At 45.8% G+C, this 144179-nt stretch overlaps 1 protein-coding gene, 3 long non-coding RNA genes and 2 other non-coding genes across 7 annotated transcripts; 2 read left to right on the plus strand and 4 right to left on the minus strand.

The window, feature by feature from the left end:
- Positions 1–3723: 3723 nt before the first annotated feature.
- LOC120367209 (uncharacterized) lies at positions 3724–8233 on the minus strand. Its single transcript, XR_012518752.1, has 4 exons — positions 6366–8233; positions 6018–6126; positions 5382–5647; positions 3724–4215 (listed from the first exon to the last, which is right to left on the minus strand). It is a non-coding gene; the product is annotated as an uncharacterized LOC120367209 (long non-coding RNA).
- Positions 8234–10590: 2357 nt separating this feature from the next.
- Positions 10591–13137, minus strand: LOC141585342 (uncharacterized). Its single transcript, XR_012518753.1, has 2 exons — positions 12177–13137; positions 10591–11837 (listed from the first exon to the last, which is right to left on the minus strand). It is a non-coding gene; the product is annotated as an uncharacterized LOC141585342 (long non-coding RNA).
- A 22220-nt stretch (positions 13138–35357) lies between these two features.
- Positions 35358–114738, minus strand: RAB7A (RAB7A, member RAS oncogene family). Of its 2 annotated transcripts, XM_003926141.4 has the most exons (6): positions 114522–114738; positions 55391–55451; positions 52766–52892; positions 42728–42946; positions 41644–41772; positions 35358–36831 (listed from the first exon to the last, which is right to left on the minus strand). In XM_003926141.4, exons 2-6 carry the CDS (start codon positions 55441–55443, stop codon positions 36736–36738), a joined length of 624 nt encoding a protein of 207 aa, XP_003926190.1. In that variant the 5' UTR covers positions 55444–55451; positions 114522–114738; the 3' UTR covers positions 35358–36735. The 2 variants fall into 2 exon arrangements, with proteins under 2 accessions (XP_003926190.1, XP_039333433.1); XM_039477499.2 differs by lacking the exons at positions 52766–52892; positions 55391–55451; positions 114522–114738 and having other exon boundaries at positions 42728–42907.
- LOC120367285 (U1 spliceosomal RNA) lies at positions 89375–89538 on the minus strand. The gene has a single exon (XR_005581697.1). It is a non-coding gene; the product is annotated as a U1 spliceosomal RNA (small nuclear RNA).
- A 14920-nt stretch (positions 114739–129658) lies between the features above and the next one.
- Positions 129659–129789, plus strand: LOC120367259 (small nucleolar RNA SNORA24). The gene has a single exon (XR_005581677.1). It is a non-coding gene; the product is annotated as a small nucleolar RNA SNORA24 (small nucleolar RNA).
- Positions 129790–131790: 2001 nt separating this feature from the next.
- LOC141585343 (uncharacterized) lies at positions 131791–139173 on the plus strand. The gene is made up of 3 exons (XR_012518754.1): positions 131791–132109; positions 137826–137989; positions 138701–139173. It is a non-coding gene; the product is annotated as an uncharacterized LOC141585343 (long non-coding RNA).
- Positions 139174–144179: the final 5006 nt, after the last annotated feature.

Consider the following 144179-nt stretch of genomic DNA (forward strand, 5'->3'; position numbering starts at 1 on the left):
CGCTCTCGATATGCCAGGCTGTCACTAGATGTGATCCAGGGATGAGCAGGGCTGATGGATTCCTGTCCTCCACGAGCTGACACTCTAGTGGGAGTGCACAAATTGAAGACCAGTTCAGATCAGATGAGTCCAGACGAGGAAAGAGACAGGATGGGATGGAGGGTGTCATGGAGGTGTGAAAGGTAGACAGAGAAGGGCCCTGTGAAGAGGCGACATTTACACAGCACAGCTCCTGAGGTGGGAGCCAGCCTGGAGTTCCCAGAGGAGTTGGCAATTGCTGGTTGGTAAACAGTTCAGGCTTTGTAGGCCATGTGGTCTTTGCCACAACCAGTCAGCTCTGTCATTGTTCAAAAACAGTGCTTTACCACATGGAAATGAATGGGCCTGGATGTGCTCCAATAACAATGGACACTGGAATTACACAGAACTTTCACTTGTGATGAAATAGTGTTCTGTTGATGTTTTCAGCCATCTAAAAGTGTAAAAACTCTTCTTAGCTCAAGGGCCCTGCAAAAGTGGGCAGCAAACCAATATAGCTGGGCCAGGCGTGGTGGCTCACGCCTGTAATCCTAGCACTTTGGGAGGCCAAGGTGGGTGGATCACCTGAGGTCAGGAGTTCAAGATCAGCCTGGCCATCATGGTGAAACCCCATCTTTAAAAAAGAAATATGTAATCCCAGCACTTTGGGAGGCCGAGGCGGGTGGATCATAAGGTGAAGAGATCGAGACCATCCCGGTCAACATGGTGAAACCCCGTCTCTACTAAAAATACAAAAAATTAGCTGGGTATGGTGGCGCGTGCCTGTAGTCCCAGCTACTCAGGAGGCTGAGGCAGGAGAATTGCTTGAACCCAGGAGACGGAGGTTGCGGTGAGCCGGAGATCGCGCCATTGCACTCCAGCCTGGGTAACAAGAGCAAAACCCCGTCTCAAAAAAAAAAAAAAGAAATAAATAGGCCGGGCGTGGTGGCTCAAGCCTGTAATCCCAGCACTTTGGGAGGCTGAGGTGGGTGGATCACGAGGTCAAGAGATCGAGACCATCCTGGTCAACATGGTGAAACCCCGTCTCTACTAAAAATTAGCTGGGCATGGTGGCGCATGCCTGTAATCCCCACTACTCAGGAGGCTGAGGCAGGAGAATTGCCTGAACCCAGGAGGTGGAGGTTGTGGTGAGCCGAGATCGCGCCATTGCACTCCAGCCTGGGTGACAAGAGCGAAACTCCGTCTCAAAAAAAAAAAAAAAGAAAGAAAGAAACATTGAAACCAATATAGCTGATATGATTTGGCTCTGTGTCCCCACCCAAATCTCACCTTGAATTGTAATAATCCTTATGTGTCAAGGGCAGGACCAGGTGGAGATAATAGAATCATGGGGGCAGTTTCCCCTATGCTATTCTTGTGGTAGATAAGTCTCACAGGATCTGATAGTTCTCTAAATGGGAGTTCCCCTGCATAAGCTCTCTGGCCTGCCACCATGTAAGACATGCCTTTGCTTTTCTTTTGCCTTCTGCCATGATTGTGAGGCCTCCCCATCCATGTAGAACTGTGAGTACATTAAACCTGTTTCCTTTATAAATTACTGTCCTGGGTATGTCTTTATTAGCAGCATGAGAACAGACTAATACAGAATGGACTAAATGTGCTGGTAGAGTGAGGTGCTGCTGTAAAGATACCCAAAAATGTGGAAGCAACTTTGGAACTGGGTAACAGGCAGAGGTTGGAACAGTTTGGAGGGCTCAGAAGAAGACAGCAAAATGTGGGAAAGTTTGTAACTTCCTAGAGACTCGTTGAATGGCTTTGACCAAAATGTGGATAGTGATATGGACAATGATGTCCAGGTTTAGGTGGTCTCAAATGGAGATGAGGAACTTGTTGGAAACTGGAATAAGGGTGTCTCTTGTTATGTTTTAGCAAAAGGACTGACAGAATTTTGCCCCTGCCCTAGAGATCTGTGGGACTCTGAACTTGAGAGAGATGATTTAGAGCAGATGTCCCCAAACTTTTTACACAGGGGGCTAGTTCACTGTCCCTCAGACAGCTGGAGGGCCGCCACATACTGTGCTCCTCTCACTGACCACCAGTGAAAGAGGTGCCCCTTCCTGAAGTGCATCGGGGGGCCGGATAAATGGCCTCAGGGGGCCGCATGCGGTCCGTGGGCCGTAGTTTGGGGACACCTGTATAACCTCTTTCATTCTTAACTCCATACTACTATTAATATGGCCAAAGAGTAACTAACTCTCCTGGCTTCTTCCTAGTGCTGCTGACTCATGCTGAACTGAGGCTGCCCTTAGGCCCTTTGGCATGTGCTCATGCTGAGCCCACCTTCTGTGCCTTGTGACTTGGGCTAATGCCTGGCACATAGTAGGTGCTTAATAAGCACTCATACCCTCCTTTCACTCATCCTTCTGCTCAGTCTCCTGCTAGTCCTGGCCCACCCCACGGCCTTAGGATGCTGATTGTGTGATGAAGACACCTTTCAGATGCAGCTGGTGGTACAGCCCCTCCACCTGCCAAGACCATCAGGGCCTTTTCCCAGCACCTTCCTCAACCCACCAGATGAGGGACCAAGTGAGGAAGGGTGCCTAGCAAGGTCAGACCACAAAGACGAGGAATACGCAGGGCCCTGTGCCCCTGTGGCTGAATTTCTAGCCAGCTGCCCTTTCAGCTGACCAGACATTATGTGATTCCTGCGTAAGATGTTCAAAACAGCCAAATCTACAGAGACACAAAATAGATCAGTGGTTGTTCAAACCTGGATCAAGGGGTGTGTGTGTGTGTGTGTGTGTGTGTGTGTGCGTGTGCACACACACACACACACACAAAATAATAAAGAGGTGGCTGGGCACAGTGGCTCCCACCTGTAATCCCAGCACTTTGGGAGGCTGAAGTGGGTGGATCATCTGAGGTCAAGAGTTTAAGATCAGCCTGACCAATATGGAGAAACCCCATCTCTACTAAAAATACAAAAATTAGCCAGGTGTGGTGGCATGTGCCTGTAGTCCTAGCTACTTGGGAGGCTGAGACAGGAGAATTGCTTGAACCTGGGAGGCAGAGGTTGCAGTGAGCTGAGATCATGCCATTGCACTGTAGCCTGGGCAAAAAGAATGAAATTCCATCTCAAGATAAATAAATAAATAAAAACAATAGGGAGGTAACAGCTGGAGTGAATAGGTTTCTTTGTGAGGTAACGGAAACACTGTACAAGTGACTTGGTGATGGTGGCCAACTGTGAATGCACTAAAAAGCCCTGAACTGTATGCTTCAGGTGTGTGAATTGTATGGTGTGTGAATTACCTTAATACAGCTGTGATTAAAACAATAACAGAGCCGGGCGCGGTGACTCAAGCCTGTAATCCCAGCACTTTGGGAGGCCGAGGCGGGTGGATCACGAGGTCAAGAGATCGAGACCATCCTGGTCAACATGGTAAAACCCCATCTCTACTAAAAATACAAAAAAATCAGCTGGGCATGGTGGCGCGTGCCTGTAATCCCAGCTACTCAGGAGGCTGAGGCAGGAGAATTGCCTGAACCCAGGAGGCGGAGGTTGCGGTGAGCCGAGATCGCGCCGTTGCACTCCAGCCTGGGTAACAAGAGCAAAACTCCGTCTCAACAACAACAACAACAACAACAAGAGAAATCAGCTAGAGGTGCACAGTGACTGCCCTTGGACCTGGCCCGTGCACTCCAGTTTGCCACAGTCCCCACCACCCCCTGTTACTCCCGACACTGCACCTCGGAGCCAGGTCCATTTAGCACAGCACTTCCAGCTGTATTTCTCACACCCTGCTGCCTCCCCTTAGACTTTACACCTGTGCGGGCCCACAGGAAGTTAATTTGGTGACGGTCTATGTGAAGACAGTCAGTAGGTGCAAAAAAGCCAGAGAAAGGTCCCTGGCTGTGTTTCTGAAAGGAGACTCTGGGACATGGTCACTGCAAAGGCGAACTCCGACTCTGGTCTTTCCTGCAGCCAGGAAGTTGTTTCCCGCTGCTGCGAGCCTGCGAGGGCTACCTCCATGAACCAGGCAAAGCTGAGAGCAAACCTGGGCATCAGGATGGCAGGAGACTCACCGTCAGCGCTCCTCTAGCCTGTCCACAGGGCCACACCGTCTGAGTCCCCACCACACGCCAAGCGCCGAATCAACCCAGGCCTCGCTGGGTCCGGGAAAAGTCTCTGAAGCTGGCCTGACTGCAGCACTCCTCAATCACGCGGAACCTCCCCTTTTAATGGAGGAAAGCGGGTCTTGGGCTCAGAGCCGCTCAAAGGCCACAGCACAGCTGTGATTTAATGACGTGCTGGGGTGGGTGTCACTGCCATTGTTGTATCAAACCAATGAGCTTTGGGCTGCCTTGGGCTGATGACCTAGGGAGGGTTTATTATAATCTCAGTAGTTCCCTCTTAAAGTAAGTTCTGTATTCATGGTTGTATCATAACCCATCGTGCAGACATGCAGACATGTTTCATAGTGTTTGTTTTTACTTTTTATTCTACACTATCCTATATTTTTGAAAGAACAGAAAGCTTAAGACCATCCAAATACTCTGTTTAGAGAGAATGTCTAAAGCACAAATGATGGCATAAAAATAATCAGCCGCCCTCCATAACAACATGGAGAAACAGAAAAAGTTGAGAATAAGATAATGGAAAACAGCAGAACACTAAATTCTTCCACGCCACGAGCACAGTTAGGTCAACACTTGCAAGAATAGGGAGAGGGCCAAGAAATCAACCTGGGGAAACAGAGAAAGGTGCAACCTCTTTTAAAAGCCATTTTCTTTAAGGTTGTTAGAGTGCTGCTTATGTAACAACAGTTTAATCTTAATGGAAAGATCGACTGAAAGGAAACCATTAGGTAACAGTGTGGGTAGTTTGTAGACATAGAATGAAAATCACAACGGTAGCCTGGGTGCAGAGGGTCACGCCTGTAATGCCAGCAGTTTGGGAGACCAAGGCTGGTGGATCTCTTGAGCCCAGGAGTTTGAGACCAGCCTGGGCAACATGGTGAGACCTTGTTTCTACAAAATATTGGCTGAGTGTGGGAGCATGCACCTATAGTCCCATCTACTTGAGAGGCTGAGGTGGGAGAATCTCGTGAGCCCAGGAGGTCGAGGTTGCAGTGAGCTATGATCCTGCCACTGCACTCTAGGCCATGCAATAGAGTGAGGCCCTGTCTCAAAAAAAGCAAAAAAAAAAAAAAAAAAAAAAATCACAAAGGTAGCATAGAAATGACTAAAGTAGCAGAAAGAATCAGAGACTCTAAAGGCTTTGCCAGTTATAGCTGATGAGATTCAGTGACAGCTTTTTAAAACAACCAATCTACTAATCACAGAATGGCCCAGATGAGGAATGAAAAACCACCCTGGGGGGACTGATGGCCCACGCTCACCATGGTGACGGCCCTGGCCTCCTGGTAGGCCACCTGATGCCATCTGTGGCACTGCTGTTGAGAAAGAAGTAACCAGAGTGTTTCCTGATGTGGAGCTCCAGCTGCAGGAGGAAGATTTAGGGAGGGTCAGGCTGCGTGTTGGAAGGCGGGGCATCCGCTGGTGGGTCTCGCCCAGGCAAGAGGTGGCAGGACAAGGGCTGTATCTGGTTGCCAAGATGTCTGTAGGTCACTTCTTCTGGGTGTGAGGTCCTCCACCAGGATGAGCTCTGTAGAGGCACCAGAGGGTTGCGCTGAAGGGCAAGGGCAAGGCCCTCAGATGTAGGAGGCCCTGGAACACCCACGGACCAACCCCAGGCCATCCTCAGGCCGCCCCTAAGACAAGCAGGCCTAGAAGCCCCAGGGCCTGGTCTTGCTCCCAGACACAAGCCCCAAGAAGCCCCTGGTGCTCCTGAGCCCAGTGGAATCACCACGGCCTCTTTGAGGCCTCCCATCAGCCCCACAAGGTGGAGTGAGTTGCCAGCTCCTCCACTCCGGACCCAGGAGGGGGTTGGCAGCAGTCCTGCTTAGATGTCTCTTCACCCTACCAGGCCCCAGCGGTGGTGACTCACAGATACGCCTTGCCCTTCAGGAACTCACAGCAAAAGGCCAGCTTTGGAGTGTGTGGTAGATACCACCCTGGGCAGGTCAGGAAGGCTGCCAGCCAGGCCAGGCATGGGGAGAGGGTCCTCTGGAAGAGTGGCCACAGCTGGCTCACAAGAGAACAAGAACAGCCCTCATCACCTAAGGCAGCATGTGACCCAGTGAGATCTGTTTCCTGCCTCATGTCACACAAGGGAGCCACCCAGATCCGAGGCCCCCAGGGAATCATGTGTTTGAGCACCTCTTTGGGGCCACAGGTATGCCAGGCGCTCAGGGTGCAGCAACTGCCTGCAGGGAGAGGCACAGATGGAAGAGGAAGAGTAGGCTGGGCACAGTGGCTCCTACCTGGAATCCCAGCAATTTGGGAGGGCAAGACGGAAGGATTGCTTGATCCCGGTGGTTCAAGACCAGCCTGGCCAACATGGTGAAACTCTGTCTCTACTAAAAATACAAACATTAGCTGGGCATAGTGGCGGGTGTCTGTAATCCTAGCTACTCAGGAGGCTGAGGCAGGAGAATTGCTTCAGCCCAGGAAGCTGAGGTTGCAGTGAGCTGAGATTGTGCTGTGGCCCTGCAGCCTGGGTAACACAGCGAAACTCCATCTTGAAAAAAAGAAAAAGAAAAATATTCCTGTTAGGTTTTGAAGGGAAGATGGGGGTTAAAGAAAGATGCACACACAGAAAGAGGGCGCTCAACAGCAAATGCAGGTTTTATGTCCAGCGTGAAGCCTAATGCCAGAGCCCACCACTGTGCATAGGCTGGGAGTATAAGGGTATGGGCAGGAGGGGTCTGGGCAGTATGGCTTGCTACCCACAGGATGTTGGTCAGATGTTCCCGTGATAAGGCGGTTCTGGCCCTTGCTCTGGCGGGATGTCATTGTGGTGTTCCCTGGACCTTTGTCCGGCAAGATACGATGGGGTTGTTTCTTTAGTTGGGCCTTTGTCTGCCTTGTGGTCACGTGGTTAGGCAGGTTGCTTCTGATGGCCTGAACCCCTGTGAAACATTTCACTTTGACCAAGGTCTTCAAAATAGCAGGGAGCTTACAACATGGTGGAGTGTTGACTAACAATTCCCTCCCTTCTCAATGATCGAGACCAATCATTCAGAGTTGAAAGAAAACGAAATTGAATATTTTGAGTGTAGACATTGGGAAGTCTTTGATATCCAAAAGTTACTTCAGATTTTGAAACTACAAATGAAAATGCCATTGAAGTATTGTGCCAGTTTAAATAGCTAGGAAACTAAATATCAATCTCTACAACCCAGCTAGACAAAAAGCACTTTCTTTTCAAAAAAAAAAAAAAAAAAAAAAAAAGATGTTTTAGGGCCCAAAAGCAAGAAAATCACTGTGAATGATCCCCAGCCATGACCGGCCCACGCTTTGCTCTGACTTCATGAAGAGCCATTGTGATGGAATCACACCCAGGGCCTATATAAGGCCCTGGCTGGGCCAAAGTTTTCAGTCTGATATCCCTGGAAGCTTATTTGGTGATCTGTGGACTCAGACCAGTTTAGCGATTGCAAGCTGTGTATGCATGTGCATGCATGCGTGTGTGTGTGCGTGTGTGTGTGTGTGTGTGTGTGTGTGTATGGTGGGTTTGTTGTGGAGGGGTTTGTGTGTGGGGTTTGTGCGTGAGAGGGTGTTTGGGGTGTGGGGGGGTTGGTATGTAGGGAGGGTTTGTGTGCGGGGTTGGTGTGCTTTTTCTAGTTAGCATTGTTAGTGAAGTTAGTATATTCCACATCATTGCTTAGTATTTGAGCACAGTCAGAATTGTCAGTATTGTTAGCAGAGTCAGTACAGTTAATGTAGTTTTGTAGTTAGTGTAGTGAGAAAGGCACCACAGAGCAGGGATCGCCTGCAACTCACCTAACCAGTGTTCGGTTTTGAAGGGAAGGTGAGGGTTAAAGACACAAAGAAGGGCCAGCTCCAACAGCAACACAGCTGTATTGCAGACATCTGTGCAAGAGGGGGACCAGCTGGATGCCAGAGCCCATCGCATCTGGGAGTGGGGGCAGGGAAGTGCTTCATAGAGAAAGGTTGCTCCTGGCTAGGGCTCCACCCCTGGGCCTGTGCCCACAGAGGTGAGGACAGGTTGTTTCTGTTTTCATGCCCAAATGCTGCATTTTCCAAGACCACCCTGGCCCACCACGCTCCCAATCTGTGCCTATAAAAACCCCAGGATTGCCGGGCGCGGTGGCTCACGCCTGTAATCCCAGCACTTTGGGAGGCCAAGGTGGGCGGATCACAAGGTCAAGAGATCAAGACCATCCTGGTCAACATGGTGAAACCCCGTCTCTACTAAAAATACAAAAAATTAGCTGGGCATGGTGGTGTGTGCCTGTAACCCCAGCTACTCGGGAGGCTGAGGCAGGAGAATTGCTTGAACCCAGGAGGTAGAAGATGCAGTGAGCCAAGATAACGCCACTGGATGTCAGCCTGGGCAACGACAGCAACACTCCACCTCAAAAAAAAGAGCGCATAATTCAGGGTTTTTTAGTATATTCATAAAGTTATGGAGCCATTACTACTATCTAATTTCAGAACATTTACATCACCCCAAAAGGAAACCCAGTTCCGGCCAGGCATGGTGGCTCACGCCTGTAATCCTAGCACTTTGAGAGGCCAAGGTTAGTGGATCATCTGAGGTTGGGAGTTCAAGACCAGCCTGACTAACATGGTGAAAACCTAACTCTACTAAAAATATAAAATTAGCTGGGTATGGTAGCGTATGGCCGTAATCCCTGCTACTCAGGAGGCTGAAGCAGGAGAATTGCTTGAACCCGGGAGGTGGAGGTTGTGGTGAGCCAAGATTGCACCATTGCACTCCGGCCTGGGCAAGAAAAGTGAGAGAGAGAGAGAGAGAGAGAGAGAGAGAGAGAGAGAGAGAGAGAGAAAGTGAGTTTCCACCAGCAGTCACCCCCTATTCCTCCAATTCCCCATCCCAAGGCAACAGTCATTTTCTGTTTCCATGGATTTGCCTATTCCAGACATTCCGTAGACATGAAATAATACAATATGGTGTCTTTTTAGACTGGCTTCCTTCACTTAGCATGTTTTCAGAGTCATCTGTGTTGCAGCATGATTTATCATTTTTTGTTTTTTTTTAAGAGACAAGGTCTCCAGCTGGGCGCGGTGGCTCAAGCTTGTAATCCCAGCACTTTGGGAGGCCGAGGTGGGTGGATCACGAGGTCAAGAGATCGAGACCATCCTGGTCAACACGGTGAAACCCCGTCTCTACTAAAAATACAAAAAATTAGCTGGGCATGGTGGCACGTGCCTGTAATCCCAGCTACTCAGGAGGCTGAGGCAGGAGAATTGCCTGAACCTAGGAGGCGGAGGTTGCGGTGAGCTGAGATCGCGCCATTGCACTCCAGCCTGGGTAACAAGAGCGAAACTCCGTCTCAAAAAAAAAAAAAAAAAAAAAAAAAAAAAAAAAAAGAGACAAGGTCTCACTCTGTCACCCAGGCTGGAGTGCAGTGACACACTCATAGCTCATTGTGGCCTCAAACGCTTAGGCACAAGTGATCCTCCTGTCCCAGACTCCTGACTACCTGGGACTACAGGTGCATGTCATTACACCTGCCTCATTTTTATGTTTTTGTAGAGACAATGTCTGGCTATGTTGCCCAGGCTGGTCTCAAAATCCTGATCTCAAAGGATCCTCCCACTTCGGCGGGGATTACAGGCACGTGCTACTGTGCCCAGCATGATTCATTCATCTTTTGACTAAATAATATTCTACTACATAGATACAGCACATTTTGAAATCCATGTATCAACTGATAAACATTTAGATTGTTTCTTATTGACTACTATAAATAATGCTGCTATGAGTTTTGATGTACCAGTTTTAGTATGAGCACGTTTTCCATTCTCTTGAGCATATATTTAGGAGAACGGCTGACTCATATACATTAACTCTATATTTGACTTATTTTATTTTTTGCTTTCTTTTTGAGATGGGGTCTTGACTGTTGCCCAAGATGGAATGCAGTGGCACAATCACTGCTCACTGTAGCCTTGACCTCTGGAGTTCCAATGATGCCCCCACCTCTCTGTGTAGCTGCGTGCTTCAGGCAAGTTACTTCACCCCTCTTTCCAACTCTGAGACTTCAGAGAAGAGTTTTGCTTTTTTTGAGGACAGCCTCAGGCCAAAGATGCAGTAGCCCTCACACTCATAGCAGGCCTGTGTTTTGGCAGAGTTGAGCTATAGCCTCTGGCTACATGTAGAGTGGATTAGTGGCTTAAGGTCATCAGAAGGTGGGAGATTTGTTAGAGATGCTGCTTCCGTGGATTTCTAGAGGGTGAGTAGGGCACTGCGTTCCAGCATGTGTCCTAGAGAATGCCGGGTCCACAGGACACTGATAGATGCCATAGAAAAATGGGCCCTTTGGTCAATTAGATGTGGGAAATGCAGGTTACATAAAGTTAAACAGATTTCTTTTTTTTTTTTTTTTTTTTGAGGCGGAGTTTCGCTCTTGTTACCCAGGCTGGAGTGCAATGGCGCGATCTCGGCTCACCGCAACCTCCGCCTCCTGGGCTCAGGCAATTCTCCTGCCTCAGCCTCCCGAGTAGCTGGGATTACAGGCACACGCCACCATGCCCAGCTAATTTTTTGTATTTTTAGTAGAGACGGGGTTTCACCATGTTGACCAGGATGGTCTCGATCTCTCGACCTCGTGATCCACTCCGCCTCGGCCTCCCAAAGTGCTGGGATTACGGGCTTGAGCCACCGCGCCCGGCAAAAATTTTTTTAAACCAGGAACATCAGTAAATGGTAGTTGTCATCATCACTGTCATCATCACAGTTTTCTACCACCCATCTTGTCAGTGTTCACAGCAGCCTTTTCCTGTGTTAGTTCATGACTCAGATCTCTGCTAGGTGGTGTCTCCTAACGCTGCAGTTTGGGTAATGTCATTAACAAATCCCCAGTCCAAACAGACACTAAAGTGAGCTCGGCCTGTCTCAGGGCTGTCATTACTTCTGCAGCCTCTGACGAACCTCACTTCTGGCCTCCTAAGGATAAGCCAACGCCCCCACTCCCCTCTTTCTTTTGATGAGTCCTTGTCTCTGCACAGAGCTTCTGGTGAAGGTAGCGGGAGCTATTCTTGCAGAGCACATGGGATTCCAAGGGCCTGGCACTGGGCCAGGATCTTGTTGCCATGGTGACTGACACTGTTTTCTCTGAAATTCTGCCAGATCCTGAAGATCTTCGTGGACAATCTCTTTGCGATCGTCCTGCTGAAGCAGGCCACAGCTGTGCGCTGCTTGGACATGAGTGCCTCACGTAAGAAGCTGGCTGTGGTAGATGAAAATGACACTTGCTTGGTGTATGATATCGACACCAAGGAGCTGCTTTTTCAGGTGAAGTCCCTGAGGAGGCCCAGGGACATCGTCCTTTGATTAGAGATCCTCCTCTTGCTTCTCAGTCCCTGCAGGATGCTCTCCTGCTCTGGCCCAGGCAGGTCTCTGGGAGGAGCAGTGAGGGGCAGGGGCCAAGCACAGGCGCAGAGTCCCAGAGGCTGGGCCACAACCTGCTTCTCCCGTGCAGGCACAAGCAGCAGGGCCTGGGCCGGCCTCTTGAACTTTGGTGTCCTTGCCAATGAGATGAGCCAGCAGAGCCTTTCTTGAGTGTTTACCTGAACAAGAAATGGGGCAGTGACTCCGAGGGGGGCATGTCATTGGCGCTCAGTGAAGGGGGCGATGACTCCGAGGAGGCCGTGTTGTCGGCGCTCAGGGAATGGGGCGATGGATGCGCTTCCTTTGCAGAAGTCTGCGTCTCCCCTGCTGCAGTCCTGCCTGTGTCTCTGCTCACCTATGGCACGGGAAGGAAACAGGATCAGTTTTGTCATCCAAAAGAGGAAAAGAGATGGGCAAGCCTGGCCTGCTACTAATTCACAAGAATGCTTGAAGAGCCAGCAGCATGCGAAGTGCTTGGATCTTTGGGGGTGTAGGCATTGTTTGGTGTCATCCAGCCCCATGGCCAAGGAAATGTGTCATGAGAGAAAGCAGCCTGGCGGCTCCATGCCCAGGACCTGGCTGGCTTTCTGCTGGGCTCGCGCCATTCTTTGGCTCTTTAGGTCTTTGTAGGTGCTCAGGACTGTTTTCTGGGATGAAGTTCCCCCCAAAGCTGGAGCCCCTCTTGACTGGTTACCTTGGCCACCGCAGGGTTTCCTGATGTTACAGGCAGATTCGGTCCCCTTACCAGGCTCCTCCTCGTACTCGGCGGCAGAATCAATAGCAGGAGGGGCCTGGAGTTCGGAGCAGCCTCGGTCAATTAGAAGTGGTTACCTGGCCACCTCTAGCTCGGAGGTGATTCCCGACCAGTCTCAACTCACTCCTGTCTGTGAGAGAGTAGAATGGTCCCGGGAAAGAAAGCACAGGCTTCAGGCTGACCTGGGCTTGCGTCCAGCCTGCATCCCTTACTGTGTGAGCTTAAGCAAGTTAGTGAGCCTCTCTGAGCCTTGATTACTTTTCTCTAAAATGTGATTAGTTGCCTCTCACAGAATTGCTGCAGGAATAAACAAGATACCACAGTGCCTAGCTCAGTGCTGGGCACAAAATAGGGCCTGACATGTTACTTCCCTTCTCCCCAGCTTCACCTCCCACCTATGGAGGGGGGTAGCTGCCCAAAATGTGAATCTGTGTCTGAGCCTAGAATCATACAAGTGTGGAAGGGCGTGTGTGCTCCCCTGTCCCCACCGCTGGCTCTGTAGCAGGCTCGGGGAGGTGATTCTCAGCCCTGCCAGGAGACATCAACATTCCCACCTATGACATTGCCTTCTGGCTTTCATCTTCTCCACTGTCCCCAACCCCTGCACATAAAACAGCTGTATAGGGCCGGGCGCGGTGGCTCAAGCCTGTAATCCCAGCACTTTGGCAGGCCGAGGCGGGTGGATCACGAGGTCGAGAGATCGAGACCATCCTGGTCAACATGGTGAAACCCCGTCTCTACTAAAAATACAAAAAACTATCTGGGCGTGGTGGCGCGTGCCTGTAATCCCAGCTACTTAGGAGGCTGAGGCAGGAGAATTGCCTGAGCCCAGGAGGCGGAGGTTGCGGTGAGCCGAGACCGCGCCATTGCACTCCAGCCTGGGTAACAAGAGCGAAACTCCGTCTCAAAAAAAAAAAAAAAAAACAAAAAAACAAAAAAAAACAGCTGTATATATTTTTCTCGTTATAAAAGCAATCCACACTCATTATAAAAGATTCAGACATTGTAAAACATTCTAGGCAGAAAGCTGTGAGCATCTGCTGATCTCAGAGGCTCCAGGACTCAGATGAAAACTGAGGTGCAGGAGGTGCCTCCCAGGGAGTCTCTGTTTTCACAGTGTGTGAACTGTAAACACAAAGACAAGATATGCTTTTCAAATCTTACAAATAACTCATTGTTCTTTTTCTTATTATCAAACAGAATAGATGCTCATGACAAATTTAGGCAAACAAAAAAGAAAGATTTTCTAATTATGCACTTCCACCCACCCAGAAACGCTGTGGCCCCACCGCCTACCTGCCTGCTGGGGCACCAAAGCCTCACCAGATTTCCTTTCACTTTGGGGGCAAGTGTCTCCCAGGTATGAATACTGAATCTCCCCCACTAAATGCCAATTTGCACCCTGAGGAAAGTCCTGTGGGCCCTCAGGCTTGAGAGTCTGTGCCCCCACCCTGGTACCACTCCCCACTCTGGAAGTGTGGGCCCTATGAGAAGCGCCTTCTTCAGGTCTGGCTTCTATCATCGAGGAGGCCCTTAAAAATGCCACAGTCCTCAAGAGCATCGGCCAGGGAAGCTCGGGTGAGGTGAAGTTGACCCAGCACAAACTCACCGGGACCTAGGTGGCCGTGAAAATAAAATACATAACTAGGGGCTCCCCCAGGCTTCTGAGTCTCCATGAAAAGGTAGAAGTCATGAAGGCCCTGAGTGCCCCCATCATCATAAAGCCATATCACGTCACCGGAACCTCAGACATCCCATACTATGGTGATACCCGCAGTGAAGACCTTTTCCACCAAACATTCCAGCCCGGCCACATGGAGGAGGAGGAGGCTCAAGTCATGTTTCTGTAAATACTATCTGCCCTCCAGTACTGCCACTGAAAAGTCAGCTGCCGGGACCTGAAGTGGCAGAACTCCTGAAGAGGACCACGACACGAAAATAGCAGACTGTGGCTTCAGCACCACATGTTCCCAGGACCAGAGGCTGAGCACCTTTGCCGGGCCTCCCCTTAAGCGGCCCCAGAACTCTCCCTGGGCCCGGAGTATCGCAGCCCCACAGTGGTCGTGTGGGTCTTGGCTCTCCTCCTCCATTATATGGGGCCAGGGCCCTGCCATTTGGGAGGCAGAACTTCTCAGGCTCAAAAAAACATACTTCAGGGAAAGTATTATGTACAGTCTATTCCTTCTGAAATGAAATATTTATCAAGATATTTCTGACCCTTGACCCCAGAGAGTGACCGACACAGGACCAGCTGATGCAGGACCTCTGGGTCAATACTGGCCAGGAAATGCTCAGGCCACATACACAGCCACTCCTCAGTCACCTGGGCCCCCTAACAACCTGGCTCAAGGTGGCCATGACATTCTGGCACATCGAGGAATGTGATGAGGAAAAAAATAGGATTATTCCACGGCCACCTACCTAATGCTGGGGGTCCCACTGACCTTCCCCATCCCCCAAAGTTAAGTCCATCCTTTCTGTCCAACCAAAGGAGAGTCAAAGGCTGGAATGTTTGATGAAAAAGGTCTTCACTGTAGCCTTTCCCACCTTTACTTCAGAAATCCAGCGGCCCAAGGAGGACCAGGCCCAGAGCAGAGATGCCCAGAGAGCCGCCTTGCCTGCCTGTTCCCTACTAGGCCTGGAGGTGAGTTGAACCAATCCCAGCAAATCTCCGAGTGTGGCCCTGTGGGCTCCCCCTCCACCCAGAGCACCAGCAGCAGTAGGGGCAACCCAGGAGGAGTCACCTGTCCCCATGAACAGCCCAGGAAGCCAGTTTCATCCATACAGAAGGCCCAGGAGGAGTCACTTGTCCCCAGGAACAGCCCGGGAAGCCAGAGCCCTCTCCACTGGGCATCAGATGGTGTGACCTCAGTTTCTCCCTGTGGAGAGAGCCAGTGCTGCCAGGGAACCACTAGATTTGTGCTCAGAAACCCCAAACATGGAGACCTAAAGCCATAAAACATCCTACTGGATGAGGAAGGCCATGTCAAATCCCTGGACTTTGGCTTCAGCATCACATTTACAAAGCAGCAGACACTGCCAGCCTTTGGTGGCACATACCCCTACGTGGCCCCAGAACTCTTCCTGGGCCAGGGGTGCCAGTGCCCACCATGGACATATGCTTAGGGTAATTCTATGTTTTGTTCTTGAGGTACATAGTGTAGGTCAGAAGAGGCTGAAGTGGACTCATAGTGAGGCACCTTTTGAGACTTTTAGAATTCAACTGCCTAAGAAGGGCCAGAAGGCAGGGCAGAAGACCACCATTTCTGCCAGTGCACCTGCCAGCCTGCAGAGAAAGCCAGCCATTTCCCATGAGGCCCCTCAGCATGACCCCATGGCCTCCCCCTCCAGCCAGAGCACCAGTAGAGAGTACATCATTGGCACTCAGAGGCCAAGAGCGGGTTTGGGGTGGGGAAGAGGAAGGAAATGGAGAGTTGTTGGCCAAAGGTCAAAAGCCTGAGATGGACAGAAGGAAGAGGTTTTGACATCCAGTGCACAGCAAGGTGACCAGAGTCAACGAGAACGCACTGCATAGTGAAAAACACCTGAGAGTCCATTGCAAATGTCTTTCAGGTTGTCCTGCATTCAGCATTCAGCCAAAGTCCATCGTTCCTGCCAATGCACCTGCCGGCCTGCAGAAGACGCCAGACAGTTTCAGTGAAGTCCCCCAGCATGACCCTGTGGTCTCCTCCTCCACCTAGATCACCATTAGCAGTGATGAAGACTCAGAAACATTGCTGGCTCAGCAACAACCATCACAGGAAGCTTACGTGCTACAGGTGGGCAAGAAGCCAGGGCTGTGGCAGGGCTGCCAGATGCTGCCTTTGTTTTGTTTTGTTTTGTTTTGTTTTGTTTTTTTGAGAGAGAGTCTCACTCTGTCACCCAGGCTGAAGTACATCTCTGGCTCACTGTAACCTCTGCCTCCTGGGCTCCTGTCCATACCACCCTGAACGTGACTGATCTCGTCAGATCTCAGAAGCTAAGCAGGGTCGGGCCTGGTTAGTACTTGGGTGGCAGAAGATGTGTTTCAACTATTTTAAGAGTTTTCTGCATCTATCCACTAGAGAAAAGAAGCAATAAGATCGCCCCAACATAGTTGCACGGCTGATGACAAAAATCAAGTAGGTGGGCGGTCAAGCCGCACTTCCTGCATTTTATTGTATTTATTATGACTTTATTACTATTTTAATTGGCAAATCATGCTTGTATTCATTTATGGGGAACAATGTGAGGATTCCAGAGAGGTGTGCACTGTGGAATAAAAAAAAAAATCACGCTACTTAGCATCTCTACAACCTCAGAAAGACAAATTCCCCATGTCACAGAAGTGTTGATCTAAAAAAGTCGACCTCATCAAAACAGCCAGTAGATCAATGGTGACCAGAGTAGGGGAGCAGCAGAGTGAAGAAACTGGGGGTTTTCTGTCAAAGGACCAAATTCTTAGATGGACAGGAGGAGGAGGTTTTGCCATCTAGTGCACAGTAGGGTGACCAGAGTCAATGAGAATGTATTGCATATGGCAAACACCTGAGAGGGTCCATGTCGAATCCCCACATTTAGAATGGAAAGGACGAAGACCCTGAGGTTCAAGAACATTAAAAACCTGTGACAGGTTGACCATGTACAGACTCCAACAGCTGCAAGTGGGAGCTGGGCAAGATGCTGATGCTGCCATGTGCCCAGCACACCCGGCCCAGAGGCATTCAGCAGAGGACAGAGGTGTCCAAGCTGCTGCCGGGGTCAATGAACAATATTCAAGTCAACAGGGGATCTGGCAACTCTGTGGCCTTCACAGGCCTATTCAGAGATATGGGTGAGCTGAAGGATAGCCTGAAGCCTCCTGGAGATCAGAGGGCCCCTCCACCCCACCTGGCCCAGGGCCCCATTTCTTCCTCTTGTCTGTCCCGTTTCCTCTGCCCTGCCCCCTCCCCCTTCCTCCCCGCCGGCTCTCTGCAGTCCTCTCTCCACCTTTCCAAGGCAGATGCAGCTTCCTGCTCTCCCGAGCCCCCACTAAGTCTGTGAATCTGGTCCCTGCTGACCTCTGGGACTTTATTTCCCTGGCCCCTCCCCTTCCTCCTTTCTGTTTGTCCCAGCCCCGCCTCCAACTCCTTCTCCCCCCACCTCCTTCTCTGCCATTCCTAATCCCCTCACTCTCTTTTTCTGCTACATTTTCTCTAGCTAAATTGTCTTTTATTTACTTGTTAATAATCTGCCTCTTTGTCCCCTACATGTGTGCCTTGTGAAACACAGATTGCCAGGTTTTCCGAAAGGGAGGGGGAAAAAAAAAGCAACCCCCACCCAAACTAACAGCTAGTCTAGAGCCTGATACACGTGCCACTCAAAACATGTTTGCTCCCTTTACTCTTCTATAAACAGAAACTATTCCTGAAAGAGATGACTCCTGAGCCCATTGAGAAGCATCGAGGGGTGGAGTGGGAAGGGCCCTGACAGCTGGTCTTGCCATCCCTTGTCCCCTAACCCCCAGTTGACCTGAAGCTGAGCTCTAGAGAAGAGCTGGACCCATGGGGCATTTGGATTTCGCTCTAATTCCCAGTCCAGTGCTCCTGCCTCCAGCTGTTCCACTTCCTCTGTCTGCTTGGCTGAGGAAGGGGAAGGGGTGCATAGCAGAGTTCAGGGCGTGGGGAGAGAAAGTGAGGCCCAGGGGAAGCCCCAGGAGGGTGGTGCGGTGCATTCGGCTCTGGCCCCCTGCCTGGGTGCAGCCTCCAAGTGGGTCCTCCTGTTTCCCCATCTTCTGAGGCCCAGAGCTTCCTGGGAGCCTATGTGTGTCCCACCCCTGCACCCATCACACGGTGTCTGGCCCCTGCCTGCCTGGCTCACATCCCCACCCCTACCCATTGCCCTGTTTCCATCCTGGGCCACCCTGCTGGGCACTGCCATTCCCTCTCTTAGAAGACTTTCACAGGCCCTACCCATCCCTTTTGTCAATCTAGTGAATGTCACCTCTTCAGAGAAGCCCTCCCTGAGCACCCCATCTGCAGTAGGGTCACCCTAGCTTCCACCCTCACTTTTCCTGGTGTTTCCTTCCTAGCCCCTGTCCCTACTTGGAGTTTCCTGTATTTATAGACCAGTCTCTCTGGCCAACCCAGGTGCCAGCATGTCTGTCTTCTCTGTCCCAGCACAAGGAATGATTGTTGGTATAAATGAAACAGGAAGGCCCCTGAGGTGCTGGGACTGCGAGCCGTTCACCCCAGTTGAGGAAGGAGCCTTGAGGAAGGGGAGAGGACTTGCATTAGTGCTGTCTCCCAACCCCAAGGGTCAGCCCCATTTAGGATGGGCCACTGTGCCCTGGGGCTCCTGTCGCCTGTGCCCTTGATGGGTGGCCTGCAGGGGACACAGCCGCACTCCATCAGCTGTGGTTCTGGGGCAGCCGTGTCTCTAGAGAGATAAGTATCACCAACACTCAGTCACCTGAACATCATTCAGTTCCTGCAGGTGATCACAAGGCGGACACTGTCTACTTGGTGACGGAGTATGCCAGAGGAGGAGAGCTGCACCACCAGATATGCCACCATGGCCGCACAGAGGAGGGGGAGGGCGGGACCGTGTTCAGGCTGATTCTGTGGGCACTGCAGTACTGCCACAGAAATAACATGGCACATCGAGACCCAAATCCACAAAATATTCTACTCCATGAAGAACGCAATAGAAAAATCATGGAATTTGCTTTGCACAACATTCAGGGAGGAGTGGATGCTGGAATCCCTCTGTGGCATGTACCCCTGCATGGTCTGAGAACTCCTCCTGGGCCAGGAGTGCCAGGGCCCCTCATGGACGCAGGCTGCCTCAGCGTCACATGGTATTCCATGGTGGCCGGGACTCTGCCCTTATACTCTATGGACCTCCAGACCAAAAGATGACAGGAAAGCACTACTCGACACCATTTTCCATATTAAATTCAAATAATAATTTAAAATTTTCTAACATTAGACCCCAGGGAGTGGTCCCCTGTGGACAAACCAACTTGGGATCCATGTGTAAACAGTGCCAAGAAGATGCCACTCACACCATAGCAAGAGCCACTCCTGGACCACCCGAACCCCAAACAACTGAGCTCATAGTGGCCACAGGATTCCAGGCCAAGAGCATCTCAGTGTCATCACTGGAGAAGAAATCAACTATCCCAAGCAAGCTACCTCATTTTGAAACATACAAAAGAACAGAAGAGGAAGCGCTCCAGCATCAGAGCATCGTCCCTTCCTCCTGGGGCTCCACCTGTCCTTCCTCATCCCCCAAAGTGTCTGCCTTCTGGGAAAAACTGAAGAGGGCTCACAGTGAGCCAGCTTTTGAGACTTAAAATTCAGCTGTCCCAGGAGAGCCAGAAGTCAGGGTAGAAGACCACCATTCCTGCCAGTGCACCTGCCAGCCTGCAGAGGAAGCCGGCCATTTCCCATGAAGCCCCTCAGCATGAGCGTGGCCTCCCCCTCCAGCCAGAGCACCCGTAGCAGTGGAAATTACCCAGAAGGAGCCTTGTGCCAGTGACATTCCAGGAGGCAGCTTTCTCCAAGCACTGAAGCCTCACTGACAAAAGCCAAGGCTGCCATGGGGCTGCCAGATGTGTTTCTTAAACATCTGAACTTTATTGACCAGAGTGGGGAGTGGCAGAGGGAGGGAATGGGGTGTTGTTGGTTAAAGGACCAAAGTCTCAGATGCACAGGGGAAACAGGTTTTGATATCTAGTGCACAGCAGGGTGACCAGAGTCAATGAGAATGTATTGCATATGGCAAACACCTGAGAGAGTCCATGTCGAATCCTTGCATTTAGAATGGAGAGGACAAAGACCCTGAGGTTCAAGAACATTAAAAACCTGTGACAGGTTGACCATGTACAGACTCCAACAACGGCAGGTGGGAGCTGGGCAAGATGCTGATGCTGCCATGTGCCCAGCACACCCGGCCCCAGAGGCATTCAGCAGAGGACAGAGGTGTCCAAGCTGCTGCCGGGGTCAATGAGCAATATTCAAGTCAACAGGGGATCTGGCAACCCTGTGGCCTTCACAGGCCTCCTATCCAGAGCTATGGGTGAGCTGACGGACAGCCTGGAGCCTCATGAAGACCAGAGGGCCCCTCCGCCCCCCACCCAGGGCCCCATTTCTTCCTCCTGTCTGTCCCGTTTCCTCTGCCCTGCCCCCTCCCCCTTCCTCCCCGCCGGCTCTCTGCAGTCCTCTCTCCACCTTTCCAAGGCAGACGCAGCTTCCTGCTCTCCTGAGGCCCCCACTGTGGCGCTGATCCCTGCTGACCTCTGGGACTTTATTTCCCTGGCCCCTCCCCTTTGTCTTTTCTGTTTGCCCCAGCCCTGCCCCCAACTCCCTCTCCCCCACCTCCTCCTCTGCCATTCCTAATCCCCTCACCCTGATTCCTTTTCTGCTACATTTTCTTTGGCTATCTCATCTTTCCTTTACAGGCTAATAATCTGCTCCTCTTGTCTCCTAGATGTGTACCTTTTGCAACATGGAAGATGAAAATCTAGAAACTGGAATCTAACTTCTGGTCCTAGTCAGGACTCAGGTTTTGTGAAAGGGAGAAAAAAAAATCAACCCCTACCCAAACCAACAGCTAGTCTAGAGCCTGATATACATGCCACTCAAAACATGTCTCCTTCCTTTATTCTTCTATAGCTAGATAATTCTTCCTAAAAGAGATGGGCCCTGAAACCACTGAGAAGCACTGCAGGGTGGAGTTGGAAGGGTCTGAGAGTCAGTCTTGCTGTCCCTTGTCCCCTAACCCGATGACATGAAGCTGAGCTCCAGAAAAGAGCTGGTCCCATGGGACATTTGGATTTTACTTCAAATCTATATGGTCTATGCCTCCAGTGGCTTCACTTCCTCTGTCAACTTGGCCGAGGAAGGGGTATGTGGCAGAGTGCAGGGCATGAAGAGAAAAAGCCCCAGAAGGGTGGTGCGGTGCATTCGGCTCTGGCTTCCTGCCTGGGTGCAGGCCTCTATGTGGGTCTTCCTGTTTCCCTGTCTTCTGAGGCCCAGGGCTTCCTCAGAGCCTCCATGGGTCCCACCCCTGCCCCCATCACAGGGTGTCTGGACCCTGCCTGCCTGGCTTACACCTCAGCCCCAACCTTGCTGTTCTATTTTCATCCCAAGGACAGCCTGCTGGGCACTGCCATTCCTTAGAAGACTTTCACAGGCCCTGCCCATCCCTTTTGTCAATCAAGTGAATGTTACCGCCTCAGAGAAGCCCTCGCTGAGCACCCCATCTGCAGTAAGGTCACCCCCATCTTCTGCCATCATTTTCCTGGTGTTTCTTCCTGCCCCCTATTCCTACTGGGAGAGTTTTCTGCACTGATAAAGTAGTCTCCCAGAGGCCAGCATGTCTGTCTTCTCTGTCCCTGCATACAGGAGATGCTCTATGTTCATCTGTCAGCAAAAATGAAAGGAAGGCCACTGAGCGGGCTGCGATTGGGAGCCTGACCCGTCTAGCCATAAAGTGAGGAAGGAGCCTGGAGGAAGGGGAGAGGACCAGAGTTAGTGCCCCCTGACCATCCCAAGGGTTAGCTCTAGGCAAGGCAGGCCACTGCACCTTGGGGCGTCTGTCACCTGTGCCCTTAACAGGGGGCCCACAGAGGATGTGGCCATACCCAGTCAGCTGTGTTGGGGTGGCCCTGACTTGAGACACCGGGATGCCTGTATACCCATCCACTCCTGGGCAGCAGTGCTGGGAGGGAGGTGACCTCCTGGGGCTCTGCCATGGGGAGTCTTGGCTTTGGGCTGTTGGCAGTTGAGTGTGGGGCACTGCATTCTTCTTCACTCCTGTCCAAAAGGACCACAAGAAGTAATTCGCCTCCAGCTGGTAAAGCTAGCAATATAAATTCATAGTCCTGCCTGTGCGCTCTATCACCTCTCTGGTTTGGGGTGGTAATTTTCTTCACAGATATCTTAATTACTTTTCCCTTGCACAAGATGTCACACTGATCCATTACACTGATGACATTATGCTGAGTGGAGGGAGAAGTAACAGCCACACTAACTTACTGGGAAGACATTTGTGTGCCAGGTGACAGATAATAAATCTGACTAAAATTCAGGTGAGGCAGAAGAATAGCAAAGGGAATTAAAAGTCAAATAAAGGGCAGAATGATTAAAAGCAGAAAGCAGAAGCAAGGTAAAGGGGCAGTGGGCAAGAAGCAAGATAAGAGCCAGAAGTTGAGCGGCCAAAACAAAAAGAGAAGGAGCAAGTACCCCAACCAGCAGGATCCAGACCAAACCAGTAAGAGGCCGCTGTTGTATCCTTACGATGACCCCGTATGATAATCAGCTCATTAAAATTCATGCATAGCGACTGCATATCATGCATGAACTTAAAATTATGGGATGGAGGCAGTGCACAAGCACACAGGGGCCAAAGTAACTAAGCAACACACCTATCAATCAAAAAGGCAGACACTGGCTAGAGAATAGGCAGCCTTGGGAAGAGAAGGAAAAAACACATAGAAAGATCCAAACTACACCACTCTGGGGCTGATCTCACCTCGCAGAGGCTGGTCCGCACTTCCTCTCTGAGAGTGGAACGCTGTGCCTAATCCACTTCTGCTGCCTTGCTTTGCTATGTGTCTCATCCAATACTTTGTTCAGGACACCAACAGCCTGGACCTGCATGGCACCATCTGGTAACACAGGGACCTTCTACTGCAGTAAAATTTCTAGGAGTCCAGTGGTTTGGGGCCTGTTGGGATATTCCTTTTAAGGTGAAGGATACGTTGCTGCATTTGCCCCTCCTACAACCAAGAAAGAGGCACAATGTCTAGTGGGCCTATTTGGATTTTGGAGGCAACATATCCCTCATTCAGGTTTGTTACTCCAGCCCATTTGTCAAGTGACCCAAAAGGCTGCCAGTTTGGAGTGGGGTCCAGAACAAGAGAAGGCTCTGCAACAGGTCCAGGCTGCTATGCAAGCTGCTCTGCCACTTGGGCCATATGACCCAGGACATCCAATGGTGCTTAAGGTGTCAGTGGCAGATAGGGATACTGTTTGGCGCCTTTGGCAGGTCCCCACAGGTGCATCACAGCAGAGGCCTCTAGGATTTTGGAGCAAGGCCCTGTCATCTTCTGTAGATAACTAGTCTCTTTTTCGAAACTGAACATTTGACTATGGGTCACCAAGTCACCATGTGACTTGAACGGCATATCATGAACTGGGTGTCTCCTGAACCATCTAGCCATAAAGTGGGAGGGGCATGCACAGCAGCATTCCATCATCAGATAGAAGTGGTGTTTATGCAACTGGGCTCGAGCAGGTCCCTGAAGGCACAGTAAGTTACATGAGGAAGTGACTTAAACAGTCCCCACTCCTGCCACCCTGCCTTCTCTCTCCCAGCCTGCACCAATGGCCTCATGGGGAGTTCCCTATGATCAGTGGATAGAAGAAGAGAAGACAAGGGCCTGGTTTACTGATGGCTCTGCACAATATGTAGGTACCACCTGGAAGTAGACAGCTGCAGCACTACAGCCCCTTTCTAGGGTATCCCGGAAGGACAATGGTAAAGGGAAATCTTCACAGTGGGCACAACTTTGAGCAGTGCACCTGGTTATGCACTTTGCATGGAAGGAGAAATGGCCAGATGCATGATTATGTACTGATTCATGGGCTGTAGCTGATGGTTTGGCTGAATCGACAGGGACTTGAAGCATGATTGGAAAATTGGTGAATTGGGGGAAGAGATATGTGGATGTATTTCTCTGACCACAGTAGGTGGTCAAAAACTGTGAAGATATTTGTGTCCCATTTGAGCACTCACCAGAGTGACCTCGGCAAAGGAGGATTTTTATCATGTGGATATTTATCAATCATGACTCATTCTGTAGAATGAGTCACTCAACCTCTTTCCTCAGCCACCCCTGTCATCACCCAAAGGGCTCATAAAGTGGACATGGTGGCAGTGACAGAGGTTACACATGGGCTCAGCAACTTGGACTTCCACTCGCCAAGGCTGACCTGGCTACAGCCACTGCTGAGTGCCCAATTTGCCAGCAGCAGAGACCAACACTGAGCCTTCAATACAACACCATTCCTTGGAGTGATCAGCCAGTTACTTGCTGGCAGGTTGATTATATTGGATCTCTTCCATCACGGAAAAGGCAAAAGGTTTGTCTTCACCAGAAGAGACACTTACTCCAGATATGGGTTTGCCTATCCTGCATGCAATGCTTCTACCAAGACTACCATCCTTGGATTCAACGGAATGCCTTATCCACCATTATGGTATTCCACTCACTTTACCACTAAAGAAGTGCAGCAGTGGGCTCATGTTCATGGAGTTCACTGGTCTTACCATGTTCCCCAACATCCTTAAGCAGCTGGATTGATGGAATGGTGGAATGGCCTTTTGAATGCCATTTCAATACTAGGTGACAAAACTTTGCAGGACTGGGGCAAAACTCCAGAAACTCCAGAAGGCTGTGTATGCTCTGAATCAGCATTCAACATATGGTAGTTTCTCCCATAGCCAGGATTCACGGGTCCAGGAATCAAGGGGTGGAAGTGGTTGTGGTACCACTCACCATCACCCCTAGTGACACACCAGCAAAGTTCTGCTTCCTGTTTTTACATTATGTTCTGCTGGCCCAGAGGTCTCAGTTCCAGAGGAAGGAATATTGCCACCAGGAGACAAAACAATAATTCAATTAAAGTAGAAAATTGTCAACTGACCACTTTGGGCTTCTCTTGCCTCTTAAGTCCACAGGCTAAGAAGGGAGTTACAGTGTTGGCTGGGGTGATTGACCTGAACCATCAAGATGAAATCAGACTACTCGTCCACAATGAAGGTAATAAGGAAGAGTATGCATGGAATGCAGGATCCCTTAGGGCGTATCTTAGTATTATCATGCCCTGAGATTAAGGTCAATGGGAAACTATAACAGCCCAATCCAGGTAGGACTGCAAATGGTCCAGTCCCTTCAGGAATGAAGGTTTGGGTCATTCTACCAGGTAAAAAAAACCCCACAACCATCAGAGGTGCTTGCTGAATGCAAAGGGAATACAGACTGGGTAGCAGAATATAGTCATTAATATTAGCTATGGCCATGGGACCAGTTGCAGAAATGAGGATTGTAATCTTCATGAGTATTTCCTCCTTATTTTATGAATGTTTGTGCATGTATACACTTTTACTAAGAAAAAAAAATTTTTTTTTTTTGTCACCCAGGCTGGAGTGCAATGGCGGGATCCTGGCTCACTGCAACCTCTGCCTCCCAGGTTCAAGCAATTCTCCTGCCTCAGCCTCCTGAGTAGCTGGAGTTATAAGTGCCCACCACTATGCCCAGCTAATTTTTTTGTATTTTATTTTTTAGTAGAGATGAGGTTTCAGCATTTCAATGAGACTGGTCTCGAACTCCTGATCTCATGATTTGTCTGCCCTGGCCTCCCAAAGTGCTAGACAACATCTTCATTTTAGTTACTTCCTTTTTCCTTTATCATGTCACATAAGATTTATTGATTTTGTATCAGCATTTAAATGTTGCTCACTTTATGTAACAGCATTTAGGTTAGGGATTAGTGTGCTTCTGGTTGTATGAAGGATAGCTGTATTATGTTAGGTGTAATTATGCCCTTATTATTTCCTTTATTTGGAGATTAAGTATATTTCAAGAGACGTATATGGGCTCAAGTTGACAAGGACTTGTGACGTTAATATATCAACTTGATTAGATTGAAGGATGCCTAGATAGCTGGTAAATTTGTCCCTGGGTGTCTGTGAGGGTGTTGCCAGAAGAGATTAACATTTGAGTCCGTGGACTGTGAGTGGCAGACCCACCCTCAATGTGGGTGGACACCATCTAACAGCTGCCAGCGTGGCTAGAACAAAGCAGGCAGAAGGTGGGATAAGCTGGCTTGCTGAGTCTTCTGGCTTTCATCTTTTTTCTGTCCTGGATGCTTCCTGCCCTTGGACATCAGACACCAGATTCTTCGGCCTTTGGACTCTTGGACTCACACCCCTGGGCTCTCAGGCCTTTGGCCACAGACTAAAGACTGTACTGTCAGCTTCCCTGCTTTTGAGGCTTTTGGACTTGGACTGATACTACTGGCTTCTTTCTTCCTCAGTTTGCAGATGGCCTATTTTGGGACTTTGACTTGTGATCATGTGAGTCAATTATCTTTAATAAACTTCTTTCATATATACATATATCCTCTTAGTTCTCTCTAAAGAACCCTAATACATTGTCTTTCTCCCAGGGGCCAGAAGCTTGCAGGTTCTAAATCTGCCGAGAGGCATAACAGATTTAGATGTTCTAAATCTGCCTGAGAGGCATAACATGAGGGGCTGGTGCTGGAGGGTGCGGTGGCCCTGCCAGGGAGCACCAGCGGCTCCAGCTGCTGCAGCAAGCAGAATGGAGGCCTGGGGCTGAAAGACGTTTTGATGGGATGTGAGCATCAGCATTTTTGTATGTCATCTCGTGTGTGTGTGTGTGTGTGTGTGTGTGTGTGTGTTTAAACACTGGAATCAAAACTTCAGATTAAAGAAAAACTGCAGGATGTAAAACAACACCCACCTGCAGCTCAGGGTTGGCCTGCAGGCTGCCTGTGACCAGTACAGTTTCCAGCCTGTGCTGCCTGTGACTGCAGCAAGGCTCCACTGCACACCCCATGGACACGGTCTCTGTGACTGCAAACCCGAGTGCCACAGAGGTCCCTCCCCATCGCCAGAGCTGTCTGGCCCTGAATCTGTGAGCTCCTGTGAGGCAGGTGTCAGCTTCTTGACCTGGTTTTCCTTCATAACTGGTTTCTGAGGGCAGCGGCTGGCCAGAGATCCTTTGGGAAGACACACAGCTGGGGTTGAGGTGAAGCCTCATTTTCAAGTTCATGGGCTTTAGACAGTTATCTTTGACTTTTTTTTACTCAGTAGTTTCCTTTTTTAAAAAATTAAAAAAGGTATAAAACATGCATAAGGCCAGGCGTGGTGGCTCACCTGAGGTTGGGAGTTCACGCCCCGCCTGACCAACATGGTGAAATCTTGTCTTTAAAAAAAAAAAAAAAAAAGCATAAAATTTACCATCTGAATTATCAATTCCAGCATCATTAAATATATTAACAATGTGCAAACATCACCACTGTTTACTTCCAAAACATCTCCATCATCCCCAACAGAATTGTGTACCCTTTATAGAGTAATTCTCCATTTCCCTGACTCCACTCTGTTCTTTTTGTCTCTATGAATTTTCCTATTCTAGGTACTTCTTAAGAGTGGAATGAGCCGGGCGCGGTGGCTCAAGCCTGTAATCCCAGCACTTTGGGAGGCTGAGGCGGGCGGATCACGAGGTCAAGAGATCGAGACCATCCTGGTCAACATGGTGAAACCCTGTCTCTACTAAAAATGCAAAAAATTAGCTGGGCATGGTGGCTCGTGCCTATAATCCCAGCCACTCAGGAGGCTGAGGCAGGAGAATTGCCTGAACCCAGGAGGCGGAGGTTGCGGTGAGCCGAGAGAGCGCCATTGCACTCCAGCCTGGGTAACAAGAGCGAAACTCCGTCTCAAAAAAAAAAAAAAAGAGTGGAATGATACAGTATTTGTCCTCCTGTGTCAGGCTTTTCTCACTTAGAACAATGTTTTCATTTTCTTTTGAGATAGAATCTCACTCTGTCACCCAGGCTGGAGTGTAGTGGCACAATCATAACTCACTGCAGCCTCTGTAGGCTCAAGCAATCCTCCTGCCTCAGCCTCCTGCGTAGCTGGGACAACACGTTCATGACACCACACCTGGCTAATTTTACTTTTTGTAGAGATAGTGTCACACCAAGCTGCCCAGGGCAGTTTTGAACTCTTGGGCTCAAATAATCCTCCCGCCTTGGCCTCACAAAATGCTGGGATTACAGGCATAAGCCACCGCACTCGGCCTTGGAATAATGTTTTGAAGTCTCATCCATACTGCAGCATGATTCAGAATCTTACTCCTTATGAATAATATTGCATTTTATATACATATCACATTGTGCTTATCCATTCCTCTGTTGGACATTTGAGTTGTTTCCACTTATTGGCTAATGTGAATAATGTTACCACAAACATGGGTGTGCAAGTATCTGAATCCCGTCTTTGAATTCTCTTGGGTACACATCTCAGAGGAGAGTTGCTCATCCTATGGTAATTCCATGTTATAACTTTTTGAGGAATCACCAGACTACCGTCCAAAGTGGCTACCCTGTTTTATTTTCCCACCAATAAAGCACGAGGGCTCTGATTTCTCCACATCTTCACAAACACTTGCTGTTTTGTGTGTTTTTTACAAATCGTAGCTCAATGTGGTTTTGATTTGCATTTTCTGGTGAACTGACCATGATCACTGTATTTTCTTTGGAAAAATACAGATTTAAGCCCTTTGCTCATTTTTGAATCACTTTTTAAAAATGAGCTGTAGGACTTCTTTATATATTCTGGTTATTAATCCCTTGTGAGATATATGATTCTCCCATATGATGAGTTTTTACTCTCTGAATAGTGTCCTTTGAGGCTCCCAAATTTTAAATTTTCATGATGTCCAATTTATGTTTTCTTTCGTTGTGTTTTTGGAGTCATATCAAATAAATCATTGCCAAATCCAGTCATGAAGCTCTTCCCCTATTCAAAGGGTTTTATAGCTTTTGCTCTGATACTTAGATCTTTGATCCAGTTCGAGTTAGTTTTTACATATGGTGCAAGGTAAGACTCCAACTTCATTCTTTGCAGATAGGTACGGGTATCCATAACCCAGCACAATTTGATGAAAAGCTGTCTTTTTTTCCATTGAATGGTCTTGGCATCCTTGTCAAAAATCAACTGACCATGGATGTGAGGGTTATTTCCTTTTACCAGGTAGTGCAGCTAGAGAAATCAAGTAACTTAACAGGATCTTGGTAATCTCTCCAAGATAACCTAAGTTAACATCTGGAGTTGGAGAATCCTGTTCTATGGCAAGGAATGAAATTTGTCAAGTAGTTTCCCTGTCCTTCCACAACTTAGTACCCCAACAGGCATTCCTGGGAGTGCAGACATGACTACGGACCCAGGGTACTTTTCCAAACTGCCAGCCAAGCTTGCTTCTGAAAGCAGAAGCAACACAAACCAATGCAAATTCAACTACTGAACTCATCACCTCTGTTCAACGGGCCATCCAGAGGGGCCTTTCCCTCCCCTAAGCTAGGGATTTTTTTTTTTTTAATATAACCTTTACATTCCTTCCTGGCATGAAGTTAAGGAGTAATAATGTACCCATGGGCTAGGATTAGATGCCAAAAAGCCAACAAAATTCCAGTGCTGGCTCCCTTCCATCAAACTACAACAAAAATACACATTACCTCAGGAAAAAGGGGCATCTTTAGCCCTGCAGTGTGAATGGAGGCAGGACTTCGGGCAAAAGAGCATTGTGAGGGCACACAGTTCCTCTCCTTAAAGGAAAGAGGCGGGGACAGTGTGTGCCATGCTGGTAGTTTTGGGTTCCTCTCCAGACTTCCAGTACCTTCTACCTAGCCAGGAAACTCAGGACATGGAAACCTGGTAGTCACTGTGGACCAGGCCAAGCTCACTTGGTGGAACAGCAGCACTCACAGTGCACCACACCCTAAAACCCAATCTCCTGGAGCATGCACATTCCACTCGGAGCCTGCCGGGCTCCCCTCACAGACCCGAGTTGGTTTCTTAGCACGGGAGCCAGGCAAGCAAGTTTTAAATAAGGTGGGTCTTCAATTAGTGGTCACTATGAGAAATTCGGAGTGTGATTGAAGTGTTACACCATCTTTCAATTTTTTAAACACAAAGTAGAGCTGGGTTTTGTGTGCTATCTTCCTATTTACTAATATTGGTTGGATGTATGTAGGGAAAGTGGGTCATACAAAATCTATGCAGTGTTGCAACTCAGTGGCGGTGGTGGTGGGGAAGGTTAGAGCATACATTTGAGATCTTTTAAGTTTTTTAAGGCCAAACTTTTTCTTGTCTCTTAGGAACCAGCTGTGGACTTCACACATTTGTAGTGAATAAAATATTTAGGGAAATATTTTTATACCAGTTCAACTCCAGTTACACATTGGAATCACCTGGAGAGGTTTTAAAAGGATACCTGAGCCACACCCTGGCACTGTCAAGTTCAGTAAATCAGATGGGGCCCAGGACCTCAGGTGATTCCAATGTATAACCACTCTTAGGAAAAACTAACCACCTCCCAGCAAGTGCTCAGCTTTCTAGATCTGTTGTTTTCTCCTCTTTACAGAGGGTGGGTTGTAAACTGTTAAAGAATAAAACAAGTCAGAAGTGGGGAAACTTGGGATAAAGCCAGTTTCAAGGAAAGAAAATTAGACAGTGATGGCTATGAGTGTTAAGATGTACATAGGGGAGGTGACGGGAGGTGATGTGCTGAGCTGTGTTCCCCTCCAATTCCTGTGCTGAGGCCTAAACCCCAGTACCTCGGCAAGTCACTGAAGTTGGAGATGGGGCCATTAAAGAGGTAACTAAGGTAAAATGAAGTCATATAGTTGGGCCCTAATTGAATCTGATTGGTGTCCATAGAAAGGAGATTCAAACCCAGAAACGCATAGAAGGAAAGACCAGGTGGAGATACCACAAGAGAAGCATCCACAAGCTGAGGAGAGGGGCTGAGAAGAAACAACCCTGTGGACACCTGATCTCAGACTTCTATTATCCAAAACTGGAACAAAAGACATTTCCTCTGCTGAAGCCCTGCAGCCTGGTATTTGTTATGACACTCCTACCAAATGATTACAGGACACGTTCATGAGAAGAGCCAATGGAAAAGAAGAAAGTAGGCATTGGGATGTGCTGGTAGTTTGGGACACAAGGCAAGGCTCTCAAAGGGTTAGTCATGTTCGGGATCAGGGTCAAGTTCAAGGTCGGATCAATGATCATCAAATAATCAAGGATAGTTAAGGGTGAAGATAAGATTTAGAGTTAATGCCAAGGCCAAATTCTAGGGTAAGATCATTTCAATGTTGGGGTGGGTCCAAGTATGGATGACAGTCCGTGTTTAAAGGATAGTTAAGATTAGGATCCAGGAAAAGTTCAAGGTCATTGTCAGTACAATGGCAGCATCAAGATGACAGTAAGGCAGTTTCAGAGTCAGGTAGAACTAGGTCAGGATGATTGTGTCGAACTGAGGATTTATGGCAGGGTCAAGTTCAAAGTCAAGCAAGCAAACAAACAAACCAAAAAAACACTAAGACATGGCCAGAACGATGTTTAAGGTGATGAAGTCAGTTTCAAGGAAAAGCTCAAGCTCAAAGTCACATCAAGGTTCGAATGGCTCAACCTCAAGGTAAAGTTGAAACTTAAGAGAGCGATGTGGTCAGAATGCTGATCAGCACAAGGACAAGGGTTGAGTCTAAGGTCATACCAAGACTAAGGATTAGAGCCAAGAGGATCAAAGTCATTTTAAGGTCAGAGCAGTTCAAAGGCAGACTCTCATCAACGACAGGATAACTTTAAGAATGACTTAAGAATGATCAAGGTTAGCTAAATTCAGGTATAAACTTAGGGCAAGTATAAACTTATGGCTAGGAGAATGTTCAGGGCTGGCTTCAGATTCAGATTCAGGGCCATGAAAAGCATCAGTGTACTGGGTTCCAAATCAATCAAGATCAGTTTCAAGGACAAATTTAAAATGAGGGCAAAACATGGTCAGGGTGATGGTTAGGGTGAGAACAATGGTCAGAATTAGGGCTAGATTCAAATTCAAGGTCAAGTTCATGCTTATTTCAGCTTAAAATCAGGATGACTGTGTTTCAGATTCAAGATCATGATGAACATGCCTGTAATCCCAGCACTTTCGGAGGCCAAAGCAGTGAATCATTTGAGGTCAGGAGTTCGAGACCAGCCTAGCCAACATGGTGAAACCCCTCTCTACTAAAGAATACAGAAATTAGCTGGGTGTGGTGGTGCACACATGTAATCTCAGCTACCCAGGAGGCTGAGGGAGGAGAATTGCTTGAACCCAGGCCAGGAGGCAAAGGTTGCAGTGAGCTGAGCGAGACTCCGTCTCAGGGAAAAAAAAAAAAAAAAAAAAAGGAATCAGAGTCATGTTTAAGATAAAAAGGGTAAGATGTGGTCAGGAAGATGGTCAAGGTCAGTACACGTGGGTCAGTTTCAAAGTTAATCCTAGGTCACCTCAAGGGGATCACAGTCAGGATGATCACTGGCATATAACAATTAGGATGAGTCTAATGTGGTAATGAAAAGAATCCATGTTAGTAGTTTATTTTATTTGATTCATGTAACTCCTGATTGCACACGAATGAAAACTGAGAGGAAGGTAACCAAGACGACATATATTCCTCTCTAGAGCATGTTCTTACTGCGAGGTAGAGTGAATCAGGATGCACCTACTTCATACATACTACTGGAAGGCATCATTTTCAGTGCAAAAAAGCTTTGTCTCAGACATTTATTTCTAAGGTGAAATCTTACTGCTGATCAGTGTTAACTGACATGAATATAAGCAATGCAACACACATTAATCTCAAAGGCAGGTTCTTACTGAAAGGTGAGGGGAATTTGAATGAACTCAAGTAGGAATTTGGATGAGAATTCCTGTTAGCACAGAAACACACTGACTCACATGGACATAGAGCTGGGATCTGAGAAAGGAGTACTAATGAAACAAGTACATATTAGTACAAAAAACTCATTCCCAGACATCCTTTCCAAAACTTTTTTTTTTTTTAAGACGAGCGAGTCTTACTCTGTTGCCCAGGCTGGTGTGCACAATCTTGGCTCAATGCAACCTCTGCCTCCCAGGTTCAACAATTCTCCTGCCTCAGCCTCCCAAATAGCTGGGACTACAGGTGCCCACCATCACACCCAGCTAATTTTTGTTTTTTTTTTGTTTTGTTTTGTTTTGTTTTTTTGAGACGGAGTTTCGCTCTTGTTACCCAGACTGGAGTGCAATGGTGCGATCTCGGCTCACTGCAACCTCCGCTTCCTGGGTTCAGGCAATTCTCCTGCCTCAGCCTCCTAAGTAGCTCAGATTACAGGCATGTGCCACCATGCCCAGCTACCTTTTTTTTGTATTTTTAGTAGAGACGGGGTTTCACCATATTGACCAGGACGGTCTCGATCTCTTGACCTCGTGATCCACCCGCCTCGGCCTCCCAAAGTGCTGGAATTACAGGCTTGAGCCACCGCACCCGGCTTAATTTTTGTATTTTTAGTAGAGACAGGGTTTCACCATGTTGCCCAGGCTGCTCTCAAACTCCTGGCCTCAGAGATCCACTCACCTTGGCCTCCCAAAGTGCTGGTATTACAGGCGTGGGCCACCACACCTGGCCAAAAGTAACTTCTAGTTACTTGTTAGAACAAACTGAGATGGATGTAAATCTAATAACGAATTAATCTCAATTCTCATTTTCACCTTGAGACAAATACAAATGAACCCAAACAATCCGTTGTACTGCAAACAAACTCAGCCCCAGACATTATTCTCAAAAGTAAATTCTTACTGCTTACTGCAGCAAAATGACATGTTCCTCTCTTTTGAGAGAAAACACATACTTATGCTAAATCTAAGCAGGAATACAATAAAAGGTACTGAGCTCTGTTACTGCAGAGCTCAGTCTCAGGTATGACTTCCTATTGTGGTTAAGCTGAATCCCTTAGATCAGGTGTCCCCAAACTTTTTACACAGGGGGCCAGTTCACTCCCTCAGACCGTTGGAGGGCTGCCACATACTGTGCTCCTCTCACTGACCACCAATGAAAGAGGTGCCCCTTCCTGAAGTGCGGGGGGGGGGGGGGGGTGGGGGCGGATAAATGGCCTCAGGGGGCCAAATGCGGCCCGCAGGCCGTAGTTTGGGGACACCTGCCTTAGATGAACATTATACAATTTAGGGTTATAATATAACACCAAGCTCAGCCATCAGGCTGATGGGACATGAGACTAATTAGTCCAGGTCAGAGAGTAAGACCTATTGTCATGGTAGGGTTCCATGTTAACTTCAAAGTCAGGTGATGATTAGGTCAGGAAGTGGGTCAGATTCATGGTCACTCAATGGTGATCATGTTTAGGGTAAAGTCAAAGTCAGTTCAAAGCCAAGGCCATTAAAATTTGGGCAAGATATGATAAGAACAATGGTTGAAATCAGAGTCAATTAAAGATTACATTCATCTCAAGCTAAGGCAGGTTAATGTTAGGATGATCATCAGTTTCAGGATGAAGGTCAAGCAGGGCAGAGGTCAAGGTCCATCTGAATGTCACATACAAGGTCAAGACCAGTGGAACACAATCAGAGGAACAGAGGCCTGATTTGCAGAGGTGAGCATCACACAAGGGTACACAAACTGTGGCCCAGTCACTGGGCCCCAAGCTGGAGAGAACTCTGCTCCTCTAGAGGACAAACACCTGATGAGGCACAAACAAAATACAGGGCCAGAGAAGATTCAAGCCATGCACCACCAGCCAGGGCAGAAATGCGCTGTGGATAATCTCACATTGTGTAGCATCTGAGCTTCTAAATTATGCTATTTTTTAACACATAAAGTACATGCCAAGAGGAGCCATAAGGAAAGAAATCAACTGAGAAGCCTGAGAAGTGAAAATGTAGACAAGTGTGGCAAAGTAGAATTCAAGATCTAAGTCAATGAGGTACTTCTGCAAAACCTCAAGTGACCAACAACCTGAACTACTACTATTTTATAAGACTGCTTCTAAGTGACAACTATTCCATTCCAGGTGGGGGCTTACCTATGTTGAAATACCGGGCCTCTGCTGCCAAATCTTCCTCTCCTGTGACAAATGCAGAATTATACATCTAAGTGTTAGTAACTAGGTCAACTAAAAATAAAACACGTAACACATGACTAGGTTACAGTTGCACCTACAGGCTATACATGGCTCAGAGGTCACCAGCAGTTTGTGGCTGCTCTTCTAAAGGGACAATGCTTTCTTCATTCGTGGTTCCCAACTTCCACTACTGTGATTAAAATAACCGCCCTCCCAACCAAAACTAGGGACAGGCACTATAGGACCAGATAGGAGAGAGCCTTTCTGCCCCAAAGCGCCACACATGCCCATTTACGGAGGGCTCTCCTGCTTGATAAAGGCATTGGCTATGATTAGCTTATGTGGTCTTTACTAAGCCAAGACTCTTGCAGAAGGAAAAAAAGACAGGGCAAAGGCAGATGATCATTGTTCTTGTTCAATTTTATTGGCATTGTGTTCATCTCTTTACAGAAGAACTCAGCCCACACCCTAGAATGTAGGCCTTTGGAAAAAGGAGAAGTGCTCCGTTAAGCAAGCTACAATGCGGGGGCAGATCCTAGGAAGGGAGTAGAACTGCCAGGGTTCCAACCAAAGAAACAGGTTAATTAATAATGGGCAATATTGGGGAGACAGGTGGGGAAAAGGAGAAAAAGCTCCGCTAACCTAAGGATACCACAACCCTGAAAGGAGCGCCTTCTAGAACAAAGATAAAATCACTAGGACAGATCTGTTAGGGTTTTCCTTTCACTCTCATAGTAGGATGCTGATCTAATAGGGGAGTTTTGAAGTGTGGAGTAGGGGGATTAAAAAGAAAGAAAATGAGAACTTTAATTTTTGAAATAACGGCAATTTATCCATTGCACATACCACTGTATTATGCAAATCAACCTTTTGGAAAATTTAGACACAGAAGGGAACTAGACAGTTTTCCCCCTGGAGAGATGAAAAGCTTTTTGGCTCTTAAGTCTTTGATAAAAGGCGTACATAATTCTTGTGTCTACTGTACAGAATACTGCCGCTAGCTGGATTTCCCAATTCTCAGCCACTAACACTCTGCAATCCAGACAGGGTTCAACCCTCCATCTTACATGCCTGCATTACAGGACTTAAACACATAATCCAAGAATTTCTTACACTAATTTATACATTTTAATTGGTTGCATATATTAACATGTACTATAAGATTCTTTTCTAAGAAGCATTACATAATAAATGGATACTGTAAAAAGATCTGATTAGTTAAAAGTAACAAGCATTAACAGATAGATACATACAAAACTCAGCCTGATCAGACTGGGTGTGAGCCTGTAATGGGGCATGGGGCACCAGCCTTCCCAAGGGGTAGCCTTCAAGGAGGGGGGGAAAGTGAGGGGTAAAAAGACCACAAGACCGTTAAAAAAAAATCAGATAATCAGACACAGATTAACTGTAAACAGTTCTCTCTCTCTCCAGTGGACAAAAAGAATAAGTTTCCAATGCCAACTCTGTATCAGAATGACTTCCACCACTGGCCTGTCCTGCTGCCATATACGCGGGCTCATGTGGGTGGGCAGGCAGACCCCAAGGAGCCATCACGGGCAGGGGCTGGAGTTTGCTTACTTCAGATCTCTGTGTGTGTGTGTATGTGTGTATGTGTGTGTGAGATATGTGGGGTGTAACTGTGTTGGATGGGGTTTCTTTTGGCAGCTGAATGTGAGAGATCAATGTATGTTTCGTTTGGAAGAGGAGAGGGGAATTGTGTTGAAGGCCTACGTGTGTTCTTGGTTTGTGAAGGACTCTGTGCTCAACTCTCACTGCCCCCTCAGCAACTGCAGCTTTCTGCGGAGGCCTTGGCCCGGTCATTCTTGTCCAGTTTGATAGGTTCGGGGAATTCGTTGTACAGCTCCACCTCTGTTTCCTGGACAGGGAGACAGAGAAAGGTTGGTTACTCAGAGAACAGAAACATTTCAGCCCTCATTGTGAGCCCTTTCTGCCCAGGAGGGGTTGGCTCACTTCTGCTTGGGCAGAGTGGGCAGGGAGCTGTGGAGAAAGCCTGCCCACTCAGTGAAGGAAGCGCTCTGGCAGAAGGTGCCATGTTCATGGAGTAGCAAAAGAAAAACAGATTTTGTGAGAATTCCACGTCAATGTGAAGAGAGAAATCCTACTAGAAGCAGCAGCAGTCTGCACTCAGCAATCAGGACAGAAGTTCACGGACGTTCTCAATCAGATCACAGTTCCTGGACATCCTCCATCAGATCATAATCTCAGAGCTCTGGGACCACATCCAGTTCAGGTGCCTTCTGTATGTTCCATATAGTTGTAAATGGTTAACAATGATCTGGATTTCTAGTTTTTCTCAAACATCTGGCAACCCTCAGCCAAAGTATGCATGAGGTGAAGTGGCTGGAGCTGAGTGCCAGCTGCCTTCTCAGCCCGAAACACTCCTTCTACCTCCCCATCTCCCATTCATTTTTCTGGGCCAATGGACTCTCGTCTCCCTAGCTTTTTCTTCCAAAGGTTCAGCAGAGTTTTGTCTCCCAAATGCTGCAGGCCTAGAAAGGCAGCTGTGGATCCATTTTATCACTATCTGTGACAAGTGATCAGAGCAGATGGACTATGGTCATTTTAGTGGGACTTGCTAAAGTAACATATTTCCAATGAGGAACAGTATTCTACTTTTGGGTACAGGAAAACACTGTCACTTAAATACTGAGCACTTGTGTGCCAGGGATTGTTCTAGGATTTGGAGATAAAACAGGTACTGTTTCTAGTCATTAAAAGTTATCTTGAAAAAAAATCATTCAATTCACAATAGCTATAAAAGTATGACATATCTAGGAATACATACTTTAAAAAATAACAGCTTTGGCTGGGCATGGTGGCTCACACTTTAGGAGGCTGAGGCAGGTGGGACTTCAAGACCAGCCTGGCCAACATAGTGAAACCTTGTCTCTACTAAAAATACAGAAATTAGCCAGGTATGGTGGCAGGTTCTTATAATCCTAGCTACTCAGGAGGCTGAGGCAGGAGAATTGCTTGAACCCAGGAGGTTGAGGTTGCAGTGAGCCAAGACGGAGCCATTGCACTCCTAACAGCTTTATTGGGTTTTAACTTACGTGCCATAAAGTGTACGCTTCAATAATTTTTAGCATATTCAGAAAGTTGGGCAACGATCACTAAGTCCAAAATACCCTCACTACCCCCCCCCCACCAAAAAAAAACCTCTATGGCCATTAGGAGTTCCTTCCCATTCCCATTCTATGCCACTTTAGACCCAGCAACCGCTTATCTACTTTCTGTCTCAATAGGCTTTCCTATTATTCTAGATATTTTTTTCTTTTACTTTTCTGAGATGGGAGTTTTGTTCTTGCTGCCCAGGCTGGAGTACAATGGCCACAATCTCAACTCACTGCAACCTGCGCCTCCTGGGTTCAAGAGAGTCTCCTGCCTCAGCCTCCCGAGTAGCTGGGATTACAGGCATGCCCTGCCACACCTGGCTAATTTTTTGTATTTTTAGTAGAGACGGGGTTTCTCCACGTTGGTTAGGCTGGTCTCACACTCCCAACCTCATGTGATCTGCCCACCTCAGCCTCCCAAAATGCTGGGATTACAGGCATGAGCTACCACACCCAGCTCATTTAATTTTTAAACATTTATTTATTTTAATTTTTCCCATTTCTTCTAGTGGACTGTGATTTATTTTTTATTTGTTTGGTTTTTTTTTTGAGATGGAGTCTCACTCTGCCTCCCAGGCTGGAGTGCAGTAGCACGATCTCGGCTAACTGCAACCTCTGCCTCCCCAGTTCAAGCAATTCTCCTACCGTAGCCTCTCAAGTAGCTGGGATTACAGTAACGTGCTACCATGCCCGGCTAATTTTTTGTATTTTTTTTTTTTTAGTAGAGATGGGGTTTCACTGCGCTGGCCAGGCTGGTCTCAAACTCCTGATCCACCACCTCGGCCTCCCAAAGTACTGCGATTACAGGCATGAGCCACAGTGCCCGGCCGGGTGGAATGTTTGTGTTCCTCCAAAATTCCTGTGTGGAAGCCCTAACCCTTCAGGTTGCTGTATTTGGAGTAAGAAGGAATGAAGGTTAAATGAGGTCTCAGGATGGGGCCCTAATCTGAGAGAATTCATGTCCTTCTAAGAAGAGGTGACACCAGAAACACTTTGCTCGTGTGTCTGCTGTGCACACAGCAGAAAGGGCACGGGAGGACACAGTGAGAAGACAGCAGCCTGCGAGCCTGAAAGAGCGCCCTCACCAGAAACCAAATGTGCCACCATCTTGCTCACAGACTTCCAGTCTCCAGAACTGTGAGGAAACAAAATGTCTGTTGTTGGAGCCACCCTGGCTGTGGGGTTTTGTTAATGCAGCCAGAGCAGACGAATTCAACAGTCACAACATAACTGCAGTTGATGAGAAAAAAACAATGGACTTGAAGAAAATCAAGAATTCAAGTCAAAATCTCAACAGTTTTATTTGGGGGATGGGAGATGAGTGAGGAAAATGGTGGAACTCAAACAAAATTATTAGTTAAAAAAGAATGTGGCAGACTGGGCGTGGTGGCTCATGCCTGTAATCTCAGCACTTTGGGAGGCCGAGGCGGGTGGATCATGAGGTCAAGAGATCGAGACCATCCTGGTCAACATGGTGAAACCCCGTCTCTACTAAAAACACAAAAAATTAGCTGGGCATGGTGGCGCGTGCCTATAATCCCAGCTACTCAGGAGGCTGAGGCAGAAGAATTGCCTGAACCCAGGAGGTGGAGGTTGCGGTGAGCCGAGATCGTGCCATTGCACTCCAGCCTGGGTAACAAGAGCGAAACTCCGTCTCAAAAAAAAAAAAAGACAGTCCTGAAGAGGGAACACAGACATCACCAGAACAGACTGCAGAGACTAGAAACAGATCCCAGCACATATGAGCATTTAGCATGGCCAGTCTATTCAGAGTGGGAAATCCCTTATATAACAACAGTCAACTTATTTAAAACAACTGGCTGAGCTGTCTGAGAGAAAAGGTAAGTCCCTCTTACCTGCCATAAGCCAAAATAAATTCCAGCTGAATTAGAAACAAATCTGATGTAGACACAGGAAACACAGCAATTTAAAATGATATACTCAAATAAAAAGTTACTTTTTTCCTAAGGTCAAAGGACTTAAAAAGACCACAGAGTTGGAAAAGTCACTTGAAATGCAAGCAGAGTTAACTTCAATTCACCAACAGCTCATCAGAACTGAGATGCCCAACAGTGTGCTGTGTGCTGTGTGCTGGCTGTGTGTAGCAGAGAAAATCCAAATGGCTAAGCCCCAGGGACAGGGACTCTGAGGGACTCGGCCACGACCATGGCAATTTACTCACCCAAAGGTTGGCAATGTCAGCAGAATGACAGGTGACACCTATTGCTTGCTGGCAAGGAGGTAGGAGAAAGCAAGCCCACCCTGCTGAAATGTTACTCCACCTGGGGAAAGCAACCTGGCACCCTAACTTATAATAAAACACATCTTCCAATCTAAAAATTGAACTCCTTAGGGGCTAGCTCTAAAAATAAAAGCATTATTACAAGACAACAGGGACAGTAGTGATGGAGGAGAAAAACTCTGATGCCAGGCAACAAGGAAACAGGTGGGAAGCACTTTTTGACATGTATTTGGATTTCCATTCCTTTATATGAACATTAAGAAAAACATAACAGTTTATTATATGGGGGTGAGGGTAGCGAAGTCTGCATCTTGGTCTGTTCCTTACAACTTGAGGGTTCTCCTGGCACTCTGGGTGGGACAATTTCCTTACTGGGTAGAGGTCTGTCCCTTTTATTCTGGAACACTTAGTGCAGACCCCAAGGCCAGAATTTCCCCGGTCCTTGCAGCAACTGTTCCAAACAACTCTCTGCCCTGCTGAAAGCCATTACCTCCATTCAGCCAGCTTCCTGGAGTCAGCAGAATCTGCCTTGCCCTTCACAGCCACTACGTGCTTCAAGTGTTCTCTGTAACCCCTCAAATCCACCATACCTCTGACCACCCCTAGATACTGTCTGATGATGCCTCATGACCTGCCTTAACTCACCACTGCCCCAACACAGCTGTACATCAAAACAGACTTTGAACCTCCACTGCCTGGGTTCAAGCGATTCTCCTGCCTCAGCCTCCCAACTAGCTGGGATTACTGGTGCCCGCCACCAGGCCTGGCTATTTTTTTTATTTTTTAGTGGAAATGAGGTTTCTCCATGTTGACCAGGCTGCTCTTGAACTCCTGACCTCAAGTTACCTGCCCACCTCAGCCTCCAAAGGGCTGGGATTACAGGTGTGAGCCATTGTGCCTAGCCATAATATATATTTTTTTAAGCCCAAACTAGATAGAATGATTGGTAGGGAGCAGAGCTGGGATTCGTATTCAAGTTTACTTCCTCCTTAAATAGAAGCAGCAATCTGACTGGGGTCTCCCAGTGACCCGATCTCCCAATTGCATGCAAAGAAAACAAGAACAAGCCTAGTAAAAAAGGGGCAGCCTCAGTCTTCATGGCCTCTGCATCTTTTAGATTATTCCCCACAAAGTGGGATTTCTGGAAGCTTAAGCAGAACATGTCATAAACTTCCCAGATGAACACATAGGGTTTTCTGGCTATATAGAAAAGAGTAGGCTGGGGAAGAAGATTAAGGACAGGAGGCCAGGCATGAGCTGGGTCAGTGGTCAGGCACCACCAGGAAGGGCTGGTCAGCTGTGGGAGACCCACCTGCTTAAGCGCATTCCGTGCAATCGTCTGGAACGCCTGCTCCACGTTGATGGCCTCCTTGGCACTGGTCTCAAAGTAGGGAATGTTGTTTTTGCTGTAGCACCAGGCCTGTGCCCGCTTTGTGGCCACCTGAAAGAAGCAGGGTACACACAGGCTCATGACAAGCAGCCAGCAGTGACTCCATCCTCCCCAGGAAGTGTCATGGCCCCTTGCCTACAGGTGGTACAGGTGAGGACACAGACTTAGGGAAAGAGGGGGTTGGAGGAGACCTGCAGACCCATCCAAACTCACCCTGCTGGCTATGTTCAGGATAGCTAGGATTCAGCAAGACAGCTCAAAGCCTGTCTCGGTCTATAGCCCATACCTTCTGACCCTCTGTTCACAAACCTTAAAAGCCGTTTGTAAACAGAGTAAGAAGCCAGTCCAGGAAGAAATGAAGAGTATTTACTGGGACCTCAGAGATCCCAGGACAGGAAGTGCTCAGCAGCTTGGTCTTAAGGTTTACAGTCCCTTCCCCATTACTGCTAATGTGATGTCACCCATGCCACTCACACGTTCTTATTCCTTCCCCAACCCCTAGCCCAATTTCAGCCAAGAGATAAAGACTAAGTCACTTAGGAAGGGGAGAAAAAGAGATCCATGGTCAGAAATAAACCTTGTAATTAATCAGAGTCTATGTTTCCAACAGAAATCATATTTGAAACAACAGTACAGCAATTTCACTCAAAGCCCAAAGCAATATTCTGCACACATGGAGATCCAGGCATGGCCTGGAGGTGCTGGGAGGCCACTACTAAGAATGACAAAATCGAATTCCCTCTTTCAAAGTTCAGAAAGGGAACTGAAGCTCAGAGAGCCAAGACAACGGTCCAAAGTCACAGCCACTTGGGGGCAGCATGGGGACTTAACCCAGGTCAGTGGTTCCTGGTCCTTAAAGGCAGCTGGCCTGAAGGGCTGGCATAGGGTAAAAAGACTTCCACCAGCACCTCCTACAGCCATGTGAACTTAGCAGGGAACTCTCCAAATTCCCAAGGCCCCTGGGGAGCAGGCAAGTGTGACAATACCTATCATCATTGGTACTTACTTGTCTGTTTTCGAGGTCAATCTTGTTTCCCAACACAACGAAGGGGAAGTTTTCAGGATCTCGGGGACTGGCCTGGATGAGAAACTCATCTCTCCAGCTATCTAGGGTTTTGAATGTGTTGGGGGCAGTCACGTCAAATACCAGAACGCAGCAGTCTGCGCCTCTGTAGAAGGCCACACCAAGAGACTGGAACCGTTCCTGTCCTGCTGTGTCCCATATCTGTAAGAGACAAAACATTTATTCCTTGGGGGAATACTGGCAGAGCACCATGAGTGTGTATGCCAAGGTGCCAGAGGAAATGGGCTAGATAGTGGGGCCACCCACAAAGACAGTGACACCAAACATCAGGAAGCAAATTTCAGCACCAGAGTATCCAAAACAATCCTCACAAATAGTATATGTGAGTATGTGTTTATGAGCGGGTGACGCTGAGTCCAACCTCCAGGGTGCTAGAAATTTCTTATATCTTGATCCAAGTAGTGGTCACATGCAGGTGGTGTGCAAAAGTTGAGCTATAAACGTTAAGACTTAAGCACTCTGGGAACTTTCTGAGTGCAATGGAAATACAGGGAGGTGAGGCGATTACTCATGAATGATACAGTTCAATTTATGTATGTTACTGTATGAAAAGTCTGCCTAAACAATAAAAAAGATTAGTATGTTTTATTTCATTTATATTATACTTCGATTAAAAAACAAAACAAATGAAAAACTGACAAAGAGACCAAGAGAAAGACAATGAGAACACACACCAGAGTAATGATTAAACCAGGTACTACTGAGCAGCTCCAAGCTGGCCACATCATTCACGGCTATGCTAGGTTTAAGACCAAAGCTGGGTATCCTCACTGCCCTAGATCCGTAACAGGTACTCAAACAGAGCTGGACGAATATGATGACAACTCAGATATAAGGATGAAGAGCAAAAAAGACAAATTTATCTCTAATGATTCCACTGCCGCTCAGCAGGTTAGGGCACTAAATGCTCTTCTCCCTTCCCCAGATACAATAAACAAAGTCCACAGACGTAAACTAAACAGGATCGGGGCTGCTGGTGATATTCATCTCTGTGCTCTCCTGGTTCTCCAATGTTCTACACTGAATATATATGCATCACTGAAAGTGGAAAAATGACACCATTCTTGAACAAACAAACAAAAGAACAAACAAACAAAATAATACTTGGCATCCTCCCACACAGGAAGGAGTTCTCGTCATCTGCACGGAGGGGTTTTCTGGAGCTGAAATCCTAGACTGCATATGTGACATTCTCTACATTCTCCCACGCCCCTCCCTCTACCCCATCACACACCAGGGCACTCTGGCAACAGCAGATGGCATGACACGGGAGAGCAGGTTCACTGGACTTTACTGCTGCCTAACAAATTTAGTGAACCACCCATTCCTATTTTTAAGAAAATATTGCTGCCAATTTCCTATAATTATAAACAACTCAGCAATTAACATTAGCATAGAGAGTTTTTTCTGTATTTCAAATGGCTTCCTTCAGATAGACTCCTACAAGCAGAATTACATAAGAACTCTGCTACTTTTAGGTGGAACCAATTCATCATCTGGGACTCAGATAACACAAAGAAGGCAAAGTAAAAGAACAAAAAGAAAAGGCAACAAGTTGAGGGGTTCCTAGAAAGTTAACAAAATTAATTTAACTCTGAATTTACAAAAATAACGACCATATTTATCAAAACATCAACAACAAGTACAGTCAGTCCTATGGCTGACTGTGATCTTTAAATTTTTTTTTTTTTTTTTTTTTTTTTTTTTTGAGACGGAGTTTCGCTCTTGTTACCCAGGCTGGAGTGCAATGGCGCGATCTCGGCTCACCGCAACCTCCGCCTCCTGGGTTCAGGCAATTCTTCTGCCTCAGCCTCCTGAGTAGCTGGGATTACAGGCACGTGCCACCATGCCCAGCTATTTTTTTTGTTGTTGTATTTTTAGTAGAGACGGGGTTTCACCATGTTGACCAGGATGGTCTTGATCTCTCGACCTCGTGATCCACCCGCCTCGGCCTCCCAAAGGGCTGGGATTACAGGCTTGAGCCACCGCGCCCGGCCAACGTGATCTTTAAATTTTTTAATATTTTAATTGATATTGTTAACAGTGCCCTGGGTTCTTGTCATCTTCCATGACAGAAATCAAGAGAAATCACCAGACACAACAGCAAAGAGAAAGTGAAAGTTTATTTAGCTAGCGCAGTGAGCTAGCACTGCAAAAGGAAAGGGGCAGCTGTTCCCCGAAAGCAGTGTGGGAGTTAACTTTAAAGGACTTTCCTATGGGGAGGGGTGATGTCAGGTTATGTATAGGAGGGGTTTTTCTAGTGCATGCACAGTGGCTGGAAATGCTTCTTCAGAAACTGTGGCATTTGCAGGTTAAATCTCCACCCTGGGTATGATTTTTGGCATTAAAATGAGGAAAAAGTAACTATAAGTTGAAGTCTAAGTGTAACTACACAAGCTGGGGGGCCCCAGGGAGGTCCCTAGTCCATGAAGCCCCATAACAGCTTCTTAACGTTTTCTGTTGCTGATTGTCTGGAAGTTAGGTAAGCTACAGCCTGAGTAGGGGGTTCTTTTGTTTTTTTTTTCTCTAGACCACATCAAAACAGGAAACCAGCCAGGCTGCTCGTCTCAAAACGTTTTGTTTTCTCCATTTAAGATTATATCCTGGGCCCGGCGCGGTGGCTCAAGCCTGTAATCCCAGCACTTTGGGAGGCCGAGGCGGGTGGATCACGAGGTCGAGAGATCGAGACCATCCTGGTCAACATGGTGAAACCCCGTCTCTACTAAAAATACAAAAAACTAGCTGGGCGTGGTGGCACATGCCTGTAATCCCAGCTACTTAGGAGGCTGAGGCAGGAGAATTGCCTGAGCCCAGGAGGCGGAGGTTGCGGTGAGCCGAGATCATGCCATTGCACTCCAGCCTGGGTAACAAGAGCGAAACTCCGTCTCAAAAAAAAAAAAAAAAAAGATTATATCCCACAGGGCAAGGTGACTCAAGCCTGTAATCCCAGCACTCTTGGGAGGCCAAGGCTGGTGGATCACCTGAGGTCAGGAGCTCGAGACCAGGCTGGCCAACATGGTGAAACCCAGTCTCTCCAAAAAAAAAAAAAAAAAAAAAAAAAAAAAAACCCAAAAATTAGCCAGGTGCAGTGGTGGGACCCTGTAATCCCAGCTACTCAGGAGGCTGAGACGGGATCACTTGAGCCCGGGAGGTGGAGTGCCTCTGGCCATACCCTCAGGCTCAGAACTCTGGATTGCTGCCTAAGTGTATGTTTGACACTGGGGAGCAGAGTGGCAGTTTCTATTGAAAAGGCTGTACTCATTACTACACTCCTACCATCAACCTGAGGCTATTCCACTCCCTATATTGTAGCATCCACCAGGTTGCCTACTGCTTGGATACTATTAGGCATTATCATCTTTTTCACCTGTTTCTGTGGTTTGTTTCTGTTATTCTGGGAATCTTGTTATTTGGATGTTTAATGTGATCTATTATCAATCTTCAACATTTTATGATTTGTACTTTCTGTATTTTAAAATGCCAGAAGTCCAACGTATTCACTATTTTCATTTTTAAAGTTTTTACTTTGTATTTTGTCCACCGTCAGATCTTGAATCCTGTGGTCCCCCGCAATGGAATGCAAAGCCCTGTCCTGGTCCCACTTATTTACCCTACTAGCTAGGCGTAGTGGCTCACGCCTGTAATCCCAGCACTTTGGGAGGCAAAAGCAGGTGGGATCAGTTAGGGGTTCGAGACCAGCCTGGCCAACAGAATGAAACCCCATCTCTACTAAAACAAAACAAAACAAAACATTAGCCAAGTGTGGTGGTGGATACCTGTAATCCCAGTTACTCAGGTGGCTGAGACAGGAGAACTGCTTGAACCCAGGAGGTGGAGGCTGCAGTGAGTTGAGATCATGCCACTGCACTCTATCCTGGGCAACAAAGTGAGACTTCATCTCAAAATAAAATAAAAAATAAATAAAATACTATCCTCCACTTCCCCTCTCCTCATGCATTCCCAGAGAGATGCACCCTGTGCCCTCTGTTCCTGTGGTGTGAGTATCACAGTGCTAATATCACTGTTTAAATTACTACAAACTCACAATATGTTCCCTGGAAATTTTTCATGCCTATTTGATTCCATCTAAGATACTAATCAATTTCCAACTTCTTTCTGAACAGTATCAAGAACTTTAAGGCCGGGCGCGGTGGCTCAAGCCTATAATCCCAGTACTTTGGGAGGCCCAGGCGGGTGGATCACGAGGTCAAGAGATCGAGACCATCCTGGTCAACATGGTGAAACCCCGTCTCTACTAAAAATACAAAAAATTATCTGGGCATGGTGGCGCGTGCCTGTAATCCCAGCTGCTCAGGAGGCTGAGGTAGGAGAATTGCTTGAACCCAGGAGGCGGAGGTTGCGGTGAGCCAAGATCATGCCATTGCACTCCAGCCTGCGTAACAAGAGTGAAACTCCGTCTCAAAAAAAAAAAAAAAAAAAAAAAACTTTAAAAACAAAAAACAAGAAACACAGCAGTCACTAATCTTCCCCTATATATTATACTTCTGATCTTTGTTTTCTTACATTACTTTGGCAGTTACATACTCATGATTCCAAAAATAGATATAAGCATACTCCAGAAGTGTTCTTCCGGCCGGGCGCGGTGGTTCAAGCCTGTAATCCCAGCACTTTGGGAGGCCGAGGCGGGTGGATCACGAGGTCGAGGGATCGAGACCATCCTGGTCAACATGGTGAAACCCCGTTTCTACTAAAAATACAAAAAACTAGCTGGGCATGGTGGCGCGTGCCTGTAATCCCAGCTACTCAAGAGGCTGAGGCAGGAGAATTGCCTGAGCCCAGGAGGCGGAGGTTGCGGTGAGCCGAGATCGCGCCATTGCACTCCAGCCTGGGTAACAAGAGCGAAACTCCGTCTCAAAAAAAAAAAAAAAAAAGAAGTGTTCTTCCTTCATAGCATTCTACATGAAATCACTTTCTACCTGGAGTTATCCTTTAGAACTTCTGCCACTAGCCCTTAAAGATGTCTCTTTTATTCAGGAGGGTTATTTCAGCAGAGACAGAACACTGTGCTGCCCCTCTTTCCGAACATACGCCACTGCCTGCTGGGCTCTGCTGCTACTGCCAAGAGTCAGCCTCAGTGTAGTGCTTGTCAAGTTTTCCTCTGGCTAGTTTTAAGTTTTTTTGTTTTGTTTTGTTTTTTTTTTTTGAGATGCAGTCTCGCTCTGTCACCCAGGCTGGAGTGCAACAGTACGATCTCGGCTCACTGCAACCTCCGCCTCCCAGGTTCAAATAATTCTCTGCCTCAGTCTTCCAAGTAACTGGGATTACAGGTGTCCGCCAACACGCCCAGTTAATTTCTGTATTTTTAGTAGAGACAGGGTTTCACTACCTTGGCCAGGCTGAGTCTTGAACTCCTGACCTTGTGATCCACCAGCCTTGGCTCCCAAAATGCTGGGATTACAGGCGTGAGCCACCGCAGCGGGCCAAGTCTTTTTTTTTTTTTTTTCAATTTCATTATGACTTACGTAGAATTATTTTTATTTATCCTTCCTGGAATTTGGGCTTCCTGAGTCAGTGCACTGGTGTCACATTAATTCTGGAAAATTCTCAGTAAATATCATCTTTGATCTATTATTCTCTTTACACCTTCTGAGACTGATTAAAAGTAGGTCCAATCTTCACACTTTCATTTCTCTCTTTCATATTTCCTGCATTTTTCTTTCATTCTTCCAGCCCTTTTCTGGTGTGGCCAATCTGCTGTATGTCAGCAGCATTCTTCAAATTTCCAAATTCCAATGATTGTGCTTCATTTTTCACAAGTTCAATGACTTGTGTTTTCTACCCAAATCAATGTTAACTGTTTAGTTTCTTCTCTGCAGATAAAAGATTATCTTATCTTTAACCAAAGCCCCTTTAGTGAGATACGGGTGACATACAAAGGTGGAACACATCTAATGCATACAACTCGGTGAGTTTGGAGAGAAAGCTATTGCCACAATGTAGGCCACAAACCTACCCATCAAAAGGTTTCTCCCATCCTCTTATTATTTTTTGTGATAAGAACACTTAAAATAAGAACCTCTTAGCAAATTCTTTTTGCTAATTTTTTTTGTAGAGATGAAGTGTCACTATTTTGCCCAGGCTAGTCTTTAACTCCTCTCTTGGCCTCCCAAAGCACTAGGAATACAGGCATGAGCCACTGCATCCAGTATGCAAATTTTTAAGTGTATAATACAGTATTGACTATAGGAACGATGCTGTACAGATCTCTAAGATTTATTCATTTCATATAACTGAAACTCTGTATCCTCCTTATTTCTTTACAAAAACACTATGGAATTACCAGGGAAGTTTCCACTGGTTTCTTGTGGTGCCCTGTTTTCTTATTTTGATTATTGTTTATTGCAAGCTGCTAAAAGCCCTCGAAAAACACATGGGGATCCCTCAAGATCTAGGATAATGATGCCTTTGTCCAGAGACAATGATTTTCATTTACTTCTAGTATCTGAAGCTGGCTGCAAAAGCACAAGGGCCATCCTTTTGCTTCAACCTCTTGGGAACTTGTTATCTTTTTCCACTCTTTCCTCACTTCATTCAGTGCCCTGTGGATCTCCTGATAGGGTTTACTTCAGGAGTGCAGCGCCCCAAGATCCTAGAGCTTAGTGGTACAGATGGGATTGTTAGGACGACTCCCAACCCTGTAAGGGCTGGGCTCTGATTTCTGAATCCCCTGGCCCACACGGCTATCAAAACCATAGCTCAGTTGTAGAAGTTCTATTTTTCCCTGAGTAAGAGGTATTCTGAGTCTTGCTGGTACACATGGACAATCTTCAGATGGGCCTTTAGCCCAGTTCCCTGAAGTTACTCTACTCCCTTCTGCCTTCTGTTAAGAATTCGTCAGTCTGTTGTTCCTTTATTAAGTCACATCTTTTTTTTCTATATCTGCTCTTAAGATTTTCTTTTAGGTGTCCTACAATTTTAAGTCTTCTTTTAGAAAATCTGCTCCGCTCTTATGGCTTATTGCTTTTTTCAGCTGCATTTAATCTACAGTTTAACTGTTCATTTAGTTTATTTCAATACTATTTTTTCACTTCTAAGTTCCAAGTTTTCCATATCCTTATTTTTTATAGTATCCCCTTTCCATTATGGTTTCTATTTCTTTTTAGAACATCTCTAGTCATTGTGAACATCTCTGTGGTACATTATTTCCTCATGTGGCTATGAACTCATCTTCTCTCCTGTGGTAGTAAATATCCCTACAGAGTGGTCTTACCCTTGTTTTTGCCAGCAATGACAGATTTTTATTTTTATTTGTTTATGTTAAATCCTTTGAGACAAAGATGTCTATACACGTGGATAGTGGGACTGAGATTCTGCAACAACTTCAGACACAAGCTTTGCCAATTCCTTGGGCTGAAGTTTCCCAGTCTTACTATCAAGCTTGACTTGCTTAAACTACAGTTACATTTTAAAGATCTCTAGATGTATGTGTATAGGTGAGGTGAGGATGGGAGGTTCATACTAGCTCTGTTCTAGAAGTGTGAGTCAATTGTTAAAGGAATCCTGATCCTCTAGGGGCGTGCCATAGCTTGAGGTCAACACATGTTCCAACTTCTACCTCTAACTTACATCATTCACACGTTTCAGTGAGCCTCCCCTATTTGCCAGGTACCTGCTAGGACTACAATGGGATTAGAATTGTATCTGCCTCTAGAAGTATACAGGAAAGAACAACTGCCACAGAGACAGAAGTCTCAAAAGATCTGAGCTGGCCAGGCGCAGTGGCTCAAACCTGTAATCCCAGCACTTTGGGAGGCCGAGGCGGGTGGATCACGAGGTCAAGAGATCTAGACCATCCTGGTCAACATGGTGAAACCCCGTCTCTACTAAAAATACAAAGAATTAGCTGGGCATGGTGGCGCATACCTGTAATCCCAGCTACTCAGGAGGCTGAGGCAGGAGAACTGCCTGAACCCAGGAGGCGGAGGTTGCGGTGAGCTGAGATCGTGCCATTGCACTCTAGCCTGGGTAACAAGAGCAAAACTCCGTCTCAAAAAAAAAAAAAAAGATCTGAGCTAAAAGTTGGAGATTTCAGGTGGGTGTAAGGCCCTGCTGGAAACAGAGCCACATCCACTAACACAGGTCTGTAAGACCAGCACATGATTTGGAAGCACTGGAAGGAGACCAAAAAAAAAGTGAGTAATAGCTATTTCTGCCATCTTTCCATGCCTCCATAATGGTATACGTGAATGTCTTGGTTGATGCTCTCAAGGGCAAACATCAGGTTATTATTATTAGACTATGCTCCAAAGTCATGGTCTGGTTCTAACTGTGAAGATGAAACACGATCATATGGACAAATTTGAAATCACTGGTGACCACAGAGCCAAGAAAATTACTGCGACTCTCATAGGCAAGTTAAACCTGTCCCTGGAATGATTGGCCCCAGATTTGATGTGTAACTCAAAGATCTAGAAAAGTGACAGAATAATCTACTCTTACCCCAAGTTTGGTTTCAAAGTGAGGTTTTACTGACAACCTGAGCTGGCATCATGTACCATGAATAAAGAGATGAAAACACAGGAGGGAAAATCCTGGGATTTGTTTGTTTGTGTTTGTTTTTTAAATTTAGAGACAGGGTCTCACTCTGTCACCTAGCCTGGAGTATAATGAAGCAGCCATAGCTCACTGCAGCCTCCAAATCCTGGGCTCAAGGTATCCTTCAGGAGTTTCTTTTCTAGGGATGTAATACACATATACAAACAAAATGACTTAATGGGGGAGAAAAAAGTGAGTAATAGTTTACAGCCAGAATGTGAAGTATTTTCAAAAAGTCACATGAAAGAATCTGTATCTTATCCTAACTGTTGAAAGGGAAACCCTTGAAAAATTAATAAGCTGATACATGAAAAAAAAACAGATTGGCTCAATAGAAACACAATTCTCAAAATTATGTATGAAATAAAAAGTAAAGGCCGGGCGCGGTGGCTCAAGCCTGTAATCCTAGCACTTTGGGAGGCCGGGGCGGGTGGATCATGAGGTCGAGAGATCGAGACCATCCTGGTCAACATGGTGAAACCCCGTCTCTAGTAAAAATACAAAAAAACTAGCTGGGCGTGGTGGCGCGTGCCTGTAATCCCAGCTACTCAGGAGGCTGAGGCAGGAGAATTGCCTGAGCCCAGGAGGCGGAGGTTGCGGTGAGCCGAGATCGCGCCATTGCACTCCAGCCTGGGTAACAAGAGCGAAACTCCGTTTCAAAAAAAAAAAAAAAACAAAAAAAAAAAACAACTTTATGTCTCACTACTGAGGGGAGGCATAAAGATGTTCACCTAAAGCACTGGGCAAGGATGTCAAAAGAGACTCAAGACAGAGACCTGTAGGTTACCAAATTTAGCAAAAAATAAAACCTAAGACAACAACAAAAACAAGAAAGGATAAATCTAAGCTTTTTTTTTTTTTTTTAAAGCAGAAATTTTAGTGTGTCTTAGCAAGTAATATCTGGGACATACGAGAGGTATACTAAAAAGTATTCACTATTGCCGGGCGCGGTGGCTCAAGCCTGTAATCCCAGCACTTTGGGAGGCCGAGGCGGGTGGATCACGAGGTCAAGAGATCGAGACCATCCTGGTCAACATGGTGAAACCCCGTCTCTACTAAAAATACAAAAAATTAGCTGGGCATGGTGGTGCGTGCCTGTAATCCCAGTTACTCAGGAAGCTGAGGCAGGAGAATTGCCTGAGCCCGGGAGGCGGAGGTTGCAGTGAGCCGAGATCGCGCCATTGCACTCCAGCCTGGGTAACAAGAGCGAAACTCCGTCTCAAAAAAAAAAAAAAAGTATTCACTATTTATCTGAGATTCAAATTTCACCGAGTGCCAGCCAATTATCTACAAATAGAATAGTAAGACTTGAGTAACAGGGAAGGAAAATGTCTACGCATGAGGAAAGATTAAGACTAAATGAACTGTCAAGGCCTGATTAGCACAGCCAAGACATATGCTTACCTGCATTGTGACTAGTCTGTCATCCACCATCACCTCCTTGGTCAGAAAGTCAGCTCCTATTGTGGCTTTGTACTGATTGCTGAATTTCTTATTCACATACTGGTTCATGAGTGATGTCTTCCCGACTCTGAAATTGGAGAAAAACCACAAGTGTAATGACAAATAGGAGGGTCCTGAAACTGACATGGATACTTGAAGCATTTAAAAGAATCTGCCTGGCAGGGCGCAATGGCTCACACCTATAATCCCAGCACTTTGGGAGGCCGAGGTGGGCAGATCACAAGGTTAGGAGCTCGAGACCAGCCTGGCCAATAAGGTGAAACCCTATCTCTACTAAAAATACAAAAATTAGCCAGGCATGGTGACAAGTGCCTATCGTCCCAGCTACTTGGGAGCTGAGGCAGGAGAATTGCTTGAAGCTGGGAGGCAGAGGTTGTAGTGAGCTGAGATCGCACCGCTGCACTCCAGCCTAGATGACACAGTGAGACTCTGTCTCAAAAAAATAAATAAATAAATAAAAATAATCTGCCTGACCTGAGGGACAAGGAATTGCCCTCACAGCAAAGGGCAATGCCAGAAGCCTTCTCAGCATTATACTTTTGAAGTTTTGTGTGTTCTCTCTGGGTAAAAATACAGGGTACAGATGTGGGGCAGATATGGAAAAGCTGCTTACATGTTGTGACAGAGCCAGGTCAAATGGTAGAGTCTAGTATTTTTTCCATTCTAGAAGGATACCAGCAAATATACTCCTTCTAAAAGAAGCTGCACTAATAAGATTGCTCTGCTATTCCAACAGTATCTCTGCTATCTTAGATGTTTCTACATTTAGTGGCTATTTAGCTTTATGAAGTAACACCAGGAGGAAGACCTTGGCTTCGAGCAAACATACACTACTCAGACAATTTTGCTGCTTAAAGTTTAAAATCTGAAGCAGAAAAAGCACCAATATATCACCAAACCAAAGCTACCTCAAAGAATGCTCCTCCAAATATGTTTTCCAGTAAAAAACTCAGCAAGAGACAATGTGTGATTTTTGTGTAATGAGGTTAGGGCAACCTAAAGATAATGCAAAAACCTTCCCCATAGTCAGTGATGGCACCTTCCTTTGCCAGAAAGGAACACATTCATATTCGTATTAAAGAACCTGGAGGTACCCAGACAGCCTATGGCAGTGATCTCCAACCCAGACCATCTGAGCCAGAATCTCCAAGAGAAGAAGCGGTAAAATCTGGAATCGAACAAGGGCTTGGTGAAACTTTTCTGTACAAGTTAGAGAAAGGCAGGCCTAAAAGCACTATCTTTCCATCCAGATGGGAATGGAATTGCGGGGTAGGATAGAGAGCACAAATCTGAGCCCTAGCCCACTGGTCTGAGGCTGGACAAATGCTGGTGAATAAAAGGTTCTTTGAAGGCTGGGCATGGTGGCTCAAGCCTCTAATCCCAGCACTTTGGAAAGTCAAGGCAAGTGGATCGATCACTTCAGTGCAGGAGTTTGAGACCAGCCTGGGCAATATGGTGAAACCCTGTTTCTACAAAAAATATAAAAATTTAACCAGGAGTGGTGGCACATACTTGTGGTCCCAGCTACTCTGGAGGCTGAGATGGGAGGGTCGCTTGAGCCCAGGAGATCGAGGCTGCAGTGAGCTGTGATTACACCACTGCACTCTAGTGTGGGCAACAAACAGAGGAAGACCCTATCTCTCATATACACACAAAAAAAGGTTCCTCATGTGAGACAAATAAGCCAGTCAAGATAGAAAAACCTCTAGCTTTTCAAAGGAAGGGCAGGGGACTTTGGAATAAAGAAGCATGCCTGCATTTGTTAGTGTTATTATTTTAAAAATACATAAGCCTCCAATGAGTCAAAGCTTTCATGGCCTTTCAGATGCCAAGGCTGAAAAGCCTACCACAGAATCTTTTTAAGAGGTAGGGTCTTGCTCTGTCACTCACGCGGAAGTGCCATGGCAGGATCACAGCTTGCTGCAGCCTCAAACTCCTAGGTTCAAGCCAACCTCTTGCCTCAGCCTTCCCAGCAGCTCAGAATACAGGTACAGCACCTGGCTACATTTGTTTTTATAGGCTCAAGCAATCCTCCCCTCAGCCTCCAAAGCACTGGGATTATGGGCATGAGCCACCTTACCCCACCTACCTCAGAATCTTAAGAGCCATTAGAGTTAGCTATATGGTTAGTGGCACACCTAGAATCAGAACCCAGTTCTGCCATCCCAGGCTCCTTTGCAGATAGACCTGAAGCAGGCACAGCAGCAGGAGGATACTGTATGGTACACTCAGAACACACATTTGCTAGGCCAGATGCCAATGGCAATAAATCTACTTAAGCAAGACTCCCCAGCCGGGCCAGCTTGGAGAAAAGGGATTCCATGAAAATGTGTATCCTTAGGTGAGTTCAAATAGTCATCTGTTCTCCATAAAAATCATGCTAAAAACCAGAGAACAAAAATTTACATAACAAGGGATCATCTAAATTTCTGCCATGCAGGGAAACCTGTATGGTCCTAAGCCTCCACTATGAAAGCAGGAAGTGGCAGCATAGAGGGTGTGGGGTCCGCAGCACTGAGGCTTAGCTCTGAGCCAATCTGTTAGCTCGAATCATAAGAAACTTACCCAGAATCTCCCAGGATGATAACCTTCAGCAACACTTTCTTCCTAGAGGTCATCCTTCAAACTAAAGGGGGAAAAGGAGAAATCACTGTGAGTGTGATGAAAACACCAAGGCAAAACACTTCCCTTGGCACAAGCGTCTGGGTAGCCCCTGGAGTGCAGGGCCCTGAGCATTCCTGCTAGTTATCTTCTTTCCACTCAGGGGGCCCTGACAAAGAACAGCACCACTCACCAGAACTCTGGACCCAAGAGCTAGGCAGAACAGCATGACAAGCCCATCCCGCCCCAGCGAGCTGTTGCAGAGAACGTATTCTCTCGCTTGGGCAATGGATCAATTGAATGGATTGGCAATCTCAATTAATGCTCCAACTTGCTCAACAGCTGGGTCCTTGCTTTATTCAGGTCACTGCTTCAGTATCATTTTCTCAAAGAGGTAATCGCTTTATCTAAAGCAGCATAACCCCTCATCTGCTCTCTAACCTGTTACTCTGCTTGCTTTTTCTTCAGAGCACTTACTGCTAATTGACGTTTTTATGTACTGTATTCATTTGTTCTCTTTCCTTTCTAATAATCTCCACTAAGACAGTTTTACTCCCCACTGTATGCTCAATGCCAAGTACAAATTTATTAAATGTTGGTTACTACTGAGTAGTACTTGATTCTGCGGCTCTAGGGACTATCCTTTTCCAAAAAATCTTTCAGGCAGCCCTGTCTACTCCTGACCAGAAGATGTGAGAAATGGCTGATCTTTGCTCAACTGTCTTGCAGCACTTGTCACAGCATGGTCTATCTACTCACCAAGACAGGACTCTTGCTGTTAACTGCCTCTCATTTGCCAGGGTCTGACTCAGTGACTTCCAGAAAATGAATGGGTCTCAGAAGGACCACTTGTTAGTTTCCTCTTTAACCACCTAGTTTTTGAAGGCAAGACTGAGAGCAGTGCCTACAGTGGGAGTGACTTAAGCAGCAGATAAGAACCCAGGCCACAGGGATTTCTATTCTGGTGTTGCCGCTTATTAATTTACCTATATGACCTTGAGCCAGTTATTTAATTTTTCTGCTGGAATAGGGAATATGGAAATAATAGTCCTTATGTCCTAAGAATGCTGTGAAGACTGAATGAATAAAATGCTGAGGACAGTGACTAGAATACAGTAGATGATTAGTAAATACTGGCTGCCACCATCTTAAGGTATGCCAAATACAGAGATGAGTAACACAACACAGAGTCCAGAAGACAGAGAGAGAAGCAGCAGATCACAGTACCTAGGCAGGGTAATCAGGCTATCCACCTCTTTCCAGATGCTTAGCTGTGAACTGCTCTCTCTTAACAGGTGGTATTATACCCAAGACCACTAACTAAAAGAAAGTATCAGACCTGACTACTGTCCTACAGGGCAGGATTTGGTAATAAGGCCTATCCTCTTGAAAGTGACCATCCTTGATGGCTTCAGAGTCTGTTTCTGGCTATAGGAACGGTATGGGAATAGGAGCCAGACTAGAGGATGGTTTGCTAGACACATACCCCAGGTCCCATGACCTACACAAACGGTCAAGCTATTTTTCTGCCAAAAGCCTCATGCCCATGGCTGGACTGTGAAGACACTGTTATTTCAGCCTACCAGCATTCATCTAGAAAGTTCCTACAAGTGCTAGTTAGTAGTATAAGATGACTTGGAGTTCTGTCTTCCAACATAATCAGCACTGAGAGATATACCTCAAACTATCCATTATATGTGGAGCCCCACTATTCCTTACCTGCCTCCCTAGGGACCGCTTTGACCGGTCAAAGTTTAAATGTCTCACTCTAAGGTCTGGTATTACATTTCAACATAGAGATCAGACGACGACAGTGGGGACAAGTTTCAAATCCAAAGAAATGCATATTAAGAAACGGGATAAAAAGGCCAGGCACAGTGGCTCACACCTGTAATCCCAGCACTTTGGGAGGCTGAGGCAGGTGGATCACCTGAGGTCGGTAGTTCAAGACCAGCCTGGACAACACAGTGCAACTCCATCTCTACTAAAAATACAAAAAATTAGTTGGGCATGGTGATGTGCACCTGTAGTCCCAGCTACTCGGGAGGCTGAGGCAGGAGAATTGCTTAAATCCAGGAGACAAAGGTTGCAATGAGCCGAGATCACACCACTGTACTCCAGCCTGGGCAACAAAGCAAGACTGTCTCCAAAAAATAAAATAAAAAAAGAAATAAAAAGAAAATGAAAAGATTTGCAAAGATACTGAGAATATTTATGAAAGTTACTAATTTTGAGAATGGGATAAGGGATTTGCATAACTTGGTTTGTATATATGCTACCAAAGCAAACACTTCGTAACTTGGTTTGTTAATAAATTTCACTGGTGTATCAATGTAGTTTAATAATATTGAAAAGAAAAGAAACAGGAAATACACTTAAACCTCCACACTCCCACAGGACAGATTACATGTTTGTTTCCTTCCTTTTGCCATCTCTGCTCACACATGTCACAAGGCAGTCACCATGAGGCTAACTTAGGTGGCCGACCCTCTTGGGCATCAGAACACAACACCACAGTTGCCCTCCTCATATGCAAACCCCAGTCACAGTAATCCCAGAAATTGCCCAAGAACACTGCCCTGAAACCACTGAAATCCCAACTCTTCAGCTGGTGCAACACATCCCAGCAGACAATTTGTATTTTGTTCTTCCCACATTGTTACTCATCCTTGTTTCCAATACTGATTATATTATTGTTATTGCAGTCTTTTTTTCCTTTTTTTTTTTTTGGTAGTAGACTTCACCTGGATGTTATTGTAATCTTTTTTTTTTTTTTTTTTTTTCTTTGAGATGGAGTTTCACTCTTGTTACCCAGGCTGGAGTGCAATGGCGCGATCTCGGCTCACCGCAACCTCCACTTCCTGGGTTCAGGCAATTCTCCTGCCTCAGCCTCCTGAGTAGCTGGGATTACAGGCACGTGCCACCACGCCCAGCTAATGTTTTGTATTTTTAGTAGAGACGGGGTTTCACCATGTTGACCAGGATGGTCTCGATCTCTTGACCTCGTGATCCACCCGCCTCGGCCTCCCAAAGTGCTGGGATTACAGGCTTGAGCCACCGCACCTGGCCCCTGTTACTGTAATCTTAATGTCTAATGTTCCTCTGAGTGAATTAAGCATTTAAATAGCCATTCCTGCTTTATTTAATGTATCAAAATTTTGGGAAAATGCTATCAAGAACATCTTTGAAATTCTGTCTATGGGATTACTTCCTTGAGATATAGCAACACCTATGAGGGGTTTAGGGGTGGGCAGATCTTCCTAGATTCAGACTCGCAAGACTATCACAGGCCACATTTGGCACAAGTCCACTGAGAAAGATTGGGACAGAGACACAGCTGGTAGGCAGGGCAGTGGCAGGTGATCAGCAGCAGCAGTTCTTGCAAGAGTCCACACAGTGGCTCAGGCACAGGGAGATTGTGCTGACTCAATATCCTGACTTAGAATTCTCAATCTTGAGGGTGCCAATATCTCTTCTGACAGCTCCTTAGGATCCCCATAAGGACATGCCCAGCAGAGTCACTATGTTCCATGAAACACAAGCCTAGTGGCCCATCAGGTACCTATCCAAATGTAATTTACCAACCAGGGGACATTTTACCATAGGGAACAAGCCCAGCAACAAATGTGATGTTCTGCCTTATCTAGCTCCCAGGGAAACAGAGCTAGAAAGTTAACCGACAGTCAAATTCTCATGCAAGGAAAAGGTTTTGACAACTGTAACTCACAGATACTGTTTAGGGATAGGGTTACTGAATCAAAAGCAAAGTTGGTCACGCCAATAATCCCAGCAATTTGGGAGGCCAAGGAGGATAGATCACCTGAGGCCAGAAGTTCAAGACCAGCCTGGCCAACATGGTGAAACCCCATCTCTACCAAAAAAACAAAAAATTAGTCAGTCGTGGTGGTGGGTGCCTAATCCCAGCTACTCAGGAGGCTGAGGCAGGAGAATCGCTTGAACCCAGGAGGCGGAGGTTTTAGTGAGCTGAGACTGGGCCACTGCAGTCCACAACAAGAGCAAAACTCCATCTTAAAAAAAAAAAAAAAAAAGAAGCAGCAGCGATGTTTTCATGATTTTTGCCAATTTACTTTCCTGAAAGATTTTTCCAATTTATACAACCATGACTATTATAGTGGTTAGCAGGAGTACAGGACCTAAATGAGAAAAATGATAATTTTACAGAGAAAAACAAACCTGAATAAACAGTGTATGGAAGACTTAATGAAAAAACATTGCATTACTGCCTTTTTAAACAAGTCCAGGTTGGTTTTTTGGGGGAGGGTGGGAGCGCGGGGGGGCGAGCTGGGGAGAATTTAGTTTAAAAAATTTTATTCATAAAAATAAATACACAAGAAATGTTCCTTCCCCAAAAACACTAATGATGAGACTTCCCCTTACAATCTTGCAAAGTATGTTATAAAAATACAGTATTAACAGTAGGGTGCTGGAATAGGACTAAACTGATCAAGGAAAGAGACATCAGAAATGAACAATTCTGACAAATATGAAATTATAAAATTCAGTGGCAAAAAGATGAACAATTCACTAAATGGTAAGAGCCAGAAAAATTTTGGTGAGAATTAAGATTCCCTACATCTCCTCCCAAGAGATTCCCAGAGGAGTAAATATTTAAACGTAAAAATGGTTACACATGAAGCAGAAAGGAATACACACAAATATTAGTGAGCTGTTTCATATGGTGGGATTATAAATGTTTTTGTTTCTTTATATTTAACTGTGACTCTGAGAGGAGCATATTACCTTTACACTCAAACAGCCACCTCCACTTTGGAGAAAAAATGTTAATCTGTTGACTTTTTTCAAATAAATTTCCGATGACAAAAATCTCCATTCATCATGTAAGACAGATTACACTTAAATACAGATTTTCACCTTCACTCAGGGCTTGCTAAGCATTTCAGAGTTGTTGCAAATGATACTAAACAGCCAATCATAACAATTCCACATCTTTCACCAGGACATTGATGGCTTCAAATTGGCAAAAGTTAAAAGGTATATTTTTGTACTTAATGTTCTCCCAGATCAAGAATGAGACATCTATTTCTAGAAAAGAGCCAGGAACAAAACAAACTAAACGCAACTTTTGCCACAAGAAGCTGCCCAAGCAGAGTTAGCTTCAAAACGTCCACCAGCAATTTCTGCTTTTGTTATCAATTTCTATTACCATCTTCATGGATTTCTGAAGACAAATTATTTTTTAAAAGCCTACGGGCCGGGCGCGGTGGCTCAAGCTTGTAATCCCAGCACTTTGGGAGGCCGAGGCGGGTGGATCACGAGGTCGAGAGATCGAGACCATCCCGGTCAACATGGTGAAACCCCGTCTCTTCTAAAAATACAAAACATTAGCTGGGCATGGTGGCACGTGCCTGTAATCCCAGCTACTCAGGAGGCTGAGGCAGGAGAATTGCCTGAACTCAGGAGGCGGAGGTTGCGGTGAGCCGAGATGGCGCCATTGCACTCCAGCCTGGGTAACAAGAGTGAAACTCCGTCTCAAAAAAAAAGCCTACGGCCAGGCATGGTAACTCATGCCTTTAACCCCAGCCCTCTCAGAGGCCAAGGCAGGCAGATCACTTGAGGTCAGGATATCAAGACCAGCCTGACCCACATGGTAAAACCCCATCTCTATTGAAAATACAAAAATTAGCTGGGTGTGTTGGTGCACACCTATAATCCCAGCTACTCGGGGAGCTAAGGCAGGAGAATTGCTTGAATCCAGGAGGTGGGGGCTGCAGTAAGCTGAGATTGCATCACTGCACTCCAGAGTGGACGACAGAGCGAAATGATGTCTTGAAAAATAAAAGAAGCATACAAAGTTTAAAATTTCTAACTGGAAAACAGTTCTCTAAAGGACAGACCACTTCCTCTCACAGGAGAATCTGCAGCCAGCAGAGTAGAAAGGAAGAAAAAGTTAGTTACAAAAGGTCTCTGAGACCTGGTCCTTCAAAGAAAGCATTTTAGGTAATATCCATTAATCCATGCATATATTAATATCCTCTAAACCTTGTCTAGAGTTAGGTATATTCAGAACACATTTCTTTCCTTCTGCTACCAAACCAAACCTCACCAGTGTGCATTGGAAGAAGCTCCTCGGAGCGAAACCACCAGCATTCGGATGATGAAACAATTCTTTTCTTCAAGTACAATGTTTCTCATGTCGTAACAAATCAAAACCTGGTATCTTCCTTTATTAGCCCACAGTCATCACCTTCTTCATTTATGCCACAGAGAAGCCAAATGGCTACATAAGCAGACAAAATAAGGAAACATCAGCAGGTAAAATGTCAAGAAAAATATTGTTGAAGGGTCTGGGCCAGCAGAGTCAGTGTCAGAAAGAGGCTGACCAGGAATGCACAGTGGCACCTAGGAGAAGGGCAAAAGACTGCTGTGGTGAAAATGAGGACAGCAGAGAAGGGCTAGGAAGTTGGGGGTCAGGTGACAATTCAAAAGTCTGAATTCTTCCAGGTACAATTTTGTATGGATACACAGGATAATAGCTCACGTGAGGTGAAGGCTTTACGGCGTTGCAGTACCCAAGAATTGAAAGCTAAGTACAGTAGTCCCCACTTATCCATGGGGGACAGGCCCCAATACCCTCAGTGAATCCCTGAAATGCAGCAAGTACCAAAGTTGTCATCCGTCAGAACATACTGATGATGTTCATGTCCTCCACCTACAAATGTAATGCCTTTTCCATTGTAACTAAGCACTTATCATAGACTGTGGCTTTACCATTTGCAGTATGAGGTGCCACAGCAAAACTAGCATGACTTTCTTTTTTCTTCTTCACAATTTCAAGGATAGAAAAGTTGTTCTCACCATACGATTTTTTCACTTTCCTAATTAAGTCAACAATTTTTACCTTTACACTTCAAGAGCTTATCTTTGGCATAACAAAATTGCCAGCATCTTGTGCTTTGGGGCCATTATTAAGTCAAATATGAGTTACTTGAACACAAGCATTGCAACGTTGATGTGATAACCAAGACAGTTACTAAGTGACTAACGGGCAGGTAGCATCTACGGTGTGGAAACCCTGAACAAAGTGATGATTTACTTCCTGGGTGGGATGGCACATGCTTTCATCAAGCTAATCCAAACAAAAACTTATGGCCGGGTGCAGTGGCTCATGTCTGTAATCCCAGCATTCTGGAAGTGCTGAAGCAGGAAGACTGCTTAAGGCCAGGTGTTTTGAGACCAGCCTGGGCAACATACTGAGACCCAGTCTGTATAAATATATAATAAATTACCTTGGTGTGATGGTACACTCCTGTAAGTCCCATTTACTCAGAAGGCCAAGGTGGGAAGACGGCTTGAGCCCAGGAGTTTAAGGCTCCAATGAGCTCTGATTGCTCCACTGCCCTCCAGCCTGGGTGACAGAGCAACCCTCTGTCTCAAAAAGCAGACAAACAAAAAGAAACTTATGAATAGTATTTCTAGAATTTTCCATTTAACATTTTCAGACCATGGTTGACAGCAAATAAAGAGAAAGACTATATCTGCAAAGCCATCAAAATAACCATGTAAAATGCAGAAGATGAAATTGAACTAGGTGTTTATCACATCCAGGGTCACACAGCAATTAAGTGGCAGAGCTGAAATTACCAGAAGTATCAGCCCAGTCCCTACCATGCCATTCTGCACTACCAGCTCTCACCCAAAAGAGTTCTGGCTCTGAGGGCTGGGACTTTTAACAAGTCTTTTATGGCAATTCAGGCATACATACCAGGTTTGGAAACCACTGATGTGAAGAGTCTACAACTGCTGTTCTGATCTACACTGTTATGTCCAATCCAACACTGTAATTACAGCAGAACAAATATTTAAACAAATGTTAAAGGCTCAACAAAGCCATGACAGTTAAACCAATTAATGTTCTATAGCTCATTAATATTTTTAGTTGCTTGGTGTTTCCAGGTTGCCTGCCTGCAGCAGCTAGGTCCTAACCACAGTTGGCTTTTCTGCTCCCTGCACTGTACCCACCCTAATTATAGTATGGAATTGTAAAAAACTCAGGAAGGTACAAAAGAATGACGCAAAGACAAAAAGCTACTGAAAATTCCATCTCTCAGAAGCAATCACTATTAGTATTAGAGTACATGTCTTTCCAGTTTTCCTTCAAATGGTTGAGGTTATGTACCACGTATAACTTTGCATCTTATCTCCCCATGTTATTAACATTAAGGTTGCATGATGGCCGGGCGCGGTGGCTCAAGCCTGTAATCCCAGCACTTTGGGAGGCCGAGGCTGGTGGATCACGAGGTCGAGAGATCGAGACCATCCTGGTCAACATGGTGAAACCCCGTCTCTACTAAAAATACAAAAAATTAGCTGGGCATGGTGGTGCGTGCCTGTGATCCCAGCTACTCAGGAGGCTGAGGCAGGAGAATTGCCTGAACCCGGGAGGCGGAGGTTGCGGTGAGCCGAGATCGTGCCATTGCACTCCAGCCTGGGTAACAAGAGCGAAACTCCATCTCAAAAAAAAAAAAAAAAGGTTGCATGATAATCAGCAAATGGATAATCTCAAACTTTTCCTTGCTGCTAAGCACACAATGTTTTCAATTATGAGATGGAGCTACATATATACACTCTGTCGGCATAATCTGATCAGACTCACACGTTTTAATCACTCAGTATTTCTTGGATTAGCAGAATACATTTCATCCATGTGCCTCTCAGTTTGCTGAGGGTCTCTGCCTACTAGAATGTGACTTATTGAACATATGATCTAAATATAGCACTGGAAAGGAAGCATCATAGGGACACGGAGTTCAGAAGTAGTAGGCTTCTGAGCAGATTTCAAAGTAACATTCTACACTTTCACCAGCATGAAACATGGGTAAATGTCTCTCTCTCCATCTCATTTTCTTCTAAGACTTCATGTTCTGTATATGACCATGACAGAAGACCCAGCGGTCATCCTGCCCTCAAAGCTCATGGACTTCAAGGCTCAGAGTGAGGTAGGCAAGCAATATTTGGACCTTTTTCCTAACCTTTGCCTTGTTTGTATTACTCTGTTCTCCTTCAAGTCACCTCCCTGTCCTACAGCACCTTCCATGCCCTGCAATTGGCCAATCTTAACTCAACACAACCACATTTCAGAATAACCCTCAAACCTGAAGTCTGGATTCTACACTCCTGGCGCACCAGGATTTGTTCGTCACTATTTTTCCTCCCTTCCTGTCAGGACAAATTCTGCCTTTATTGAGAGGCCTCCTCTGACCTCCCCAGAGCCCAAAACAAATGCAAACTTTCCTTTCTCCAGTTTCCATTACACTCTGCAGCAGCTGATGGTCTACAAATGCCCTGTCCCACTCTACTAACTTGGCGGAGGACATGGCGCAGGAGTGAGAAGGGCCACACCTCCTTAGGGACTGTCCTTTTGACCACAGAGCCCACAGGCAGCATAGAATGAAAGACAGCCACCTGTAAGACAATGTCCCCTTCTGTTGCCACCCCCAAAGGGAACTCATTATTGAGTCATGGTCCTCTAACAGAGCTCCATTTCTACCTAAGCAACTCTATGGTTTTACCCTCCCCACTTTGAGATGCCAGAATTTATATGACTTGAAATTCCATTGATAATGCATAACTTGTATGCTCCAAGAAAAATTTTACTGTAAGGATCTTAGGAATTAGGCTGTTCGTCTGTTGTTCCATTTAGAATTACCACCTCTAGGAGGAAACTCAGAAGGAAAAGATAGAGGCCTTCAAAAAGAAACATTAAGAGGGGGAAGCAGGATAAACACTTTCATTAAAATAAAAATATCTAGTGAGAGAAGCATATCAAAGAGCTAACCAAATATCTTACAAAAAATTTTTGTTTTCAGACAGTCTCCCTCTGTTGCCCAGGCTGGAGTGCAGTGGCGTGATCTCAACTCACTGCAACCTTCCCCTCTAGGGTTCAAGCAATTCTGCCGCAGCCTCCCAAGTAGCTGGGACTGCAGGTGCAGGCCACTACACCTGGCTAATTTCTGTATTTTTAGTAGAGATGAGGTTTCACCATATTGGCCAGGTTGGTCTTGAACTACTGACCTTGTGATCTGCCCAGCTCAGCCTCCCAAAGTGCTGGGATTACACGTGTAAGCCACTACACCCGGCCTAAAAAATTCTTTTAATTTTTTTATGGTCAAGAGACAGGTTTCACTATGTTGTCCAGGCTAGAGTGCAGTGGCTTTTTACAGGTGCAATCTCACTACTGATCCGCATAGGACCACCATAGGGCAACCTGGTGGTCCCCTGCTTTTGAAAGGTCTCTCTACTGATGCCAAGTTAAGGCAGATACCCAACTGGTATAATGCGCTAAAACCCAGAACTCCTGTGGCTCAAGTGATCCTCCTGTCTCAGTCTCCTGAGTGGCTGAGACTACATACCACTGTGCCCAGAAGAAAAAATTTAATTTTGTTCTCTCTTCTACAGATTCAAGAAGCTCTACTCTAATATTTGGTTTCTGATCATGCTATGAATAGAACTCTTAAACCCTAGGAATACCAATCATCATGTTATTAATCTTACTATACTCATCAAACATGTATCAAGAGCAAAAATGGACATAAAACCACAAGGAGAAATCATACCAAATGCAAAAATTTAAAATACTACTGTGATCAGGACATGTTAAGTTTATTTTAAGGATCATTGCCTTAGTTGGGAGAATTAGGGAAGGATTCCTCTAGGAAGAACTGAACCTAGATCTGAAGGAGGAAAAGAGAGCAAAGAGTTTTGCTTAACAAACAGCACATGCAAGGCCCGGGGGAAATGAAAATAATATGCCTGGGCCAGATCACAGAGGACACAGTGGGCTGTACTAAGGTCCCAAAACCACAGAGTAATGAGAAGCCTGACTTATGGAGATTTCTAAGCAGCAATGTTCATCCTGCAGAGCCAGCACCCTGCCCGCCTGCAGTGGTGAGAGGAGGAGACCCTGCAGTGGACAATGTGGACTCTGCTGCCACCATCAGGCAAGAGAAGACTGCACTAGACCAGTGTGAAAGCAGAAGGGAAGGGGATGAAATAAAAGTGGATGGTATCTAGTGATGGACTGGATTGGGAGGGGTATGGGAAATGAGGAAAAATGCCAAGGAAGTTGCCTGGATTTATGCCTCATGGGACCAAGAGGATTTCTTAGATCAGAGAACTCTGTAAAACAGTGAGGTGTTTCCTGGGGAGGAACTGTGTTTGATTTTAAACATGCTAAGTTTAAGGTGGCCTCAACCAAATCTATTCTTAAAGATACAGTGGTATTTAGTTATATTTTGGCCCATTGTTAATTGAAGGAATACTAGTTTGTGCTAGGATTTTATGGCTGAAGTCTATCTAGATACCCACGCTAAATTAGGAATGTTCCATGCATTCACCAGACACAGAAAGCAAAAGAGAAGAGATGGCTGGACCTGCCATTTAGAGATCTGCTGTCTGGTGGGCCAGATGACATAATCATGGCACAGTACAGTAAAGTAGAGAGCACTACCAACAGAAATACTAAACATTTCCAAAAGTAAGACTAAACAGCTGAATGTACAATGGCTAAAAAGAAGTGTTTGGCACTGGCCGGGCGCGGTGGCTCAAGCCTGTAATCCCAGCACTTTGGGAGGCCGAGGCGGGTGGATCATGAGGTCGAGAGATCGAGACCATCCTGGTCAACATGGTGAAACCCCGTCTCTACTAAAAGTGCAAAAAATTAGCTGGGCATGGTGGCACGTGCCTGTAATCCCAGCTACTCAGGAGGCTGGGGCAAGAGAATTGCCTGAGCCCAGGAGGCGGAGGTTGCGGTGAGCCGAGATCGCGCCATTGCACTCCAGCCTGGGTAACAAGAGCGAAACTCTGTCTCAAAAAAAAAAAAAAAAAAAAAAAAAAAAAAAAGAAGTGTTTGGCATGTTAAAAATCACCGGTCAAGACATTTTACTGGTTATCAATCCCTTAACAAGCTTCAAAGAAGTTCCCAGAAAGCAAATGTTAAATAACTGGAATGAGAAAGAACAACATTGAGGCATCAAGTCTAGAGAGCAGCTGAGCATGCGTGTTGCTGGGGCGGGGAGTAACTTAGCTTGGCAGGCAATGAGACAGCTGGAATGCAGAAACAGGGTCCAAAGGCATGGCTCCATCAAGGTTAGAGGCCTGAGTGGGCACATAAAAGCAGCCAGGTGAGGGAGATATCTAGTCTAACCTTACAGTCCTTATCCAGAATACACCTGGTTCCCAGCCACCACATGGCTTGTCTCAAGTGGGCTTGCCATTCCTCCCACAGGGTCCCACCTCACTCCTTAATATAATGCTCTTTCTGCCCAGGAGCCTGCTCATCTAGAGGAGGCAGGTGAGGTCTAGAAAATGTTAAGAGCCTGTCTTCCTGGACACCACTCCCTCAAACCCAAGAGCATCTGAGGCCTGGACACCTTTTTAAAAATCATACTTGAGGCCAGGTGTGGTGGCTCAAGCCTGTAATCCCAGCACTTTGGGAGGCCGAGGCAGGTGGATCACAAGGTCAAGAGATCGAGACCATCCTGGTCAACATGGGGAAACCTCGTCTCTACTAAAATACAAAAAAAATTAGCTGGTGGCCGGGCGTGGTGGCTCAAGCCTATAATCCCAGCACTTTGGGAGGCCGAGGCGGGTAGATCACGAGGTCAAGAGAGCGAAACCATCCTGGTCAACATGGTGAAACCCCGTCTCTACTAAAAATACAAAAAATTAGCTGGGCATGGTGGCGCATGCCTGTCATCCCAGCTACTCAGGAGGCTGAGGCAGGAGAATTGCCTGAACCCAGGAGGCGGAGGTTGCGGTGAGCCGAGATCGCGCCATTGCACTCCAGCCTGGGTAACAAGAGTGAAACTCCACCTCAAAAAAAAAAAAAAAAATCATACTTGAATCATGACTACCTGTGTCTCAGCCAACTGGGCTAGGGCAGGAGGTGGGTGCAGGAAGGGGGAAGGGAACAAATTTTCCTTGAAGGTATTCTCTCTTTCATCCCCAAGTTTCTAATCCCAGTAGTGCCCGAAGCATGAGGATTTGGTAAATAATAGTGCAGGGACAGTAGACATGCCCAGAGGCCAAGGAAGAGATGACGGAAAATGCCAGTCTGTCTTTGTTTAGATACGTATTTCGGGTAACTGCCTTTGTTAAAGTGCCTTTTTTTTGGGCTCGATTGAGGGCTGCAGATTCTTAGCACAAGACACTCTTACTCAAATGAAGACTTTGAGCCTCTTGTCCATTATTGACATCTCATATGTACCACTAAGCAGGAAAAGGCAAGCTAACAACTCTAGCCAAGGAGAATTCTCTGACTCAGCAACAACAATAAATGTTGCCTGGACTCTTTTTTTTTTTGACGGGTTTTCGCTCTTGTTACCCAGGCTGGAGTGCAACGGCGCGATCTTGGCTCACCGCAACCTCTGCCTCCTGGGTTCAGGCAATTCTCCTGCCTCAGCCTCCTGAGTAGCTGGGATTACAGGCACGCGCCACCATGTCCAGCTAATTTTTTTGTATTTTTAGTAGAGACGGGGTTTCACCATGTTGACCAGGATGGTCTCGATCTCTCCACCTTGTGATCCACCCGCCTCGGCCTCCCAAAGTGCTGGGATTACAGGCTTGAGTCACCACGCCCGGCCGCCTGGACTCTGACTTAAAAAGTATAGACAGCGCTTCTTCATGCTGGGTGACCTGTTATCCTTTGGTAATAAACAGTTGGAGAGAGTAAACAAAATCTTGAGAGATTACACAAAACATACAGAATGCCTGGGTACTTCCCCCTACGTTTCCTCAATAAATTCTGCTGACAGCCCCACATCTTACTAGAGCCTACCATGGACAACAGAGGCATGCTAGTGTGTGCCACCAGAAGGGGGGTGCTATGTATCAGAAGGTACAGTCACTTTTGCTGTTACTACTGGTCACAGAGGCCTTACTGCAATGAACACAGTGCTGTCCTTTAGAGCCAGTCCATAGAGCTTATGTGGCACTATCAAAGGTGACCTCACATGCTGCTTGTGAGGCTGCAGAAAAGAGCACAGGGAGGAAGACAGTAATCATCTCCAGCTATGTGGGCATCAGCCTGGATGGACCACGAGAGAGAATGGTGCTGGCATGTGCAGTGTTTATCCATTCAGATGGGGCTCCAATGGCAGTTTCTTCCTGAAAACTCAACATTTACACAACTTGCCTAAGGCTCCACAGCTAGTTGTGTGCAAGGTAGCAGGTCGGGTTCTATTTTGTCCCATTCAAAGATGCTTAAGGAACTTGAGATCATAGCCCCATTGTAGGTAACAAGAAGGAAATGCTCCAAAATGCTCAGGAAGACTGCTAATTATACTGAACACTGGGGAAGGAAAGATAGCTAGAAATTGTCAAAACAACACAATGGAAAGCCTACCCTCAGGCTTTAGATCACAACCATAGTGGGTTTTTGTTTTTTGTTTTTTTAAGATGGAGTCTCACTCTGTCGCCCAGGCTGGAGTGCAGTGGCACGATCTTGGGTCATGGCAACCTCTGTCTCCCAAGTTCAAGGGATTCTCCTGTCTCAGCCTCCGGAAGAGCTGAGATTACAGGCACATGCTATCGCTTCCAGCTACTTTTTGTATTTATGGTAGAAACAGGTTTCACCATGTTGCTCAGGCTGGTCTTGAATTCCTAACCTCAAATGATCCACTACCTCGGCCTCCCAAAGTGCTGGGATTACAATGAGCCACCACACCCAGCCACAGTCATGGGTTTTAATGCCATCTCAGATAAATTCAGCTGTGTGAACTGTTTTTTTGTGACAAGGGTCTCTCTCTGCTTCCCAGACGGGAGTGCAGTGGGGTATGATCACTGCAACCTTGACCTCCTGGGCTCAAGAGATCCTCCCACCTCCTGAGTAGCTGGGACTATAGGCACATGTCACCATGCCCAGCTTTTCTTTTAGGAAGAGATGAGATGAGGTCTCTCTATGTTGCCCAGGATAGTCTCAAACTCTTTCCCACCTTGGCCTCCCAAACTGCTGGGATTACAGGAATGGCCTACCCCATGTGGCAGCTGTGTGAACTTAAATGTGCCTCTGCTTCCATGTGAAAAATGAGAATCCTCCGCAAATGAGCTAAAGCACAGAAAGCTCCTAGCATTCCATTTGACACATGAAATATGAGTGGCTTTGTTATGAGGGCTTTTCTAACTTAGATGAAAAATATGTACTTAATCAACAAGTATTATTCCACCTTCCAAATCTCACAACTGTAGTCTCTCATATTAATTTTAAGATTTTTGCTTTTGTCAGTAGAGCTGCTGAAGAAAAAAAAAAGATTTTTGCTATATCCATTTCAAGGCAGACGTGTCTAATGTCCTTGTTATATTTCTAATACATATTATGCATTCACCCATATACTAACTAAAACCACAATGTGATCTGCATTGATGTACTGCATTATATGTTAACAATGCAGTGGAGAGTCATATTTAGCATAAGACCCTTGTCATTTGAAAAAGATACATATGGAGACCTTTGTGTAGTCCTGCTTAGCCAATACCAATTTTTACAAACGGCCAAAATGCCCTTTGTTAGATGAAAAACAAAGCAGCACTGAATCATGAGCACTGGGTCACTAAGTGACTCATTCTCTTATACCAATCTGAATTCTTGCCTCCACTTCTATTGTTTTGCAGTGACTGTACATGCACAGGGGCCCAAAGGACATGGGTTATTACACATGATCCTACCCACTTCACACTAAAATATCATACACCCTACCAGCCCTCTTTCTGAGCCCCACTTATATCTGATCACGTGTTACCATTTTAAATTCAGAAGCAGTAGTCACTCACCATGAGCTAAGGGGTAAACACACCAAGTTCAGTTCAAACACTTGCTGAGTGTCATGAAGTGTCCATTACTGAGCTAGGTGCTGGGGATGACACACAGACAAAACTGCAAACACTTTCTTACTTCAAAAGGAGGCCATCTCAGTTCTCTATAAACTGTTAAGTACAACATTGTATCCTGCAGCTTTGTAAGTGTTAAATTGGAAACCTCAGTGGCTATATTCAACTAGCTACTTCACAACTACTTCCTGGACAAGAGCATCTATGCAATTCTGAAACCACCTCCAAAGAGCTGACAAAAATTGCCTGCTGAGTTCTGGACAGAAATATAGCTATAATAAAGCATTAACCAGGCTGCACTCTTCATCCCTCTCCTTGTTGCTACAAGTCTGCCCATTTGCATCCCCACTGTTCCTAGAGATAGGTTTTCTAACATCACAGTGGTAAGACTGTGTAAAAACTGATTTGCATTCTCACTCTTCCTATAGACAGTATCTCTGACATTAGAATCATAAGGCTTTTATTTAAGGATCACTTAAGATGTATATCAGACCCCAATTCAAGCAACCTTTGAAGACCCCAATGGAGGAACATGATCAGCATGAGAATACAGCTTCTCTCCCCGTCCCATGACTTCACTCTGCACTCTAACCAATCAATAATCTCCACACTTCGGCCCACTTAAAACCCTTCAAAACCCCAGCCCCAAACTCCCTAGGGAAATGGATGTGCATTTTCTCTCCTATCTCCTCATGTGGTGGCACTATGATTAAACCTTTTTCTCAGCTGGGCACAGTGGCATACCTGTAATTCCAACACTTTGGGAGGCCAGGAGTTTTGAGACCAGCCTGGGCAACACAGCGAGACCCCGTCGTAACAAAGAATAAAAAATTAGTCAAGCGTGGTATCGTGCCTGCAGTCCCAGCTACGCAGGAGGCTGAGACAGGAGAATCTCCAGAGCCTAGGAAATCAAGGCTGCAGTGAACTATGATCTTGCCACTGTACTCTAGTCTGGGTGACAGAACAAAATCCTGTCTCCAACACTGGCCCCCGACACACAAACAACTTGTTTCTCTGCTACAACCCAGTGTCTCAGCATTGCTGCATGCATCAGGTAATGGACCTCTTACGGTTACAATTCTGTGTATTTAGAAATGGTGAGGCCAGTTGTAGAAGAAAACCAAAGCACCTGAAACTCAACCACAATGAATCTTTTTTTTGGAGACAGAGTCTCACTCTGTCACCCAGGCTGGAGTGCAGTGGCAGAGTCTCAGCTCACTGCAACCTCTGCCTCTCAGGCTCAAGCGATTTGTCTGTCTCAGCTTCCGGAGTAACTGCGATTACAGGTGCCTGCCAACAAGCCCCGCCACCACACCCGGCTAATTTTTGTATTTTTAGTAGAGACGGGGTTTCACCAGCCCAAAGTCATTTTATCTCAACTCTATATTAGTCAATATACTTAGTCCACAACACTGAAATATCACCTGGTTTCTGCCCCAACGCTTCCCGTGATGATTAACTTCCTCCTATGCAGTGTTCCATCTTCAAACTATTCTAGCTGCAAAATGATGTAGTGAACTAGATTCTGTCTTTGTGTAGTTCTTCTCTCTGCCTTGTTCTGTGAGGCAGCGAAGTACCAATCTAATCCTTCTCCCATGTGATATCCTTCATTATTTGGAGACATCCAGTCTCTCAATCACCAAACTGCACATCTCTGGTTCTCTCAACTCTTCTGCATGCAACACGGCTTCTAGATGCTTTAACTTCCTGGTTGCCTCTCTGGTTGGATTAGATTCCTTATATTTCTTTAAATGTCTATATCTTTGTACAAGTACTATCCACTACTAAAACAGGTTGATGCTTTAAGAATGTCACATATGAAAAAAAAATGAGCATTTTATAAACTTCCAAAACTCTAAAAAATTCCTCAGTTTTGAAGTTCTGAATAATACTCATCATAAATATGATTAGCCTTTAGCGATTTTAACTGCCCAAGAAATATAACAGCAGTCAGGCTTCACTATTATGCCAACCCCCGATTACTCTAAAGGACACATTCCTAAGAGAGGTGGATCTAACATGGATCTGCAGCCCTCTAGTAGCCACAATGGATGCACAGTATATCCATGGTATTAATGAAATTTTAATACCAGTATATCCATGGTATTAAAATTTCATTAAAGCAGGGGAGACATTAGGGGGAAAAAGGTATAAAAAGGCTTAGGGGTAGAAGAGAGGTACGATAATGAAAAAAGACTGAGAAACACTAGTTGAAACCCGAGCTGTCCAATACAATTACTAGTCACTGGTGGCATATTTAAAGGAAATCCCATGAAATCAAATACAGTCTCTCAGCCATAGTTACTACATTAGACAGGTCTACTATACAGTGTTGGTCTGAACAATTCTGATGCATTTTACTAGAATTAATATATAGTCTTTAAACATCTCAAGACTCAATTTATAGCCCTTACTCGTTTCATTACTTGATATCTATACCATCTTCTTTCCTTCCTGACACAAAATAAAAATGCTGGCTCTTTCGCCAGTGACTCATGCCTATAATCCCAGCAGTTTGGGAGGCCAAGGCGGATGGATCACTTGAGGTCAGGAGTTCAAGATCAGCCTGGCCAACATAGTGAAACCCTGTCTCTACTAAAAATATAAAAATTAGTCACATGCACACCTGTAATCTCAGTCACTTGGGAGGCTGAAGTGGGAGAATCACTTGAACCTGGGCAGCAGAGGCTGCAATGAGCCAAGATCGCACCACTGCACTCCAGCCTACGCGACACAGTAAGACACAGTGAGACTTCCTCTCAAAAACAAAACAAAACAAAACAGAAATTGATCACACTGATTAACTGGAGCAGATTTTATAGAATCCTTGGCTTAGCAGGGTAAAGTTTTAAAACTTCAATGTGAATCTTTACAATTCTGTTTCACACCAAGTTTTCTCTGATTAGGTGTGAAAATCTGCTAGTGATGGTTTATTTTCATCAGACTGGAGACAGTCCTCTTGAGAAGTTCTAAGGAGTTTTTTAAGGCAATCATATGTGTTTTATTCTCAAGTATTATAAGAACCACAGAGACAGGGCAGAGTGGCTCCCGCCTGTAATCCCAAAACATTCAGAGGACTGCATTAGCCTGTAGTCCCAGCTCAAGTGGGAGGCTCAAGTGGGAAGATCGCTTGAGCCCAGGAGGTAGAGTCTGCAGTGAGCAGTGAGCCCAGGAGGTAGAGTCAGCAGTGAGCAGTGATCATACCACTGCATTCCAGAGGCTGGGCAACAGAGTGAAACCGTGTTTCAAAAAAAAAAGAACCATACTGAGAAACAACAGAATGCAGAGACAATCTAAGAAATGGGAGAATATATTTGCAAAACATATATCTGATAAAGGCTTAATACCCTAAACATATAAGGAACTCGAACATTCAACAGTAAGAAAACAACCCAATTTTTAAAATGGGCAAAGGACCTAAAAAGACATTTCTCAAAAGAAAATAGACATATGGCTAATGTGTGTGTGTGTGTGTGTGTGTGTGTGTGTGTGTGTTTGTGTATGCATGCGCACACACACACATCTTAACTAATCATTAGGGAAATGCAAATTAAAACCACATTGAGATACCACCTCACACCTGTCAGAATGGCTTACTATCAAAAAGACAAAGATAAGTGTTGGGATGTGGAGCAATGGAACCCTTGCTCACTGTTGGTGGGAATGTAAATCAGTACAGCCATTACGGAAAACAGTATGGAGGCTGCTGAAAATATTAAAAATAGAACTTCCATATGATCCAATGATACACAAAGAATATGGAATCAGTAAGTGGAAGAGATCTGCACCTGTATGTTCAATGCAGTAGGAAGTGAGATATAGAATCAACCTAAGTGACCATCCACAGAGGAATGGATCAAGAAAATGTAGTCGGTCAGGCACAGTGGCAAAACACCTGTAATCCCACTACTTTGGGTGGTCAAGGCAGAAGGATTGCTTGAGCCCAAGAGTTTGAGACCAGCCTAAGTAACATGATGAAACTTATCTCTAAAAAAATTAATACAAAAGCCAAAAAAAAAAAAATTTTTTTAAATAAATAAATAAATAAAATTTTAAAAATAAAAATAAATTGAGGCCGGGCGCGGTGGCTCACGCCTGTAATCCCAGCACTTTGGGAGGCCGAGGTGGGTGGATCACCTGAGGTCAGGAGTTCAAGACCAGCCTGGCCATCAAGGTGAAACCCCATCTTAAAAAAATAATAATAAAAAAATAAAAATAGCCGGGCGCAGTGGCTCAAGCCTGTAATCCCAGCACTTTGGGAGGCCGAGGCGGGTGGATCACAAGGTCGACAGATCGAGACCATCCTGGTCAACATGGTGAAACCCCGTCTCTACTAAAAATACAAAAATTAGCTGGGCATGGTGGCGCGTGCCTGTAATCCCAGCTACTCAGGAGGCTGAGGCAGGAGAATTGCCTGAACCCAGGAGGCGGAGGTTGCGGTGAGCCGAGATCGCGCCATTGCACTCCAGCCTGGGTAACAAGAGCGAAACTCCGTCTCAAAAAAAAAAATAAATAAAAATAAAAATAAAAATAAATTAATACAGTAGCTGGCTATGGTGGTGTGCATCTGTGGTCTCAACTACTAGCGAGGATGAGGCAGCTGGGCCCTAAGGGATCAGGATCACTTGAGCCCGAGAGGTCTAAGCTGCAATGAGCTGTGTTTGCGCCACTGAACTCCAGCCTGGGCAACAGAGTGAGACCCTGCCTATAAAAAAAGGAAAAAAAATGTGGCATATATGCAGAATGGAATACTAGTCAGCCTTTTAAAAGAAGGAAATTCTGTTATTTGCCACAACGTGGACGAACCTAGAACATTACGTTAAGTGAAATTAGCCTGGCACAGAAAGACAAATACAGTATAATCTCACTTATGTGTGGAATCTAAAGAAAACAAACTCAGCCGGGCGCGGTGGCTCAAGCCTGTAATCCCAGCACTTTGGGAGGCTGAGGCGGGTGGATCACGAGGTCGAGAGATTGAGACCATCCTGGTCAACATGGTGAAACCCCGTCTCTACTAAAGATACAAAAAATTAGCTGGGCATGGTGGCACGTGCCTGTAATCCCAGCTACTCAGGAGGCTGAGGCAGGAGAATTGCCTGAGCCCAGGAGGCGGAGGTTGTGGTGAGCCGAGATAGCGCCATTGCACTCCAGCCTGGGTAACAAGAGTGAAACTCCGTCTCAAAAAAAAAAAAAAAAAAAAAAAAAGAAAACAAACTCATAGAAGCAGAGAGTAAAATGGTAGTTACCAGAACCTGAGGGCAGGGTCACTGGGCAGACAATGATCAAAGGACACAAAATTTCAGTTAGGAGAAAAGAGATCTGTTGTACATCATGGTGACTATGGTTAATAATAGTGTATTGTATACTTGAAAATTGCTAAGAGACTAGATTTTGAGCATTCACACCACAAAAAATAAGTATGTGAGGTAATGAAAATGTTAAATAGCTTGATATAGCCATCCCACAATGTGTGTGTATATATTTCAAAACATCATACTGTACACCACTAATATATAAAATTTTTATTTATCAACTAAAAATTTTTACTTGTCAAGTTAAAACAACAACAAAAATATCCTGGTTAGGCCGGGTGCAGTGGCTCAAGCCTGTAATCCCAGCACTTTGGGAGGCCGAGGCGGGTGGATCACGAGGTCAAGAGATCGAGACTATCCTGGTTAACATGGTGAAACCCCGTCTCTACTAAAAATACAAAAAACTAACTGGGCGTGGTGGCACGTGCCTGTAATCCCAGCTACTTGGGAGGCTGAGGCAGGAGAATTGCCTGAGCCCAGGAGGCGGAGGTTGCGGTGAGCCGAGATCGTGCCATTGCACTCCAGCCTGGGTAACAAGAGTGAAACTCCGTCTCAAAAAAAAAAAAAAAAAAAAAAAGCCGGGCGCGGTGGCTCAAGCCCGTCTCAAAAAAAAAAAATCCTGGTTAACAGGCATTTCACAGGACTAGATTGACATTTCTTTTTTTTTTTTTTTTGAGACGGAGTTTTGTTCTTGTTACCCAGGCTGGAGGTTGCAGTGAGCCAAGATCGCACCATTGCACTCCAGCCTGGGTAACAAGAGTGAAACTCCGCCTCAAAAAAAAAAAAAAATAGAAAGGCAGAAGGACGAGTCACCCCTTGGGGAATCAGAGAGCCAACTCTTACCTACCAGCTTATGTTTCTGCAGGCTTCTAAACCCTTAATTGAGTCTTCCAAATCAGGTATTAGGGACACAGGATAATCACCACAAGTCCGACAATTTGCAAAAGGGCTCAAGCTCATTTTGTGGCTATCATCCTCAGAACAGATATCCAAAGTAGAATGCTTCTAAGTGCATCGGGCTTAAAATAAGTGTCATATCGCCCCAGGACACTAACAGATAAGCCATAACATGTAACTATTAGGACATGTTAGGAATTTAATTCACAACCCCCATCCCCATCAAAAACATTTTTAAGTAAGAGTTTTAAACATGTGTTACGAAAGAAAAAAAAAGAGACAATAATACTATCAACACTCACATTCTATAAGCAAATTTTAAATAAAAAAGACCATAAGATGTTTCCAATGGAAACTGCAATATTCAGATGTATTCTCTAAGCTTTGGAACACATCCTTCTAGGTTATCTGATTCTAGCCTTTCACTGCGCTTCAGCAACTATAAATTGTGTAGAACTGATGGAAATGCAAATCACTCTCGTCTATGGATATGTAAATGAACTGTCTTGATAACCTTTCCCTGTGGAAAAGCCAGTTGTGTTCATTTCGACATTATTACATGTATGTCTGCTCTATTGTCCCCCTCCCTGAACTAGCTGTAACATCCTCCTCTCCTTTAATGAGTTAAAATCTTTAACGTGTTCATTTTATATTTAAAATTAGTCATGATCTTCCCTTTTTTGAAAACTCTTTTAACAATATCCATCACCTAGATTTAACAATGTCTCCACCTAAGTTTTGAGGGTGTTTGCATCATCTTCAGGAGCAAAATATAATATGTTTAGGAGAGAATTTAAGGAATGAGAGGACTCATCATAGTCAAAAAAAAAATGGTCACACAAAGGCTGGTCAGAATGCAGTGGCTTCCAAGGGTGAAGTCAAGACATTCAGATCTACTCCTTATTCACATACAAGAACAACTCTGGTATACAGACCAAAGAGACTCTCAGATGCACTGGTTCAAAGCAGGGCTCTGAAACTTTAAAAGTAATTGCAAAAACCACAATTACTTCTGCACCAACATAATATTAGCTGTATAAGTAAAGGTTCAGTTATCTGGCCTCCTTCCACCTTCTACTAAATTTCTACATCTGTAAAAGGTAGATGATTTAATTTTCATGTGCTCCTGTAAAGATATGAGTACAAAGATGTTAAGATGCCAGAGACCAATGCCTGGTACATTATCAGTAAGTGGCAACTTATTACCATTAAGCATAATATCTCTATACCTCTTGAATCCCTGGAACCACTGATGGTTACTGATCAAATGGAGTAAGCCCCTTATTAACCTGCTACAACATTCTCCAGCTCACAGGGCTGTAGAATTCTTTGTCCTTTAGTCAGACAAATTACAGAAACTATTTTAGTCTCCACTCTTGAAGATGAGCCCCACGACTGAGGAAATTTTCCACCAAATATAAAACTTAAAATTGTAGGCTGGATACAGTGGCTCATGTCTGTAATCCCAGCACTTTGGGAAGCAGAAGTGGGCAGATCACTTGAGGTCAGAAGTTTGAGACCATCCTAGCCAACAACCAGGTGGTTGAAAACCAGAGATGGTGAAAACCCCATCTCCACCAAAAATACAAAAATTAGCTGGGCATGGTGGTATATAGCTGCAGTTCCAGCTGCTCAGGAGGCTGAGGTGGGAAAAATCACCTGAACCCAGAAAGTGGAGGTTGCAGTGAGCCGTGATTGTACCACTGCACTCCAGCCTGGGTGATAGAATGAGACCCTGCCTCAAAAAAAATAAAAAAGGTCACATTTCCTTTCTTAACATTTAAAGACTAGGGGAAATAGTAGCAGAGCTGACAGGTTACCCTAACAAGCAGTCAGCTCCCAAGTATTTTATGGAAAGAAGGAGTAGTATAACAATTTGCTTTATGTTAAAAAAAAAAAAAATCACTTACACTTGGATTTGATTTTTTTTTCAGGAACAGAACTTGGAAGATTTGCCTTTTTTTTTTTTTTTGAGACGGAGTTTCACTTTTGTCACCCAGGCTGGAGTGCAATGGGATTACAGGCTTGAGCCACTGCACCCGGCTTAGATTTGCCTTCTTAATTATAATTTCTTAAGTTCTGGGTTTTTTTCTTTATACATTCATTTGACAGCAGAAAGAACAAAGCTATACATCACAGAGGACAATGCAAGAATTGGGGAACTATACACTGGTTTACAGAGCTGGCTCATGAGGGGCATTCAGAACATAAAGTGACAGATGACTGAGCAATTGATGATCTACCTTCGTAACTAACTTTCTTCCCCTCCCCCATAAGTTCTGACTCTCCAGTGCATTTGGTGAGGACAGGTTATAAAAACTTAGGCTGGGCGCGGTGGCTCAAGCCTGTAATCCCAGCACTTTGGGATGCCGAGGCGGGTGGATCACAAGGTCGAGAGATCGAGACCATCCTGGTCAACATGGTGAAACCCCGTCTCTACCAAAAATACAAAAAATTAGCTGGGCATGGTGGCGCGTGCCTGTAATCCCAGCTACTCAGGAGGCTGAGGCAGGAGAATTGCTTGAACCCAGGAGGCGGAGGTTGCGGTGAGCCAAGATTGCGCCATTGCACTCCAGCCTGGGTAACAAGAGCTAAACTCCGTCTCAAAAAAAAAACTTAAAAAAAAAAAAAAAAAAAAAAAAAACAACTTAGATGGCTACCCAAGATCCTAGCTTAGTTTAAAATCCAATCCCATTTCTTTCCCCCCCCCCCCCGCCCACCTGGGTGCAAGTGCAAGGCCCAAAACGGCATCAGCCAATCCAATCCCATTTCAAAAGACTGTCAGAATTTTGGGTTAGGCAAGGATTTCTTAGATATATTAAATAAAGATGACAGGAGGCCATTGCTTTGGACTGAGCTCCCGCACTAGGCCTTAAACGACCAGATCAAACAAAACAGAGTCATTAAGCTAAAGTTCCATGTTACCAAATGAAAATTAAGTTATCTGACCTTCTAAAAAATCGAGAGAGACAGAATACCCAAACAGGCCAGTTTTAGCAGGCATGATAAGGAATTACCCTCTTCTTTAATCCTTACAAAAAAGTAACTTGAGGTTAACCAGTTATCTTTCAATTATTCTTTCCTTGTTCTCACCTTAACAAAGCCCATTCTTCTCCAACTGCCCATTGGAAGTTTTCATTCTATTTTATAGAATGGAGGCTGCCCTGATTCATGAATTGCAAGTAAAAGCCAAATAAGGTCTTTAAATGTGTTGTAATTTTGTCTTTTAACAGATGTCACACCAAAAGCACAATCCTAGAAGGACTGACAAATTGGACTTCATTAGCACTAAGAGCTTCTGCTCTTCCAAAAACACTATTAATAGAATGGAAAGACGCAGACTCAGAGAAAATATTTGAAAATCACGTATCTGACAAAAGACTTGTAATCAGAATATACAAAGAACTCTCAAAGGCAGTAAGAAAAAATCAATCCAATAAAATAAGTGGGCAAAAGATTGAACAGATACTTCACCAAAGAATAAGCTGATGAAGATGTCTGTTCAACATTGCTCCTTTTTTTTTTTTTTTTTTGAGACGGAGTTTCACTCTTGTTACCCAGGCTGGAATGCAATGGCACGATCTCAGCTCACTGCAACCTCCGCCTCCTGGGTTCAGGCAATTCTCCTGCCTCAGCCTCCTGAGTAGCTGGGACTACAGGCACGCACCACCATGCCCAGCTAATTTTTGTATTTTAGTAGAGATGGGGTTTCACTATGTTGACCAGGATGGCCTCGATCTCTTGACCTCGTGATCCACCCGCCTTGGCCTCCCAAAAGTGCTGGGATTACAGGCGTGAGCCACCGCGCCCGGCAACATTGCTACTCTTCAGGGAAATATAAATTAAAAACATAATGAGATACCATCACATACCTCTTAGAAAGGCTAAAAAATTTTTAAATGACCGTCCTGTGTTGGCAAGGACATGGAATAGATGGAACTCCCATATATTGCTGGTGAGAATGTGAAATGGAAAAACCATTTTAAAAGTTAGATGTATACTTTGGGGTGATGAAAACGTTGTGGGCCGGGTACAATGGCTCATCCCTGTAACCCCAGCACTCTGGGAAGCTAAGACAGGCAGATCACTTGAGCCCAGGAGTTTGAAGAAATCCTGGGCAACATGGCAAGACCCTGTCTCTAAAAAAACTAACTGGGTATGGTGGCGTACAACAGAAGGAAGGGAGGGAGGGAGGGAAGAAAGGAGAAAAAGAAAAGAAAGGGTTATGTAATTAGATGGTGATAGTTGTATAACCTCGTGAATATTTGAACTGCAAACTTTAGGCTGGGCGTGGTGTCTCACGCCTATAATCCCAGCACTTTGGGAGGCTGGGGTGAGTGCATCACAAGGTCAGGAGATTGAGACCATCCTGGCCAACATGGTGAAACCCCATCTCTACTAATACATTTTTTTTTTTTTTAGATGGAGTTTCGCTCTTGTTACCCAGGCTGGAGTGCAATGGCGCAATCTCGGCTCACCGCAGTCTCCGCCTCCTGGGTTCGGGCAATTCTCCTGCCACAGCCTCCTGAGTAGCTGGGATTACAGGCACGCGCCACCATGCCCAGCTAATTTTTTGTATTTTTAGTAGAGACAGGGTTTCACCATGTTGACCAGGATGGTCTCGATCTCTTGACCTCGTGATCCACCCGCCTCGGCCTCCCAAAGTGCTGGGATTACAGGCGTGAGCCACCACGCCCGTCTACTAATACATTAAAAAAAAAAAATCGCCGGGCGCAGTGGCTCAAGCCTGTAATCCCAGCACTTTGGGAGGCCGAGGCGGGTGGATCACCAGGTCAAGAGATCGAGACCATCCTGGTCAACATGGTGAAACCCCGTCTCTACTAAAAATACAAAAAATTAGCTGGGCATGGTGGCACGTGCCTGTAATCCCAGCTACTCAGGAGGCTGAGGCAGGAGAATTGCCCGAACCCAGGAGGCGGAGGTTGCGGTGAGCCGAGATCGCGCCATTGCACTCCAGCCTGGGTAGGTAACAAGAGCGAAACTCCGTCTCAAAAAAAAAAAATAAATCAGCCAGGAGTGGTGGTGCATGCCTGTAGTCCCACCTAGCTACCTGGGAGGCTGAGGCAGGGGAATTGCTTGAACCTGGGAGGTGGAGGTTGCAGTGAGCGGAGATCATGCCACTGCACTCCAGTCTGGTGACAGAGCAATACTGTGTGTCAAAAAAAAAAAAATTTTTAGACAGGTGTGGTGGTGTGTGCCCTTAGTTCCAGCTACTCATGGGACTGAGGTGGAAGGATCACCTGAGCCTGGGGGGATGAAGCTCAGTGAGCTATGATCACACTGTTGCACTCCAGCCTGGGCAACAGAACAAGACCCTGTCTCTAAAAACAAAACAGAACAAAAAACACATACTTTATATATGTGAATTTTATGATGTATTAAGTATTTCAGCTTTTTAAACAAAGTTAAAGCGTACGCCTACCATATGCCCCAACAATTCCCCTTCGAAATAGTTACCTACCCAAGGGAAATGAAAACACAGATCTAGACAGAGACTTGTGCACCAGCGTTCACAGCAGCTTTTGTTCTAACAACCAGAAATATGAATAAATCCAAATGTCCATTAACAGAAAAGCTAATCAAACTGTGATATATAGCTATACAACGAAATACCACTGAGCTATAAAAAGGAATGAACTATACATATATGCAGGACAGATTAATCTTAAAATAATAATGTCCAATGAGGCCAGATACTCCCCTGCCCCCTGAACAAATAAATATACTGTATATAAAGTATATATACAGATCCCATTTATATAAAATACCAGAAAATGCAAACTAGAAAGCAGATCAATGGTTACCTGGAGAAGGGTAAGGAAGGGGCAGCAGGCAGGAAGACCGAATTACAAAGGAATATTGGGAAACTTCAGGGTAACAGATTTGTTCATTCTCTTGATTGTGGTAATGACTTCACAGATATATACATATGTGAAAACTCAAAGTGTATAGTTTCAATATGTATGGCAATTATATTCCAATGAAGCTGTTCTTTAAAAAATAAAAAGTATACTAAGAGCTTTTTTGGCTGCAGATAGCTGAGGAGATGACATGGAAGAAGCAGCCACTCTGCATTGCAATTCTCACTGCATTCATGATTGCTGATCTGGATTCCAGCTTTCACTTTTCTTAATTCTCTGCTGCACACGTCTGCCTTGTGTTGTTAGCACCTAAAGCCACATTGGACAGAAACCTTCCACTCACCCCATCTGCCCTCCCCAAGAGGAATACTATATGTTCCTTTACGCCAACCATCACATCTGGTTTAGCCCCAGCCATACAAATCTTTCCCTAACCTCTTTACATTTCCACAATCCTAGTAGCATCATTACTTCTTGACTCCCAATTTATTTCCTTACCCCAGGCTCCCTTAACTCTACTCCAGCCTGCTTTGCTACACACACGAGCAGCTACTGAAAGCCAAAGCTCCTTGGGATAATTCCTTAGGCCCTCCAAGAGGGTCCCACAAGCCCAGGTCTGTATGTTTGCTTGCCACACCTGACTTCCTCTATCTTAACCTGCCTCACCACACCTTCCCAACCCTCAGCTCCTAGAAGGAGCATTCCTCTTGTATACTGTGACTATAACCCAGCAACTCCTCAGGAGACTAGCTGCAAACACCTGATTGAAGTGACAATTCAGAGCAGGGCTGAGTCACTCAGATTTTAAATCAAATCTGAATGCCAACATGCAGTAGAGTGAAGCAGCATCAGGCACTAGGCATGAAGGCTACAGCAAGAAATGGTATCAGGACAAATCAGACCCCAGTGTTGGTCAAAAGAAAGGAAAATCTGCTTCACACCAACTAGTACTGCTAGAATCAAAAACTCTGATGAGCATGTGGAGAAATCAGAATCCTTCTGCATTGCTGGTAGGAATGTAAAGCGGTACAGCCATTTTGGAAAACAGCCTGGCAGTTCCTCAAAGAATTAAACATATGACCCAGGTTGAGCACAGTGGCTCATGCCTATAATCCATGCACTTTGGGAGGCTGAGGCAGGTGGATTGTTTGAGTCCAGGAGTTCAAGACCAACCTGGGCAACAAGGTGAAACCCTGTCTCGATAAAAAATAAAAAATAAAGAAAAGAAATACGGCCATTCCTATGGGATCTGCTCTGTCAGTGTAGACAGTGAACTTTGGTTTAGGAGCTGCTTTTTCTTCCCCCCGAGAAAATCATGGAGGGATTTTGATTTTTATTTTCGAAACTTCTTGTTAGTTGATTTTAAAATCATGAAGCCAGAAAAGAACCATACAATAAAAGTGTCCAATTTTATGCCTTCTGCTCTAGTGGAAGACCCATCTGCTGTTTCCTATGACAGTGGTTACCCAGGACTTCCTGGGGTATCCTAATTTATTGCTGAATAACTGGTATTTACTTGGTTTCACTGTTTGAAACTTACTGGTTAAACAATTAGTTCAGATTCTGTCCTCTGGAGAGATGCAATTTGGCAAACATACTGATTTTATATATTGAAGGTGCCATGTTTGAGTCCCTGTATTCAGTGGAGCATATCGGAGTTCATGTTAATTTTTACATTTGTGCACATCTAAGTAGAGTGGCTGCTCTAGTCTGAATGTGAATGCCCCTGCAAAATCAGTATGTCGGAGCCTAAGGCCCAAGGCGATAGTATTAAGAGGTGGAGCCTGACTGGGTGCAGTAGCTCACGTCTGTAATCCCAGCACTTTGGGAGGCCAAGGAGGGTGGATCACCTGAGGTCAGGAGTTCAACACCAGCCCGGCCAACATGGCGAAACCCTGTCTTTACTAAAAACACAAAAATTAGCCGGGCATGGTGGCACACGCCTGTAATCCCAGCTAGTCGTGAGGCTAAGGCAGGAGAATCACTTGAACCTGGAAGGCAGAGGTTGCAGTGAGCCAAGATCATGCCATTGCACTCCAGCCTCAGAAAAGAAAAAGAAAACAGAAAATGAGGTAGAGTCTGTAGGGGAGTGATTAAGTCAGGAAGGGCAGGGACCTTGTGAATGGGATTAGGGGCCTTAGGAAAGTTGCTGCAGGGAGCCACTTTACAGCATGTGAGGGCATATAAAAGGCACCATCTAGAAGCGTGACCCTCACCAGACAGTGCATCAATTGGAGCCCTGATCTTGGACTTCCTCAACCTCCAAACTGTGGGCAATAAATTTCTGTGGTTTATAAATTACCCAGTCTAAGATACATGGTAGAGGCTGTCACTGCACTACTCATCACTCACACTGAGGTGACTGGAAAAGCCAGGAAAGGACAGAGAGGAGTCACAGGGAGATCATTTCCAGCCCTGCTAAACAGGAGGGGGAAGCCTGCCATCTCTGTGGGACAGCTCGCAGCTTCTCATCTGTCCTCTGTTTTGACCTCTGCAGTCCTGCTGGGCCCAGATTATTTTGCTCACTTGTAGCTTGGTCTCCTGAAATAATCTGATGAACAAAACAATTTCATTAATGATGAACGAGTACTTCTAACAATAACTCCTCACTCTGAAAATAGGTAGGTAGAGGAAAACAATGTATCCTGGCTTTTAAGTAGGAACCGTATCAGCTGAAAAGCAGGGGGGCAGAAATCTAACAGGGAACACCAACAGAAGGAATATATCTAAAATGATTGAAATAAAAAATAATTTTGCAATCCTTAATGAAGAAAGATTCAGTTAAAGATCATCAATGATACCGTAGGTAAGAAACTAAAAGATCCAATGGCACCAAAGTATTACCCCACAGCACTTCCTAATCACACAGGAATGGGGACAGAGGAAGGAAAAGTATCTTTACAATGCAATGATATGGCTGTGACTACCTTAATACCACGATTAAACTTACTGTCTCTAATAGTGGAACAATCAGATATTATGAGGTACCTAATGAAGTATTCCTGTCAAAAATACATAAACTAAATGTACTCAAGCCTTAGACCTAACTTCCACTTCAGAATAAAGAGTGGGGATAGAGAAATGCATTAAACATCAAAAGATGACCAGGCACGGTAGCTCACACCTGTAATCCCAGCACTCTGGGAGACCAAGGTAGGTGGATCACAAGGCCAAGTGATCGAGACCATCATGGCCAACATGGTGAAACCCTGCCTCTACTAAAAATACAAAAATTGGGCCGGGCGCAGTGGCTCAAGCCTGTAATCCCAGCACTTTGGGAGGCCGAGGCGGGTGGATCACGAGGTCAAGAGATCGAGACCATCCTGGTCAACATGGTGAAACCCCGTCTCTACTAAAAATACAAAAAATTAGCTGGGATGGTGGCGCGTGCCTGTAATCCCAGCTACTGAGGAGGCTGAGGCAGGAGAATTGCCTGAACCCAGGAGGCGGAGGTTGCGGTGAGCCGAGATCGCGCCATTGCACTCCAGCCTGGGTAACAGGAGCAAAACTCCATCTCAAAAAAAAAAAAAAAAAAATACAAAAATTAGCCAGGTGTGGTGGTACGCACCTATACTCCCAGCTGCTCAGCAGGCTGAGGCAGGAGAATTGCTTGAATCCGGGAGGCGAAGGTTGCAGTGAGCCAAGATTGCACCACTGCACTCCAGCCTGGCAACGGAGCAAGACTCTGTCTCAAAAAAAAAAGAAAAGAAAAAGAAGAAAAATTTCAAAAGATGCACCCAGACAAACCTAGAATGTGGGACACTCTGTTAGGACAACTGGTTTGATCTTTCCAAAAGTAAAGACAATGACAGAAAAAGAGAAGGAGGGACCACATTGTAAATTAAAGGACTTCAGAGCATTTACAGGTGAAGTATCACGAGGTGTGATTTACTTTGTAGTAGCTCAACTGAAAGAGCAGATAAAGCAAATACAGAAAATTCTAACTGTTGAAATTAGGTAGGAGATTGTATCTGTTACACTGAGTCTCTTTGTTTTGTGTATGTTTGACATTGTTTCATAATAAACTGCAACAGCTATTCCACATTAGAGGAAGAGCGGCTTTCTAGGGCAGAAGCTCTCATTGGATCCTAGTCTAGATAAACAGATTCTGCTTCTAATCTCCACCCTCAGGTTCTTCCCCCACCAGGTTGGGGTCCAGGTAACTTCAACAATTAGAAATGCCCCAAACCAAATCTTCCAAAGTACTTCAAGTGTGTTTGACTAATAATGCTGTCACCCCACCTCATTCCCCACTCCCAGAAGGCACTCAATACTCATTCCTGATTCAAGTAATCCTTCAGGTTTTCATATAATCACTTGCATTTTGGAGGTCATGGTGGGAAGGGGGGTCGGGGGTGATACAACTTCAGGAGGTTAAGAAAAACTCTGACGGGGGAGGGGTTTTATTACAAAGAATAAGTAACAACTTCCTTGGTTAACTGTGTTGGGGAGGCAAGCTTAAAAGGGGATGAAACATTTAGTAAACATTCCTTCCAATTCCTTGGGAAGAGTTAGCAGAAACCCTTAAAATTTCCACTTTTCTTTTCCCTTGTTCCTCCTCCTTAGCCTTTTTCATCTTTAATCTTCACACAGGAAAGTGTACCTGTAGCCTAGAACAAACTGACCCATCACTTTTAGTTCAACACTGCCAGCAAAATTTCCCCTCCAGGTTTTCAAATTTATTAGGCTAAGGTTATAGAAAGTATTCCTATATAAGTTACTATGCTAAAATATATACAACAATTACCACTTTCACTATTTTTAAGTGCATATTTCAGTAGCATTAAACACCATGAAGTTTGTTTTTGTTTTACAATATATTTAAAATCCCATTTTAAGGCCAGGAGCAGTGGCTCATGCCTGTAATCTCAGCACTTTGGGAGGCCCAGGCGGGCAGATCACGAGGTCAGGAGATCAAGACCATCCTGGCTAACATGGTGAAACCTCATCTCTACTATACAAAAAATTAGCTGGGCACGTTGGCACATGCCTGTAGTCCCAGCTACTTGGGATGCTGAGGCAGGAGAATTGCTTGACTCTGGGAGGTGGAGGTTGCAGTGAACCAAGATCACCCCACTGCACTCCAGTCAGGCAACAGGGCAAGACTCAGTCTCAAAAAAAAAATCCTACTTTAAGATAACTGGCAAAACATGCAAATATGGTGCCAAGTCCAGAGGGAGGAAATGCAAAGGCTCCGCACCTTCTGCACAGTAAGTGCAACACAGACATCCTGATGGGGCTGGTGCCACAGTTTGGCAGGCATAAACATAAATGAAAACATTAAATGCTCAGTTGCTTTTCAGCAATGCCTAAAATAGTCTTATTCGGATCCCTATTTCAATATGTTAATTAAGTTGTACACAATCACACTCTGTCCCTGTAATTTAACTAAAACTCCAATTTTCAAAACAGGATTTATAGGCTGACAGCTGCTGCTCCAGAGGAGAGGTACCTTTTTCCAGAAGGCAAATCTGTGGCAGAAAACTCAGTCCTGAAGATCTAAATAAAGGACCATTAACTCAAAGGTAATGCCAATCTGGACACAGACCTTGGTACATAAGGCCTGTTCAGAGGCTGGCGACCTTAGCACAGATTCATTTCCCAAATATATGCACCAACCCAACTGCCAGAGATGCAAAGATGACTAAGATAGTCTCCCTACTTCAAGCGTGGTTTAAGGAGACCCTGGATAAGCAGACAGGAAAATGGCAATATATGTGTGATGTCATATGCATAGCCAAGACTTCTTCCTTCGTGTAGGATGTAGGGGTATAGAAGACTTTGACTATGGTTTGCCATATTTTAAGTTTTAAAACAATGAGTATATATGACTTTGCAATCAAAACAAATTCTCAACACAAAATAAGGGGCTGGAGGTGATCAGGAATCGAACCCAACATTATATGACGGCTTAAATAATGCTTCTCAAAGAGGGTATCTAGATGTTGAATCCTCAACTGGGTAGAGAGATAATCTTTTTTTTTTTCTTTTACCAGGAGAAAGCGCAAACGCAGTCCCCCACTACCACAAACTATGCAGTCGAGTTTCCCACAGTTGGGGAAATCGCAGGGGTCAGCACATCCAGAGTGCAATGGATAAGCCTCGTCCTGGGAAAACCACCTTCGTGATCATGGTATCTCCCCTGCCAGGTAAGTATAGAGAGACAATCTTCAAAGGACAGAATAAAGGCCAGAATTTTAACATGGAGAGGAGGCAACAGGCTAAGAAAACCCCAGAAGAGCTGTGCTTACTTTTTGTACACTTATGCCAAGGATTTGGGGGCTGGAAAAATCTGACCCCTTGGTACTCTTGTTTCTACTTAGCTTTATAAACAAATTTGTGCATCTGCACGATTTCCATCCTTTGTAAGAAAGGCTTCCTCTCCACCTCTTAGGGTTGTAGGGAGAATTCCACAGGCAAATAGGTGATGATGCCTTTTAAGGGATAAAACATGTTACATAGGTCTATACCTTAACTGAAGTTGCTATGGGACTCTCAGTGGAAATGACAAGATTTTGCCTAGGTCTCCCTACCAAGAGGATTCGAGGAGAAAAGATTTGAAGGTCTACACTAGTTCCATATGTTTATACCTCAGTTTAAGCTAGAGGCTGTTTTTCCGTAGCTCTTGCTAGCCAAAAATCTACCCGTCTTTCACTTCTAGGCTTTGCCTCTGTTATCATTGCTAGATGAATTTCCTTGCTTCTACACAAAGGCTTGATAATCAACAGCCTGTTAGGTGATGGCACTGACCTTTTTGTTCATCCCACTATATCTGGGAGGCACTCACAAACCAGTTGTGAGCCCTCTACATTGCAGGAAGTGTTTGTGAAACAGAGATATGGGAAGGATCAACAGAAGGATCCTCCAAGATAAAACCTATCTCTAGGAAAAAAGTGACTCTATTACTGCCAGAATATTTGGGCTCTCCAGAGAAACAGAACCAACAGATTATTCATAGAGTTATGACAAGGAAATTGGCTCACAAGATTATGCAGGCTGAGAAGTCCCACAACCTGCAGTCGGGAGGTCTGAGAATCAGGAGCGCTAACAGTATTAAGCTCTAGTTGCAGCCTGGAGTCCAGACGCCAAAGAATACCTATGCCCCATCTCAAGCACCATCAGGCAGAGAAAGGAACAACTTTCCTGCTCAGCCTCTCCTCACCCACGCTGGGGAGGGCAGTCACCTTCACTCAGTCTACCAAGTCAAATGTCCATCTCATCCAGAACAACCTCACAGACACACCCAGAATAATGTTTAGCCAAATATCCGGGCACCTGAAGCCCAGTCAAACTGACTCATAAAAGTCACCGTCATACACGGGCAAATATGAAAACCTAACAGAGCTCACTTGAGGTTCGGGTACCATGGGGTGTTGTAATGCCCAAGCAAGAGCTAAGATCTTCAGGCTGAGGAGGAAGTGCTAAAGAATACAATGTCAAAGGTTTCGCAACACTTTGCTTCAATTTCAAAAGCTACATTCCTGCAAAGGAGGCCTAAAGTGACTGAAACTTAAAACCCATTCTCAAACTGAGCCCACAAGATCTTGGCAGAATAGACGTCCACCTGCCTCACAAGATCACCCAGTGCACAGCCTCCCTCAGACAACTTTTAGGTTGTCATGGCTAGAAACTAACCTGAGATGACAACACACAGCGACCAAGATAATCATGGAAAGGAACTAACATAAACCTTCATTACCTACCACGTTCGACTCTGGGGCTTTTCCACTGTAACACTGAATTCCTGCCACACTATGAGGAGCTAACACATGGTTTACTCAATTTTATTCCTCTTAGGTTAACACGTTTGCTTTAAAATGTAAATTCTCAGTTTCCTCATAGCTACTCAACAATCTCAATGTAACTATGAAACTATTTCATGGCCAGAGACCTATGATACATTTGGCTTTCTTTGAAAAAAAGGATCTGAACAGAAGATACTGATCTTAATTTCCCCATTTGTAAAACATAGGGGCTGTAGGTTCAAGATCTTTACTGAACTTAAAACAACCTGTAGTTTGTTTACTACTTAACTAAAGCCTGAGGAACATTAGAACTACAAGTCCCCTTAAAATTCTGAGCAGGGATTTTCTTTGTGGCAACAGAAACATTTCAAATGAACTCATATGTGAAATCTTAAGTAAAAAACAGATAAAATACAGCTATTCATGGGATGGCCGAGAGGAATCCAATGCTACCAAAGGATCATGTTCAGGGAACCCTCAAGGGTTCTATTCATAACCAAAACATCACTGATTTACTCCAAACCCTTTTATCTGATAAATGCTGAGAGACAGAAGCATACCTGCCCAAGAGTAAAAATCCCTAAATATTTTTCGTTGTTGTTTTAAAGTCATTCATTCTTGATGAGTATCACTACAAACAAGCAAAATTTAAAAAAACCAAACCCGGCTGGGAGCAGTGGCTCATGCCTGTAATCCCAGCACTTTGGGAGGCCGAGGTGGGTGGATCACGAGGTCAAGAGATCAAAACCATCCTGGCCAACATGGTGAAACCCCCTATCTACTAAAAAATACAAAAATTAGTTAGGCATGGTGGCGCACGCCTATAGTCCTAGTTATTCGGGAGGCTGAGGCAGGAGAATTGCTTGAAACCAGGAGGCAGAGGTTGCAGTGAACTAAGATCATGCCATTGCACTCTAGCCTGGCGCCTGGCTACAAAACAAGACGACTCTGTCTCAAAATAAATAAATAAAATAAAAACCCTGGGTTAGTGACTCACATCTGTAATTCCAGGAATTTGACAAGCCAGGGCAGGAAGATCATTTCAGGTTGGGAATTCAAAACCAGCCTGAGCAATAAAATGAGACCCTGTCTCTACAAAAAAATTTAAAAATTAGCCAGTTGTGGTGGCTTATACCTGTATTCCCAGTGATTTGGGAAGCCAAGGTGAAAAGATCACTCGAGCCCAGGACTCTGAAGTTACAGTGAGCTACAACTGCACCAGTGTACACCAGCCTGGGCAACAGAGCAAGACCCTGACTCTAAAAATATAAAAAGTAAAGCCGGGCGCGGTGGCTCAAGCGTGTAATCCCAGCACTTTGGGAGGCCGAGGCGGGTGGATCACGAGGTCGAGAGATCGAGACCAACCTGGTCAACATGGTGAAACCCCGTCTCTACTAAAAATACAAAAAAATTAGCTGGGCATGGTGGCTCGTGCCTGTAATCCCAGCTACTCAGGAGGCTGAGGCAGGAGAATTGCCTGAACCCAGGAGGCGGAGGTTGCGGTGAGCCGAGATTGCGCCATTGCACTCCAGCCTGGGTAACAAGAGCGAAACTCCGTGTAAAAAAAAAATAATAATAATAATAATAATAATAATAAGTAAAATAGACTGGAGGCTGTGGCTCACAAGTGTAATTCCAGCACTTTGGGAGGCTGAGGTAGGAAGACCGCTTAAGCCCAAGAGTTGGAGACCCACCTAGTCAACATAGGAAGACCTTGTCTCTTTTTTTTTTTTTTTTTTTTTTTTTTTTAAAGTATTGTTTTTAGGCCAGGCACAGTGGCTCATGCCTGTAATCTCAGCACTCTGGGAGTGCTGAGGTGAGTGGATCACTTGACATCAGGAGTTCAAGACCAACAGGCTAACATGGTAAAGCCACATCTCTTCTAAAAATACAAAAAATGAGCTGGGCATGGTGGTGGGCACCTACAGTCCCAATTACTCTGGAGGCTAAGGCAGGAGAAACAGATTTAGCCCAGGAGATAGGCTGCAGTGAGCTGAGATTGTGCCATTGTACTCCAGCCTGGGTGACAGAGTAAGACTCGGTCTCAAAAAAAAAAAAAAAAATCTGTTTTTAATTAAAAATAAAATATAAAACATTCATCTCATGCCTCTGCCTCTCTTGCACTTGCAGCTTTGCTTTCAACCTGCTAAGCATACCTGGCCTCAATATCACACTGTTCTCTCTCCTGCACCATCAGTGGCTCAAATGCCAGCTTTCCCCGACCATCCTACATGAAATAGCACACTTCCACTTTAACCTGTGTTACTGTTCTCCCCAGCACTTATCTGATATTCGTGTTCTATCAAGTATGGCTGGGGGAGAAAAAAAATGGAGAATAACTGCTTAATTTGTATAGTCTCTGGTTGGTATGAGGAAAGGTTCTGGAAATAGATGGTGGTGATGGATGCACAAGAGTGGAATTGGGCCAAATGCGGTGGCTCACACTTGTAATCCCAGCATTTGGGAGGCAGTGGCAGGCGGATCATCTGAAGCCAGGGATTCAAGACCAGCCTAGACAATATGGTGAAACTCCATCTCTACTAAAAAATACAAAAATGAGCTGGACGTGGTGGCATGCACCTGTAGTCCCAGCTACTTGGGAGGCTAAAGCAGGAGAATCGCTTGAACCTGGGAGGTGGAGGTTGCAGTGAGCCAAGATCATGCCACTGCACTCCAGCATGAGTGACAGAGCACAACTCTGTCTTTTTTTTTTTTTTTTTTTTTTTTTTTGAGACGGAGTTTCGCGCTTGTTACCCAGGCTGGAGTGCAATGGCGCGATCTCGGCTCACCGCAACCTCCGCCTCCTGGGTTCACGCAATTCTCCTGCCTCAGCCTCCCAAGTAGCTGGGATTACAGGTACTCACCACCATGCCCAGCTAATTTTTGTATTTTTAGTAGAGACAGGGTTTCACCATGTTGACCAGGATGGTCTCGATCTTTTGGCCTCGTGATCCACCTGCCTCGGCCTCCCAAAGTGCTGGGATTACAGGCTTGAGCCACCGCGCCCGGCCAACTCCGTCTTAAAAAGAGATACTGAATACTAAGGTGAAAAACCCCAACAGTCCAAATCTGAACCTCTGCCATTACCACAATGTTTTCATTGGTGTAGCTTTGTAGTAAATTCTGAAATCAGTAAGTGTGAAACCTCCAACTTGGTTGTGTGTTTTCTTTTTTTTTTTTTTTTTTGAGACGGAGTTTCGCTCTTGTTACCCAGGCTGGAGTGCAATGGCGCGATCTCGGCTCACCGCAACCTCCACCTCCTGGGTTCAGGCAATTCTCCTGCCTCAGCCTCCGGAGTAGCTGGGATTACAGGCACGCGCCACCATGCCCAGCTAATTTTTTGCACCTTTAGTAGAGACGGGGTTTCACCATGTTGACCAGGATGGTCTCGATCTCTTGACCTCGTGATCCACCCGCCTCGGCCTCCCAAAGTGCTGGGATTACAGGCTTGAGCCACCGCGCCCGGCGCTGGTTGTGTGTTTTCAAGATTATTTTGGCTACTGGGGATCCCATGATTTTCTGTATCAATGTTAGGACGGATTTTTCTATTTTCTGCAAAACCATCATTGAAATTTTAATAAGAACTGCACTGAATTTCTTACTTTGGGGAGTACTGTGATCTCAACAATAGTAAGTTTTTAAATGCATGAATAAAAGTTACCTTTCCATTTATTGAACTATTTACTTTCTTTGTGAAATGTTTTGTAGTTTTCTACACAAATCTTGCTCCTAATTTATTCCTATTTTATTCTTTTCTATGACATTGTAAATATAACTGCTTTCTTAATTTTCTTTTCAGATCATTGTTAGTCTTAGAGAAATAGAACTTTTGTTGATTCTGTATCCTACAACTTTGCTGAATTAGTTTAGCAGATCAAAAAGTGTTTTGTGTGTGAGAAATTTTTAGAGTTCCCTACAGATAAAATCATACCACTTTCAAGGCTGAGGAGACTGCATCGTCCAAAGCGGAAAGAGTACAGTCCCAAGAACTCAGCAAGGAAAGGTGGTTATGAATTGGGTTTTTCAGCTCCAGCCTAGTCAATCTAGGTAAGAGATTGTCAATTTTGTTAGTATTTTCCGAGAACTTTTGGATTTGCTGAATTTTTCTACTTATCTCTACTGTATTAGTTCCTTCTTTCTGCTAGCTTTGGGTTTGTTGTTTTCTACTTTGTTTAGGTATAAAATTGGTGATTTGAGGTCTTCCTTCTTTTTTATAGCTATAAGTGCCTTCATTAAAAAAGAAGGAAGACCTCAAATCACCAATTTTATACCTTAACGAAGTAGATACCTTGCTCTGTTGCCCAGGCTGGAGTACAATCTTTTTTATAAAATTAGATTGGTGATTTGAGCTCTTCTTTCTTTTTAAATGAAGGCATTTATAGCTATAAATTTCCTCTTCAACACTGCTTTTGTGGCATCTCATAGGTTTTGCAATGTTGTATTTTCTGTTAAATTGTTTTTGAGACGGAGTTTCACTTGTTACCCAGGCTGGAGTGCAATGGCGCGATCTCAGCTCACCACGACCTCCGCCTCCTGAGTTCAGGCACTTCTCCTGCCTCAGCCTTCTGAGTAGCTGGGATTACAGGCACGCACCACCATGCCCAGCTAATTTTTTTGTATTTTTAGTAGAGACAGGGTTTCACCATGTTGACCAGGATGGTCTCGATCTCTCGACTTCATGATCCACCCGCCTCGGCCTCCCAAAGTGCTGGGATTACAAGCTTGAGCCACCGCGCCCGGCCTCAGCAAAGTATTCTTAAAATGAAACTGACAAACCTCCTTGTGGCCCCTACTGGGTCTGGCACTTGCCATAGGGAGAGGCTCAAGTTACAGCATCTGGTCACCCAGCATGGAGGGTCTTGATTCCCAAGATTATCATTGGGAACAGCTGACTTCTGGGTTTTCCCCACTGCTGCTGGTAGGAGTCCAAGTCTGCAGTGAGCTATGATGGAGCCACTGCACTCTAGCCTGGGTAACAGAGCAAAACCCTGTCTCTAAAAATTAAATAAAAATTTAAAAGCTAAAAATACACAGTTGAGGGCCGGGCGCGGTGGCTCACGCCTGTAATCCCAGCACTTTGGGAGGCTGAGGCGGGTGGATCACGAGGTCAAGAGATCGAGACCATCCTGCTCAACATGGTGAAACCCCGTCTCTACTAAAAATACAAAAATTAGCTGGGCATGGTGGCGCACGCCTGTAGTCCCAGCTACTAGGGAGGCTGAGGCAGGAGAATTGCTTGAACCCAGGAGGTAGAGGTTGCGGTGAGCCGAGATCGCGCCATTGCATTCCAGCCTGGGTAACAAGAGAGAAACCCTGTCTCAAAAAAAAAAAAAAAAAAAAAAAAGAATTTCTATTCTGTATTACCAGAAGTTGATACAAACCTGAGTACCACACTATGCCCAAAGTGCCCAGATCTCTATCGAATTGCCCAAAGAGCTAAGGTTACTCTTGTTTTTCAAGAGCATCAGCCCTGCTTCTCCACTTCTCTATCACTGACTCTGCTGCACATGTCTATGCCCACCCCTCATCCCTAACCTATGCAATGTCAGATGCAAAGTCTGTCAAACAGGGCCGGACACAGGGGCTCACGCCTGTAATCTCACCACTTTGGGTGGATCACCTGAGGTCAGGAGTTGGAGAACAGCCTGGATAACATGGCAAAACCCCATCTCTACCAAAAACGTAAAAATTAGCTGGGCATGGTGGCACACGCCTGTAATCCCAGCTACTTGGGAGGCTGAGACAGGACAATTGCTTGAATCCAAATCATGCACTGCACTCTATCCTGGGCAATAGAGCAGAGAAAATAAAAGTCTGTCAAATTGCCTTCCTTGATTTTATAGCCATGGCTATCATCTTATACTAGGCTTGCATACATCACGCTTGTGCTTTCCAACAAGTGTAAATCTTTTCTACCAGAATAATCCCCCTCAGAAATCATTTTGTTATTCCCTTCTAAATATGTAAATATGGATAATTATCATGACAAAAATGTGGCTAATGTGAAAATAAGTACAAAACTTTCTGCTTTTTGCCACATCGCAGTCCTTCCTACCTAGGCTCTTGAAAAGTAACATACTTTAAGAGCACAAAGCTCACTTAAAATAAAATCAATATTGCATACCATACTTGCTTTCTTGTTGTATTTGGTCCCAATTCTTTCCCCTCATTTTCAAGGCCTACCAACATCTCAAATCCTTGCCCAAGAATGCCTGCTTACCCAGACAGCCCACCTCTTAGGTTCTGCCACATTAACATATGCGGAGGTCCATTCTATTCCCTGTATATATCCCTCTCAGAAGAGAAAATCCGAGTGAGAAAAAAAATTCTGCCCCTATGTCAATTCAAAATACATATTCTAAGTAACAGAGACATATATGTAGTATTAAAAAACTTTTTTTGGGCCGGGTGCGGTGGCTCAAGCCTGTAATCCCAGCACTTTGGGAGGCTGAGGCGGGTGGATCACGAGGTCGAGAGATCGAGACCATCCTGGTCAACAAGGTGAAACCCAGTCTCTACTAAAAATACAAAAAATTAGCTGGGCATGGTGGTGTGTGCCTGTAATCCCAGCTACTCAGGAGGCTGAGACAGGAGAATTGCTTGAACCCAGGAGGCGGAGGTTGCGGTGAGCCGAGATCACGCCATTGCACTCCAGCCTGGGTAACAAGAGCGAAACTCCGTCTCCAAAAAAAAAAAAACTTTTTTTTTTTTTTCTGAGACAGAGTCTTACTCTGTCACTCAGGCTGTGTAGTGCAGTAGCACAATCATGGCTCATTCCAGCCTCAACCTTCCAGAATCGAGCAATTCTGCCACCTAAGCCTCCCAAGTTAGTGGGACTACAGGCATGTGCCACCACACTCAGTTAATTTTCTTTTTTTCTGTAGAGACAGGATCTCCCCAGGTTGCCCAGTCTGGTCTTGAACTCCTGGGTTCAAGCAACACTCTGGCCTTGGCCTCCCAAAGTGCTGGGATTACAAGCATGAGCCACTATATCTGGCTGAACATTCTAAACTTACATACTTTTTAAAGTGGGGTACTGAACAAGTTATACTCACTTTACATTTATTTTTTTTTTTTGAGACGGAGTTTCGCTCTTTTTACCCAGGCTGGAGTGCAATGGCGCAACCTCGGTTTACCGCAACCTCCGCCTCCTGGGTTCAGGCAATTCTCCTGCCTCAGCCTCCTGAGTAGCTGGGATTACAGGCACGCACAACCATGCCCAGCCAATTTTTTGTATTTTCAGTAGAGATGGGGTTTCACCTTATTGACCAGGATGGTCTCGATCTCTTGATCTCGTGATCCACCCACTTCGGCCTCCCAAAGTGCTGGGATTACAGGCTTGAGCCACCGCGCCTGGCCTTCACTTTACATTTATTACCGTATAAAGCTCATTTTTTCCAAATACAGCTGCATTTACATACTTTTAAAAGAAAAAAATTAAAATTAAAAACTGTGGTTTTGTAGGTCAAAAAACAGCAATTCTGTAGGGTTCAATATTGTCCCTAAGTAGGTAGGAATTGAGGCGGCACTTGCTTTCAAATTTTCCTTTTGTACAACTGGATTTATTACATATACTATTGCCTATTAACAAAAAAGTGAAAAACTGTCCTGAAGCCTACTATCACATCTTATTATTTCATACTATATCATCCTCTCTGGTAGGTGATTCTTCATGTCAGGTAGCCAACCAGAAAAATTCCTCCAGGGCAGAAACCATCTTCCTCCTCTGGCATCTCTCTACCATAGCATCTGGCACAATGCATCTTCTGGGTACCTGCATGCTGACTACCTTTCCACTTACCCTGTATCACTAGAGGGTAGTGAGTATAGGAGAGTGTGGTGGTTCCTACCACAGCAGGGGGAAGGAGAAAAACTAAACTAACTTCTTTGATTTCAATATACACTGTTTGACTTGTCCTTTGAACAGGTGAAGTTTTTCACTAACTGTATATACCATCTGTACAGGGATGGGGGTGCACTGCAGGGTCAGCCAATACATGCTCACCTCCCTCTTATACTCACAAAAATCTTTCAATATTCCCTCACCTCCACACTTGCCTAACAGAAAACTGGCCATTAGGTTCTACCCTCCTCATAGACAGCCCTCCTTCCCTCTCCCCAGACGATCATGGGTGCTCCACAACTCAGGATGCCTTTATAAACTCACAGTACTGCAAGCCGCAAAAGAGAGCCATTTGGCAGGAACAGGTGAACAGTTGCACGTACACAAGATTTCATATACAACATGCAGAAATGATTAGCTATGCCTTTAGAAGACAACAAGAGGAAAAAAGGAAGACTTCACTGATGCAATGTACTTTCTTCCTGTCTTTAACAGGCAACTGTTTTGTTCAATTCAGACTGCTAACATGTCTGCAACATCCCTGAAAATAAAGACTGGCCCAATGGTCTACTCTTAATCATGAAAATTAATTAACCCCCTCTTTATCTGTTAAAATAAATAAGGCAGAAAAGAAACATTTGTGGCAAAAGAAACATTTTCAATGTAGGTGAAACCTGGGAAATTCCTATGGAACTGGACATTAATAACCTTCCACCAGGAATGATAAACCTAATGTGTCAAAGTTAGACAACAGTTAACAGTAAAAATCCATCTAAATTACAGATTATGAAATGACTATGTATGTTCAAATACTGAAGAAAAAAAAAGACTGGAGAAAGCAAAACACGAAATGCTTAGAGGTTTCATGAACCTAATTAAAAATCTAATACTTGGGCCCAGAATGGTGACTCACACCTGTAATCCCAGCACTTTGGGAGGCTGAGGCAGGCGGATCACAAGGTCAGGGGTTCGAGACCAACCTGACCAACATGGGTAAACACTGTCTTCTGCTTAAAAATACAAAAATTAGCCAGGCATGGTGGCATGCACCTGTAATCCCAGCTACTTGGAAGGCGGAGGCAGGAGAATCCACTTGAACTCGGGAGGCAGAGGTTGCAGTGAGCTGACATTGCGCCATTGCACTCCAGCCTGCTCAACAGAGCGAGACTCCGTCTCAAACAAGTAAATATATAAAATAAAATAATAATAATTAGCTGGGCACAGTGGCACACAACTGTGAGCCCAGCTACTTAGGACACTGAGGCAGGAGGATCACTTGAGCTACAGGCTGCAGTGAGCTGTGTTCACGCTACTATACTCCAGCATGGGCAACAGTGAGACCCCATCTCAAAAAATTAAAATATAAAATAGCCGGGCGCGGTGGCTCAAGCCTGTAATCCCAGCACTTTGGGAGGCTGAGGCGGGTGGATCACGAGGTCAAGAGATTGAGACCATCCTGGTCAACAAGGTGAAACCCCGTCTCTACTAAAAAAAAAAAATACAAAAAATTAGCTGGGCATAGTGGTGTGTGCCTGTAATCCCAGCTACTCAGGAGGCTGAGGCAGGAGAATTGCTTGAATCCAGGAGGCGGAGGTTGCGGTGAGCCGAGATCGCGCCATTGCACTCCAGCCTGGGTAACAAGAGCGAAAACTCCGTCTCCAAAAAAATAAATAAATAAAAAATAAATAAAATAAATAAAATAAAGAACAAATCATTAAAGGGAGGGGTTCTAAAGACAGGAGAAAGCTGGGCATGGTGGTTCACTCCTGTAATCCTAGCACTTTGGGAGGCCAAAGTAGAAGGATCACTGGAGCCCTGGAGTTTGAGACCAGCCTGGGCAACTTGGTAAAACCCCATCTCTAAAAAAAAGAAAAATACAGGCCGGGCGCGGTGGCTCAAGCCTGTAATCCCAGCACTTTGGGAGGCTGAGGCGGGTGGATCACGAGGTGGAGAGATCGAGACCATCCTGGTCAACATGGTGAAACCCCGTCTCTACGAAAAATACAAAAAACTAGCTGGGCGTGGTGGCACATGCCTGTAATCCCAGCTACTCAGGGGGCTGAGGCAGGAGAATTGCCTGAGCCCAGGAGGCGGAGGTTGCGGTGAGCCGAGATCGCGCCATTGCACTCCAGCCTGGGTAACAAGAGCGAAACTCCATCTCAAAAAAAAAATAAAAATAAAAATAAAATTAAAAAAAAAAAAAAAGAAAGAAAGAAAAATACAAAAAATTAGCCAGATGTAGTAGCATGTGCCTGTAGTCCCAGCTACTGGGGAGATTGAGATGAGAGGATCACCTAAGCCTGGGAAGTCATAGCTGCCGTGAGCCATGATAGCACCAATGCACTCTAGCCCAGGTGACAGAGTGAGACCCTGTCTGAAGAAAAAAAAAGAGATAACAATAGGTTTCTCACACATGTAATTCAAGCACTTTGGGAGGTTGAGAACAGTGGATCGCTTGAGTTCAGGAGTTCAAGACCAGCCTAGGCAACATGGTAAAAAAAATCCCATCTCTATCAAAAACATAAAAAATGGCCAGGCGCGGTGGCTCAGCCTGTAATCTCAGCACTTTGGGAGGCCGAGGCGGGTGGATCACGAGGTCAAGAGATCGAGACCATCCCGGTCAACATGGTGAAACCCCGTCTCTACTAAAAATACAAAAAATTAGCTGGGCATGGTGGCGTGTGCCTGTAATCCCAGCTACTCAGGAGGCTGAGGCAGGAGAATTGCCTGAACCCAGGAGGCGGAGGTTGCGGTGAGCCGAGATTGCGCCATTGCACTCCAGCCTGGGGTAACAAGAGCGAAACTCCGTCTCAAAAGAAAAAAAAAAAAAAAAAAAAAAAAAAATTAGCTGGTGCATGGTGGTGCACACCTCTAGTCCCAGCTATTTGGGAGGCTAAGGTGGGAGGATCACTTCAGCCTGGGAGGCAGAGGCTGCAGTGAGCTGGGGTTGCATCATCACTGTATTCAGCCTGGGTGACAGAGCGAGATTCTATCTCAAAAAAAAAGCAAGTTTCTTAGGATAAGAAGGTGATTAGTGAGTAAAGATGGGCAACCCAGTAACTATAATGAAGCTCTTTTTATCATTTAAATAACCAGCTGATTTGCAGAAAGAGAATCTACAAATGACAGTTATTTCCCCCAATAGCTATTACACATTATAAGCCAAGTAAGATACTAGTGCTATTTCCCAAGTATTTCCTACTCTGTGCCTTCCAAGTCCACACATTCACAATTGATTCCTTGTGTGGTGTGACTCATTTTGGCCAATGAACTGTAAGCAAAAGTAACATGAAATAATGTGTCATTCCTGTGCTGGAATTTAACTGTAGGAACAAAAGCCTCCCATCTTTATCCCTTTGCCAAGACAGCCAGCAATATTCCTATCACAGCTGCTCCTTCGGCTGGAGTAAGAATGATGCAGACTGCCGGGCGCGGTGGCTCAAGCCTGTAATCCCAGCACTTTGGGAGGCCGAGGCGGGTGGATCACGAGGTCGAGAGATCGAGACCATCCTGGTCAACCTGGTGAAACCCCGTCTCTACTAAAAATACAAAAAATTAGCTGGGCATGGTGGCACGTGCCTGTAATCCCAGCTACTCAGGAGGCTGAGGCAGGAGAACTGCCTGAACCCAGGAGGCGCAGGTTGCGGTGAGCCGAGATCGCGCCATTGCACTCCAGCCTGGGTACCAAGAGCGAAACTCCGTCTCAAAAAAAAAAAAATAAAGAATGATGCAGAGCCTCTAGAAAAACCTATGCTCTTTTTGACCGGTTTGGGGTTATTAGTTACTACAGCATAACCTAGCTTATTCTGATAGTGCCTGAAGATTTGCCACCTGAAAATTTATATTTCAAAAGAAACAGACCAGTCTGAATATCCCTCTTTTTAAAACATTTAGATAAAACTGAACAATAAAATTTATAAAGGCTGTTCTTCCACAGAAGATGCTATTATTCTTTTGCCATTATTAAAGAATTATGTTAACTTAGAATACTGGATGATACTCCCAGTCCCACTAACGCAGTCGCTCCAAGATACTGACCGTGACCTTTTGGTCCATTTCCTCATCTGAAAAAAAAAAATGACAAAGCAAATGCTGCTTACATTTGTGAAGCTTAAACAAGGTAACAACCTCTACAAAATGTAAATACATTGTTTATGTACTTTGTTCTGAGTATTACATTCCTGCTGGGAGGGAAAAAGCGAAGGCAACTTACACAAAGAAGCAAGTCCCCTGGAAGGCAATTCTTGTGAAGAGAACTTTGCTTCTAGATCAGCAGATTCTTCCATACAATGTACCACTGTTCTCAAACTTTCTAAACCCAGGTACTAAACCAAAAGTTTAGTCTCTAATGAGAGACCACGATGACTGGTGCCTTTTCTTCTTTTTGTTAAGATATGAACTGGAAAGCAAGACAGCCAGTAAAACAGAGAGTTACATAAGAACTATTTTCAATAGCTGGAAGCTTTTGATATCAACCCTAGATTATCTCAGGCACTAAATCAGTAAAACAGACTGCCCATAAATTGCTAAGGGGAGCAAATAGGCTGGCTAAAGAGGAAAACTAAATGAACTGCTCTCTTCCTCTATCCCACCCTCTCTAACCAGCTCCCATGTTTAACTTTTCATTAAAGCCACTTCTGAGGAAGCAACTCTGAAAGTTTAAGCACAACGCTTGTAGTATTTCAGTCCTGGCCCACTAAGCTCCTAATGTATGGTTTCTTTGGACAAATTACAACATCAAAGCCATTCCTCACCCTTAACTGGAGGTTCAGGTGAGAAGATTATGCCTTGCCTATTCCAGCATTACGGAATGAAGTGCCACTTGGTTGAACTTAAATCCTCCAACATAGCATTACAGTGCCTGCCCTCCCCACTAGGATCTGGTTCCCATACATATAACCATTCCCAATTTAGAGCTACTGCAATCCCTACATCCATTCACTGACTCATGCCATTCCTTCCAACTATAATGGTTTCCCAACTCTCACCTGCCTACCCTTTTATTTAAAAATCCACTCAACATGTCCCTCACCACCCCAGACACTGAACAATTTAGCATTTTCTTTAAATAAATGAGTCTCATCCACCCTGTGTTTACAATTATTTCTGAATAATTCCCCACAGGGGCCAACAGTGTTTTCTTAAAGAAGAGAAGAAAAATCTGTTAAATGAACACAGAACACATAGTTCATCATTCAGGAAAGCTACAGATATTAACCACTGACCCACAAGCATAACTTGCATGCTATAAACAGTAACTTACTCTGCAAAGTTAGAACTGGAAATTTTTTTTTTTTTTTTTTTTTTTTTTTTTGAGACAGAGTTTTTGCTCTTGTTACCCAGGCTGGAGTGCAATGGTGCGATCTCGGTTCACCGCAACCTCTGCCTCCCGGGTTCAGGCAATTCTCCTGCCTCAGCCTCCTGAGTAGCTGGGATTACAGGCACGTGCCACCATGCCCAGCTAATGTTTTGTATTTTTAGTAGAGACGGGGTTTCACCACGTTGACCAGGATGGTCTCGATCTCTTGACCTTGTGATCCACCCGCCTCGGCCTCCCAAAGTGCTGGGATTACAGGCTTGAGCCACCGTGCCCGGCCAGAACTGGAAAATTTTTAAACAAAAGTTTAGTACTATTTTGAGATTAGAATAGTGATTCATCCCTGTCCTCAAGTGGTTTAGAGTTGGAAAAGAGGCAAAGTCATGTAATATTATTTCAATCAAACTAAGGTCTATAGTGGATACACAAAGCTGAAAAGTACACAGCCAAAAAGCTGGTGGTCAAAGGCCTGCTAGTAACTGAAAGGTCAGTCAGAATACGCAAAACAGACCTATTTCTAGCATATGTATGAAAGAATGTGATATTTTAAGGGTTCAAGTGTCTGACCAAAAAAAATAAGTTTGAATGAAAGCACTGTCTACTATGGCTACATTTATACGCCACAGTTTACTCTTTTTTTTTTTTTTTTTGAGATAAGAGTCTTGCTCTGTGGCCAGGTGCCAGGCTGGATTGCAGTGGCAGGATCTCACCTCACTGCAACCTCCGCCTCCCGGGTTCAAGCAATTCTCCTGCCTCAGCCTCCTGAGTAGCTGGGATTACAGGCGCATGCCACCACACCCAGCTAATATTTGTATTTCCAGTAGAGATGGGGTTTCACCATATTGGCCAGGATGGTCTTGATCTCTTGACCTCGTGATCCGCCCGCTTCAGCCTCCCAAAGTGCTGGGATTACAGGCGTGAGCCACCGCGCCTGGCCACAGATTATTCTTATAGGTCAATTCCACCACCAGGAATGGACTCCAGACTACAAAAGTAATAAACTATGCGCCACTACAGAACACTAACTGCTCACTCACTGGACTGAAGCACTGCTTTCCTTTCTTTTTCTTTCTCTCTCTTTTTTTTTTTTTTTTTTTTTGAGACGGAGTTTCGCTCTTGTTACCCAGGCTGGAGTGCAATGACGCGATCTCGGCTCACCGCAACCTCTGCCTCCCGGGTTCAGGCAATTCTCCTGCCTCAGCCTCCTGAGTAGCTGGGATTACAGGCATGCGCCACCATGCCCAGCTAATTTTTTTTTTTTTTTTTTTTTTTTTTTTTTTGAGACGGAGTTTCGCTCTTGTTACCCAGGCTGGAGTGCAATGGCGCGATCTCGGCTCACCGCAACCTCCGCCTCCTGGGTTCAGGCAATTCTCCTGCCTCAGCCTCCTGAGTAGCTGGGATTACAGGCACGCGCCACCATGCCCAGCTAATTTTTTGTATTTTTAGTAGAGACGGGGTTTCACCACGTTGACCAGGTTGGTCTCGATCTCTCGACCTTGTGATCCACCCGCCTCGGCCTCCCAAAGTGCTGGGATTACAGGCTTGAGCCACCGCGCCCGGCCTTTTTTTTTTTTTTTTTTAATGAGACGGAGTTTCACTCGTTACCCAGGCTGGAGTGCAATGGCGCGATCTCGGCTCACCGCAACCTCCGCCTCCTGGGCTCAGGCAATTCTCCTGCCTCAGCCTCCTAAGTAGCTGGGATTACAGGCACGTGCCACCACGCCCAGCTAGTTTTTTGTATTTTTAGTAGAGACGGGGTTTCACCATGTTGACCAGGATGGTCTCGATCTCTCGACCTCGTGATCCACCCGCCTCGGCCTCCCAAAGTGCTGGGATTACAGGCTTGAGCCACCGCGCCTGGCTAATTTTTTGTATTTTTAGTAGAGCTGGGGTTTCACCATGTTGACCAGGATGGTCTCGATCTCTTGACCTCGTGATCCACCTGCCTCGGCCTCCCAAAGTGCTGGGATTACAGGCGTGAGCCACCGCACCAGGCCAGTCTTTTTTTATTTTATTTATTTATTTTTTTTTTGAGACGGAGTTTCGCTCTCGTTACCCAGGCTGGAGTGCAATGGCGCGATCTCAGCTCACCGCAACCTCCCCCTCCGGGGTTCAGGCAATTCTCCTGCCTCAGCCTCCTCAGTAGCTGGGATTACAGGCACGCGCCACCATGCCCAGTTAATTTTTTGTATTTTTAGTAGAGACGGGGTTTCACCATGTTGACCAGGATGGTCTCAATCTCTCGACCTCGTGATCCACCCGTCTCGGCCTCCCAAAGTGCTGGGATTACAGGCTTGAGCCACCGTGCCCGGCCTTTTTTATTTTTTTAAGACAGTGTCTCATTCTGTTGCCCAGTCTAGAGTGCAGTGGCACAATCTCAGCTCCACCTCCTGAGTTCAAGGGATTCTCACACAACATCCACCTCTCTGGTTCAGCTCCATCTCCTGGGCTCAAGCAATTCTCATGTCTCAGCCTCCCAAGGAGCTGGGATTGCAAGTGCCCACCACCATGCCTGATTAATTTTGTGTATTTTTAGTAGACACGGGGTTTCACCATGTTGGCCAGGCTGATCTCAAACTCTTGGTCTCAAGTGATCTGCCCACCTTGGCCTCCCAAAGTGCTAGGATTACAGGCGTCAGCCACCGTGCCTGGCCGAACCTCTGCTTCTGACTCCAACGGATTTAAGCAGCATTTAAAAAGAGGTAGTCTCAAACTGTGACACATTTTACCCCAGGACAACCTTCCCCAGTCCCTTGAGGTTCCCCTACACAGGGTATACCATGGTGCCAAAAAGAAATGGGTTTGTACCAGAAAAACTTAATATTAAAAAGACAAAAAGTTACAAGTGCTAGCAAGGATGTGGAATATTTGAACTTCCCATATACTGCTTGTGGGAGTGCACGCTGGTACAACTTTTAAAACTGGCCATATTGACTAGAGTAGAATAGATAATTTTATGAGCTGAACTGAAATTGTCCACTTGAAATTCTTATTTTGAAATCCTAATACTCAATACTTCAGAATGTGACTTATTTGGAGACAGGGCCTTTAAAGAGGTAACTGAGGTTAAGTAAGGTCATGAGGGTGGGCCTCAATCCAATATGGCTGGTTTCCTAAATGAATTAGGACACGGACAATACAGAGGAAAGATCATGCAAAGATATAGGGAAGAGAAGACAGTTATGTACAAACCAAGAAGAGGCTTCAGAAGAAACCAATCTTGCCAACAGCTTGACCTCAAATTTCTGACCTTCAGAATTGAGAAAATAAATTTCCGTTTAAACCACTCTATCTGTGATACTTGTTATGGCAGCCCTAACAAATGAATACAGACACATACCCTAAAACTGAGTCTTTTTTACTTAAATATATTATCATATATCACATAATACTACTGAGCAATAAAAACTCCAGTTACAACTGCACATAACAACACAAAGCCTCACAAACAACACTGAGTCAAAGAAACCAGACAGAGAAGAATACACAGTGTATGATTCCATTTACACAAAATCCGAATCAGGTAAAATTAGTCTACAGTTCTAGAAATCAGAAGACTCACTACCCAAGCATCAGGTCATGATAATGACTTAATGGAGATATAAGATGGCCTCTGGGTTTGTAAAAATTTTCCAGGCTGTTCACTTGTTTCTGCACTTTTCTGTATATATGTATGTTTACTAAAATAAACATATGATAAATTACTTGAAAATACAGGCAATAATGTACTTATCCAGTGTTACCATGGCAAATAAACCTTACTCTGGACCTGGATGCATCAGGTTCCTCACTTGCTACCATTAATCATTTGAAAAATACAGCTATTCCCATGATCCCTAGCTTCTCAACATTCAGTATCTACTAGGAGAAGTATCACGGGTCACAAGACACAAGAGTGTCCAGTCTCCTCCACAGTTAAATTCTCACATCATTTTTGGGGAGAGTTCAATTTCTTTTTTTTTTTTTTTTTCTTTTCTTTTTTGAGACAGAGTCTTGCTTTGCCCCCCCCATGCTGGAGTGCAGTGGCGTGAACACGTGTCACTGCAGCCTTAAACTCCTGGAATCAAGTGATGCTCTCTCCTTAGTCTCCCACGTACCTGGAACCACAGGTGTACCACCATACCCACCTAATTTTTTTTTCTTCTTTGTAGAGATGGGGCTTCACTTTGTTGCCCAGGCTGGTATTGAACTCCTGGGCTCAAGCAATCCTCCTGCCTCACCCTCCTAAAGTGCTGGGATTATAGGCATGAGCATTTCTTTTTTTTTTTTTTTTTGAGACGGAGTTTCGCTCTTGTTACCCAGGCTGGAGTGCAATGGCACGATCTCGGCTCACCGCAACCTCCGCCTCCTGGGTTCAGGCAATTCTCCTGCCTCAGCCTCCTGAGTAGCTGGGATTACAGGCACGTGCCACCATGCCCAGCTAATTTTTTGTATTTTTAGTAGAGACGGGGTTTCACTATGTTGACCGGGATGGTCTTGATCTCTTGACCTCGTGATCCACCCGTCTCGGCCTCCCAAAGTGCTGGGATTACAGGCTTGAGCCACCGCGCCCAGCCCTTTTTTTCTTTTCTTTTTTTTTTTTTTTTTAATGAGACGGAGTTTCACTCTTGTTACCCAGGCTGGAGTGCAATGGCGCGATCTCGGCTCACCGCAACCTCCGCCTCCTGGATTCAGGCAATTCTCCTGCCTCAGCCTCCTGAGTAGCTGGGATTACAGGCACGCGCCACCATGCCCAGCTAATTTTTTGTATTTTTAGTAGAGACGGGGTTTCACCATGTTGACCAGGATGGTCTCGATCTCTCGACCTCGTGATCCACCCGCCTCGGCCTCCCAAAGTGCTGGGATTACAGGCTTGAGCCACCGCTCCCGGCAGGCATGAGCATTTCTATAAGGTGTGAAATGATGTGGTCTTTAGGGCACTTGCCTACAACGGAAAGGCAGGATGGTACATCAGAAAGAGCACTGAGCTAACAGACCTAGACTGATATGCCAGCTGAGCCACCAGAGCATCCACCCTCCACTATCTCAGGCAGATACATAGAACAGTTGTGAGCACCAAATGAAATCATATGTAAACTACAAGCACCACAGAAATATTAAAAAGCATTTAAAGGCAAATGTTGTGTAGGAAGGTTTCTACAAAATCTTACTGCTCTTTTAACCACCACCAACATGGTGCAGGTCAGAGGATTTAAGAGTGGGTTTTAAATGATCTGTAGTTATCTCAGGGATCCCCCTATCTGTAAGTGCATGGAAGAACTGCTGGTAGGCAGACTGAATATCATATACAGGGATGCTATTTTTCATAAAGTTTATGCTGGGTTATTTAAGGTTAATTCATAGCAGCTTTGTAACTATGTACTCTCAAATAATTCAAACTAAGAAGTTTATCAAATGGAAACCAACTTTTTATTACACTTATATTCCAATATTGGAAATAAATGATATAACTATTTATTTCACTAAGTAATTTTTAAAGGACTCCTGTTTTGAAATGGTTAATGCCCAGGAGAAAGAACTAAAGCTGGAAAGGAAAGGCTGAGGGAGAAGAGAGAACCTTTCCTTTTTCTGGCAGTAGTCAAACAAGTAAGACCAACTAAGAGACGAGCAAGGCTGGAGAATTCCTCAACTGCCCTGTTCCCAGGCTTCCCTTCATAGGCTCCCTCGGATTTGCTTGGTCCTAACTGTAGGCAGCTTCAGGCGACCAGAAGTGGACAACAGAATCGGGCAAACTGATATCTTCAGCAGTGATGAAATCACCAAAACAGAGACTCCAGGCCCCATGAATTAAGTACTAGCAAATGAACAAGGCCAATACTGTAGGTCAGCACTGGAACCAATTTCCAAGCTTTCTTCCTCCCCCAAGGAGATATTTTGCAAGTAGCTATTCTTAAATATGTTCTTGTAATCACAGCCTCGGATACTAAAATTGAAACTGGTAACAGACACTGCTAAAAAGCCTGTTTTGATTTCACTCGCCACATCACTTTTACCTCTGATTCACAAATCGCAGTGACCACAATCACCATTAAGAAATGTTTTAAGGCCGGGCGCCGTGGCTCACGCCTCTAATCCCAGCACTTTGGGAGGCTGAGGCGGGTGGATCACGAGGTCAAGAGATCGAGACCATCCTGCTCAACATGGTGAAACCCCGTCTCTACTAAAAATAAAAAAACATTAGCTGGGCATGGTGGCGCGTGCCTGTAATCCCAGCTACTCAGGAGGCTGAGGCAGGAGAATTGCCTGAACCCAGGAGGCGGAGGTTGCGGTGAGCCGAGATCGCGCCATTGCACTCCAGCCTGGGCAACAAGAGCAAAAACTCTGTCTCAAAAAAAAAAAAAAAGAAAAGAAAAGAAATGTTTTAAAAATAAGTTTTAAAACACAAATACAAATTATTTTTGTCTTTAATGCCATATGGAGTAGGGGAAAAAACAGAAGAGGGAAGATAGGAGAGCAAATAACTGAAAAGATCAACACATTGCACAATGTTTCTGCAGCAAACTGCAGAGGAGCATAGAGATCTATTAGATAATATTAACAGATAAGCGTGTAGTAACACAAAGGAATGGATGCCAAAATACAGTGAGAACTAAGAGTCATCAACAGAAAGCCAATAGCTAAAAAATACGCAGGGAGGTGGGAAGTTCATTTCTAGAGCTTCAGTTGCCTTCAGAAGAAGACATTTAGTGCCAAGGGGAACCTCTGTTAAGTCTTATTCAGGAGGACTTCTAAACCTTACCTCCCCAGGCAAAGCCTGCCTACAGCTCCAAGTCCAATATCTGGTCAAATCTATTTTGGCTGTATTTGTTTAATTATATGGATGGGGAGTTAGATATTTTATCACAGGAAAAACTAAAATATTTGTGTCAAATGCCAGAGAGGAATGTCCATAAGACAACTGTCATATTTTTGTGGTCTGTGTTTGCTACATCTTTGCATACAAAGGCTAATGACGAATGTAAGAGCAAAAACGTTATTAGTAAAGATCTCTTCGAGGATGTATTCAAAGCTAATCAAATAAGCAAAACTTTTTGGCCTCACTTGGCAGTGGGGTCAGAAAACTGATTCAAAGTCACATTTTACTATCAAGCATTGTTCTCTGATTACAGGGTTTGAGAGCTTAGGCACAGCTGGCACAAAAAAAAGAAAAACAAAATTGCCCCAAGTGGTTGCTAACTACCTAGAAGGATATACTAATAAAACTACTTTTAAAGTATCTTCTGTATTCCGCCCTTCTGTTTACTAATGTTCTACCACAAATGTAAAATCCAAATCTCTTAAAGAAGGGAATCTAGAAAGTTGTGGAAGATAGGGCAGCGCAGCTTTTCTACCTAGGATGGTACTGAAACTATGGCTGGTATATTATCAGTGCTACATTAAACTTTCTTCCCAGCTGAAGAAAAAAATCCAGCATGCCAAATATATCTTTGCTAAAAGACACTGCAGTGCAACGTTAATGGCAGTGACACAGACTACCTCTTGAGTGAACAAAAAATGCCACTAAAGTTGGCCAGGCAAGATGGCTCACACCTGTAATCCCAGCACTTTGGGAGGCTGAGGGGGGCAGATCACCTGAGGTCAGGACTTCGAGACCAGTCTGCCCAACATAGAGAAACCCCATCTCTACTAAAAATACAAAATCAGTCAAGCATGGTGGTGCATGCCTGTAAACCCAGCTACTCTGGAGGCTGAGGCAGGAGAACTGCTTGAACCAGGGAGACAGCTGAGATTGCGCCACTGCACTCCACCCTGGGCAACAAGAGAGAAACTCCATCTCAAAAAAAAAAAATAAAATAAAATGCCACTAGAGCAAAAGGAGAAACAAGTTGAGTGCTGAAGGTTACTCTTTAAAAGATGAGATTAATTAGAAACTGTAACATTATCTTCTACACTCTCTGGAGAGCAAGCCATATATACAAATGCTGTTGTTAAAATTAACAAAGTCGCCGGGCGCGGTGGCTCAAGCCTGTAATCCCAGCACTTTGGGAGGCCGAGGCGGGTGGATCACGAGGTCGAGAGATCGAGACCATCCTGGTCAACATGGTGAAACCCCGTCTCTACTAAAAGTGCAAAAAATTAGCTGGGCATGGTGGCACGTGCCTGTAATCCCAGCTACTCAGGAGGCTGAGGCAGGAGAATTGCCTGAGCCCAGGAGGCGGAGGTTGCGGTGAGCCGAGATCGTGCCATTGCACTCCAGCCTGGGTAACAAGGGCGAAACTCCGTCTCAAAAAAAAAAAAAAAAAAAAAAAAAAAAAAAAAATTAACAAAGTCTTAAAGTTAGCCAGAACACCAGCCTTTGGATTACTACTGATTTACCAGTAGAGACGAGAAAATAACTCTTCCAAAAAGCCTGAAGTTATAGCGCCAAATCATTCCACAACAGAATTTCTGGCGAAGATCATTCACCTTTTAAAAATTCCTTGAGGACAGGAACCATGCCTATCTCCCTGAGTCAATATCCCACAATGCCTGATACTGTACACTGCTGATACTCAATGAATACTCAAAATACTTCATGAATGAATAAAAAGGTGCCTATCATTGCTCTCCTCTAAACTCAAACATTATATAAAGCTGCAGTACTTATTACTCACTTAAATATTTTAGGCTGGGTAGTAAAGTTTAAAAAAAAGAACACATTTGAATACAACAGGATTGTGAACACTAAGCTTTAGCTTAGCCAGTCCCTTCAGAAGTACTCCTAACTCACCTTCCAGTTCTTAAACTCAAATCTGAAAAACCTTCCCAAGTTTGAAGAAACACACTAAGAGGAGATTTTATTAATCCATGGATGAAGAAGAATCATGTGCCTCATCAGCTGCTTAAGTCACAAGGAAGAGACAAGAGCCTGTTCTTTAGGAAACCAAAGATGCAGTATTTTCAATAGGAAAGAACCAACTGGCTGGACAGCCATCAACAAAGGTTGTAAGAAAGGTTCACGAAGCAGGCTTGCCAGGCCTACGTGCAAAATTTTTCAAACCTCAATTAAGTACCCTGCCAGTATTCAAGAGCTCCTAATTCGGTGACAGTACACTACAACATGTGTGGTAAGTCGCAAATGGCATTTCTTATAGCTTTAAGGTAGAACTGATGCTACCAGACTTTCGAATGACATCAATAGAAAGAAAGCAGGTGGTGGGAGGCAGTGAGGTACAGATACTAGGTGGCAAAAGACAAACCACAAGCTTCGGGGGCACGTGAAAGCAGTATAACCTAGAAATTGAATACACTGCTCTGGACTCTTGACTGCCTAGGCTTGAAACTCTGCTTCATAACTTACTCGCTGTGTGGCCTTGGTCAAATGACTTAACCTCTCTGTTCTTCAACTTCTCACTCTGTTAAGTGGGCACAACAGTGGTACTTCAGAGGATTTATGTTTTCTTTCAACATAGAATAAACATAATGATCTGTTAAAAGGTCTGGCCACGCCGCCTAGCACACAATAAATGTTCAAACGTTTGCTGTCAGTATTCTCAATATTCCCCTTATGAACCATTAGGTAACAAGACTAAAATGAACGCAGAAAGAGGCCCCCAACACGGTCGGAATGGAAACACAACTCTACATCCAACTACCATCTTTCCTCAACTAAGCTGAAAGACTTACCTCGGGATTTACCGTAACATGCCTAAGACAAAAAGCTCCCCGTCTCCCAGCGCCTGAGGCACCTCAATGCACACAAGTATCGAGCCGAGCCCAGCACACGTGACCTGACTCACTGCCTTGACTCAGTTGCTGTCAGGGAACCTCTCCCACTAACAGGGTCAGGCTGTTCAACTGAAGAGCCGGATGGGAACGCGCGGCTCGGCCCAAGCGCCTGTGACCCATGCCCGCCAGGTGGGCACAGCGGCGGGCGGGGTGGGCTCCGACACCCTCCGGCTCGCCGCGCTAAGGAACTCCACCGGCTAGCGCGTCCTGCCGCGGCGCAGGGCCGCCCAAGTCAGGGAACGCTCTCGAGTCTCTGAGATCGACACCAACAGCAAACAGAGCGTCCGAGACTGGCGGCCGGGGTCGGCAACCCCGCCAGAGGTCACACCCGACGACCTCCGACCTCTCCAAGCCGGGCCGGGTCCGGGCCTGCTCCGGGGACCTGAGCGATGCCGAGTTTCCCCGCGAGGCCAGGGCTGGGCCCGGAGTCTGCCCAGGAGGACAGGGAGGACGCAAGGCCCTGGCGACCGTGGGGCTGAAGAGGGGGATGGGGCCAGGCCGCCGGCCGGGCTGGGCCCGCTGCTTACCGCGGCCGCTGCGCTGGGGGCTCCGGGCCGGGCGCGTAGCGAGGGCTCCCGCCGAGGAGGAGACTCAACGGAGGACAAAAGCGGAGAGGTCCAAGTTCCAGTTCCAGCGAACTCTCCTGAGCTCTCCAAGCCGCCAACTCCGCCGCTGCCGCCGCCTCAGGCTTTATGGCCAAGACTCCAAGCCCGCTCCCACTTCCGCCACCGCCGCCGCCCCGAGCGGAAGTACCTGTCACGAGACGCTCGACGCCAGGATGAGGAGGAGGAGCCCCGCCTCAACCCTGCGTCACGTTCCGGCTGCCTTGGGCCTGAGCCTGGGTCACGTGCTACAAACATGTCTGCCCCCGAGTGATAGTCCCCATCTTTGAGGCTCGTACAAGGAGCAGGACGGCGCCATGTTGGACCCACAGGCAGATTCCCTTAGCCATCCCTCCTTACTCCAGAATAAAGAATGCCAGCGAAGAGACGAGGAGGGGTAAACTGGCCGTTCCAGTTGTGTCCTTCTTCGGAAGGCATCATTTATCCTTACTTTAACCACTTAAGCAAAGATTATCATCACCATTTTACAAATAAGGAACTGAGACCCAGCCTATCAGGTCAGTTGGTCTAGCTCAATACAGAAACTGGTGGAGCAGGCTTTTGAACCAAGATCTGTCTGATGCCAATGTGTGTTATCGTTCTAGTAGACTGCAAATGACTACGGCAATTGTGTGGCTCGGTGATAGAGACACTTAAAAGAAAGACACTTTGTCTGGCAGACGAGACAGCCCACGAAAATGAAAAAATAGCTAATCCTCTCCGAACTTAGTCTTAAAGAAGATGTGACAAAGATGGACCTAGTAGAACTCTTCTTGCAAGCATGGCACAGCCAGCCGCATCTGAACACATCAGGATCCACTCAGAACTTTTGTCCCCATCTTCAACAATGCCCTTTCATAGTCATTTCTTTTTTTTTTTTTTTTTTTTTTTGACACGGAGTTTCGCTCTTGTTACCCAGGCTGGAGTGCAATGGCGCGATCTCGGCTCACCGCAACCTCCGCCTCCTGGGCTCAGGCAATTCTCCTGCCTCAGCCTCCTGAGTAGCTGGGATTACAGGCACGTGCCACCATGCCCAGCTAATTTTTTGTATCTTTAGTAGAGACGGGGTTTCACCATGTTGACCAGGATGGTCTCGATCCCTCGACCTCGTGATCCACCCGCCTCAGCCTCCCAAAGTGCTGGGATTACAGGCTTGAGCCACCGCGCCGGCTTCATAGTCATTTCTTATCTTGGTTCATTCAAACTCCATTCTTTCAATTGTTCCATCCAAAAACCTTGCAACTGTTACAGTAGATAAGTAGTCAGACCTGAGCAGGGCAGGAGATGGGCCACTCCCCCACTAGCAATGTGAGGCAACCATCAGGTAGTGGTCAGGTGGTTGTTAAACTGTCACTCTAAAACAATTAAGCGGTTGCAGCCAGAACTGGGGAAAGGCAGGCTCCCAATAGATAGAAACACCTAAAGCTGGTGATCAGCAGCTTCCCCATAGGATCTCAGGAGTTGAAGGGTCTGGGTAAAAAAAAAAAAAAAAAAAAAAAAAAAAAAAAATCTTTCTGGGCGCGAAAACAGGACAATAGATTGTGAGGTTTTTGGCGAAAGAGCCAATTTTAGTTGAAAAAGTAGGGGAAACCCCATACATTGTACCGTCTCAGGCTTGAGACCGCTCTCCTAGCTCCTAAGATTTTATTTTCTTTTTATTTATTTATTTATTTACAGACAGAGTTTCGCTCGTTACCCAGGCTGGAGGGCCATGGCGCGATCTTGGCTCACTGCAACCTCCGCCTCCTGGGCTCAGGCAATTTTCCTGCCTCAGCCTCCTGTGTAGCTGGGATTACAGGCACGCGCCACTATGCCCAGCTAATTTTTTTGTATTTTTTAGTAGAGACGGGGTTTCACCATGTTGACCAGGGTGGTCTCGATCTCTTGACCTCGTGATCCACCCGCCGCGGCCTCCCAAAGTACTGGGATTACAGGCTTGAGCCACCGCGCCTGGCCGCCTTCCCTATTTTTTTTTTTTTTTTTTTTTTTTTTTTTTTGAGACGGAGTTTCGCTCTCGTTACCCGGGCTGGAGTGCAATGGCGCGATCTCCGCTCACCGCAACCTCCGTCTCCTGGGTTCAGGCAATTCTCCTGCCTCAGCCTCCTGAGTAGCTGGGATTACAGGCACGTGCCACCATGCCCAGCTAATTTTTTGTATTTTTAGTAGAGATGGGGTTTCACTATGTTGACCAGGATGGTCTCGATCTCTTGACCTCGTGATCCACCCGCCTCGGCCTCCCAAAGTGCTGGGATTACAGGCTTGAGCCACCGCGCCCGGCCCGCCTTCCCTATTTAAAACTGAAGTCCCGGCCGGGCGCGGTGGCTCACGTCTGTAATCCCAGTACTTTGGGAGGCTGAGGCAGGTGGATCACGAGGTCGAGAGATCGAGACCATCCTGGTCAACATGATGAAACCCCATCTCTACTAAAAATACAAAAAATTAGCTGGGCATGGTGGCACGTGCCTGTAATCCCAGCTACTCAGGAGGCTGAGGCAGGAGAATTGCCTGAGCCCAGGAGGCGGAGGTTGCGGTGAGCCGAGATCGCGCCATTGCACTCCAGCCTGGGTAACAAGAGCGAAACTCCGTCTCAAAAAAAAAAAAAAAAAGCTGAAGTCCCTTTCTCTGTCACCACAACACACACACACAAAAATTGCCATCTCCCTTACTGCTTTTCTCCTTTTTTTTTTTTGTAAAGAGGAGGTCTTACTATGTTACTCAGGCAGTCTTGAACTCCTGGTGTCAAATAATAACTCAGCCTCCCAAAGTTTTTCCTCTTATATTACTCACTTATTTGCATAGTATCTGCCTTCCCCACTAGAATGGCAGCTCCATAAGGGCAGCTTTTTTGGTGTTTCATTCACTGAGATAATCCCTGATTTTTAAAACACTGTTAGGGTATAGTAGATGCTCAATATGTACAATTTACAGAGTATTCAAGGGAACGGAAACTGAAAATAGTTTCGAAGGCCAAGAGTTATGATAATACCACCACATTCAGCAGCCAATCAAAATTCTAGGTTTGAAGATAAAGTAGCAACTAGGAATGCAGTAGTCCTCATCCCCAGGTTTGGCAGGGCCAAGTGCAGGATTTGAGCATCCAAGTCCTAGAACCAATCCACCACAAATAGCAAGGGACAACTACTATACCAGAAAAGGCAGAGCACAAAAGTAAAATGGGACATGTGGGCCCCCAGCCTTCTAAGAGGCCTTCTGAGAAGGCTATTCAGATGCAAACATTAGGTATTTCCTGTTGGAAAGAAATGACGGCTTAGAAGAAACCTATGAGCCAAGAGGGTAGAGCCAGGAGCTGCAGATAATCAATCCCAGGGAGCAGGAGGGGACTCGAATCAAGGAACTGGCATCATGTACCTGGCTGGATTTCATAATTACTATGACCCAGTAGCAGCTGTCACCCCTGTTTTTCCCCTTTTTGAACAGAACTGTCTACTCTGCTTATTTTCTGTATGCTGGGTCTGTGGAGAGCAGATAATGCCTCTAGCTCACAGACCTTCAGAGGGACAGTACTCAGAACTGTTCTTTTTTTTTTTTTTTTTTTTTTTTTTGAGACGGAGTTTCACTCTTGTTACCCAGGCTGGAGTGCAATGGCGCGATCTCGGCTCACCGCAATAATCTCCGCCTCCTAGGTTCAGGCAATTCTCCCGTCTCAGCCTCCTGAGTAGCTGGGATTACAGGCACGCCCCACCATGCCCAGCTAATTTTTTGTATTTTTAGTAGAGATGGGGTTTCACCATGTTGACCAGGATGGTCTCGATCTCTTGACCTTGTGATCCACCCGCCTCGGCCTCCCAAAGTGCTGGGATTACAGGCTTGAGCCACCGCGCCCGTCTCAGAACTGTTCTTAAGGAATTATATCTGAGGAACTCATCCGCACGTGGACCTGATTTGCATGACAGGATCCATTTTGAGCCAATGATGTATTGGGATTGAGAGTTTTAGGGTCCTTGGAAGGAGTTAAGTACAGCAGCTCCTCCAATAACATCATTTCAGTTATAACATTGATGAGAAAAAAGTGATTCCTAGCTGGGGCCCCTGTCTGTGTAGTTTGCACTCTCTACCCATGTCTGAGTTTTCCTTGGTTCCTCTGGTTTCCTCCCACATTCCAAAGATGTGCCCTTTAGGTGAATTAGCGTCTGAATTGTCCCAGTCTGAGTACATGTGCATGTGTGTGTGTGTGCACACACACCTGTGTGCAATGGGATGGCATCCTATACAGGGTTGGTTTCTGTACTGAGCTTCCAGAATAGATTCTGGCCACCTGTGACCCTGAGATGGAATAATTGAATAAATAATTATCTTGCCCATTTTCATTAATCTGTCTTAAATGTATGTATAGTTCACATTTACTTTAATATTTAATATTAGAAGGATTTTTGTCTTTACCAGCCTGGCCAACATGGTGAAACCCCGTCTCTACTAAAAATACAAAAATTAGCCAGGTGTGGTGGCGTGTGCCTGTAATCCCAGCTACTGGGGAGGCTGAGGCAGGAGAATCACTTAAATCCAGGAGGCAGAGATTGCAGTGAGCCGAGATTGCACCACTGCACTCCAGCCTCAGCAACAGAGCGAGACTCTGTTTCAAAGCAAACAAAAAAAAAAAATAATTGTTTTGGGCGTTATTTATACGTTTGGTGATGTATTTGTGCCCAGAAACATGATGTAGGAACTTAACTATTGTTTCTATCGGTTAACCTATAAGAAAATTTATTTCGTCATACATTATTTGACTTGAACTTGCAGTTGTCAAGAACCTATGGATGATGTTCAGTGAGGATTTACTGTATATTTTGCACCTGGAAGAAATGGAAATAATTTGTATCCAGAAGGTCCACCATGGTAGATTAAAGATGGTGGCAAGTTCTTTGCTCTTCCTTTCTTTTAGATGTGGAGTCCTCTCCCCTCCCTTTGGATTGGGCTGGTGACTTGTTTGACTGGTAGAATGTAGCATAAATGACATCCTGTGACTTCCAAGGCTAGATCACATGAAGCCTTACAGCTTTTGCCCAGAGCTCTTGAAATGCTTAAGTAGTAGAAACTCCTTCTCAAAAAACCAGCCTCCATGCTGTGAGAAGCCCAAACCATGCATAGACACTCCTGTCAATAGCCCCAGCTGAGATCCCAGTCAGCAGCCAACATCATCTGCTAGCCGTGTAACTGAGACATTTGGGACATCAAGCCATGGTGAGGCTTCAAATGACAGCAGCTCCAGCCAAAAGCTGACTGCAACCACACAAGAGGCCCTAAGTAAAAATTATCTTATAGTTGAACCCAGCCAACCTACAGAACCATGAGTCGTTAAGAATTTGTGTTTTGGGCCGGGCGTGGTGGCTCAAGCCTGTAATCCCAGCACTTTGGGAGGCCGAGGCGGGTGGATCACAAGGTCGAGAGATCGAGACCAACCTGGTCAACATGGTGAAACCCCGTCTCTACTAAAAATACAAAAAATTAGCTGGGCATGGTGGCGCGTGCCTGTAATCCCAGCTACTCAGGAGGCTGAGGCAGGAGAATTGCCTGAACCCAGGAGGCGGAGGTTGCGGTGAACCGAGATCGTGCCATTGCACTCTAGCCTGGATAACAAGAGCAGAACTCTGTCTCAAAAAAAAAAAAAATCTTCAGTAGAACAGGTGGGTGGGAATAGATCCCAGAGTTGTCAGGGAAATGACATGATCACAGCTGGGTTTTTTTGTTTGTTTGTTTTTTGAAATGGAGTTTCGTTCTTGTTGCCCAGGATGAGTACAGTGGCGCGATTTCAGCTCACTGCAACCTCCATCTCCTGGGTTCAAGAGATTCTCGTGTCTCAGCCTCCTGAGTAGCTGGGATTACAGGCATGTGCCACCACATCTGGCTAATTTTGTATTTTTAGTAGACATGGGGGTTTTTCCATGTTGGTCAGGCTGGTCTCAAACTCCTGACCTCGTGATCTACCCGCCTTGGGATTACAGACATGAGCCACCACACCCAGCCAATCACAGCTGCTTTAGGAGTCCTGTAGTAACTTGGTGTCTTGCAGGAAGTGAGGCGGGAGGTTCAGGGACTAGGTGAGCAGGGAGGAAGCCTAAGGTGGGACTGGATGTGAGGTTGGGTCGGGAGGGAAAGGTAGGTATTGTTACTTTTTGAAATAAATAGGTCATGGGCTAGACCTGGTATTATTTGAATGAGGTTGAGAGGCCAGAGGGAGAAAGAGATTGGAAACTTGACAGAGGGATAGCATCTTAGTCCATTTTGTGTTGCTATAAATGAATACTTGAGGCCAGGAGTTGTGGCTCACATCTGTAATCCCAGCACTTTAGGAAGCCAAGGCAGGAGGATTGCTTGAGCTCAAGAGTTCCAGACCAGCCTAAGCTACATAGCAAGACCTCATTTCTACTAAAAAGTTTAAAAATTGCCAGGCGCGGTGGCTCAAGCCTGTAATCCCAGCACTTTGGGAGGCCAAGGCAGGTGGATCACGAGGTCAAGAGATCGAGACCATCCTGGTCAACATGGTGAAACACCGTCTCTACTAAAAATACAAAAAATTAGCTGGGCATGGTGGCGCGTGCCTGTAATCCCAGCTACTCAGGAGGCTGAGGCAGGAGAATTGCCTGAACCCAGGAGGCGGAGGTTGTGGTGAGCCGAGATCCCGCCATTGCACTCCAGCCTGGGTAACAAGAGCGAAACTCTGTCTCAAAAAAAAAAAAAAAAAAAAAAAAAAAAAACACACACACGCACACACACACACAAAGTAGCCAGGCGTGGTGGCGGGCACCTGTAATCCCAGCCACTTGGGAGGCTGAGGCAGGAGAATTGCTTGAACCTAGGAGGCAGAGGTTGCAGTGAGCCGAGATTGTGTCATTGCACTCCAGCCTGGGTAACAAACAGAGTGAGACTTTGTCTCAAAAAAAGAAAAAAAATCACTGCTATTAGAGAAGAGAATTCTGGTAAATGTAGCTTAGTTGACATAGCACAAAGCCACTGTACTATACCTGATAATGGGACAGGAAAAAGAGCTAGGTTGTTCTGTGGACGTAAGTTTATACGTGTTTAAGTTTCAACCCTGATATTTCATTAACTATCAAATATTTTAAATTTAAAAAAAAAATTCATAATGTGATCACCAGCACAGTGGCTCATGCCTGTAAATCCCAGCACTTTGGGAGGCTGAGGCAGGAAGATCATGAGGTCAAGAGTTCAAGACCAGCCTGTCCAAGAAGGTGAAACCCTGTCTCTACTAAAAATACAAAAAAATTAGCTGGGTATGGTGGTGGGCGCCAGTAATCCCAGCTACTCAGGAGGCTGAGACAGGAGAATCACTTGAAACTGGAAGGCGGAGGTTGCAGTAAGCTGAAATAGCGCCATTGCCCACCAGCCTCGGCAACAGAGCGAGACTCTCAAAAAAAAAAAAAAAATCCGTAATGTGATCAATGAGATGCCGACAATAAAACAGTGTTGAAGAACAGTGATGGAGGTGAAGGTGAGGAGAGGTGACTTAGAGAGAGGTGGCCAGAAAGGTCTCTCTGAGGAGATGACTTTTTTGGAGACAGAATCTTACTATGGTCCCCAGGCTGGAGTGCAAAGCTATTCAAAGGCACAATTACAGTGCGCTGCTGCCTCGAACTCCTGGCTTCTAGCCATCCATCCTCTTATCTCAGCCTCCAAGTAGCTGGGACCACAGGTGTGTGGCATTGCACCCCACCGGAGGTAACATTTTAACAGAGACCTGCTGACACGGAGCCAGCCTTTTGAGAATACCTGAGCAGAAAATATTACAGGTAGAAGGACTGGCAAGGGTAAAAGCTTTGTGCAGAAAAGGGTGTCCTGCTCAAGGAACAACAAGGAAGCCAGCATGGTTGGAGCAGAGTGAGCAAGGAAGAGAGTAGAAAGAGTTGAGGTGGGAGCAATGTAGAAACCTAGGCCGTGGCCGGGCGCGGTGGCTCAAGCCTGTAATCCCAGCACTTTGGGAGGCCGAGGCGGGTGGATCATGAGGTCGAGAGATCGAGACCATCCTGGTCAACGTGGTGAAACCCCGTCTCTACTAAAAATACAAAAAAAAAATTAGCTGGACATGGTGGCGCGTGCCTGTAGTCCCAGCTACTCAGGAGGCTGAGGCAGGAGAATTGCCTGAACCCAGGAGGCGGAGGTTGCGGTGAGCCAAGATCGCGCCATTGCACTCCAGCCTGGGTAACAAGAGCGACACTCTGTCAAAAAAAAAAAAAAAGAAACCTAGGCCTTATAGGGTCTCACAGGTCATAGCAAGGCCCTGCAAATTTATACCACGTGTGATGAGAAACCCTCTGGAACATTTAAGCCGAGGAGGCGGGGAGTGTGTGTGTTTGTGTGTGTGTGTGTGCAATGTGTCTCCCTGCACAAGTTGTACAGCAGAGCCTTTCCTGGCCACTGCCCTTTTCTCCTGTTTTCCCACAGTGAACCTAGTAGCCCTGGCAGGCCCCTGATGTGGCTCTCTGGCTGTTTATTTATCATCTAAACTGGGGGCTCTTCCAGGTCCAGGAGTTGCTCTGATCTGCTTCAATGTCCCCAGCACCCTAGTGGGCATTGACAAATGTCAACACATGATTGAGCAATTTAAAGCAGAGAAAAATATTGAATTATTCTGACACAGCTTTGCATGATTTATAAAGTTCTCTGGATTTTGCTACTTTATTTACTTAGAGATGGCATCTTGCTGTATTGCCCAGGCTAGAGTGCAATGGCACAATCTCGGCTCACTGCAACCTCTGCCTCCCAGGTTCAAGCCATTCTCCTACCTCAACCTCCTGGGTAGCTGGGACTACAGGCACCTGCCACCACTCCCAGCTAATCTTTTTTTTTTTTTTTTTTTTTTTTTGAGACGGGGTTTCGCTCTTGTTACCCAGGCTGGAGTGCAATGGCGCGATCTCGGCTCACCGCAACCTCCGCCTCCTGGGCTCAGGCAATTCTCCTGCCTCAGCCTCCTGAGTAGCTGGGATTACAGGCACACGCCACCATGCCCAGCTAATTTTTTATATCTTTAGTAGAGACGGGGTTTCACCATGTTGACCAGGATGATCTCGATCTCTCGACCTCGTGATCCACCCACCTCAGCCTCCCAAAGTGCTGGGATTACAGGCTTGAGCCACCGCGCCAGGCTATTTTTGTGTGTTTAATAGAGGGGACGGTTTCATCATGTTGACCAGAATGGTCTTGATCTCCTAACCTCATGATCCACCCGCCTTGGCCTCCCAAGTAGCTGGGATTACAGGCATGAGCCACTACCATGCCTGGCCTACTTTATTACTTTTTATGTATTTATTTGTTTTTGAGACAGGGCCTTGCTCTGTTACCCAGGCTCGAGTGCAAGTACTATGATCATAGCTCACTGCAGCTTCAACCTCTTGGGCTCAAGTGATTCTCCTGTCTAAGCCTCCCAAGTAGCTGGAACCACAGGTGCATCACCATGCCTGGTTAATTACTTTTTTGTTTTTTGGTAGAGATAGGGTCTCACTGTGTGACCCAGCCTGGACTCAAACTCTTGGCATCAAATGATCCTACTGCCTCAGCTTCCCAAGTAGCTGGAACTACTGGTTCATGCCATCACACCAAGCTAATTTTTAAATTTTTGTAGAGATGGGGTCTCACTGTATTGCCCAGGATGGTCTCTAACCCCTGGGCTCAAATGGTCCTCCCACCTTGGCCTCCCAAATTGCTGGGATTTCAGGTGTGAGCCACTGTGCCTAGCTAGGATTTGCTGCTTTAATGTGGACAATTTTGGCCAGGCGTGGTGGCTCATGCCCGTGATCCCAGCACTTTGGGAGGCTGAGGTGGGTGGATCACGAGGTCAGGAGTTGAAGACCACCAGCCTGGCCAAAATGGTGAAATCCCATCTCTACTAAAAATACAAAAGTTAGCCAAGTATGGTGGCAGGTGCCTGTAATCCCAGCTACTTGGGAGGCTAACGCAGAGAATTGCTTGAACCCGGGAGGCGAAGGTTGCAGTGAGTTGAGATCACGCCACTGCACTCCAGCCTGGGCAATAGGGTAAGACTCCATCTCAGTAAATAAATAAAGTGGACAATTTTTCCAAGGTTTTCTTCTTGGCAGTTTTTATTACTCCAGAAGTCACTGGCTGGCTGTCCCAACATGCTGCACCATAGTCTTTCATCCCTGGTAACTTCTCCTGATCTTCAGCACCCAGTCTCAGCACCTGTGTTAGAGCAATTCACTTGAGCTCTCTGGGCTCCTCACTTCCCGTGGTGCGGATATGGTCAGGCATGGTGCCTCATGCCTGTAATCCCAGCACTTTGGGAGGCCAGGGTGGGCAAGTCACCCCAAGTCAAGAGTTTGAGACCAGCCAAGCCAACATGGCAAAACCCCATCTCTACTAAAAATTCAAAAGTTAGCAGGGCATGATGGTGCATGCCTGTAGTACTAGTTACTCGGGAAGCTGAGGCAGGAGAATAAATTGAACCGGGGAGGCAGAGATTGCAGTGAGCTGAGATTGCACCACGGCACTCAGCCTGGGCAATAAGAGCAAAACTCCATCTCAAAAATAATAATAGTAATAACCTCAAAATTAGCCAGGTGTGGTGGCACAGGCCTGTAATCCCAGCTACTCAGAAGGCTGAGACACGAGAATCACTTGAACCCGGGAGACAGAGGTTGCAGTGAGCCAAGATTGCACCACTATACCCAGCCTAAGCAACATAGCAAGATTGTGTCTCAAAAGTAAAATAATAAAATGGGCCGGGTGTGGTGGCTCACACCTGTAATCCCAGCACTTTGGGTGGCCAGGGTGGGCAGAGCACCTGAGGTCAGGAGTTTGAGACCAGCCGTGTCCAACATGGTGAAACCCCACCTCTACTAAAAATACCAAAAAAATTAGCCAGGTGTAGTGGTGCCTGCCAATAGTCCTTGGGAGGCTGAAGCAGGCTAATCGCTTGAACCCAGGAGGCAGAGGTTGCAGTGAGCCAAGGTCATACCAATGCACTCCAACCTGGGTGACAGAGTGAGACTCCATCTCAAAAATATATAAATAAGGGCCGGGCGCAGTGGCTCAAGCCTGTAATCCCAGCACTTTGGGAGGCCGAGGCGGGTGGATCACGAGGTCAAGAGATCGAGACCATCCTGGTCAACATGGTGAAACCCCGTCTCTACTAAAAATACAAAAATTAGCTGGGCATGGTGGCACGTGCCTGTAATCCCAGCTACTCAGGAGGCTGAGTCAGGAGAATTGCCTGAACCCAGGAGGAGGAGGTTGCGGTGAGCTGAGATCGTGCCATTGCACTCCAGCCTGGGTAACAAGAGCAAAACTCCATCTCAAAAAAAAAAAATGAATAAATAAATAAATAAATAAAATGGTGATGATAAACCCTACCTCTGAGTTCCTGTGAGAATCAGATGTAGAAGTGATTTATAAAGCACTCCTTCAGCCAGATGCAGTGGCATGTACTTGCAGTCCCAGCTACTCCAGAGGCTGAGGCAGGAGGATCACTTGAGCCCAGGAGTTTGAGTCCATCTTGGGCAATGTAGCAAGACTCCGTCTCTTAAAATAAACAACCAACCAACTTAAAAACAAATAAATAAAGTGCTCCTGGCCGGGCACGGTGGCTCACGCCTGTAATCCCAGCACTTTGGGAGGCCGTGGTGGGTGAATCACGAGGTCAAGAGATCGAGACCATCCTGGTCAACATGGTGAAACCCCGTCTCTACTAAAAAAAATACAAAAAATTAGCTGGGCATGGTGGCGCATGCTTGTAATCCCAGCTACTCAGGAGGCTGAGGCAGGAGAATTGCCTGAACCCAGGAGGCGGAGGTTGCGGTGAGCCGAGATCGCGCCATTGCACTCCAGCCTGGGTAACAAGAGCGAAACTGCGTCTCAAAATAAATAAATAAAATAAAATAAAAAATAAAGTGCTCCTTTACATTACAAGGGAATAGCTCACGTTACAGGTCAGTTGCCAGGTGAGATAAATTTCATGTGGTGGCTTGAGGCACTTTTCTATTAGGTACTATAAAGGAAATGAAGGTTTGTCTATTCATTTATTCAAAAGTGAATAAATCCATTTTTAGCTTCCAGAGTATGACCATAGGGACCCAGAGATGAACCAGTGCACCAGGAGCTCCCAGTTCTGTGTGTGTGGCTGGGGGAACACCCACAAGAAGACAACCACATATCACACGAACATGTAATCTTCTATCCTTCCTCTTCCTTGTGCCACACTAGCCACGACTGCTTTCTAGAGCCTTCCTGCACACAGGCTGCATTGCACCCCTCTGCCCACAGTGACTCTTTTGGAAAACGGGCAGTTGACCACATCCAGGGCAATCAGGGCCAATAATACTCAGTGGATTTTTTTAGGATGTAAGGAGCATGAAGACAGATTAAAGCATGTCTAGAATTGTTGGGGGACTTCTCGTCACCTTGAGAGAACCTATCTGAGAGTGAAGCTGTGTTTTGCCATGCCTGCTGCTGTAACAAAATGCCTTAGACAGGGTCATCTATAAACAATAGAAAATTTTTTGTTTTTGAGACTGAGTCTCGCTCAGCCACTCAGGCTGGAGTGCAGTGGTGTGATCTCAGCTCACTGCAACCACCATCTCCCAGGTTCAGCTAATTCTCCCGTCTCAGACTCCGGAGTAGCTGGGATTACAGGCACCTGCCATCGTGCCCGGCTAATTTTTGTATTTTAGTAGAAACAGGTTTCACCATGTTGGCCCAGCTGGTCTTGAACTCCTGACCTTAGGTGATCTGCCCGCCTTGGCCTCCCAAAGTGCTAGGACTACAGGTGTGAGCCACTGCACCTGGCTAAACAATAGAAATTTTTTTTTTTTGAGTATTCCAGCATTATTTATTTGATCAAAGTAAAATACACTTTCCATCACTACAAACTGAACACAACTATAGTTGTCTACACATCCGTATTTTTGACGTGCCAACATGTTACATCCTACATAAAACATTTGGTTTAAACAAAATCTCAAAAATTCTCCATTTTGTTTCCTATCTTTTCTTCTGTTCTCTCCCATCCTCCAAAGACTTTTTTTTTTTAATTAACTGCTGTAAGATTTATTTCCCAGTCACATAGTACGGAGGACAAGCAGGGAACAACACAAGATTTACCATGCGTAAGGGACGAATGGCAAACCCACCTTTGGCTAATGTCATTGAGAACAACTTGGAAGCGTGAGCAGAGATGTCCCAGGAAGTGACAGTGAATCAACATTTCCATTTATCAGAAGCAAACATGGAAGGTATTACATACATGATAAACTGTTGGAAGTTAAAGACTTAAGACACACAATCACTAATTTAAAAGAACATGCATCATGCTATCAACTTGCTATGTAGTATACATGTAAATGACTCAAAAATCCACCTCTAGTATCCTGAATCTTCTTACTACAGCGGTTATTTGTACAGCCACTGAATGTAGATTAGTAAATACTGACATCACAGTGTTGAGACATGCAGGGAGGGAGATATAAAGCCACAAGTCTTCCTTCCACCTTTTCCAAAGTCTCAAAATCAGGGGAGCGAGTAAGTTTTGGAAAGAAACTGAAATGCAACTTGGAGGAGAGCTGGACAAGCCACATTTTCCACTCATCTGTTGGCCATTTTGCTACCTTCCCAAACATAGGGACTCTTCAGAGGGTCCCTGAAAAATGAGCATGATCCTCAGACTGTTTCTTCTATCAAATGCTGCGACATCAGTTTAATCAGCGTGCTTCTAGTCATCGGTAAGCACGGAATCCTACCTTTCTTAATTCTACTAGCCAATGACTTCCTCTTTCTTGTTCTTTATTCTAAGATTTCCCAACATTTGTAGTATCAAATCAGGCTTCAGTTTATTTGGAAAGTGATTTGAGCACCTGGAAGATGAGCTAGCTCTGGAAAAGCGTATTCCTTTATCCTCGTCCCAGAGAAAAGAAGGTAGGAGGTAGGTGGTTTGCTTCCGTGGCTCTGGATGGTGGAGAAAGGTAAAAGGAAAATGGGAATAATGGGAGAGAAGAATACAGGTTAAATCTGCAAGGACAGCTCAGAGCAAGGTAAAAATAAGGCAGAAAAACCAATTGGTACTGCCCTTTTTCTTTATACAGTTTTTCAATAGAAAAATTAGGGTTCTACGTTTACACATAGCCTGAGAAAATGGATTACAGGACAGTGTTAGGCTCCCGTGGTTAAGTACAAAATCTACAGAAAAATCTGGCTAGTTTCAACTGACATGGCTGAACACCAAAACTGCCAAGAAGTTACCCCAAAAAGATACAGCGAATGTACAGTGACAAGTCGAAGCTCTTCCTGTTATACACTTTCCCTACCACGTTACAGGGCTGAGCAGAGTTGGCGGTAGATGATCATAATGCAGGCAACTATTGCTTTTTCTTCTATGGCTTTGGCTGAAATGTATACAGTGACTATTTGATTAGTGCATATCCAGATATATTCAGATTTTGACATTTAATACACAGCAAAGAAGGCTGCATCAGACACATGACACTCTGACATCCATTTCATTCACACACCCCCACCTCCACAGTCAGACTAAAAACTCACAAAGGTGTCTGGTGAAGAACGTTACAAAGGTTAGAAATCTTCATCTGAATAGGCCCCTGAGAGTTTTCCCCCTATGCTTAGGTGAAAAAGGCAGTGAACAAGATTCTCTCGTTCTTTAAGTGCTTTGTGCAACAACGTCCGTGTGTCGGTGCCGAAATCTGGGTGTGGAGGAATCTTTTGGACTGAGGCAAAAGTCTTCCTCCAGAGTTCCAGTCTCAGAAGCTGCTGATTTCGGCGGCGGTGATGGCTCCAGTTACCCTATGGTGATCACAACAATAGAAATTTATTCCTCACAGTTCTGGCAGCTGAGAAGTCCAAGATCAAAGTACTGGAAGATTCAGTGTCTGATGAGGGCTTGTTCTTTCCTTCCAAAATGGTGCATTCTGGTTGAGTCTTCCAATGGCAGAGGGAGCAGGAGGGATGATCGGGTTCCCTCAAGCCCTTTGTAAAGCCACTGATCTCATTAATGAGGGTAGAGCCCTAATTACCTTCCAAAGGTGATTAATACCATCACCTTGATGGTTAAGTTCCAACATAGTCTCCACGTATCTGTGGAACCTGTCAGCTGTGGCAGTCGCCCTTCCTAGCCATGGAAGAACACATTCTTGTTTGTTGACAAAGCTGTCACCATTTCTTTGGTATCAGATTCTGACCTGCACAAGTAACATTCTTCACCATTAAAAACCTGGAGGGTTTCAGGTTATTGGGCAAATTTTTCTTTTTTTTTTTTCTTTTTTTTTTTTGAGACGGAGTTTTGCTCTTGTTACCCAGGCTGGAGTGCAATGGCGCGATCTCAGCTCACCGCAACCTCCACCTCCTGGGTTCAGGCAATTCTCCTGCCTCAGCCTCCTGAGTAGCTGGGATTACAGGCACGTGCCACCATGCCCAGCTAATTTTTTGTATTTTTTAGTAGAGATGGGGTTTCACCATGTTGACCAGGATGGTCTCGATCTCTCGACCTTGTGATCCACCCGCCTTGGCCTCCCAAAGTGCTGAGATTACAGACGTGAGCCACTGCGCCCGGCCGATTGGGCAAACTTTTCTAAACTATTGTTTAAATGTTTCCAGAAAAAAAAAAAAGGAGTTCCAACATAGAAATTTTGGGAAGGGACACCAACATTCAGACCATAGCAGAATCCAAGTCAAAATAGAGGAAAACAAGGAAATGAAGAGGGACTTGTCTGAGTGACACAAGGTTGGGAATCCACATTCAGCTGTTTCAGAAGCATCTGCTCCCCTCCCACTCCCTCTTGGTCCCCCAACCCCGCTTTTAGGCCTTCACCACTTGCTGAATGGAAAGTCACAGCCGCACCCGGGGGCTGCCTCAGCGGCAGCTGCAGCAACATCAGTGACCGGGTCCAGCCTGAGTGGACCCAGAGGCTTTGGCTTCCAGTGACTGCCTGGATGAGCCAGGTAACATGACATAGAAATGTGGGGAGTGAACATTCCCAAGAGTAAACTCTGACTATCAAGACTGAGGATTCAGAAAGGAACTGAGGAGTAATATCTTATACTTTTCCTCTTCCCAATAGACTGTTCAGCATGACCTCCCTGGACATATCTCATCTAGGTTATCAGAATTTGCAGATACAAATACTTGTATTAAAACATTCTTTGCATTCATCTAAAATTCAAATTTAACCAGGTATCCTACATTTGATCTGGCAGCCCAAACCCAGTAACCATGTGTGCCGAGACTCTGCAGCCAGTTTGATGACACGCGACCTTGTCTTTGCTTTTCCTCCTGCACCCCGTTCTTTATTCATTCCTCTCTCTCCTTTACTCTTGCTGCCCTGGGCTCTCTTTTCTAGGGGGCAAACAAAGAAAAACAAACCAACTCAATAGGATTTCTGTCACTTGCATCTGAAGAATCCTTACAACAGGCCGGGCGCAGTGGCTCAAGCCTGTAATCCCAGCACTTTGGGAGGCCGAGGCGGGTGGATCACGAGGTCGAGAGATCGAGACCATCCTGGTCAACATGGTGAAACCCCGTCTCTACTAAAAGTGCAAAAAATTAGCTGGGCATGGTGGCACGTGCCTGTAATCCCAGCTACTCAGGAGGCTGAGGCAGGAGAATTGCCTGAGCCCAGGAGGCGGAGGTTGCGGTGAGCCGAGATCACGCCATTGCACTCCAGCCTGGGTAACAAGGGCAAAACTCCGTCTCAAAAAAAAAAAAAAAAAAAAAAAAAAGTAGCCTCAGTTCCTCCTCCTGTGGGATGAGGATGACAGTTTCTACCCATTGACAGCTTTGGATAGATGGTGCTATTGTTTGGATGTTTGTTCTCTTCAAATCTCATGTTAAAATGTAATCCACAGTGTTGGAGGTGGGGTCTGACAGGGGATGTTTATCCTTCATGAATGGTTTGCTGCCCTCCTTGTGGTAATGAATGAGTTAATTGCCTTGCGTTCACACAAGATCTGGTTGTTTAACAGAACATGGCACCTCCTCGCTTCCTCTCTCTCTTGGCGTTCCTGCTCCCCCTTGGCCTTCTGTCACAATTGGGAGCTTCCTGAGGGCCTCAGCAGAAGCAGACGCTGGCACCGTGCTTCCTGTGCAGCCTGCAGAACTGTGAGCCAATTACCCAGACTCAGGTATTTCTTTACAGCAGCGCAAACAAACTGACACAGATGGGCGTTACCACCTGTCCTTCCTCAGGCCACAGAAGAGCAAGTGGCCTGAGGAAGGACAGGTGGTAACACCAGGACCAATAGGCCACTCTAGTGGGCTTGAGCCCCAGAGCTGCCCCCTGCCACACTGAACTCACGGGGCTGCTGGGAAATGGGGCTGCTTGCCCTGCTGTGGCTGTGAGTTCCTTCCATGTTCTCTCACTGGGATGATGTCTCTCCTGGCTCCGCTTCACCAGACCACAGCGCCTGCCTGCTTCAGACTTTGCCAGACAGATTAACAAGCACCAGGGAGACCAGGAGGACCAGAGGACTGCCTTTACCCTGCCACTCTTTCTACAGTGTGGACTGCAGCCTTCATGCTGGTAAGGCTGTGGCAGGCTCAGCCTGTCTTAACCTAACCAACACCTGCCTCTCCCTGAGTGCACCTGCAATCCCCTTTGCCTGGAATGACCCTACCACGGCCGTTAAGGCCCTGCACTATCTGGCCTTTATCTATCTTTCATTTATTTATTCACTCAACAAACACAGCTTGGGCAGACTGTGTGGCAGGCACTGTTTTAGGCACTGTCTACCAAGAGACAGCAGTGAACAAAAAAGACTGAAATCCCTGCCTTCATGGGACTTACAGCCTAGTGCAGAGATAGAAAATAAAGTATGTACAGAAGGGAAATATATAGCGTATCAGGCGATAAGTATGATTGGGGAAAATAACACAGGGACCAGGGGTGAAGACACACCCTGCCCCCATCTAGCCTCACTCTCTCCCCAGTCAATCCATTCCCACCACGCTGGTCTTCTTTCTTTCTCAATTGGACCAAACTCCCTCCCACCTTAGGGCCTTTGTGCTTCTAGTTCCTCTGTCTAGGAAAGTCTCCTCCTTCTCCTTCCCTACTGCAAAGATTGTTGCATGGCTGGATTCTTCTTACCATTGGAGTCTTGGCTCAAGTGACACTCCAGGGAGGCCCTGCTGAATCATCCGGTCCAGTACCTTTTCCCGGTTACTCTTTAACCCATTAGCTTGTTACACCGCTCTATTTTCTCCATGTGACCACTCTGAGAAATGCTCCTCTGTGCTTTATGTATTTACACGCTCAGTGTTTCTCCCCCTAGAATTTCAGCACCATGACAGTGAGGACTTTGTCTTGACTGTCTCCCTCCAATGCCTGGAACATAGTAGGCGGCAGGCATTCAGTGAGTAGTTATTGAGTTACTGATACAGTCATTGCTCTTTTGTCCTCCCCCATCCCCACCCCCAGTTCATTTTCTTTCACCTAAAGAACTCCTACTTTTCCTTTAAGACTAGTCTAGTGAGGGCTGAGGGCTGTGGCTCACTCCTGTAATCCTAGCATTTTGGGAGGCCGAGGTGGGTGGATCACCTGAGGTCAGGAGTTCAAGACCAGCCTGGTCATCATGGTGAAACCCCATCTTGAAAAATAAAATAAAATAAAATAAAGACTAGTCTAGCGAGAGACTGGGCACAGTGGCTCATGCCTGTAATCCCAGCACTTTGGGAGGCCAGGGTGTGCAGATTGCAACATAACAAAACCCGATTTCTACAAAAAATACAAAAGTTAGCTAGGTTTGGTGGCACAGGCTTGTAATTCCAGCTACTCAGGAGGCTGAGGTGCGAGGATGGCTTGAATCTGGGAGGCAGAGGTAGCAGTGAGCCAAGAGCATGCCACTTCTCCACTCCAGCCTGAGTGATACAGCCAGACCTTGCCTAAAAAAAACAAGCACACAAACAAAAAGACTAGTCTAGTGGGGAGACACCAGTAAATACTACAATACTGTATTAATTAAGGCAACACTAGCTGCTATAACAAATAGGCCTTCAAAGACATTACATCTCAGACATAGTCAAAGCAGGTAGCTTTCTTCTATACATTGATCCTGGACACTGGGCTCCATCCATCTGTGGCAGCACCATTCCTAAGGGTCGTGTCATTGCCCAAATACAGCTGGTAGCAGGACACTGATGGTGTGTAGATGACACACCCGCTTTTTAAAGGCCTTGGTGTGGAAGTGACACATAATGGACTCTGCTTGCATTCCTTTAAGCCAGTAGTATGACCACACCTAGATGTCAGAGGTGGTGGGAAACAGGGTGCTAGCTGGACAGCTGCTTTCCAGCAATATCCGCATGCTATAGAAGAGGGAGAAATAAGGCCGGGGGCAGTGGCTCACACCTGTAATCCCAGCACTTTGGAAGGCTGAGGCCGGTGGATCACCTGAGGTCAGGAGTTCAAGACCAGCCTGGCCAACATGGTGAAAACCCACTTCTACTAAAAATATTAAAAATTAGCTGGGCATGGTAATCCCAGCTGTTTGGGAGCCTGAGGCAGGAGAATCACTTGAACGGGGAGCCAGACCACTGCATTCCAGCCTGGGCTACAAGAGTGAAACTCTTGTCTTTTTTTTTTTTGAGATGGAGTTTCGCTCTTGTTACCCAGGCTGTAGTGCAATGGCGCGATCTCAGCTCACTGCAACCTCCGCCTCCTGGGTTCAGGCAATTCTCCTGCCTCAGCCTCCTGAGTAGCTGGGATTACAGGCACGCGCCACCATGCCCAGCTGATTTTTTGTATTTTTAGCAGAGACGGGGTTTCACCATGTTGAGCAGGATGGTCTCGATCTCTTGACCTCGTGATCCACCCGCCTCAGCCTCCCAAAGTGCTGGGATTACAGGCTTGAGCCACCGCGCCCGGCCTGTGAAACTCTTGTCAAAAAAAAAAAAAAAGGAACAGGGAGAATAAATTGTGCTTCAGAAACTGTATTTCTGGGCTGGGCACAGTGGCTCACACCTGTAATCCCTGCACTTTGGGAGGCCAAGGTGGGCACCTATAATCCCAGCTACTCCAGACCAGCCTGGCCAACATGGTGAAACCCCATCTGTACTAAAAATACAAAAAATTAGCTGGGCGTGATGGTGGGCACCTATAATCCCAGCTACTCAGGAGACTGAGGCAGGAGAATCACTTGAACCGGGGAGGTGGAGATTGCAGCGAGCTGAGATTGCGCCACTGCACTTCAGTCTAGGTGACAGAGCAAAACTTCATCTAAAAAAAAAAAAATTGTATTTCTGCCTCTGCTACAAATACAGTGGCTCTGCCACAAATACAGTGTGGTAAAGGAAGCAAAGAAGCTAGGGTTACCCTGAAGAAGCACTTAATATAGTCAGAGACAGAGTAGTCAAAGAGGCCTTTCCCAAGGAGGCAGTGCTGAGACGGCTTGTGAAGGGTAAGAATCTGTCGGGCAAAGGAAGAGGAGGGTGTTTCTGGCAAAGGGACCACTGTGTGCAGAGGTTTGGTGAAAAGAGAGCATGTAATAAATTGTCCCAGAAATTGCTGACATATTCATTGCCTAGGGGAGGGAGTTAGAGCAAAGGAAGCAGGAACAGCAAAGAAACCCAAGCAGAAAGATCAGGTCATGCCAGGTGGTGAAAGCCTGGACTCATATGTTTGAGATGGACTTTTCCTGTTTTCCTGGTATTGACAATGGAGATCCAAAATTGACGAGAAATAGTGCTGTGGATCTCACGCTTAAGGATGATTCAAAGACTCTGTTGAGATTGGGGCAAGAACATGTCACAGGTATGTACAAAGAGGTGGCAGAACCGGCCCTACTACAATCACTCATCCCTCCCCACACCCCAATATGAGCACAAGTGTGAGAAGAGATGACAGAGGGAATCCATGCTAGTCACTGCCCACTGGGGAGTGCTGGGGTTTTCTTTCCTTTCTCTCTATTGCCAAAGTGAGGAGAGTCTAGAAGACTTATTCTTAAAGCCCGGAGGGCGATGCTATCAGCAGGGGAGATGGGCATCTCATTTCCCAGTGGAACTTCCAATGAGGCAACAGATGGGTCGATCCTGCCCTCTGCCTCCCGGGAGAGGGAAGGGAGAAGGAGGCAGCAGGGAGCTAGCTGTTTAGCCCCCTTGGGAGAGGTAAACAAGGAGGACTTTCCCAGAGTTCAGCACTGGGCTTGGGCCATTGTTTTAGTTATCTGTTGCTGCAATACAAAACACCTCAAAACTTAGTGCCAGAAAACAATAGTCATTTATTACCTCGGGATTTTTGTGAGCTAGGAGTTTCAACAGGGAATGATTTATCTCTACTACATGATGCTTGGTGACACAAAGAAAAATTAAAACTGAGACAAAAGATTTTTCAGCAATGCAATTTTTACTTCCTGGACTGTAGGAAGGGTACCCTTGCTAGCCATCATGCCATGAGAGTACAAAGAACAACAGAAAACACACAAATGTTTTCCTCATGCATTTGGGGTCGTCCTTACTACTATGTCTGATCTCCATTGGCTGGAGCTAGACCTCACAATCTAAACCAAAACCCGGTTATCAACTTAAAACTTTTCTAGAAAACAGGTAAAAGCAATGGAGAGCTAGAATATGCCCGTGAGCACGTCCAGCACAAATATCTTGGTTAAACTACAAGGACATGAATGTACTACGTGCCTGTAAGCATGGCATGTCTAACACCTACATAGGATAGGGCTTAACAAAGTTATTAGCATACTTTTTTTTTTTTTGAGACGGAGTTTCGCCCTTGTTACCCAGGCTGGAGTGCAATGGCGCGATCTCGGCTCACCGCAACCTCCGCCTCCTGGGCTCAGGCAATTCTCCTGCCTCAGCCTCCTGAGTAGCTGGGATTACAGGCACGTGCCACCATGCCCAGCTAATTTTTTGCACTTTTAGTAGAGACGGGGTTTCACCATGTTGACCAGGATGGTCTCGATCTCTTGACCTCGTGATCCACCCGCCTCGGCCTCCCAGAGTGCTGGGATTACAGGCTTGAGCCACCACGCCCGGCGCTTTTTTTTCTTTTGAGACAGAGTTTTGCTCTTGTTACCCAGGCTGGAGTGCAATGGTGCGATCTTGGCTCACCGCAACCTCCACCTCCTGGGTTCAGGCAATTCTCCTGCCTCGGCCTCCTGAGTAGCTGGGATTACAGGCACGTGCCACCATGCCCAGCTAATTTCTTGTATTTTTTTTAGTAGAAACGGTGTTTCACCAGGTTGACCAGGATGGTCTTCATCTCTTGACCTTGTGATCCACCTGCCTCAGCCTCCCAAAGTGCTGAGATTACAGGCTTGAGCCACTGCGCCCGGCACTTTTTTTTTTTTCTTTTTTTTTTTTGAGACGGAGTTTCACTCTTGTTACCCAGGCTGGAGTGCAATGGCGCGATCTCGGCTCACCGCAACCTCCGCCTCCTGGGCTCAGGCAATTCTCCTGCCTCAGCCTCCTAAGTAGCTGGGATTACAGGCACGCGCCACCATGCCCAGCTAGTTTTTTGTATTTTTAGTAGAGACGGGGTTTCACCATGTTGACCAGGATGGTCTCGATCTCTCGACCTCGTGATCCACCCGCCTCGGCCTCTCAAAGTGCTGGGATTACAGGTGTGAGCCACCGCGCCCGGCCACTTTTTTTTTTTTTTTTTAAATACTAAGTCTTGCTCTGTCACCAGGCTGGAGTGCAGTGGCGCAATCTTGGCTCACTGCAGTTTCTGCCTTGCAGTTCAAGTGATTCTTCTGCCTCAGCCTCCCGAGTAGCTGGGACTACAAGTGTGTACCACCACACTCAGCTAATTTTTTTTGTGTGTGTTTTTAGTAGAGACGGGGTTTCACCATGTTGGCCAGGATGGTCTCGATCTCTTGACCTTGTGATCCACCTGCCTCAGCCTCCCAAAGTGCTGGGATTACAGGTGTGAGCCACCAAGCCCAGCTAGCACACTTATTCTGTAACAAGAAAGGAAACTTTAAAAAGGAACTTTTTTGACTTTCCACAGGGCCTCAGCTGAAAATCTCAAGGGCTGGGGCCCAGAGCCATCTGCAGCCTTGTCTGGGGCTGGAGGGCCTGCTTCCAAGGTAGCTCACTGGCGCGGCTGGCAAACTGGTGCTGACAACTCAGCTTCTCTTCGCAGGGTTGCTTGAGCGTCCTCAAAGTAGGCAACTGACCTTGCCCCAAGAGAACAAGCCAAAGGCCCAAGGCAGTGCCACAGGGTCTCATATGACCAAGCCTCAGAAGGCATGCACTGGCCCTCTGACAGAATGCTGCTTATCACTCAGGTCAGCTGTGATTCAGGGTGAGCAGAGACTACAGACGGACGTGAGCAGCAGTGGGTATGGACCACTGGGACCAAACTGGAGGCTGAAGACCACATGCATCTTGCTGGCTTCTCACCCAGGAGGACAGGCCTGGGAAGGAGGATCCCTGGAGAGGAGCTGAGTGGGTAAGAAGACATGAAACCCGAGACAGATCTCTCTCCTATGGCTCTGAGCTGGGGGAAGATCCCACAGGATTCTGTGGATAACGTGCAGGTGCCCTATGAGACTCCTGGGCACACAGAGGGCACCAATGGCCAGTGAGCATAGCCAGAGAAGCAGAAGTGACCCTGTATCATCTATGGAGAAGACCTCCTAGCCAGCCACTGTGGCTCAGACCAGTACTCCCAGCACTGTGGGAGGCCAAGGCGGGCAGATGGGTTGAGCCCAGGAATTTGAGACCAGCCTGGGCGACGTGGTGAAACCTCACCTCTACAAGAAGTACAAAAATTATCTGGATGTGGTGGTGTGGGCCTGTGGTCCCAGCTACTCGGGAGGCTGAGGCAGGAGGATCATTTGAGCACAGGAGTTTGAGGCTATAGTGAGCTATGACTGCACCACTGCACTTCAATCTGAGCAAGAGTGAGAGTTTGTCTAAAAAAAAATGAAACAAAAAACACTCCTTTCCCAACTGCTGTCCAGTGTCACCTTTGCCATAGATCAGATGACAGTGTGTGAATGCATCTATTTCTAGACTCCATCCTGTTCTATTGATCTGTTTGCCTGTCCTTATGCCAATATCGCACTGTATTATATTTACATAATATGTGTATTATATTTACATAATAAGTCCTAATAACTGGTGGTGTAAGTCTGCCCACTTTTTCTTCCTCTGACAGATTGCTTTGGCACTCTGAGGTAAACTCCAGCCCTGACTGGGGAGGGATCCACTTTGAAGCTCAGCAGCTCATCCCCTGCCTGCTGGTGAGGCTTCTCTCGTTGGTATCTGGAGACATCAGTTCCTTGCCACGTGGACCACTCCACAGGGCTGCTCATGCTCACGACATTCTGTCACTTCTGCTGTATTCTGTTTGTTAGAAGTGAGGAAACAAATCTGGCCCACACCAGAAGGGAGAGGTTTACACAAGAGTGTGACTGTCAGAAGGTGAGAATCACTGGGGTTCATTTTACAGGCTGCTGACCTACCATGTACACAAAACAGATTGCTTTGTAACCTAATTTTTTTAAATTATTAAGATATAATATGGCCGGGTGCGGTGGCTCAAGCCTGTAATCCCAGCACTTTGGGAGGCCGAGGAGGGTGGATCACAAGGTCAAGAGATCGAGACAATCCTGGTCAACATGGTGAAACCCTGTCTCTACTAAAAATACAAAAAAATTAGCTGGGCATGGCGGCGCGTGCCTATAAATCTCAGCTACTCAGGAGGCTGAGGCAGGAGAATTGCCTGACCCCAGGAGGCGAAGGTTGTGGTGAGCTGAGATTGCGCCATTGCACTCCAGCCTGGGTAACAAGAGCGAAACTCTGTCTCAAAAAAAAAAAAAAAAAAAAAAAAAGATATAATTTGGCTGAGCGTAGTGGCTCACACCTGTACTCCCAGCACTTTGGGAGGCTGAGGTGGGCAGATCACTTGAGGTCTTATATAACCAAGCCTCAGAAGTCATGGTTAAAGTACAAGGACATAGAATGTACTACATGTGAATTCAGGAATGCGCCATCTTGCCTGGCTAATTTTGTATTTTTAGTAGAAATGGGGTTTCACCATGTTGGCCAGGCTGGTCTTGAACTCCTGACCTCAGGTGATTCACCCACTTTGACCTCTCAAAGTGTTGGGATTACAGGCGTGAGCCATCCTGCCCAGCATAACTGTATGTCTTCTAATCTATGAAGAACATAGAATGTACTAAATGTGAATTCTAATCTATAGTCCAGGCTATAATTCACATACTACAAAATTCACATTTTTTTTTTTTGAGTCGAAGTTTTGCTTTTGTTGCCCAGGCTGGAGTGCAGTGGGGCAATCTCAGCTCACTGCAACCTCCGACTCCAGGGTTCAAGTGATTCTCCTGCCTCAGCCTCCTTAGTAACTGGGATTACAGGCATGCACCACCACACCCAGCTAATTTTGTATCTTTAGTAGATACAAGGTTTCTTCGTGTTGGTCAGGCTGGTCTTGAACTCCCAACCTCAGGTGATCCCCCCACCTCAGCCTCCCAAAGTGCTGGGATTACAGGCATGAGCTACTGGGCCAGGCTCAATTTTTTTTCTTCTTTTTGAGACAGAGTCTTGCTCTGTCACCCAAGCTAGAGTACAGTGGCATGATCTTGGCTCACTGCAACCTTCACTGCCTGGGTTCAAGCAATTCTCCTACCTCAGCCTCCTGAGTAGCTGTGATTACAGGCGCACACCTCCGTGCCCAGCTAATTTTTTGTATTTTTAGTAGAGACAGGGTTTCATCATATTGGCCAGGCTAGACTTGAATTCCTGACCTCAGGTGATCCTCCGACCTCAGCCTCCCAAAGTGCTGGGATTACAGGCGTGAGCCACTGTGCCCGGCCTCAGTTCTTTACCTTTGATTCATATGTCCATCTTGATGCTAACGCAGTACCCTCTTGGGTACTCCCAAGTAGCTGGGATTACGGGCGTGCACCACCTTGCCTGGCTAATTTTGTATTTTTAGTAGAAATGGGGTTTCACCATGTTGGCCAGGCTGGTCTCAAACTCCTGACCTCAGGTGATCCACCCACTTTGACCTCTCAAAGTGTTGGGATTACAGGCCTATGCCATCCTGCCCAGCACAACTGTGTCTTCTAATGTATGACCATGGGTGTCTTTCTATTTATTTAGGATTTTTTTTTTTTTTTTGAGACAGAGTCTTGCTCCGTTGCCAGGCACCAGGTTGGAGTGCAGTGTCGATCTTGCCTCACTACAACCTGCGCCTCCCGGATTCAAGCAATTCTCCTGCCTCAGCCTCCCGAGTAGCTGGGACTACAGGTGCGCACCACCACGTCCAGCTAATTTTTCAATTTTTAGTAGAGATGGGGTTTCACCATGTTGGCCAGGATGGTCTCGATCTCTTGACCTCATGATCCGCCCGCCTCAGACTCCCAAAGTGCTGGGATTACAGGCGTGAGCCACTGTGCCAGGCCTTATTTAGGTTTTCTTTATTTCTTTTAACAGTATTTGGGCCAGGCACAGTGGCTCACACCTGTAATCCAAGCACTTTGGAGGCCAAGGAGGGCAGAATACCTGAGGTTGGGAGTTCAACACCAGCCTGACCAATATGGTGAGACCCCGTCTTTAAAAAAAAATTTAAAAAAACAATTATTTTGTACTTTTCCACGTATAAATCACATACATTTTGATAAAATTTATTCCTAAGTATTTATCATTTTTGATTTATTGTAAATAGAATTTTCTTAATTACATTTTCAGATATTTCACTGCTACTATACTGGTTTTCGTCATTGCTAGTATACTGAAATAGAACTATATTAAAGATGTTATGGATGTTAAAAAAAAAAAAAAAATTGAAAGGCCGGGCGCGGTGGCTCAAGCCTGTAATCCCAGCACTTTGGGAGGCCGAGGCGGGTGGATCACGAGGTCGAGAGTTCGAGACCATCCTGGTCGACATGGTGAAACCCCGTCTCTACTAAAAATACAAAAAATTAGCTGGGCATGGTGGCTCGTGCCTGTAATCCCAGCTACTCAGGAGGCTGAGGCAGGAGAATTGCCTGAACTCAGGAGGCGGAGGTAGCGGTGAGCCGAGATTGCGCCATTGCACTCCAGCCTGGGTAACAAGAGCGAAACCCTGTCTCAAAAAAAAAAAAAAAAAGAAAAAGAAAAAAAAAAATGTTTATCTCATATTTTGGAACTTTGCTAAGTTTCTTAGCTTTATTTATTTATTTTGTTTTTAATTTTATTTATTTATTTATTTATTTTTAATTTTAATTTTTTTTTTTTTTTTTGAGACAGAGTTTCGCTCTTGTTACCCAGGCTGGAGTGCAATGGCGCGATCTCGGCTCACCACAACCTCCGCCTCCTGAGTAGCTGGGATTACAGGCACGAGCCACCATGCCCAGCTAATTTTTTGTATTTTTAGTAGAGACGGGGTTTCACCATGTCGACCAGGACGGTCTCAAACTCTCGACCTCGTGATCCACCCGCCTCGGCCTCCCAAAGTGCTGGGATTACAGGCTTGAGCCACCGCGCCAGGCTTAATTTTAATTTTTTTTTGAGATGGAGTTTCGCTCTTGTTACCCAGGCTGGAGTGCAATGGCACGATCTCGGCTCACTGCAACCTCTGCCTCCTGGGTTCAGGCAATTCTCCTGCCTCAGCCTCCTGAGTAGCTGGGATTACAGACACACGCCACCATGCCCAGCTAATTTTTTGTATTTTTTAGTAGAGACGGGGTTTCGCCATGTTGATCAGAATGATCTCGATCTCTTGACTTCGTGATCCACCCGCCTCGGCCTCCCAAAGTGCTGGGATTATAGGCTTGAGCCACTGCGCCAGGCCTGTTTTTTATTTTTATTTTTTGAGATATAATTTCACTCTACTGCCCAGGCTTGAGTACAGTGGCACGACCTTGGCTTACTGCAACCTCTGCCTTCTGGGTTCAAGAGATTCTCCTGCCTCAGCCTCTCAAGTAGCTGGTATTACAGGTATGCACGACCATTCCCAGCTAATTTTTGTATTTTTAGTAGAGACAGGGTTTCACCACGTTGGCCAGGCTGGTCTTAAACCTGACCTCAGCCACTTGCTTTTTTTTTTGAGACAGAGTCTCAAAGTCTGCTCTGTCTCCCACGCTGGGGTGCAGTGGCGCAACCTCAGCTCACTGCAACTTCTGCCTCCCATATTTAAGCCATTCTCTTGCTTCAGCCTCCTGAGCAGCTGGGATTACAGGGGCGCTCCACCATGACCAGCTAATTTTTGTATTTTTAGTAGAGACAGGGTTTCACATGTTAGTCAGGCTGGCCTTGAACTTCTGATCCTCGTGATCTGCCCACCTCGGCCTCCCAAAGGGCTGGGATTAAAGGAGTGAGCCACAACGCCTGGCCTTTTTTTTTGAGATGGAGTCTCACTCTGTCACCCAGGCTGGAGTGCTGTGGTGCGATCTTAGCTCACTGCAACCTCTGCCTCCCAGGTTCATGCAATTCTCCTATCTTAGTCCCCCAAGTAGCTAGGACTACAGGCGAGAGCCACCATACCTGGCTAATTTTTTTTTGTATTTTTAGTAGAGACGGGATTTCACCATGTTAGGCCAGGATGGTCTTGATCTCCTGACCTCATCATCCGCCCTCCTTAGCCTCCCAAAGTGCTGGGATTACAGTAGGTATGAGCCATTGTGCCCCATCACCACTTGCTTTTTAAGCTTGGAAATAAATTCTGAACTTTTTTTTTTTTCTCTCTCTCTTTTTTTGAACAGCATTATAACTAGATGAACTTCTTCAAATATGACTAATTATTCTACAGTATGATATTTTCATGGCTGATTAGGATTCCATCCTATGAATAAATTATTGCTTATTTAGCAACCACCTCCCAAACGTGCTGCTGTAGCTAGTTTGCACTGACTCTCAAGAGCCATTTGTGTATATCGTTTCCCAATTCTGTGTTAGTGAAATTCCATCAGTAGCTTGAAATTGGCCTGGTGAAAATGTTTACATCACTGAAATTGGCAAAAGCTCTAGAATGCTCATCCCCACTCACAACCAACAGGCAGCTATCAAACATTTAACTTGCTTTGTCCTGGGGAGGTTCCTGGTAAGAGTTCTGGGGGCAGGGACCATAACAGAGAGCCACATCAAGACCACCTTTTATTCGTGTGTGTATCCCTGAGACTCCGCAGAAGGCCTACTTCATATTAGGTGATAAAGACATTTTCTTCTTTTTGTGTATGTTTCTCGACATAGTTGATTTCCCAATCTGAGTACCATTTTATAATCTTTCTTGATTTAGCATGACTTCAAAGCTTCTTACACATTGACACATAATTGTTATTATCTTAATGGCTGTAATTTTCATTTGAATGAATAAGTCATTAGTTCTTTAACCCCTCCCATGCTGACTTACTCTTAGGTTATTTCCAGTGTTTCACAGTGATGGACATCTCTACATAACGAGCTTCCTGAGTCTTGCTGAACCTCCTTTACTATTTTTAGAGATAGAGTCTCACCCTCTTACCCAGGCTGGAGTTCAGTGATGGAATGATAGCTCACCAGATCCTCGAACTCCTGCGCTCACAGGCTCCTTCCCCGCCTCAGGCTCCCAAGTAGCTGGGACTACAGGCACACATGCCACCATGCCCAGCTAATCTTTTTTTTTTATGAGACAGTCTTGTTCTGTCACCCAGGCT

This window comes from Saimiri boliviensis, chromosome 8 (genome assembly GCF_048565385.1).
Source record: "Saimiri boliviensis isolate mSaiBol1 chromosome 8, mSaiBol1.pri, whole genome shotgun sequence".
NCBI classification, from domain to species: domain Eukaryota; kingdom Metazoa; phylum Chordata; class Mammalia; order Primates; family Cebidae; genus Saimiri; species Saimiri boliviensis.

What these genes read in the sequence shown, in the direction of transcription:
- RAB7A (XM_039477499.2), bottom strand. Translation starts at nt 42,816, where the DNA reads ATGAGTTTCTCATCCAGGCCAGTCCCCGAGATCCTGAAAACTTCCCCT. An exon ending in TTGACCTCGAAAACAGACAA is followed by an intron (nt 41,773 to 42,727) that starts GTAAGTACCAAT and finishes TGCTTCTTTCAG; the next exon opens with GTGGCCACAAAGCGGGCACA. An exon ending in CACGGAATGCGCTTAAGCAG is followed by an intron (nt 36,832 to 41,643) that starts GTGGGTCTCCCA and finishes CTCCCTGTCCAG; the next exon opens with GAAACAGAGGTGGAGCTGTA.